This window comes from Leptodactylus fuscus, chromosome 2, assembly GCF_031893055.1.
Source record: "Leptodactylus fuscus isolate aLepFus1 chromosome 2, aLepFus1.hap2, whole genome shotgun sequence".
NCBI lineage: Eukaryota > Metazoa > Chordata > Amphibia > Anura > Leptodactylidae > Leptodactylus > Leptodactylus fuscus.
The window spans coordinates 271,373,923-271,503,191 of NC_134266.1; the positions used below are offsets into that span (position 1 = coordinate 271,373,923).

General features: G+C 42.7%; 1 protein-coding gene across 2 annotated transcripts; it reads left to right on the forward strand.

Moving 5' to 3' along the window:
- Nucleotides 1-23,442: 23,442 nt before the first annotated feature.
- LRRC32 (leucine rich repeat containing 32) lies at nucleotides 23,443-66,098 on the forward strand. 2 transcript variants are annotated; one of them, XM_075262998.1, is made up of 4 exons: nucleotides 23,443-23,557; nucleotides 29,811-30,017; nucleotides 42,173-42,266; nucleotides 63,982-66,098. In XM_075262998.1, exons 3-4 carry the CDS (start codon nucleotides 42,177-42,179, stop codon nucleotides 65,872-65,874), a joined length of 1,983 nt encoding a protein of 660 aa, XP_075119099.1. In that variant the 5' UTR covers nucleotides 23,443-23,557; nucleotides 29,811-30,017; nucleotides 42,173-42,176; the 3' UTR covers nucleotides 65,875-66,098. The 2 variants fall into 2 exon arrangements, with proteins under 2 accessions (XP_075119099.1, XP_075119098.1); XM_075262997.1 differs by lacking the exon at nucleotides 29,811-30,017.
- The last annotated feature ends 63,171 nt before the right edge of the window (nucleotides 66,099-129,269 follow it).

Below are 129,269 nucleotides of genomic sequence, written 5' to 3' on the forward strand. Positions count from 1 at the left end.
AGACTTGTAAAGTGGCAGCAATAAGTCCAGCCCTGAATCCCATAGAACACCTGTGGGGGAGGGGGAGAGATCTCTTGGGGGCAGTTTGGAGAAGGCCCCCTTCACATCTCAGGGGGGACCTGGAGCAGTTTGCCAAAGAAGAAGGGTCTAAGATTCCAGCAGAGCCTTGTAAGAAACTCATTGCTGGTTAGCGGAAGCGGTTGTGCGCAGTTATTGTGTCTAAAGGTTGTGCTACCAAGTATTAGGCTGAGGGCGCCAATACTTCTGTCCGCACCAGTTTTGGAGTTTTGTGTAAAATGATCAATGATGTGACTTTTTTTCATTCTCTTTTGTGTTTTTTCATTGCAAGCAACATAACTGAAGATATTACCAAAGAGTTTGTGCTTGTAATCATTATCTGGGGGACACCGAGGATTATCTGACAGGACTGCAGGGGGCGATACTTTTGGCCAACACCGTAGATAGATAGTAGATAGATAGATGTAAGTTTGAAACACATACATTATACTTATACACCAGGAGAGGGCAGAGTTGTTACATTATTTTATTTTAGGTCTAGTCCGCTGAGCACAGAGATCATTTCTCCAGCACTTCCAAGCATTGTCTGGATTCACTGATTCTTCACATGGCTCTGAACTAGCTCCAGTTTATGTAGATAACATAGATATAAGAGATATAGATAAATGAATTGATAGATAAAATACAGATATGAGACATAGATAGATAGATAGATAGATAGATAGATAGATAGATAGATAGGAGATAGATAGATAGATAGATAGATAGATAGATAGATAGATAGATAGATAGATAGGAGATAGATAGATAGATAGATAGATAGATAGATAGGAGATAGATAGATAGATAGATAGATAGATAGGAGATAGATAGATAGATAGATAGATAGATAGATAGATAGATAGATAGATAGGAGATAGATAGATAGATAGATAGATAGGAGATAGATAGATAGATAGATAGATAGATAGATAGATAGATAATAGATAGATAGATAGATAGATAGATAGATAGATGATAGATAGATAGATAGATAGATAGATAGATAGATGATAGATAGATAGATAGATAGATGATAGATAGATAGATAGGAGATAGATAGATAGATAGATAGATAATAGAATAGAATACAATAGAATACTATGTAGAACTAGTTCTTGATTCCATCCTGAGACATCAGATCCCCAGTTGGAGCGATAGATGGTGTGAAGTCTCTCCTGGAGCCTGAGGGGCCCCTTCAGGTTCCTCCACTATGTGAATAGATACTTGTATAATAAATGCTACATTGTATACGGGGCCCTGCCGCAGACTGTATCCTGGTGCCCGGACGCTTCATGTTACACCTCTGGGCGCTGCCACTGTATAGGACAAGGTTCTCTTCATAAAGAATTTGCAGCCTATGGTAAAAGTATTTACGGGGATATTTTACTGGCGCAGATTTGCTGACGCTCAGGAACTTTCTATTATGGATGGAGCAGCTCAGGAATTTAGGAAATGGGAAAGCAAAATTCTTGTTTTTTCTCCTTTCTCCATATTTGTAAGACATTCATTCAAAAGAAAATTGAAAATTCCAGACAGGTGACAAGATGGAGGACAGGCCGTACTGCGGGCCTCTAGTGCTGACCTCAGGGGCCCGGGCCGCAGGGTAGGTGGCTTACTTCTGGACCCAATAGTTCTCTAGTTATAATTCCACCCTTCCCACTAGAGCCAGATCTGACCCTTGGGAAAAGTCATAAGGACCCAAATTCCCAAATTCCAATGTCCATCAAACCTCAAACTTGTCTCAAGGAAGAACTAATTTTATGACAAATTTATGTAATTTTTGTTATTTTTTTAAAGACAGCCAAAAAATCTAAAGTTTGGAAAAGAAAAAAATTATTTGCGTTGCCGTATTCCGACACCCAGAACTTTTTCCTACCCAAAATGGTGGCACCCGTTCACTTTGAGCGAGGCCACTGATCACGGGCGTTAATGCCGGGTCTTTGCTATACAACACAGCAGAGACCGGCCGCCAGTGACGGATCCAGACTTTGCGGGGCCCTGGGCAATTGACTTTGGCGGGGTCCTACTTACCGGGGGGTCTGGGAGGTATGGAATACCCTCCAGGGGAACAGGGGGTCTGAGGGTCCCCCGCCAGGATTTTTTTAAAAAAATTAGCTCTAAAAATGCGTTTTTGAGGCGTTTTTTTAACTAGTGACGCTAGGTTCACACTAGCGCCCGGAGTCCGTTCTGAGTTTCCGTCTTCTGCATGCAAATTATATGTCCCCCCTCAATCTCTCCCCCAGTTTCATATGCACCGTTCATCTGCCCCCAGTTTCATGTCCCCCCTCCATCTCTGTCCCCAGTTTCACGTCCCCCCATTTCTGCCCAGTTATATGCCATTCTCCCCCCGTCTCTGCCCCAGTGTCATGCTGTCCTCCCCCCCACCTACATCTGCCCACAGTTTCATGGTCCCCCCCATCTCTGCCCCAGTGTCATGCCATTCTCCCCCCCTTCATCTGCCCCAGTGTCATGCTATTCTCCTCCCCTTCATCTGCCCCAGTGTCATGCCATTCTCCCCCCCTTCATCTGCCCACAGTTTCATGGCCCCCCATCTCTGCCCCAGTGTCATGCCGTTCTCCCCCCCTTCATCTGCCCCAGTGTCATGCTGTTCTCCCCCCTTCATCTGCCCCAGTGTCATGCCGTTCTCCCCCCCTTCATCTGCCCCAGTGTCATGCTGTTCTCCCCCCTTCATCTGCCCCAGTGTCATGCCATTCTCCCTCCCTTCATCTGCCCCAGTGTCATGCCGTTCTCCCCCCCTTCATCTGCCCCAGTGTCATGCTGTTCTCCCCCCTTCATCTGCCCCAGTGTCATGCCGTTCTCCCCCCCTTCATCTGCCCCAGTGTCATGCTATTCTCCTCCCCTTCATCTGCCCCAGTGTCATGCCGTTCTTCCCCCCTTCATCTGCCCCAGTGTCATGCTATTCTCCCCCCTTCATCTGTTCCAGTGTCATGCCGTTCTCCCCCCTTCATCTTCCCCAGTGTCATGCCGTTCTCCCCCCCTTCATCTGCCCCAGTGTCATGCCGTTCTCCCCCCCCAGCTGCCCCCAGTTTCATGGACCCCCTACATTATGTTCCACCTTAATGTTTAAATCAAAAACACACTCACCTTCCCTCGCTCCCCCGCCGCTCTCTCCGCTCTCTCACTCATACACATAGTTGTAGGCGCGATTTGACGTCATCACATCGCACCTACAAATGCCGGAGCGCAGCGTTAAAGCAGGAGCTGAGCTGTGACAGCTCCTGCTTTAAACGCATACCCGTAGGACACCGATGAGCTGAAATCGGGACATGCCGACTGGGACCGTTGCGTTAGGTCCGGGCCGTGCCGCACCTGCCGGCCGCTCATCTCCTGAATGGCCGCCATATTTAAATACCTGAATGGGTGTCGGGAAGGGGTTAAAATTTTTAATTTTATTTTTCTTCCATCTTTAGACTCCCTCGGTGGTCCGATCACCACAACAACGTATTGTCAGGCACCAAGAATGAATAACTAAAAAGTGAACTTTTTGGTTCCAAAAATCCAGAGTCAAATACTTTTCTTCTGATTTGGTTACAATTACATTCTGTCTTCGCCGTTGGGTTTCAGTAAAAGTTTTGTGGTCAGGTTATCTGATCGAATCCCCGAACCCACACGTAGATTAAATACTAGAAGAAAAAAATCTCCCGAACATCTGACCCCGGTGTGATGAGCCGAGCGTGTAAACCTGTCAACATGGCCCAAGGTTCTTCCTATCCCAGAGGATGCGCCAGAGATACATTGACCGGAAAACCAGCTCATTTCCTGTCTGAGACGCGCCGAAGCTAGAGATGAAGGACAAATGTGTCATCGGAGACTTCAAAAACATCCAAGCCCTCCGGTGATTCTCCTCGTAGTCAGCTTGGGTTGCAGAATGGATGACTTTTATTTTTGTTTAGAATTTTGGAATATTTTCCTTTCCAGAACTTCTGACCACATAAATCATCTCCCATCGACGTCTTCACCTCTCTTATGACTTGGCTGATTCTGTCGAAATATAACAAATTTGGAAGTTCAGGAAGTGGTGGTGGTCAATCCATCAGCTTAAGATCGAAATTTTTTGGATGCCTTTCTTACATCAAATTTTAAGTACAGAGATGACTAGACCAAGGGTTTAAGGATCCTCCCATGATCTGGACGTGCCGTTCAAGAGGGGCTTGGAAATTTTTAATTTGCATTTTTTTGGAGATGACTGGTTGATCCAAGGCTCTATGCAAATTGTCGGGCCCAAATTGTGGGGTTGATGGACAGTGGGTCTCCAGAATCATTACATCTGATGGGTCCGAGAAACCCCAGTATGACAATGGGGCTACCTTGTCTTGTACTCTTCATGGGTGGAGATAGTTTATCATGTTGCCCTCGTAGGTGGAGCTTCCTTACTCTATACTCTTCATTGGTAAATACTTTCAACCTTGTACTCCTCATGGGTGGAGTGTCCTTGTCTTGTTCTCCTCATAGGAGGAACCTCTAAATTCCATATTCTTCATGGCCTAAATTCCTTGTTCTCATTATATGTGGAACTTTTTTACATTTACTAATTATGAGTGAATTCTTCTTGCCCCCTTCTCTTCTTAGAAGGATACTTGCCACCCTGTACTCATGGGTGAAGTGTCCTTGCTTTACTATCCTCATAGGAGGAGCCTCCAAATTCTGCAATCTTCAAAAGTTCAACTGCCTTGTTCTCTTTATACTTTCTATAAGTGAAGTCTTCCTGCCCCGTTTCTTCATAGTGGAGACTTGCTATCTTGTACTCTTTATGGGTGGAGTCTCCTAACATTCTTGTCCTCATAGGTGGAGCTTCCTTACCCTATGCTCTTCAATGGTGAATCCTCCCAACTCTGTACTCCTCATGGGCGTGGTCTTCTAGTAATGTTTTCCTCATAGGCGGAGCCTCCAATTTTTTGTTCTTCATAGTTGGAGGCTAGCTGCTCTGTTCTCTTTATATGTTGAACCTCGCCATCGCTTCACTCTTTATGGATCTTGTCTCCCTGCCCCTTGCTCTTCAAAGGTGGAGACTTGCTGTCATGTATTATTCATGGGTGGGGAGTTGCTGCCTTGTGCTCTTCATGGGTGGGGCCTCCCCATCCTTTATTTTCTTGAGATATTATGTGAGTTACTGCTTGTGACCATGGCAGCTATGCCTCCAAGGAGACAAGATTCTTGGTGATGTCATTTAAGTTGCAGATGGAGACAAGAGGAAGAGGCTTATCAAATGGAAATTGACTGATCATGTGACATGACAGTGAAAATCCAAGTAGAAAAAAAAATTGTGATCACCATGAATGGGGTCAGGACATAAATGTCCATCTATTATTGGTCTGTCTATAAAAAAAAAAAAAAAAAACTTTACTAACTTCAATGAAACTGAGTGTAATACCAAGCACAACCTGAAGACAGGTGTGGTGCTGTTTCTTTAATAAACAGCAGTCACGATGTTCTTATCTCATATAACCTAAACACATACTGTACATTAATGGGATAACCGGTGTATACAAAATATTATAGTCAGCAAATGTCTGCAGGAGGACAAAGGACCTACAAACCTGTACAAGTGGAGCGTAACATACTGAAATGCTCATAACCTCATAGCCAGAGCCGGGGGGGTCAGAGGTCACGACCTGTGCAGTGGAAAGATTGACAGATCAATTATAGGGTCTGTAACCACCTAGTGGAAGTGAATGGAGGCAGACAGACTTCCTCCCATGAGCAACAGAGTGAATGACCACAACTTCCCCAGGATAGCAAAAGTACTAAAAGGTTTCCTAGATTAACAAAATGTGCGTAAGAAGAAAATCGCCAAAACGAAAAGGAAAGTGTTCAGTGCTCATGTGTAACTGACTAATGTAAATCTGAGCGTCAACATAGAGAGCACCGCAGGTACAGAAAAGGATAAGTAACGTAATGTATAGTGAGCGCAGCTCTGGAGTATAATACAGGATAAGTAATGTATGTACACAGTGACTGCACCAGCAGAATAGTGAGCGCAGCTCTGGAGTATAATACAGGATAAGTAATGTAATGTATGTACACAGTGACTGTACCAGCAGAATAGTGAGCGCAGCTCTGGAGTATAATACAGGATAAGTAATGTAATGTATGTACACAGTGACTGTACCAGCAGAATAGTGAGCGCAGCTCTGGAGTATAATACAGGATAAGTAATGTAATGTATGTACACAGTGACTGTACCAGCAGAATAGTGAGCGCTGCTCTGGAGTATAATACAGGATAAGTAATGTAATGTATGTACACAGTGACTGTACCAGCAGAATAGTGAGCGCAGCTCTGGAGTATAATACAGGATAAGTAATGTAATGTATGTACACAGTGACTGCACCAGCAGAATAGTGAGCGCAGCTCTGGAGTATAATACAGGATAAGTAATGTAATGTATGTACATAGTGACTGCACCAGCAGAATAGTGAGCGCAGCTCTGGAGTATAATACAGGATAAGTAATGTAATGTATGTACACAGTGACTGTACCAGCAGAATAGTGAGCGCAGCTCTGGAGTATAATACAGGATAAGTAATGTAATGTATGTACACAGTGACTGTACCAGCAGAATAGTGAGCGCAGCTCTGGAGTATAATACAGGATAAGTAATGTAATGTATGTACACAGTGACTGTACCAGCAGAATAGTGAGCGCAGCTCTGGAGTATAATACAGGATAAGTAATGTATGTACACAGTGACTGTACCAGCAGAATAGTGAGCGCAGCTCTGGAGCATAATACAGGATAAGTAATGTAATGTATGTACACAGTGACTGTACCAGCAGAATAGTGAGCACAGCTCTGGAGTATAATACAGGATAAGTAATGTAATGTATGTACACAGTGACTGTACCAGCAGAATAGTGAGCGCAGCTCTGGAGTATAATACAGGATAAGTAATGTAATGTATGTACACAGTGACTGTACCAGCAGAATAGTGAGCGCAGCTCTGGAGTATAATACAGGATAAGTAATGTAATGTATTACACAGTGACTGCACCAGCAGAATAGTGAGTGCAGCTCTGGAGTATAATACAGGATAAGTAATGTAATGTATGTACACAGAGACTGCACCAGCAGAATAGTGAGCGCAGCTCTGGAGTATAATATAGGATAAGTAATGTAATGTATGTACACAGTGCCTGTACCAGCAGAATAGTGAGAGCAGCTCTGGAGTATAATACAGGATAAGTAATGTAATGTATGTACACAGTGACTGTACCAGCAGAATAGTGAGCCCAGCTCTGGAGTATAATACAGGATAAGTAATGTAATGTATGTACACAGTGACTGTACTAGTAGAATAGTGAGCACAGCTCTGGAGTATAATACAGGATAAGTAATGTAATGTATGTACACAGTGACTGTACCAGCAGAATAGTGAGCGCAGCTCTGGAGTATAATATAGGATAAGTAATGTAATGTATTACACAGTGACTGCACCAGCAGAATAGTGAGTGCAGCTCTGGAGTATAATACAGGATAAGTAATGTAATGTATGTACACAGAGACTGCACCAGCAGAATAGTGAGCGCAGCTCTGGAGTATAATATAGGATAAGTAATGTAATGTATGTACACAGTGCCTGTACCAGCAGAATAGTGAGAGCAGCTCTGGAGTATAATACAGGATAAGTAATGTAATGTATGTACGCAGTGACTACCAGCAGAATAGTGAGTGCAGCTCTGGAGTATAATACAGGATAAGTAATGTAATGTATGTACACAGTGACTGTACCAGCAGAATAGTGAGCCCAGCTCTGGAGTATAATACAGGATAAGTAATGTAATGTATGTACACAGTGACTGTACCAGCAGAATAGTGAGCGCAGCTCTGGAGTATCATACACAGTGATGCTACTATACAGTATATATGTTTATAGTGGGCTCACTTTCAGGTGGATTATATCTATGGACTTTTTGATATTATAGAAACCTCACATTATTCATCACCATCTTTAAAGGTCATCTCTATAATTCCAGGCAATGATTTTAACCACAACAGCAAAATTTCCCGGCAAGTTGAAGTAATAATAACTTGTGTTCTGTGTTATTTGGTGACCTATTCTAACCTATTATTAAGGTGTAAATCTTTCGTTTAGTAGCGCTCTGGGTCATGTGACTGTACATAATACAAGTGAAAGTGAAGGGCCGGAGTCTCACACAATTACAATGTATCAGTTCCAGCCGCTTTATTATCAGTATAAATGTAAATAGTGCACAAGATGGAAAGAGGAAAAATTCCCGATTCCTTGTATAAACCTCAGATACGTAATAATGAGACAACCTGGGGGAGTTGGGATCTATTCACCCTAGTGATATAACTAGCGGGGAAGTCCATTCACTGGCACTGGGGGGGGGGGTCCTTTATGAGCTCACGGGTTATCTCTGTTGCTGGAACTTCCCGGAGGAAACTTTTAATTCCGAGCACTGGAAGGAACTTGGATCATTTGCTGGACAGGTTGGTGAAAATCTGAATTTTTAAAAATTTATTTGATCAAAATTATTATTATTATTATTATTATTATTATTATTATTATTATTTTAATTTCATTATTTATTTATTTTTATTTTTTTTAATTTTCAGCAAATTTCCAGATTCCCATTGTGAGTGGTTTCCAGTTTTACATAATTTAGTATTCTTTTTTTCTTTTAATTCAGCCAAAAGAAACAAAAATTTCCTAACTTGTTGCTTTGTCTCCACTTTTGCAAATTCTTAACTATATAAAGTATTGATCTTTGTCCAAGACCATATACATAAAATAATACCGCCATATACATTGTTTATTCCTTACAAATTCTGCTCTGTTTTTTTTGCATTTTCCATGCCATGGTCACATTCTGGGCAGGAACAATATTATAGTGTATAGGACCAAGTCTCACTGGATAGCCTGTGTAATACCGCCATACCGTGCCAGGATTATACTGCCATATAAAACCTAAATAATACCACCCTATAGTGCTCATATAACATGCAATAATACTCTTTAAGTAGTTCATTCGCACCAGCGCCACTAGTGTCTAATGGAAATATGAAGTTCACATTATACACAGATTTTTTTTATTCTTGCCCTATGGTGTTTTTTTTATTAATATTATTTGAATATTTTTTATTTTTTCAATTTTTTTAGATGATTTCGTCACCTCTCCTGATATGTCAGTAATAGTATCTATCTGTAATCCTCATGGGAAAATAATTCTGGATGATCTTTCGTTACACCTCGTGTCCCTCTGTTATTCCTCCTGGAAATTTATGGAAAAAAAAGACAAATGTCTATGTCATAGGGGCGTGTCCTTACCCTGTCTGACATTGGACAGTCTCAGGCAGGCAGGGACACCCCCGCAGTTGGTATATGCCAGATGCTGATTTATTCATGAATTTCCAGGAGGAATAACAGAAGAATGACTCAATATTCATAATTATGGAGGCGGCCATCTTGCCTGAGCTTCTCCTCTGCTCTGTTAACAGCATTTAGTCATCTGCTTTACAGCACAGTCATGGTCGTAGGGTGCAATAGTCTAGAGGCGACTTATTGGGGTCTGTGGGAGAGTTTTCTAGACATGCTCAGTGCAGGCAGGGGGAGGAGCTAAGCTATGACATCATCTATTGTCAGTAGTGATGTAATGCTGTGTCAGTGGTGTTATCTATAGAGGTGTTATTTTCTATTGCAATCCTGTCTGCGATGCAAATGAGGTGAACAGAATTGGGAAGTGTCAGTCTATTATTAGGCTTAGTAAACAGAGTGAAATGTCGTCACTATCCTAAAACCTAGAGATGTACCCCACATGACCACAAGGTCCAATCACAGGCCTCAGCGGTGACCCCATGCTATGTGAGGTCAGCCCGAGGCCATAATAGGCCCTTATATATCACATCTATCCAGCTAAGTAGAAGTTAAGGAAGGTATCTAACTGCCTCTAACTCTATACTGCCCCCTATGGTCAGGAATATGACTTTGCGCTTGGAGTTTTCTCCATTCTCCTGCAGCCTTGAGCTCATTGTTGAGGTTTAGCAGGTTCTGGACGTCCCAGCAGCGATTATTGAGTTAATGCCGAGCGCAGCAGCTCTCTGATGGTCGGCCATGTCTGGATTGTGTACAGTACGAGATAGTCAGACCGGAATCCCCTCGATGCATCGACATAACCCCTGAAATATGTTCTGTATGTAGCGGTTCAGGATCCTCAGGGCGACATTACTCATTGTATTACATGGAGCGGAGGTAGACGCTGCGGGAGCGGAGTCTATAGATGAAGCAGAGCTAGAATTGTCAGCAGAAATGTGGCTCTGCTACATCGGGATGTTCCGTCCTATTGTGAAGAGATGACCCCAGAATTGGGCGCCTTTGTCTATACTTGGGCGACTTCTAATTCATTGTTTTAGGATGTTTTATACTTTGCTCATATAGAAAGATCAATTGGAGATTCTGGTGGTTTCCAGTTACCAGGGAGCAGTGCATTGTGGGGGGATAGACTCAAGGAGCATTGCGTTTTGGGGTCTCAGATGATGGCTATACAGATAGAAGTCAGATGTTTCCATTTATATTGGGTCTGACCTTGACATAAGCAGAGCCGCTGTCTTAAATGTCATTAGGTCTGCCCTCTGCTGGTGGCTGGCAGTGATGCAGTTGATATCATTAGGGGCCGTTGTAGACCCCATGGCCTTTCCTTATGTACGCCAAGGCACCCGAGTCTTTATTTAGTACTCTATATAATTTCCACCACTAGATCCCATCATTTGTAGTCAGAGACTAAACAAGTCATTAATGATCAAAAGATTTCAGATCTGGGCCAGGAATATCCAGTTACACAAAGAGGCGTCCACATCTGCAGCACCGCCATGGACCCCTTGTTCTTGCCATGCTTGATCTCACTCAGGTGCTTCCAATAGATATACAAGGGGAATCCCAGGGACTCGGAAACTGGAAATCAATCTCTGCTCTGTACAGCTCCAGGATTCCAGGGCTTAGGAGCTTCAGATGTAGCAGAGCTGGGTTTGTCAATGAACCCTTTGCTTATGATACCCTTACGTTATGATAATCTGGTAGATTTACCTCTAATTTCATAGATCATGTGATTCTGGAGCAAAATGTAATGCACTTTAATTAAAAATGTTGCTGCTTTCTGCCTGAAAAAGCTCTCTAACGTTCCTACCACTAGGTGTCTCCCTTCTAACTGTGCTGCCGTTCACTCCCTGTTAGTAGGGAAGTTACATCCATAAATACATTAGAAAAGCAACATGTGTAAGGGGAGGACAAAGTGAACGGAGAGGGGAGGGGCTGATTTTCCTCACATCCCCTACGCACATCTGCAAACAGCTTTCTCTGTGCACTGGACAGAACATTCTGTATATATCACATCTTACAATGTAACACCAGTCTTCTATGTACTTGTAACTACTTCTGGCTGCTCGTGTGGTTATAGATGGGATATTATTCAAGCTGAGAGTGCCCATAAATTTCTCTGTTCCTGTGTCATACCTGCATGTATTTGCCCTGTATTTGCAGTTCAGTGTTCCAGTATCTCCTATATTATGGTCACTTGGGCTTTTCTCAGCTATTTGTTTGCTGTTGTACAGTTACTCCTGGCAGAATTAAATGTAAAGAAACCAGTAGGAGTAATAATGGATAGGGGAACAGGGCAGACTGCTCTTATTCTATATACGCCAGCCTGAGAGAGGAATGTAAAATGTGCTGCAGCCATAATGTGATTATTAGCAACAGTACAACTAATAGGACACCATATATGAAGACTTATACGGTCATAGAACAGGCTGCCCGTCTACTACGACTGACTACTCAAAAATATAGGGAACTGATTTTTAGAACCACGTTCAGGTTCTTCCTTTGGGCCTCAGGTGATTTGCTCCTTTTATTGCCCCTTACAACAGAGTCCATCCCCAACCTTTGAACTGTGTGGTCTACAGAACCTGCCGAGATGTTCTTGACTTTGCATGGACGATGTGCAGTATATCGACCATGTCTGACAGAGCAGAGATCTACAGAGTCGTGAAACTTTTTGGATTTTCGTAATGTAGGATCGTAGTTTAATGGAACATCGGGACAGATTTCTACCTGCGGTTTCCTGTTTGCTTTAGCAATAAGACTCCTGGTCAGAAGGTCTACAAGAATTCCATTCATTAAGTAATTAGACGGTGCGAAGAACAAGGGAAAGTATTCTTTGATGGAACTTAGCCCCCGCTCATAGCAAGGCTCCCACATCTGGCACCGAGCACGCCAATGAGTAAGACAAGTCATGCCAAACCCACAAGGGTTGTTAACATACAGAGGGAAGCCATTAACAAATGTCTGAGCCGCAGATTATCCGCACTGATTATAAGGCCTCACTTTCCTTTGCAAATCTCCGGCTCAGCTATACATTACTGTATATGTCAGCATTATGGGCACTGCTCGGCCTGTGGGTGAACCATATGGTACATTTATATAGACATTCCTTTGTGGTTGATTCTAGAGACCGTGTTATAAGTATTTTATTGCGTTATTATATGGATATTCCACCACGAGTGGAAGCTTAGAAGATCCACCTCCAGTAGAGCCTTAGAAGGACCACCACCAGTAGAGAGTTACAAGATCCACCTCCAGTAGAGCCTTAGAAGGACCACCTCCAGTAGAGGCTTAGAATGTCTTTCTCCAGTAGAAGCTTAGAAGGACCACCTCCAGTAGAGAGTTACAAGATCCACCTCCAGTAGAGCCTTAGAAGGACCATCTTCAGTAGAGGCTTAGAATGTCTTTCTCCAGTAGAAGCTTAGAAGGTCCTCTTCTAGTGGAGGCTTAGAAGATCCACCTTCAGTAGAGGCTTAGAAAATCCACTTCCAGTAGAGACGCAGAAGGTCCAACTCCAGTAGAGACTGAGAACATCCACTTTCAGTAAAGACTAAGTAGGTTCACCTCCAATGGATGCTTAAAAGGCCACCTCCAGTAGAGACTTAGAACATGCACCTCCAGTACAGACGTAGAAGGTCCCTCTCCAGTAGCGGCTTAGAAGATCCACCTCCAGTAGAGAGTTAGAAGATCCACTTTCAGTAGAGAGTTAGAAGATCCACTTTCAGTAGAGACTAAGAAGGTCCACCTTCAGTGGACGCTTAAAGGGCCACCTCCAGCAGAGACTTAGGGCCCCTTTACACGGAGTAAACGTGCATGTATTTTGGCAAAATACACATGTAAAAAATACACGTGTAAAAATCAGACTCCCATTGACTTCATTGGCATTTTTTTTACACGTGTAAAAAAACACGTCAAAATACACATCAAAATACACGTGTAAAATGTCATTGAAGTCAATGGGAGTCTTATTTTTACACGTGAATTTTGCCAAAATACTCCATGTGAAGGGACCCTTAGAAGATGCACCTCACTAACTGCCTTTTCTTTTCTTCGGGCTCCCATTTCTCACTGTGTGACTCTCTCTTACTTAGATGGTCCACCTCCAGTAGAGGCTTAGAAGGCCCACCTCCAGTAGAGACTTAGAAGATGCACCTCCAGTAGAGACTTAGAAAGTCCACCTCCAGTAGAGACTAAGAAGATGCACCTCCAGTAGAGAGTTAGAAGGTCCACCTCCAGTATCGACTTAGAAGGTCCACCTCCAGTAAAGGCTTAGAAGATGCACCTCCAGTAGAGACTAAGAAGATGCACCTCCAGTAGAGAGTTAGAAGGTCCACCTCTAGTATCGACTTAGAAGGTCCACCTCCAGTAAAGGCTTAGAAGATGCACCTCCAGTAGAGACTAAGAAGGCCCACCTCCAGTAGAGACTTAAAAGATGCACCTCCAGTAGAGAGTTAGAAGGTCCACCTCTAGTAGTGACTTAGAAAGTTCATCTCCAGTAGAGAATTAGAAGAAACACCTCCAGTAGAGACTTAGAAGATGCACCTCCAGTACAAAGTTACAAGATCCACCTCCAGTAGAGGCTTACAAGGTCCACCTCCACAATAGGCTTGGAGGTTCCACCTCCAGAATGGACCCGTAATAACATCATCGTGATATAGTGTGTAAGATCTTATTAACTCCACCACTCACCACATTCTTCGGGTTGATGGTCTTGTTCTAATGACTTTGGTCGACTTTGAGGTCCCTATTCCCTAGAAGTTGACCAAAGTCTCTTCACATCAGTCCTTAGCTGTAATGCCTCACTATATCGTAACTTCCTCCCACTAGTCAGACATAGTTTCTCAGATCTGTTTTCTGTTACCATGTATGTTGCAATTTTTGTGACTAACCTCAAGAATTCCTGACCTGACTGATGTTCTAACGTTCTCCATTTGGGATCTGTTTTACGAGAGTCTTCTCCGCGGGCTGCGCTGTACCCATCGCCTCTTAAACTCTACAAAACAGTCCCACTACAAAGATAGGGAAAGTCAAATAAACGGCTCCAGAAACAACAACGCGGAACGGAATACCTCACAGATGTCCAAGCTATGACTTTTAATGGATAGCAGCTCCGTTGGTAATGAAGATATGTTTTTCTTTCCGATCACCTCCCATAATTTAGAAACCTCCAAGTCAGGTCACTGGTATCCGAACAATGACCTGCTCATAGAAAAATGATCTGAGTAACTGGGAAGTTGTAGTGAGTAAATGTGCTAAGAATCCCTCAAGAAAAGCCAATGGGACCTTCTCCAGAACTTAGATCAGATTCTTGGACGCTCTTCCAATGACCGAACCCAATTATCATCATCGATGTTCTCAGCACCTTAAAGGGGTTCTTAGACGATTCCGACATCATACAGGATTCCACTGACAATGAACCAGTCACAGAGTGCTCGTCTGCTGAGACCGTTATTGGACTAATTGTTCTAGGTGGGGAAACACGTCAGTAATCATTTCATTACCCTGCAGCACCCCCACAGGAGAAATAAAGTATTGCATAATGATGATTCAGATCAATGGAAGATGGACCTCCAGACTAGGATGTACTCTCTATAACCGCGAATAACCAAAGACATTACTGATAAATAGAAATAGGCTTACAAAACTGGACATAGAAGATGAATTATATTCTTGTACATAGGAGTAGTATTATAGTAGTTATATTCTTGTACATAGGAGCAGTATTATAGTAATTATATTCTTGTACATAGGAGCAGTATTATAGTAGTTATATTCTTGTACATAGGAGTAGTATTATAGTAGTTATATTCTTGTACATAGGAGTAGTATTATAGTAGTTATATTCTTGTACATAGGAGTAGTATTATAGTAGTTATATTCTTGTACATAGGAGTAGTATTATAGTAGTTATATTCTTGTACATAGGAGTAGTATTATAGTAATTATATTCTTGTACATAGGAGCAGTATTATAGTAGTTATATTCTTGTACATAGGAGTAGTATTATAGTAGTTATATTCTTGTACATAGGAGCAGTATTATAGTAGTTATATTCTTGTACATAGGAGGCAGTATTATAGTAGTTATATTCTTGTACATAGGAGGCAGTATTATAGTAGTTATATTCTTGTACATAGGAGCAGTATTATAGTAGTTATATTCTTGTACATAGGAGTAGTATTATAGTAGTTATATTCTTGTACATAGGAGCAGTATTATAGTAGTTATATTCTTGTACATAGGAGGTAGTATTATAGTAGTTATATTCTTGTACATAGGAGCAGTATTATAGTAGTTATATTCTTGTACATAGGAGCAGTATTATAGTAGTTATATTCTTGTACATAGGAGCAGTATTATAGTAGTTATATTCTTGTACATAGGAACAGTATTATAGTAGTTATATTCTAGTACATAGGAGCAGTATTATAGTAGTTATATTCTTGTACATAGGAGCAGTATTATAGTAGTTATATTCTTGTACATAGGAGTAGTATTATAGTAGTTATATTCTTGTACATAGGAGTAGTATTATAGTAGTTATATTCTTGTACATAGGAGTAGTATTATAGTAGTTATATTCTTGTACATAGGAGTAGTATTATAGTAGTTATATTCTTGTACATAGGAGTAGTATTATAGTAGTTATATTCTTGTACATAGGAGCAGTATTATAGTAGTTATATTCTAGTACATAGGAGCAGTATTATAGTAGTTATATTCTAGTACATAGGAACAGTATTATAGTAGTTATATTCTTGTACATAGGAGCAGTATTATAGTAGTTATATTCTAGTACATAGGAACAGTATTATAGTAGTTATATTCTTGTACATAGGGGGCAGTATTATAGTAGTTATATTCTTGTACATAGGAGGTAGTATTATAGTAGTTATATTCTTGTACATAGGGGGCAGTATTATAGTAGTTATATTCTTGTACATAGGGGGCAGTATTATAGTAGTTATATTCTTGTACATAGGAGCAGTATTATAGTAGTTATATTCTTGTACATAGGAGTCGTATTATAGTAGTTATATTCTTGTACATAGGGGGCAGTATTATAGTAATTATATTCTTGTACATAGGGGGCAGTATTATAGTAGTTATACTCTTGTACATAGGAGTAGTATTATAGTAGTTATATTCTTGTACATAGGAGTAGTACTATAGTAGTTATATTCTTGTACATAGGAGCAGTATTATAGTAGTTATACTCTTGTACATAGGAGTAGTATTATAGTAGTTATATTCTTGTACATAGGAGCAGTATTATAGTAGTTATATTCTTGTACATAGGAGTAGTATTATAGTAGTTATATTCTTGTACATAGGAGGTAGTATTATAGTAGTTATATTCTTGTACATAGGAGCAGTATTATAGTAGTTATATTCTTGTACATAGGAGTAGTATTATAGTAGTTATATTCTTGTACATAGGAGGTAGTATTATAGTAGTTATATTCTTGTACATAGGGGGCAGTATTATAGTAGTTATATTCTTGTACATAGGGGGCAGTATTATAGTAGTTATATTCTTGTACATAGGAGCAGTATTATAGTAGTTATATTCTTGTACATAGGAGTCGTATTATAGTAGTTATATTCTTGTACATAGGGGGCAGTATTATAGTAGTTATATTCTTGTACATAGGGGGCAGTATTATAGTAGTTATATTCTTGTACATAGGAGCAGTATTATAGTAGTTATACTCTTGTACATAGGAGTAGTATTATAGTAGTTATATTCTTGTACATAGGAGCAGTATTATAGTAGTTATATTCTTGTACATAGGAGTAGTATTATAGTAGTTATATTCTTGTACATAGGAGGTAGTATTATAGTAGTTATATTCTTGTACATAGGAGCAGTATTATAGTAGTTATATTCTTGTACATAGGAGTAGTATTATAGTAGTTATATTCTTGTACATAGGAGGTAGTATTATAGTAGTTATATTCTTGTACATAGGGGGCAGTATTATAGTAGTTATATTCTTGTACATAGGGGGCAGTATTATAGTAGTTATATTCTTGTACATAGGAGCAGTATTATAGTAGTTATACTCTTGTACATAGGAGTAGTATTATAGTAGTTATATTCTTGTACATAGGAGCAGTATTATAGTAGTTATATTCTTTTACATAGTGGCAGTATTATAGTAGTTATATTCTTGTACATAGGGGCAGTATTATAGTAGTTATATTCTTGTACATAGGAGCAGTATTATAGTAGTTATATTCTTGTACATAGGAGCAGTATTATAGTAGTTATATTCTTTTCTTTTTCATTCATTTCGTGCTGTCTATACTTTCATCTCAATGAGACAATGGACTCCCCTTATTCCATCTTGGTGTTACTTGTAACTGTCCATATAATATATTTGTATATTGCATATTTTCATGCTTTTTGATGTATTATTATATCTCTATTATATCTCTTTCTCATACACAGCTGTCTCTATTAGAGATGAGCGAACGGCGTTCGATCGAATTGATATTCGATCAAATATCAGGCCGTTCAAGGTGTTAGATTACAATCGAATAACACGAAGCAAACGCACTAAAAATTCGTATCCCCTCCCACCTTCCCTGGCGCTTTTTTTGCACCAATAACTGTGCAGAGGAGGTGGGACAGGAACTACGACAATAGAGGCATCGAAAAAAAAAATCATAATAAGTAATTGCCTGGCTAAATCAGGTGACCTCCAATTTAGACGAGTAGTGGATTTAACATTTGATTAATTTGGGACTGTGAACTATGTGACTGTGAGACAGGGACAGATGTACAGGCAGGGTTAGCTAGGGATTACCTTTATTTAGGGGGGAATGTCACTCACCCAGCTCTTTGGGGCTCTATCTGGTCGGGATCCCTGTCAGCTTGTGATATGGGGGAGCTGACTTTTTCCCATAGGAATTCATTGACCAGCGTTGATTGACCGAATGCCATACAGAGTACAGCATTCGGCCAATCAACGCTGGTTCTGCCGGAGGAGGCGGAGTCTAAGATCGGTCCACAGCAGATCGGTCCAATCGCAGATGTAGCAGTGTTGAGCACACAGGTGTAGCAGAGCTGGCCGTGCACTGAGCTCTGCTACACCCGAGATGCATTGTAGCTATGCTACACCCGAGCATTGTGGTACGATCTCAGATGTAGCATTGTTGAGCGCACAGGTGTAGCAGAGCTGGCCGTGCACTGAGCTCTGCTACACCCGAGATGTAGCAGGGCTGAGTGTGCGCTGAGCTATGCTACACCCAAGCATTGTGGTCCGATCTCAGATGTAGCAGTGTTGAGCGCACAGGTGTAGCAGAGCTGAGTGTGCGCTGAGCTCTGCTACACCAGAGATGCATCTCTGGTGTAGCAGAGCTCAGCGCATGGCCAGCTCTGCTACACCTGTGCGTTCAACACTGCTACATCTGAGATCGGACCACAATGGAGACTGCTGTGGACCGATCTTAGACTCCACCTCCTCTGGCAGAACCAGCATTGATTGGCCGAATGCTGTACTCTGTATGGCATTCGGCCAATCAAAGCTGGTCAATGCATTCCTATGGGAAAAAGTAAGCTCCGGCATATCGCAAGCTGACAGGGATCCTGACGAGATCCTGGCTTGCTAGATGCCCCCAGACATGCTTCCCCTGCTGTCCCAGTTGCTTTCCAGAGGTGTCAGCAGCATTTCCTGGGGTGTGATAGTGGACTTGGTGACTCTCCTGAGTCGAAGTGTGGCTTCCCCTGAAATGAGCATTTTTCCCATAGACTATAATGGGGTTCAATATTCGTTCGAATAGTCGAATATTGAGGGGCTATTCGAAACGAATAACGAACATTGAATATTTCACTGTTTGCTCATCCCTAGTCTCTATAGCTCTGCTCCTCTTCCCATACTCATAGACTTGTAGTATACCTAATCCTTTGGATGACTGTTCAGGATACGCTGCCACGTGTGAGTACATGAGGTTTATTACTATTTCTGGCCATTATGTAACTTGTATTCTGCAGTTTTCTCCTCTGCAGGTTTTATCTCTAGTTTTCAGTTCTCCCTGAACTTGTGGTGGAGTTTAGTTGCCATGATGTCTCCCATAGACTGTACATGGACCGGCTCCTGCTCTCTCTTTCTCACTTTCTAATAAGTTATATTGCAAAACACATTACCAGCTGCCTTTCTCTTTCTGTAGTGTTATAGCCCCAGTCTGTACCTCCCCTGTTATCCCCACCATTGTACTCCTCTAGATGCCATACATTCTGAGATATAGTCATTTCACTCGACCTCAGCCTCAGCCAGCATGGAGGATGGACTTCAAATTGCTGTATCCCAGGATCTATGTGAGGAGTCTTGGATTGCGGTTCAAGCTGCTATACAACTAGAGATACAGCCAGTTATAGACACAGTCAGAATGAAAGCTACATCTGCCGTTCTATGTGACTTCAATTATCGGTATCTCCAGTTCTATAGCAGCAAGAACCACAACCCATTTACAGCTTTAAGGCTACAGCTCAACTCAAAGTGTCATAGATCCCAAGATACAACCATTTGAATTCTCCCTTTCAGTATCAATTCCTCACCTCAGTCAGTATAGGGGAGGAGATGGACTTCAAATGGTTATATCTAGGGATCTATGGCACTTAAAGCTGTGAGATTATGCACTTTTAATCTGTAACTGGTCCATGTCTCTAGCTGCTATACAACTAGAGATACAGTCAATTAAGGACAAAGTCAGAGTTGGCATAGGGGCAACATGGTGACTCAGTGGTTAGCACTACAGCCTTGTAGTGCTAGTGTCCTGGGTCCAAATCCCACCAGGAACAACATCTCCAAGGTTTTTGCATGTTCTCCAGATGTTTGTGTGAATTGCCTCCCATTCTACAAAGACCTACTGATAGGGAAAAAAAAGTACATTGTGATCCCTATATGGGGCTCACAATCTACATTAAAAAAAGTCAGAGTTGGCGCTAAATCTGCCATTCTGTGCAATTCCCACTGCTGTCAGTGTCTTAAACTGGCTGTATCCCTGGTTGTATATCAGCTAGAACTACAAAATAGCTACAGTTTTAAGTCTCAGAGATTTAAGTGTCATAGAACCCAGAATTCAACCATTTGAAGTCCATTCCCTGCTCCTCTTTCATATTGGCTGAGGTGACAAACTGATGCTTGAGGGAGGTACTTTAATGACTGTATCTCTGGATCTATGGCACTTAGATTTTTGAGTTTCCTAGCTTTAAAACTGTAACTGGTCCATGGTACTTGCTGCTATACATCCAGAGATACAGTCAGTTGAATACACATTCAACAAGGGGAGCTGCATAGAATATCGGATGTAGGTCCCAGTCTGACTGTTTCTTCATCTGGTTGTATCTCTGGTAATATAGCAGCTAGAATTATGAACTAGTTACAGTTTTAAGTCTCACAGCTTTAAGAGTCATAGAACGCAGATTTCAGCCATTTGAAATACATTCCCTGCTCCTCTTTCATATTGGCTGATGCTGGAGGAAGGTATTTTAATGACTGTATCTCCGGATCTATCTATGTCACTTAAATTTTTGAGTTTCCAAGCGTTAAAACCATAACTGGTCCATGGTTCTTGCTGCTATACATCCAGAGATACAGTCAGTTGAATACACATTCAACAATGGGAACTGCATAGAATATCAGATGTAGATCCCAGTCTGACTGTGTCTTCAACTGGCTGTATCTCTAGTTATATAGCAGCAGAATTGCAACCATGCTACCATTTTAAAGCTGAGAATTCCCTTCTCCCAACCCCAGTGTCTGCCCCCTAGTTGCATTCAATCTATGCAGGGGCTTCTCATGGCTCCAAAACATGAGAACAAAGTTCCATGTAGGGCCATTGATCTTGAAGATATCATCAGCTCAGGAAAAAATGAGAATTAGAGATAAAGTCGGCAGAGGGGAAAACTGCTAAAACTGCAGATACAAGTCATATAATGGCCAGAAATCATGTTATGTATATAGCAGACTATCCTGAAAAATAATAGGAAAGATTAGGTGAACTTTAAATTTGGGAGGTATGAGACTTCGGCCCTGGCTGTACACAGCTCAGTACAATATAAGTAATGCAATGTATATTCATCAGATACATCAAATCACCCGATTTTCCCTGGAGTCTCCATGTTTTCAGGCTCCGCTCCCGATCACCTTGATGATGTCATCTCAGCGCAATGAAAGTTCATGAGGAGGTTGTAAAGGGAACCCCCATGGTATGATCCAGGTTTTGAGCAACTACGTCTATTATTCTCAATAGGGGAATTGTCAGTTACCAAATTCCAATAGTATATTTTATTTCTCTGCATAATATCATCGGATAAAGCATCAATATGTAAAGATATAGCTCTATATACCAGCACATTATATTGTATACTATGTACGGGGGTTTAGAGGTACAAATATCTATACAGCAATACATTATATAGGGGAAAATAAAAAAAACTATTGAAGTCTGGTAAAAGAAAAAACCTTCACTGATAACAATCGAGGCTCAGCTCATACAGAGACTGCCTAATGTAATGTATGTACCCAGTGACTGCACCAGCAGAATAGTGAGCGCAGCTCTGGAGTATAATACAGGATAAGTAATGTAATGTATGTACACAGTGACTGCACCAGCAGAATAGTGAGCGCAGCTCTGGAGTATAATACAGGATAAGTAATGTAATGTATGTACCCAGTGACTGCACCAGCAGAATAGTGAGCGCAGCTCTGGAGTATAATACAGGATAAGTAATGTAATGTATGTACCCAGTGACTGCACCAGCAGAATAGTGAGCGCAGCTCTGGAGTATAATACAGGATAAGTAATGTAATGTATGTACACAGTGACTGTACCAGCAGAATAGTGAGTGCAGCTCTGGAGTATAATACAGGATAAGTAATGTAATGTATGTACACAGTGACTGTACCAGCAGAATAGTGAGCGCAGCTCTGGAGTATAATACAGGATAAGTAATGTAATGTATGTACCCAGTGACTGTACCAGCAGAATAGTGAGCGCAGCTCTGGAGTATAATACAGGATAAGTAATGTAATGTATGTACCCAGTGACTGTACCAGCAGAATAGTGAGTGCAGCTCTGGAGTATAATACAGGATAAGTAATGTAATGTATGTACACAGTGACTGCACCAGCAGAATAGTGAGTGCAGCTCTGGAGTATAATACAGGATAAGTAATGTAATGTATGTACACAGTGACTGTACCAGCAGAATAGTGAGCGCAGCTCTGGAGTATAATACAGGATAAGTAATGTATGTACACAGTGACTGCACCAGCAGAATAGTGAGCGCAGCTCTGGAGTATAATATAGGATAAGTAATGTAATGTATGTACCCAGTGACTGTACCAGCAGAATAGTGAGTGCAGCTCTGGAGTATAATACAGGATAAGTAATGTAATGTATGTACACAGTGACTGTACCAGCAGAATAGTGAGCGCAGCTCTGGAGTATAATACAGGATAAGTAATGTAATGTATGTACACAGTGACTGTACCCGCAGAATAGTGAGCGCAGCTCTGGAGTATAATACAGGATAAGTAATGTAATGTATGTACACAGTGACTGTACCAGCAGAATAGTGAGCGCAGCTCTGGAGTATAATACAGGATAAGTAATGTAATGTATGTACACAGTGACTGTACCAGCAGAATAGTGAGCGCAGCTCTGGAGTATAATACAGGATGTAACTTAGGATCAGTAATGAATAATGCAATGAATTTATATAGTGACTCATCCGGTTATGTAGATGACATCGCTGTATAGTGCTGGGTATTTGCTCCTCTGGGCAGTCCCCTGACAGTACCAGGTAATATATAAGACTGATATACTAGATAAGACAGTGGCTCTCCTTTTGCACTTTCCTTGAGCTGAGTCCTGTCCTGTTTCCTCCCATTAACACTACTAGCACTAAGACCTGGCTCCCGCCCTGCGGTTCACAGAAATTAAAGCAGTCCCATATAAGGATAGCAGGATATTTCCCTGAAAATGTCTTAGTTCCTGTTCAGTTTTGCAAAGTTTCCAGAGACGCTTCCCACATAGGAACAGCAAGGCACAGTGATGAATGACTTCAAGGAACTGGCAAAAGCCTTATTTCATAGAAAGCCAAGGATCTCAGGCAACCTCCTCCTTAGATAAGGTAATGGAAGAACATTTTAAATGAAAAAGAAAAAAAAAAAAGACTGATGTAGCAGAGCTGAGTTTGTCACAACATCCTGACAGTGCTGTTATATGGGATGGCAAATAACCTCAGCGCAAAACATGAAGTAAGTTGACAAGTTCAGCTCTGCTACATCTGCCATGTAGTGCATTGTCTTTGTATAGCTGACATGCAGGATACATGTAAAGTAATATGTTAGGACGGCTCGTCCTCCTTGTGTACATTGACTATGACATGGCTGTCAGTGCACACCCTGTGATTGTTGACTCTCGCCTGGGGACGCTTGTGCTACTAGCGGGCGATGTCGCTGCAACAGATGTTTATGGTGTCTACAGTTACATATGTAGATGTAGCAGAGCTGAGTGTGACAACTAAGTCTATGGGGCTGAATCATTTCTACATTCAGATAAAACACTTTAAGATAATGCAGGAGATTTGCTTCAGGTTCTGTCTTATCATAAGGAACTGGCAAAAGCCTGACAAACTCCGCTCTGCTGTGTCTGTGTGTTTTGGATGCAACATTAATGCACAGTAATAACTCAATGAGGTAACAGAGGAGAAGGTGAGATAAGTCCTGTGGTATCTATCTATCTATCTATCTATCTATCTATCTATCTATCTATCTGTCTCCTATCTATCTATCTATCTATCTATCTATCTATCTCCTATCTATCTATCTATCTATCTATCTATCTATCTGTCTCCTATCTATCTATCTATCTATCTATCTGTCTCCTATCTATCTATCTATCTATCTATCTATCTATCTATCTATCTATCTCCTATCTGTCTATCTATCTATCTATCTATCTATCTATCTATCTATCTATCTGTCTCCTATCTATCTATCTATCATCTATCTATCTATCTATCTATCTATCTATCTATCTATCTCCTATCTATCTGTCTCCTATCTATCTATCTATCTATCTATCTATCTATCTCCTATCTATCTATCTCCTATCTATCTATCTATCTATCTATCTATCTCCTATCTATCTATCTCCTATCTATCTATCTATCTATCTATCTATCTATCTATCTGTCTCCTATCTATCTATCTATCTATCTCCTATCTATCTATCTATCTATCTATCTATCTATCTATCTCCCTATCTATCTATCTGTCTCCTATCTATCTATCTCCTATCTATCTATCTATCTATCTATCTATCTGTCTCCTATCTATCTATCTCCCTATCTATCTATCTGTCTTCTATCTATCTATCTATCTATCTATCTATCTCCTATCTATCTATCTATCTATCTATCTATCTGTCTCCTATCTATCTATCTATCTATCTATCTATCTACTATCTATCTATCTGTCTCCTATCTATCTATCTATCTATCTATCTATCTCCTATCTATCTATCTATCTATCTATCTGTCTCCTATCTATCTATCTATCTATCTATCTCCTATCTATCTATCTATCTATCTATCTATCTATCTATCTATCTATCTCCTATCTATCTATCTATCTATCTATCTATCTATCTATCTATCTATCGCCTATCTATCTATCTCCTATCTATCTATCTATCTATCTGTCTCCTATCTATCTATCTATCTATCTATCTATCTATCTATCATCTATCTATCTATCTCCCTATCTATCTATCTGTCTCCTATCTATCTATCTCCCTATCTATCTATCTGTCTTCTATCTATCTATCTATCTATCTATCTATCTATCATCTATCTATCTATCTATCTATCTATCTCCTATCTATCTATCTATCTATCTATCTATCTCCTATCTATCTATCTATCTATCTATCTATCTATCTCCTATCTATCTATCTATCTATCTATCTATCTATCTCCTATCTATCTATCTATCTATCTATCTATCTATCTATCTATCTATCTATCTATCCCTCCTATATCTATATGTATAAGGGCAGTATTATTACTATTATAGCACAGTCTCCTTTACTTCTTCTACTGTATATCTCTTTAATTCTTCTTAGTGGATCTATCAGTCCATTCCCATCCTGCTGAGACTTGTAGTTCTGCTGCAGACTCTTTGGTCACCAGTAGAAGTTACAATGTGACAGTCTGGGATGAGCTAACAAACCCCATGTGGATACAATGTAGCAGAGCTGTAGTAGGGATAAAGATCTCATAGATAACATGTCACATACAGCAGGGCTCTCTTCTCTCTTTAGCTATTGCTGGTATATATTATATATACTCTGCCCGGGTCCTCTGACATGTGGACCAGCTGCCGGCACCTTCTCTGCAGCTGCTGTAACACTGATGTGAGGCCGCAGAGGTTCCCACTGGAGTCTTGGCCGCGCACACTGGGTAGTTGTTGGTTTGTTTGGCAAATTTGTTTGGCTGCGTGACAATGTCATCATAAATATTAGACTTGGCACACACGGGAATATGGATGATTGTGCAGCTACATGATGTCATGAGACTGTCTAAGGAATCTATCTCCTATCTAATAGATAGGAGATAGATAGATAGATAGATAGATAGATAGATAGATAGATAGATAGGAGATAGATAGATAGATAGATAGATAGATAGGAGATAAATAGATAGGTAGATAGGAGATAGATAGATAGATAGATAGATAGATAGATAGATAGATAGATAGTATCTATCTATCTATCTATCTATCTCCTATCTATCTATCTATCTATCTATCTATCTATCTATCTCCTATCTATCTCCTATCTATCTATCTATCTATCTATCTATCTATCTATCTATCTATCTCCTATCTATCTATCTATCTATCTATCTATCTATCTATCTATCTCCTATCTATCTATCTATCTCCTATCTATCTATCTATCTATCTATCTATCTATCTATATCTCCTATCTATATCTATCTATCTATCTATCTATCTCCTATCTATCTATCTATCTATCTATCTATCTATCAATCTATCTATCTATCTATCTATCTATCTATCTATCTATATCTCCTATCTATATCTATATATCTATCTATATAACTATCTATCTATCCATCTATCTATCTATCTATCTATCTATCGATCGATCGATCTATCTATCATCTATCTATATATCTCCTATCTATCTATATAACTATCTATCTATCTATCTATCTATCTATCTATCTATCTATCTCCTATCTCTATCTATCTATCTATCTATCTCCTATCTATCATCTCCTATCTCTATCTATCTATCTATCTATCTATCTATCTATCTATCTATTATAGAGGGTGCAGTGACAGTCCTTTAATCTTGCCTCATATCATAGACACTTGGACTCCTATAAGATTATGAGCAGAAGGATCACACAGTAATAGCAGGTTTTACAGTAACATCTTATTCTGTTCCTCCTCCCCTTATTAGTATACACTTGTATATGAAGGTCTAATAATCCAGAATATTTGGTAATCCGACATCTAACATCAATGTTGCATTAAAGGAATGGTCATTTTGTATGATACCCCAGAGATATCCAGTCTTCTATACTTAGAGAAGTTCTGCAGCTTTCTAATACTTACAGTTTTTTCACCAATATCCAGCTTTCCCAGATCTCTGCTTGCTGTCAGTGACTGAGACCTTCTTGGTCAGAGACAGTAACCCTGTACATAGCGAGTCCTGCTCTCCACTAGGAAGTGTGGGCAATTCTATCTAGTCTAGACAATGCTCTGTGAGCTCATCTGCCTGGACTAGAAAGGATACAGGCTATAAAAGCTGTCCTGCTCTCTGCTGAGAAGTGTGGACAATTACATTCAGTCTAGACAATGCTCTGTGAGCTGAACAGCCTGGACACCAGACTAGAATATGGCGAGTCCTGCTCTCAACTGAGAAGTGGAAACAATTGTATCCAGTCTAAACAATTCTCTGTGAGCTCAACAAGCAGGACTCTAGACAATGCTCTGTAAGCTAAAGAGCCTGGACCCTTGGCTGATGTATTGTATCATCTAGCAGCGTGATTTGTGCTGGCGCTGCTGATGTGTTTAGCTCACAAAGCATTGTCTGGATAAGATGCAGGTTATAAAAGTTGTCCTGCTTTCTGCTGACAAGTGGGGACAATTGTATCAGTCTAGACAATGCTCTGTGAGCTAAAGAGCCGGGATTTCTATATGTTAGCAAATAGCAGAAAGATTTGGGCAGCTGCAGCCATGTTTAGCTTAAAGAGTATTGTCTAGCCTGGGTACCATGTTATCCAAAGGCTGCAAAATTTGTACAAAGCTAGTCCTGCTCAAAGGTTGGGTTAAAGGGGTTGTCTGGTTCAAAAAACCCAATTTGATTCCTCCTATTAGAAGGGGGTCCTTTGTTAAGGATGGTTCCTCTCTGGAGGACCTGACCTGTCCTACAATACACAGACAATTTATTGATGTGAATGGACACTGTGTAATTCTTCATTTCCCCTGCGGGGGCGCTGCAGGTAAATTGAGCCCTTCCTGCCAGGTTACTGCATAGATTACAGCTCATTGCCCAGATAAGGACACTAAGTGAATAGCTTTGTCTGAGCAAAGAGGATGGAAACCACCTTGAAAAAAAGTGTTAGTGAAAGTAACGGGTGGAAACTTCTCCACATGCGGCCGCTTCAGCTATTTCCAGTAAATGTGGCACCCCGGGCACCAGTCATCGCATGTTCCCCGGCCGGTAATACCATAATTATATCAGAGCGACAGCAGATAACATAATGGCCACAGCGTGATAGCACTTGGTACTAGATCCATGTGACATGGAAAACACCGAATTCATGGAGGCTGCTGAACTGTCTGACCCGTGCAAATTAAAGGGATCATCAAGATACAGAGGTGGGAAATAGGACCCGTAATGTGGTGTGATACAGGTCAGGGGTATATAGATCAGAGATACAGAGATCAGAGGTATAAACCAGTGCTTGTATATATACAGAGACCATAGATATAGGGATCAGAGAATACAGATATACAGGCGACAAAGCATATATACAGAGACCAGAGCTCAGAGATATAGGGATCAGAGACTACAGATACAGAGACAAGAGCAAAGAGATATAGGGATCAGAGAAACAAGAACGGAGATCAGAGACATAGACCAGAGCTCATATACACAGAGACCAGAGCAAAGAGATATAGGGATCAGAGACTACAGATACAGAACAGAGCTCAGAGCTACAGAGATCAGAGAAACAAGAACAGAGATCAGAGGAAAAAGAACAGAGATCAGAGGCATAGACCAGTGCTCATATATACAGAGACCAGAGCTCATATATACAGAGACCAGAGACAGAGATATAGGGATCAGAGAATACAGATATACAGGCGATAAATCATATATACAGAAAGCAGAGCTCAGAGATATAGGGATCAGAGACTACAGATACAGAACAGAGCTCAAAGCTACAGAGATCAGAGAAACAAGAACAGAGATCAGAGACATAGACCAGAGCAAAGAGATACAGGGATCAGAGACTACAAATACAGAGACCAGAGCTCAGAGATATAGGGATCAGAGACTACAGATACAGAGATCAGCAATCATATATACAGAAACTAAAACTCATATCTGCAGAGTCCAGTGCTCCAATACACAGAGACCATGTATACAAAGACCAGAGCTCTACAGATATATATAGCACTCATATATACAAAGCTCAGAGATATAGGGATCAGAGACTGCAGATACAGAGTCCAGAGCTCATATACCCAGAGACTAGGGACGACTGAACTGGTTGGTAACAACTTGGATTCATGCCTAAATTCTCCAAAAATTTGGGGTTTGACTGAATGAAATTTTTGAGGATCCCCCCAGACCCCAGACAGAGGCCCAGAGAGAGGTTAGTAAACAGTCTTACTCACCTCTCCTAGGCTTCCTAGGCTCAGTGGTCCATGGCATCCTCTTTGGGTCTCGTTCTGCTGAGGTCTGTGATGGGACTGAGCGGTCATGTGGGGTGCACTGACATCATGACCCAATCTCCGGTCTCAGCTGTGACCCCAGCGTGCATGAGGTGGTGAGAAGAGGACACCCAGGAGAGGTGAGGAGTGTATACAGCCTATTCTATCTTATGGGAAACCCTCCAGTGCCAGGAGCGGCCTCCACCTGGGGCTATAACAGGGGCTCCTCCATTTAATAACAATACAAACCCCATTGTAACCTGGGAACCGACTGAGTACAAGCCGTAAACCATAAACCCGGCCATAAAAGCTACAAAGTACCCAATAAACTTCTCGCTGATTCGACACAATCACCGAAGCCGTCTATAGATATTTCTTCTGTTATTGTTCCCGTCTCCGCAGGTAGAGGCGAGGACATGAGAAAAACATGGCTGCAATAACAAAAAAAACGCTGCGAAACACTGATGTCATTGTCATAAATCATCATCAATAAAGGAACGGCGCGATGCAGACGATGCCCTCACGTAGATTCCCACCTTCACATTTCCGGAAAAACAAGTTTTAATCCCTGACTGTTGGAAATTTCTTAAAGACGTTTATTTTTCTTAAGTGAGTCTTACCCCGCCTTCCTTATGGATGCCAACTGTTATTAAACAGTTACAGGTGTCTGGTCCTGCCTGAAGGTCTTGCTACGTAGGTTATAGGGGCATCTACCATGGGAATGTCATGAGGCCGTGGTGGCAGGAACTCACCTGTTGGGGCATAACCTTGGAGACTAAAGTCAAGAAGCTTATTAGCTATGGTGACCATGTGTGGTATAAGTCTGCCCAAGTTAGTGATTAGGATGACAATTGGGGCAACATCAAGATGACAACTGAGCCATGTGGAGATGACATTAGGGTTACAATAGACTTGCATCCGGATGACAATTGGGCCTTGTTGGGAGACTGGATGAGAATAGATCAGGATGGAGCCTTGTAGGGGTTACCATCAGGATGACAATTGAGTCATATGAGGTTAGGTTTGGGATGACAATTGGGACGTGGAATTAGCATCAGGATGACTATTGATCCATGTGGTGTTACCATCAGGATGACAATGGATCCATGTGGTGTTATCATCAGCATGACATTTGATCCATGTGGTGTTACCATCAGGATGACATTTGATCCATGTGGTGTTACCATCAGGATGACAATTGATCCATGTGGTGTTACCATCAGGATGACATTTGATCCATGTGGTGTTACCATCAGGATGACTATTGATCCATGTGGTGTTACCATCAGGATGACATTTGATCCATGTGGTGTTACCATCAGGATGACTATTGATCCATGTGGTGTTACCATCAGGATGACATTTGATCCATGTGGTGTTACCATCAGGATGACTATTGATCCATGTGGTGTTCCATCAGGATGACAATTGATCCATGTGGTGTTACCATCAGGATGACAATGGATCCATGTGGTGTTACCATCAGGATGACATTTGATCTATGTGGCGTTACCATCAGGATGACATTTGATCCATGTGGTGTTATCATCAGGATGACAATTGATCCATGTGGTGTTACCATCAGGATGACAATTGATCCATGTGGTGTTACCATCAGGAAGACAATTGATCCATGTGGTGTTACCATCAGGATGACATTTGATCCATGTGGTGTTACCATCAGGATGACTATTGATCCATGTGGTGTTCCATCAGGATCACAATTGATCCATGTGGTGTTACCATCAGGATGACAATGGATCCATGTGGTGTTACCATCAGGATGACATTTGATCTATGTGGCGTTACCATCAGGATGACATTTGATCCATGTGGTGTTACCATCAGGATGACTATTGATCCATGTGGTGTTACCATCAGGATGACTATTGATCCATGTGGTGTAACCATCAGGATGACTATTGATCCATGTGGTGTTACCATCAGGATGACATTTGATCTATGTGGCGTTACCATCAGGATGACAATTGATCCATGTGGTGTTACCATCAGGATGACATTTGATCCATGTGGTGTTACCATCAGGATGACAATTGATCCATGTGGTGTTACCATCAGGATGACAATTGATCCATGTGGTGTTACCATCAGGATGACTATTGATCCATGTGGTGTTCCATCAGGATGACAATTGATCCATGTGGTGTTACCATCAGGATGACAATTGATCCATGTGGTGTTACCATCAGGATGACATTTGATCCATGTGGTGTTACCATCAGGATGACAATTGATCCATGTGGTGTTACCATCAGGATGACATTTGATCCATGTGGTGTTACCATCAGGATGACTATTGATCCATGTGGTGTTACCATCAGGATGACAATGGATCCATGTGGTGTTACCATCAGGATGAAATTTGATCCATGTGGTGTTACCATCAGGATGACAATGGATCCATGTGGTGTTATCATCAGGATGACAATTGATCCATGTGGTGTTATCATCAGGATGACAATTGATCCATGTGGTGTTACCATCAGGATGACAATTGATCCATGTGGTGTTACCATCAGAATGACATTTGATCCATGTGGTGTTACCATCAGGATGACTATTGATCCATGTGGTGTTACCATCAGGATGACTATTGATCCATGTGGTGTTACCATCAGGATGACTATTGATCCATGTGGTGTTACCATCAGGATGACTATTGATCCATGTGGTGTTACCATCAGGATGACATTTGATCCATGTGGTGTTACCATCAGGATGACTATTGATCCATGTGGTGTTACCATCAGGATGACATTTGATCCATGTGGTGTTACCATCAGGATGACTATTGATCCATGTGGTGTTCCATCAGGATGACATTTGATCCATGTGGTGTTACCATCAGGATGACAATTGATCCATGTGGTGTTACCATCAGGATGACAATGGATCCATGTGGTGTTACCATCAGGATGACTATTGATCCATGTGGTGTTACCATCAGGATGACAATGGATCCATGTGGTGTTATCATCAGCATGACATTTGATCTATGTGGCGTTACCATCAGGATGACATTTGATCCATGTGGTGTTACCATCAGGATGACATTTGATCCATGTGGTGTTACCATCAGGATGACAATTGATCCATGTGGTGTTACCATCAGGATGACAATTGATCCATGTGGTGTTACCATCAGGATGACATTTGATCCATGTGGTGTTACCATCAGGATGACAATTGATCCATGTGGTGTTACCATCAGGATGACAATGGATCCATGTGGTGTTACCATCAGGATGAAATTTGATCCATGTGGTGTTACCATCAGGATGACAATGGATCCATGTGGTGTTATCATCAGGATGACAATTGATCCACGTGGTGTTATCATCAGGATGACAATTGATCCATGTGGTGTTACCATCAGGATGACAATTGATCCATGTGGTGTTACCATCAGGATGACATTTGATCCATGTGGTGTTACCATCAGGATGACTAGTGATCCATGTGGTGTTACCATCAGGATGACTATTGATCCATGTGGTGTTACCATCAGGATGACTATTGATCCATGTGGTGTTACCATCAGGATGACTATTGATCCATGTGGTGTTACCATCAGGATGACTATTGATCCATGTGGTGTTACCATCAGGATGACTATTGATCCATGTGGTGTTACCATCAGGATGACATTTGATCCATGTGGTGTTACCATCAGGATGACTATTGATCCATGTGGTGTTACCATCAGGATGACAATGGATCCATGTGGTGTTATCATCAGCATGACATTTGATCCATGTGGTGTTACCATCAGGATGACATTTGATCCATGTGGTGTTACCATCAGGATGACAATTGATCCATGTGGTGTTACCATCAGGATGACATTTGATCCATGTGGTGTTACCATCAGGATGACTATTGATCCATGTGGTGTTACCATCAGGATGACATTTGATCCATGTGGTGTTACCATCAGGATGACTATTGATCCATGTGGTGTTACCATCAGGATGACATTTGATCCATGTGGTGTTACCATCAGGATGACTATTGATCCATGTGGTGTTCCATCAGGATAACAATTGATCCATGTGGTGTTACCATCAGGATGACAATGGATCCATGTGGTGTTACCATCAGGATGACATTTGATCTATGTGGCGTTACCATCAGGATGACATTTGATCCATGTGGTGTTATCATCAGGATGACAATTGATCCATGTGGTGTTACCATCAGGATGACAATTGATCCATGTGGTGTTACCATCAGGAAGACAATTGATCCATGTGGTGTTACCATCAGGATGACATTTGATCCATGTGGTGTTACCATCAGGATGACTATTGATCCATGTGGTGTTCCATCAGGATCACAATTGATCCATGTGGTGTTACCATCAGGATGACAATGGATCCATGTGGTGTTACCATCAGGATGACATTTGATCTATGTGGCGTTACCATCAGGATGACATTTGATCCATGTGGTGTTACCATCAGGATGACTATTGATCCATGTGGTGTTACCATCAGGATGACTATTGATCCATGTGGTGTAACCATCAGGATGACTATTGATCCATGTGGTGTTACCATCAGGATGACATTTGATCTATGTGGCGTTACCATCAGGATGACAATTGATCCATGTGGTGTTACCATCAGGATGACATTTGATCCATGTGGTGTTACCATCAGGATGACAATTGATCCATGTGGTGTTACCATCAGGATGACAATTGATCCATGTGGTGTTACCATCAGGATGACATTTGATCCATGTGGTGTTACCATCAGGATGACAATTGATCCATGTGGTGTTACCATCAGGATGACATTTGATCCATGTGGTGTTACCATCAGGATGACTATTGATCCATGTGGTGTTACCATCAGGATGACAATGGATCCATGTGGTGTTACCATCAGGATGAAATTTGATCCATGTGGTGTTACCATCAGGATGACAATGGATCCATGTGGTGTTATCATCAGGATGACAATTGATCCATGTGGTGTTATCATCAGGATGACTATTGATCCATGTGGTGTTACCATCAGGATGACTATTGATCCATGTGGTGTTACCATCAGGATGACTATTGATCCATGTGGTGTTACCATCAGGATGACTATTGATCCATGTGGTGTTACCATCAGGATGACTATTGATCCATGTGGTGTTACCATCAGGATGACATTTGATCCATGTGGTGTTACCATCAGGATGACTATTGATCCATGTGGTGTTACCATCAGGATGACATTTGATCCATGTGGTGTTACCATCAGGATGACTATTGATCCATGTGGTGTTCCATCAGGATCACAATTGATCCATGTGGTGTTACCATCAGGATGACAATGGATCCATGTGGTGTTACCATCAGGATGACATTTGATCTATGTGGCGTTACCATCAGGATGACATTTGATCCATGTGGTGTTACCATCAGGATGACAATTGATCCATGTGGTGTTACCATCAGGATGACAATTGATCCATGTGGTGTTACCATCAGGAAGACAATTGATCCATGTGGTGTTACCATCAGGATGACATTTGATCCATGTGGTGTTACCATCAGGATGACTATTGATCCATGTGGTGTTACCATCAGGATCACAATTGATCCATGTGGTGTTACCATCAGGATGACAATGGATCCATGTGGTGTTACCATCAGGATGACTATTGATCCATGTGGTGTTCCATCAGGATGACATTTGATCTATGTGGCGTTACCATCAGGATGACATTTGATCCATGTGGTGTTCCATCAGGATGACATTTGATCCATGTGGTGTTACCATCAGGATGACATTTGATCTATGTGGCGTTACCATCAGGATGACATTTGATCCATGTGGTGTTACCATCAGGATGACATTTGATCCATGTGGTGTTACCATCAGGATGACTATTGATCCATGTGGTGTTCCATCAGGATGACATTTGATCTATGTGGCGTTACCATCAGGATGACATTTGATCCATGTGGTGTTACCATCAGGATGACATTTGATCCATGTGGTGTTACCATCAGGATGACTATTGATCCATGTGGTGTTCCATCAGGATGACATTTGATCTATGTGGCGTTACCATCAGGATGACTATTGATCCATGTGGTGTTACCATCAGGATGACAATTGATCCATGTGGTGTTACCATCAGGATGACAATGGATCCATGTGGTGTTACCATCAGGATGACTATTGATCCATGTGGTGTTCCATCAGGATGACATTTGATCTATGTGGCGTTACCATCAGGATGACATTTGATCCATGTGGTGTTCCATCAGGATGACATTTGATCCATGTGGTGTTCCATCAGGATGACATTTGATCTATGTGGCGTTACCATCAGGATGACATTTGATCTATGTGGCGTTACCATCAGGATGACATTTGATCCATGTGGTGTTACCATCAGGATGACATTTGATCCATGTGGTGTTACCATCAGGATGACTATTGATCCATGTGGTGTTACCATCAGGATGACATTTGATCCATGTGGTGTTACCATCAGGATGACTATTGATCCATGTGGTGTTCCATCAGGATGACATTTGATCTATGTGGCGTTACCATCAGGATGACATTTGATCCATGTGGTGTTACCATCAGGATGACATTTGATCCATGTGGTGTTACCATCAGGATGACATTTGATCCATGTGGTGTTACCATCAGGATGACATTTGATCCATGTGGTGTTACCATCAGGATGACTATTGATCCATGTGGTGTTACCATCAGGATGACATTTGATCCATGTGGTGTTACCATCAGGATGACTATTGATCCATGTGGTGTTCCATCAGGATGACATTTGATCTATGTGGCGTTACCATCAGGATGACTATTGATCCATGTGGTGTTACCATCAGGATGACATTTGATCCATGTAGAGTTAACATTAAGTTTACAATAGACTCATGTAGGTTTAACATCAGGATGACAATTGGGCTTTGGGCTAAGTTGTGTCTCGTTCAGGCCCTCTATTAATTATCCAGAGCAGAAAGCAGCTATACAGAGTGTCCCTCTCTCTCCGGAAGACTCTTCGTGTCCGTTCTTTACTCAGACAACCCATTGATTTTAGCGGACATCATGTAATGCTTCACTTCCCCTGAGGAGGCGCTGTAGGGGCATCTGGGTTTTCCTGAAGATTACATACGAATACTGAGAGTCCCATCAGGAACACGGTATAGTCAGCAGGAGTCTAAAAAAGTCAAAAATGGACATTACCTTTAAGGAGACAACCTTCAATTATAGAAATAATACAACAATATAATACGTAATCTTGTTACCCACAACAACCCAGCGCAACGTTTTGATAACTGACCGTCCTCTCGCTTGAATCTTTTGTGCAGTTGCTTTTAGGTGATGGTCTCAGATTCTGGCTGACAACTAGGGAAGGCAGCCATCGTACCCCTCCTGGGGGTTGTCAGGCAGCCTGCCATGGCGTAGGAACGAGATTGCTCTGCTGAATTACTTCTGTTCTACGTGGCTAAGTATCTTAGGAGTCCTGACAATGCAAATATGAATCAGAAAGATCAGTATGAACAGGGCTGCATTTGCAGTATCATTCTACCTATTTCCATAACTTATACTGTAGACTTTGGTAGTGAGGGCCTTACTGTAGGGAGGCAGTAGATTCCAAGCTCCAGAGCTGGTATGAGGACCTGCACCATTTTTATTTGTACCCAGGAGCCTCCACGTGTGTCCCTGAATCCTAATATAAGTCCCAGTCCTATAGGTGCTGCAGACAGGCGATCCCACTATTGATAGGGACTGACATGAAGACGTTCCCTCCGGATCCCTGCACAATATACTATGATCACACAAAAAACAAGAAATGTAACAATACTATAAAGAATGTATTGCCTGCAAAATTCTGACCTATAAATACCCGACTGTCGTCACGGCCGAGCTTCCTGGTGACATGTTGACTAATACCTTGCAACCCAGTATTTATCTTAATGTCACCTGGAAATCGCCTGAAATCTGCAGGAAGTCAGCTGTGAAACCCGATCATGTCACCGGGGAACAGGTGACCGCGCACATGGGTAAGATAAAGGGAAACAACCAGAACAATGGTGAGCGGAGGAGGGGGGAATAGGGGTGCAGCAGCTGCACCAAGAGTAGGTACCTTGTAATCTCACCTGTTTCCTACAAGTCAGCAAGAGTGCAGGGTATACAAGATATATGTCACCAAAACTGCAGGGTAGAGTATACAAAATATATAGATCAGTATGGGATATTCTGACCATTAACGTTCAGACGGGAACAATCTATCTCCACTTTTATTTAAAATTAATACACTGGAAAATTTAATTTTGGGGTAGACTGCGAGCCCATAGCAGTGCCCGATTCTAGGAGCTGTACTGACGAACTAGGTACTACTTGTTCTCATATAGTAAAGCTTGAGTTTGGCAGAAGTCACCAGAAATTACCTACTTTTTAACCCACACTTTTATTAACATATTTTTAAAGAATTTTTGCTATTGAAAAAAATATTCCATGTCATTATCTATATTTAAAAAAAAAAAAAACTACTATAGCCTGCAATTTTCACTATGATAACTAAACCTAAAAATAGACTGCCACTTGCAACCCGCTCTATAAGACATTCAGAAGGTTAGGGGAGGGGGGGGGGGTAGGCTACTTACCTTCCCCATCTTCATAGCAGCGCTGATGCTGCTGTTGATCGCAGCGGCGGAAGTGGTGGGCGGGGCTTAGCGAGGCTGCCGCAGTTGCTGGAGAGCCTCACTCTGTGGGCATTGCAGCCGGCTGAATGCTGTGCACTGTGTTCCATGTGCACAGGAAAGCCGGCTGCTGTGATACCACTGTTCTGGCTGCTGTGGGATGAGCTGGGAGAGCCGACACCCCCGCACCATATGCACAGCGGCATCTACCAACTCATCCTACAGCAGCAGGGACAGTGGATACAACCTACGGTATCACAGCAGAGGCAGCAGCCGGCTTTCCTGTGCACACAGAACATCGCGCACAGTGTTGTGCTGCAATGGTTTTTGGGTGATGCCTTATTTTCAGGGGGTGCCTTATATTAGGCAATTAAACAGAAACCTCCCCCATGCCTTATTTTCAGGGGATGACCTATTTTCGGGAAAACACGCTATCACTACTGACAATCGCTGATGTCACGGCTTATCTCCTACCCCTTTCCGAATAGAACATGTCTAAAAAATTCTACTTAAAGTCATGTCTAGGAAATTCTTCAATATGACCCTGTACATGCTGTGCAGCACGGCACTAAATTAACAGGGTAGAGGGTGAAGATCAGGCAAGATGGCTAGAAAATAATATTAAAAAATTCTACAATTACAAAATAAGGTTTAAGGTTGCGAATGGGGATTGTAGTTTAGTATCAGATTGTAAAGGGACTTTCATTTCAGGGGTGCACTGAGACCCCATTGTCGTACCCTGTATTCAGTGACTAGAAAGAGGTTTGGCGCTGTCTAGATAAACTAGGGACTATGTTTTCACATAGAATACAGATTAACAAAACACAAGGGCTCTCAAGGTGAAACTTTAAGACTGCAATTAGGAAATATACAAGATTAACAATTTTAGGAGCATTGATTTAATCTCAGGGGTGCACTGAGACCCCATAGCGGTACCTTGTATTCAGCGAAAAGATTGGTGCTGTCCTGATGATCTAAGGTTACTTTTTCCCATAGAATACAGCTTAGTAAAAGCAAAGGTTCTGCAGGCAGTTTAAGGCTGCAAATTGCAAATGTACAGTATTATAAGCTTATAAAGAAACCAATTTTATTTGAAGAGTGCACTGAGACCCCATAGCGGTACCTTGTATTCAGTGAATAGAGATGATTGAAACTGTCCTCATGAAATAGGGATTACTTTTCTCCATAGAATACAGTTTGCAAAAAACAAGGGTTCTGCAGGGGGCTGTCTAAGGCTGCAATTGGGAAATGTACAGAATGAACAGTTTGTAATGGCACGGATTTAATCTAAGGGGTGCACTGAGACCCCATAGCGGTACCCTGTATGCAGTAAAGAGAGGATTAGCACTATCCTAATGGACTAGGGGTTACTTAATCCCTTAGAATACAGCGCACCAAAAACAAGGGTTCTGCAGACAATTCTGTAAAGCTGCAAATGAGAAATATAAAGTATTATCAGCTTGTAATGGGAACAATTTAATCTCAGGGGTGCACTAAGACCCCATAGCGGTACCTTGTATTCAGTAAATAGAGAGAGGAGCTGTCCCAGACAACGTTTTCTTGCTAAGAAGGATCGTGTTGACATTTTCTATGGAACCATCATCAGCTACTGTACTATTGAAAGTGAAGGGATCGCTTTTAATCCCATAGTTGCCCCTGTATTCAGTCACTGTATAGAGGATAGGAGTTATCCTGATAAGTAAGAGACAACAGACTTAGCATTAAGAATTCTGCAATATTAAGATCTTGTAAAAGGACTCGCTGATATACAAATACACAATATAATCTGCAAAGTGACTTCAAGTTGAAGCCTAAAGATTTAGGGGTTAAACAGCTTGACTCACAAGAGGTAGCTCCCATCTCCTGATACATTTCCTTGGGATTTTTTTTCTTTTGACTAAGCTGCAGAAACTAAAAGCTATTTGAAAACAGGAAACTTCCTTGTACAGAAGAAGAAGAAAGCAAACATCCACAATGTCTTTTGTTGGAATGCTTGAGGAAATGGCCGTCTTTCTTGGCTTGGTTGGTGTGAATCGCTGATAAACACATTTCACTTGGAAGATTTCTCCCCACTAGGCAAAGGGTCCTGACTGCTCAGAGGGGGGCAGGATCACAGGGCACATAGCAGGGGCCACAAATCGCCCATAAATCAGTGGACAGTCCCACAGAGAAGCAAAGTGACAGCAGTCATGTGAGACAAAGTGGAAGGGGTAAGAGAGGATCGGGAAACCAATGGGAGAGATACAGAGACCTGAGTCTGAATACAAGATGAGATATGGTAGGACATGGAGGGATAGATAGGAGATAGATAGATAGATAGATAGATAGATAGATAGATAGATGATAGATAGATAGATAGATAGATAGATAGGAGATAGATAGATAGATAGATAGATAGATAGATAGATAGATAGGAGATAGATAGATAGATAGATAGATAGATAGATAGGAGATAGATAGATAGATAGATAGATAGATAGATAGATAGATAGGAGATAGATAGATAGATAGATAGATAGATAGGAGATAGATAGATAGATAGATAGATAGGAGATAGATAGATAGATAGATAGATAGATAGATAGATAGATAGATAGATAGATAGATAGGAGATAGATAGATAGTAGATAGATAGATAGTAGATAGATAGATAGGAGATAGATAGATAGATAGATAGATAGATAGGAGATAGATAGATAGATAGATAGATAGATAGGAGATAGATAGATAGATAGATAGATAGATAGATAGGAGATAGATAGATAGATAGATAGATAGATAGATAGGAGATAGATAGATAGGAGATAGATAGATAGATAGATAGATAGATAGATAGACAGACAGACAGACAGACAGACAGATAGATAGACAGACAGACAGACAGACAGACAGACAGACAGATAGATAGATAGATAGATAGATAGATAGATAGATAGGAGATAGATAGATAGGAGATAGATAGATAGATAGATAGATAGATAGACAGATAGGAGATAGATAGATAGATAGATAGATAGATAGATAGATAGATAGACAGATAGGAGATAGATAGATAGATAGATAGATAGATAGGAGATAGATAGATAGATAGATAGATAGATAGATAGACAGACAGACAGACAGACAGACAGATAGATAGATAGATAGATAGATAGATAGATAGATAGATAGGAGATAGATAGATACATAGATAGATAGATAGATAGATAGATAGATAGATAGATAGGAGATAGATAGATAGATAGATAGATAGGAGATAGATAGATAGATAGATAGATAGGAGATAGATAGATAGATAGATAGATAGGAGATAGATAGATAGATAGATAGATAGATAGATAGATAGATAGATAGATGCATTGTGTGTCTGTGTCCCTTCCCAGTAGTGGATACAGATAGACCCAGTAATCCCAGTGTTCCCAGTAATCTCAGTGTTCCCAGTAATCTCAATGTTCCCAGTAATCCCAGTGTTCCCAGTAATCCCAGTGTTCCCAGTAATCTCAGTGTTCCCAGTAATCCCAGTGTTCCCAGTAATCCCAGTGTTCCCAGTAATCCCAGTGTTTCCAGTAATCCCAGTGTTCCCAGTAATCCCAGTGTTTCCAGTAATCCCAGTGTTCCCAGTAATCCCAGTGATCCCAGTAATCCCAGTGTTCCCAGTAATCCAAGTGTTCCCAGTAATCCTAGTGTTCCCAGTATTCCCAGTGTTCGCAGTAATCCCAGTGTTCCCAGTAATCCCAGTGTTCCCAGTGTAATCCCAGTGTTCCCAGTAATCCCAGTGTTCCCAGTAATCCCAGTGTTCGCAGTAATCCCAGTGTTCCCAGTCACTTCTGTCTCATTGTGGATTTCACTGCCGCTTTCTAAGCAAAAACAAACACTGTGACTTCCTTCTCTCCGGACGTCTGTGTAGAAGATTCTGAGTATAGACAGATCTCGGTCCCTCCTCGGGGTGTCTTACACTGTCCTGATATCTTCTGTATCTGCTCTCCTACTTGTGACCCTTGTACCCAGGACACTACAACTCCCATCATCCCCCATATAACCCCTCTTTCTTCTTGTATTACAGAGCCATGCTCCTTTATCTGCCACTACTACTGATTATGGTGAATGAAGGATCCTCAACGTACCGCGCCGATGAGAAACCGCCTTGTGTGATATCGGTATGAGCTGACATTACATCTTTCCTAAGCAATCCTTTGTCTATCAAGTCATCTCAGCTTGTAGTCACTGAATGGTTATGGTTTACCGGGGTAGCAGTGGTAGCGGTACATTAGGGTGCACAGTGACAGCCGCTACCGCTGCGTTTTTCAATTTTGTTTAATAGGCCATTACCAGCTACAGTAACTCCAGCCGGTAACGGGCCTATTAATTTACCGAACCTGACTCCTGCTCGTAGCTGCCGTTTCTTCTTCTTTTGCGGAGGCCGCAGTGAGCAGGAGCCGGGACCAATAAGTGAGGCCGCGGAAACCACAAACACTATTATTATATTCAGAGTTCTTTTCAGACATAGTATATTGATCAGAGGCCCAGGGGAGGTGAGTGAGCATAAAAAACAGTGTTACTTACCTCTCCTGGCTCCAGGCCTTACTTGTGTGACCTCCCTGATGTCGCATGGCTGGGGTCTGTGTCGTTATGCGTCGTGACACAACCCCCTGCTCACATGATGTTATGTTCATCATTGAAGATGGCCGACATCGGCAGGGAGTGCACCAGAGCCAGGGAGAGGTTAGTAACAGTGTTTTTTATGTTCACTTACCTCCCCTAGGTCTTCGATCATTATACTCTGGGGTTGGAAAGATCCCAGAGTATATTAATTGTTCATGGGTGTTCACTATGGGGCATAATACTGTGTGCAGGGGTCACTATGGGGTATAATACTGTGTGCAGGAGCCACTATGGGGGATAATACTGTGTGCAGGGGCCACTATGGGGCATAATACTGTGTGCAGGGGTCACTATGGGGTATAATACTGTGTGCAGGAGCCACTATGGGGGATAATACTGTGTGCAGGGGCCACTATGGGGGATAATACTGTGTGCAGGGGCCACTATGGGGCATAATACTGTGTGCAGGGGTCACTATGGGGGATAATACTGTGCGCAGGGACCACTATGGGACATAATAATTGTGTGCAGGGGCCACTATGGGACATAATACTGTGTGCAGGGGCCACTATGGGGGATAATACTGTGTGCAGGGGCCACTATGGGACATAATACTGTGTGCAGGGGACACTATGGGACATAATACTGTGTGCAGGGGACACTATGGGGCGTAATACTGTGTGCAGGGGCCACTATGGGGGATAATACTGTGTGCAGGGGTCACTATGGGACATAATACTGTGTGCAGGGGACACTATGGGACATAATACTGTGTGCAGGGGACACTATGGGACATAATACTGTGTGCAGGGGCCACTATGAGACATAATACTGTGTGCAGGGGTCACTATGGGGCATAATACTGTGTGCAGGGGCCACTATGGGGACATAATACTGTGTGCAGGGGACACTATGGGACATAATACTGTGTGCAGGGGACACTATGGGGCGTAATACTGTGTGCAGGGGCCACTATGGGGGATAATACTGTGTGCAGGGGTCACTATGGGACATAATACTGTGTGCAGGGGACACTATGGGACATAATACTGTGTGCAGGGGACACTATGGGACATAATACTGTGTGCAGGGGCCACTATGAGACATAATACTGTGTGCAGGGGTCACTATGGGGCATAATACTGTGTGCAGGGGCCACTATGGGGACATAATACTGTGTGCAGGGGCCACTATGGGACATAATACTGTGTGCAGGGGTCACTATGGGGCATAATACTGTGTGCAGGGGCCACTATCGGGACATAATACTGTGTGCAGGGGCCACTATGGGGGATAATACTGTGTGCAGGGGCCACTATCGGGGATAATACTGTGTGCAGGGGCCACTATGGGGCATAATACTGTGTGCAGGGGCCACTATGGGGTATAATACTGTGTGCAGGGGTCACTATGGGACATAATACTGTGTACAGGGGCCACTATCGGGGATAATACTGTGTGCAGGGGCCACTATGGGACATAATACTGTGTGCAGGGGCCACTATGGGGTATAATACTGTGTGCAGGGGCCACTATGGGGTATAATACTGTGTGCAGGGGCCACTATGGGGTATAATACTGTGTGCAGGGGCCACTATGGGGGATAATACTGTGTGCAGGGGCCATTATGGAACATAATACTGTGTGCAGGGGCCACTATGGGACATAATACTGTGTGCAGGGGCCACTATGGGACATAATACTGTGTGCAGGGGCCATTATGGGGCATAATACTGTGTGCAGGGGCCACTATGGGGGATAATACTGTGTGCAGGGACCACTATGGGGCATAATACTGTGTGCAGGAGCCACTATGGGGACATAATACTGTGTGCAGGGGCCACTATGGGGCTTAATACTGTGTGCAGGGGCCACTATCGGGACATAATACTGTGTGCAGGGGCCACTATGGGGGATAATACTGTGTGCAGGGGCCACTATGGGGGATAACACTGTGTGCAGGGGCCACTATGGGGCATAATACTGTGTGCAGGGGCCACTATGGGACATAATACTGTGTGCAGGGGCCACTATCGGGACATAATACTGTGTGCAGGGGCCACTATGGGGGATAACACTGTGTGCAGGGGCCACTATGGGGTATAATACTGTGTGCAGGGGCCACTATGGGGCATAATAATGTGTGCAGGGGCCACTATGGGGCATAATACTGTGTGCAGGGGCCACTATGGGGCATAATACTGTGTGCAGGGGCCACTATGGGGGATAACACTGTGTGCAGGGGCCACTATGGGGTATAATACTGTGTGCAGGGGCCACTATGGGGCATAATAATGTGTGCAGGGGCCACTATGGGGCATAATACTGTGTGCAGGGGCCACTATGGGGCATAATACTGTGTGCAGGGGTCACTATGGCGCATAATACTGTGTGCAGGGGCCACTATGGGGACATAATACTGTGTGCAGGGGCCACTATCGGGGATAATACTGTGTGCAGGGGCCACTATCGGGACATAATACTGTGTGCAGGGGCCACTATCGGGGATAATACTGTGCGCAGGGGCCACTATGGGGCATAATACTGTGTGCAGGGGCCACTATGGGGGAAAATACTGTGTGCAGAGGCCACTATGGGGGATAATACTGTGTGCAGGGGCCACTATGGGGAAAAATACTGTGTGCAGGGGCCACTATGGGGGATAATACTGTGTGCAGGGGCCACTATGGGGCATAATACTGTGTGCAGGGCCACTATGGGGACATAATACTGTGTGCAGGGGCCACTATCGGGACATAATACTGTGTGCAGGGGCCACTATCGGGGATAATACTGTGTGCAGGGGCCACTATGGGGCATAATACTGTGTGCAGGGGCCACTATGGGGACATAATACTGTGTGCAGGGGCCACTATGGGGCATAATACTGTGTGCAGGGGCCACTATGGGGACATAATACTGTGTGCAGGGGCCACTATGGGGGATAATACTGTGTGCAGGGGCCACTATGGGGACATAATACTGTGTGCAGGGGTCACTATGGGACATAATACTGTGTGCAGGGGCCACTATGGGGACATAATACTGTGTGCAGGGGCCACTATGGGACATAATACTGTGTGCAGGGGTCACTATGGGGCATAATACTGTGTGCAGGGGTCACTATGGGACATAATACTGTGTGCAGGGGCCACTATGGGACATAATACTGTGTGCAGGGGCCACTATGGGGCATAATACTGTGTGCAGGGGTCACTATGGCGCATAATACTGTGTGCAGGGGCCACTATGGGGACATAATACTGTGTGCAGGGGCCACTATCGGGGATAATACTGTGTGCAGGGGCCACTATCGGGACATAATACTGTGTGCAGGGGCCACTATCGGGGATAATACTGTGTGCAGGGGCCACTATGGGGCATAATACTGTGTGCAGGGGCCACTATGGGGGATAATACTGTGTGCAGGGGCCACTATGGGGGATAATACTGTGTGCAGGGGCCACTATGGGGCATAATACTGTGTGCAGGGCCACTATGGGGACATAATACTGTGTGCAGGGGCCACTATCGGGACATAATACTGTGTGCAGGGGCCACTATCGGGGATAATACTGTGTGCAGGGGCCACTATGGGGCATAATACTGTGTGCAGGGGCCACTATGGGGACATAATACTGTGTGCAGGGGCCACTATGGGGCATAATACTGTGTGCAGGGGCCACTATGGGGACATAATACTGTGTGCAGGGGCCACTATGGGGGATAATACTGTGTGCAGGGGCCACTATGGGGACATAATACTGTGTGCAGGGGTCACTATAGGACATAATACTGTGTGCAGGGGCCACTATGGGGACATAATACTGTGTGCAGGGGCCACTATGGGACATAATACTGTGTGCAGGGGTCACTATGGGGCATAATACTGTGTGCAGGGGTCACTATGGGACATAATACTGTGTGCAGGGGCCACTATGGGACATAATACTGTGTGCAGGGGTCACTATGGGGCATAATACTGTGTGCAGGGGCCACTATGGGACATAATACTGTGTGCAGGGGCCACTATGGGACATAATACTGTGTGCAGGGGCCACTATCGGGACATAATACTGTGTGCAGGGGCCACTATCGGGGATAATACTGTGTGCAGGGGCCACTATCGGGACATAATACTGTGTGCAGGGGCCACTATCGGGGATAATACTGTGTGCAGGGGCCACTATGGGGGATAATACTGTGTGCAGGGGCCACTATGGGGGATAATACTGTGTGCAGGGCCACTATGGGGCATAATACTGTGTGCAGGGGCCACTATGGGGGATAATACTGTGTGCAGGGGCCACTATCGGGGATAATACTGTGTGCAGGGGCCACTATGGGGCATAATACTGTGTGCAGGGGCCACTATGGGGGATAATACTGTGTGCAGGGGCCACTATGGGGGATAATACTGTGTGCAGGGGCCACTATGGGGCATAATAGTGTGTGTAGGGGCCACTATGGGGATAATACTGTGTGCAGGGGCCACTATGGGGGATAATACTGTGTGCAGGGGCCACTATGGGGCATAATACTGTGTGCAGGGGCCACTATGGGGGATAATACTGTGTGCAGGGGCCACTATCGGGACATAATACTGTGTGCAGGGGCCACTATGGGGGATAATACTGTGTGCAGGGGCCACTATGGGGGATAACACTGTGTGCAGGGGCCACTATGGGGCATAATACTGTGTGCAGGGGCCACTATGGGACATAATACTGTGTGCAGGGGCCACTATCGGGACATAATACTGTGTGCAGGGGCCACTATGGGGGATAACACTGTGTGCAGGGGCCACTATGGGGGATAATACTGTGTGCAGGGGCCACTATGGGGCATAATACTGTGTGCAGGGGCTACTATGGGACATAATACTGTGTGCAGGGGCCACTATGGGGCATAATAATGTGTGCAGGGGCCACTATGGGGCATAATACTGTGTGCAGGGGCCACTATGGGGCATAATACTGTGTGCAGGGGCCACTATGGGGGATAACACTGTGTGCAGGGGCCACTATGGGGTATAATACTGTGTGCAGGGGCCACTATGGGGCATAATAATGTGTGCAGGGGCCACTATGGGGCATAATACTGTGTGCAGGGGCCACTATGGGGCATAATACTGTGTGCAGGGGTCACTATGGCGCATAATACTGTGTGCAGGGGCCACTATGGGGACATAATACTGTGTGCAGGGGCCACTATCGGGGAAAATACTGTGTGCAGGGGCCACTATCGGGACATAATACTGTGTGCAGGGGCCACTATCGGGGATAATACTGTGTGCAGGGGCCACTATGGGGCATAATACTGTGTGCAGGGGCCACTATGGGGGATAATACTGTGTGCAGGGGCCACTATGGGGGATAATACTGTGTGCAGGGGCCACTATGGGGAAAAATACTGTGTGCAGGGGCCACTATGGGGGATAATACTGTGTGCAGGGGCCACTATGGGGCATAATACTGTGTGCAGGGCCACTATGGGGACATAATACTGTGTGCAGGGGCCACTATCGGGACATAATACTGTGTGCAGGGGCCACTATCGGGGATAATACTGTGTGCAGGGGCCACTATGGGGCATAATACTGTGTGCAGGGGCCACTATGGGGACATAATACTGTGTGCAGGGGCCACTATGGGGCATAATACTGTGTGCAGGGGCCACTATGGGGACATAATACTGTGTGCAGGGGCCACTATGGGGGATAATACTGTGTGCAGGGGCCACTATGGGGACATAATACTGTGTGCAGGGGTCACTATGGGACATAATACTGTGTGCAGGGGCCACTATGGGGACATAATACTGTGTGCAGGGGCCACTATGGGACATAATACTGTGTGCAGGGGTCACTATGGGGCATAATACTGTGTGCAGGGGTCACTATGGGACATAATACTGTGTGCAGGGGCCACTATGGGACATAATACTGTGTGCAGGGGTCACTATGGGGCATAATACTGTGTGCAGGGGCCACTATGGGGCATAATACTGTGTGCAGGGGTCACTATGGCGCATAATACTGTGTGCAGGGGCCACTATGGGGACATAATACTGTGTGCAGGGGCCACTATCGGGGATAATACTGTGTGCAGGGGCCACTATCGGGACATAATACTGTGTGCAGGGGCCACTATCGGGGATAATACTGTGTGCAGGGGCCACTATGGGGCATAATACTGTGTGCAGGGGCCACTATGGGGGATAATACTGTGTGCAGGGGCCACTATGGGGGATAATACTGTGTGCAGGGGCCACTATGGGGAAAAATACTGTGTGCAGGGGCCACTATGGGGGATAATACTGTGTGCAGGGGCCACTATGGGGCATAATACTGTGTGCAGGGCCACTATGGGGACATAATACTGTGTGCAGGGGCCACTATCGGGACATAATACTGTGTGCAGGGGCCACTATCGGGGATAATACTGTGTGCAGGGGCCACTATGGGGCATAATACTGTGTGCAGGGGCCACTATGGGGACATAATACTGTGTGCAGGGGCCACTATGGGGCATAATACTGTGTGCAGGGGCCACTATGGGGACATAATACTGTGTGCAGGGGTCACTATGGGACATAATACTGTGTGCAGGGGCCACTATGGGGACATAATACTGTGTGCAGGGGCCACTATGGGACATAATACTGTGTGCAGGGGTCACTATGGGGCATAATACTGTGTGCAGGGGTCACTATGGGACATAATACTGTGTGCAGGGGCCACTATGGGACATAATACTGTGTGCAGGGGTCACTATGGGGCATAATACTGTGTGCAGGGGTCACTATGGGACATAATACTGTGTGCAGGGGCCACTATGGGACATAATACTGTGTGCAGGGGCCACTATCGGGACATAATACTGTGTGCAGGGGCCACTATCGGGGATAATACTGTGTGCAGGGGCCACTATCGGGACATAATACTGTGTGCAGGGGCCACTATCGGGGATAATACTGTGTGCAGGGGCCACTATCGGGACATAATACTGTGTGCAGGGGCCACTATCGGGGATAATACTGTGTGCAGGGGCCACTATGGGGGATAATACTGTGTGCAGGGGCCACTATGGGGGATAATACTGTGTGCAGGGCCACTATGGGGCATAATACTGTGTGCAGGGGCCACTATGGGGGATAATACTGTGTGCAGGGGCCACTATCGGGGATAATACTGTGTGCAGGGGCCACTATGGGGCATAATACTGTGTGCAGGGGCCACTATGGGGGATAATACTGTGTGCAGGGGCCACTATGGGGGATAATACTGTGTGCAGGGGCCACTATGGGGCATAATAGTGTGTGTAGGGGCCACTATGGGGATAATACTGTGTGCAGGGGCCACTATGGGGGATAATACTGTGTGCAGGGGCCACTATGGGGCATAATACTGTGTGCAGGGGCCACTATGGGGGATAATACTGTGTGCAGGGGCCACTATGGGGCATAATAGTGTGTGTAGGGGCCACTATGGGGCATAATACTGTGTGCAGGGGCCACTATGGGACATAATACTGTGTGCAGGGTCCACTATGGGGGATATTACTGTGTGCAGGGGCCACTATGGGGCATAATACTGTGTGCAGGGGCCACTATGGGGGATAATACTGTGTGCAGGGGCCACTATGGGGCATAATAGTGTGTGTAGGGGCCACTATGGGGATAATACTGTGTGCAGGGGCCACTATGGGGGATAATACTGTGTGCAGGGGCCACTATGGGGCATAATACTGTGTGCAGGGGCCACTATGGGGGATAATACTGTATGCAGGGGCCACTATGGGGCATAATAGTGTGTGTAGGGGCCACTATGGGGATAATACTGTGTGCAGGGGCCACTATGGGGGATAATACTGTGTGTAGGAATGTGGAGAGTGGAGGGGTCGGTCAGACGGGGATCTTCAGTGTTTGGTCGGGGGGGAAGGGGCCATGTCAAAAGTTTACCACGGGGCCCCGCTATTCCTACTTAAGCCACTATTTATCCACCTATGTTCATGTTCTGTATGTTGGATTTTTATTACAGGCAGAATAACAAGGATAGATAAGACTAGTATTACAGTATAAGGCGGGGTGAGATAACACTATAGGTAATGGGCACTGCACAGCTCCTCCCCCTCCTCCCTCTCTCTGCACACTGAGCATGCTCTCTACACTCTTCCATAGAGATCGCCCACTAGTCTTCTGACCCCCTCTACCTCTGTCCGCTGTTTGTGTGTCCTGTTCCTTCCCCTCCAAACATCTTACCAATAAAATTCTGGATTTAATGATGTTAGTGTTTTCCTAAACAGCTGTAAATTTTTATGTTTCTGAAAGCCTAAACTATTATCTTATAAAAACTCATAAAATGTGATGAATCCTGGCATCACATCGTCCCCAAAAAGAGAGAGCGGGGTTGCTCCCCTAGAGGGTACAGAACAGGTGGCACCCTCTAGTGGGGAGGCTGAGGTCTTCTGGAAAGGATTCATTGTAGCTCATATAAAGAATACCCAGCAGGCAACAGAACACTGCCACCTAGTGGGCAAGAAAATGTGAGTTTACAGATTTGTAGATTATATCCGAATAGGAGGATGTGTCACATCACAGCACATTGAACGCATTATATGTAAGTATGGGGGATATTTACAGCTACACATTTCTAAAACCACGAGGGAACACTTAAGGAATTCCCCAGACATTTCATGCATTGTGAGTCTCGGCCTCTCTCTACAGACTCGCATTGTACTTGTTTATCACTGGAGGAATATATTCACTGGAAACTGATTAGTAAGTGATCCATGACACCAGGATTATGCAACCAGTAAAAGTGAATTAATACCAAACACCAAACGTCCTGTAAGCAAAAGCGGCCAGAATCATAAATTACTATGAAAAATCCTGCATAAAACAACATCTGGTGCTGATTTTATTCTCAGCTCTGCAATACAAGGACGGTCTACGAAACATTGCTCAATATTACACTGAGGAAATCAATGTCTAAAGTAATCTTGTACTGACCTCCAGATACATCCTCACGTGTCATATCCCCGTCATATCTGACAACTGCACGGACACTAAATCTGCCCTAGGAACTTCATTGTCAACTTTTCGAATTTATCAGCTATTCTCTAGACGAATTAGGCCGAATATCTGTACTGAAACCGCATTAGATGCCAATAAATAGATAATAACTATAATACTGCTCCTATGTACAAGAATATAACTACTATAATACTGCTCCTATATACAAGAATATAACTACTATAATACTACCTCCTATGTACAAGAATATAACTACTATAATACTACTCCTATGTACAAGAATATAACTACTATAATACTACTCCTATGTACAAGAATATAACTACTATAATACTGCTCCTATGTACAAGAATATAACTACTATAATACTGCTCCTATGTACAAGAATATAACTACTATAATACTGCTCCTATGTACAAGAATATAACTACTATAATACTACTCCTATGTACAAGAATATAACTACTATAATACTGCTCCTATGTACAAGAATATAACTACTATAATACTACTCCTATGTACAAGAATATAACTACTATAATACTGCCCCTATGTACAAGAATATAACTACTATAATACTGCTCCTATGTACAAGAATATAACTACTATAATACTGCTCCTATGTACAAGAATATAACTACTATAATACTGCTCCTATGTACAAGAATATAACTACTATAATACTGCTCCTATGTACAAGAAAATAACTACTATAATACTACTCCTATGTACAAGAATATAATTACTGTAATACTGCTCCAATATACAAGAATATAACTACTATAATACTGCTCCTATGTACAAGAATATAACTACTATAATACTACTCCTATGTACAAGAATATAACTACTATAATACTGCTCCTATGTACAAGAATATAACTACTATAATACTGCTCCTATGTACAAGAATATAACTACTATAATACTGCTCCTATGTACAAGAATATAACTACTATAATACTGCTCCTATGTACAAGAATATAACTACTATAATACTACCTCCTATGTACAAGAATATAACTACTATAATACTACTCCTATATACAAGAATATAACTACTATAATACTGCTCCTATGTACAAGAATATAACTACTATAATACTACCTCCTATGTACAAGAATAAAACTACTATAATACTGCTCCTATGTACATGAATATAACTACTATAATACTACTCCTATGTACAAGAATATAACTACTATAATACTGCTCCTATATACAAGAATATAACTACTATAATACTGCTCCTATGTACAAGAATATAACAACTATAATACTACTCCTATATACAAGAATATAACTACTATAATACTGCTCCTATGTACAAGAATATAACTACTATAATACTGCTCCTATGTACAAGAATATAACTACTATAATACTACTCCTATGTACAAGAATATAACTACTACAATACTGCTCCTATGTACAAGAATATAACTACTATAATACTACCTCCTATGTACAAGAATATAACTACTATAATACTGCTCCTATGTACAAGAATATAACTATTATAATACTGCTCCTATGTACAAGAATATAACTACTATAATACTACTCCTATGTACAAGAATATAACTATTATAATACTGCTCCTATATACAAGAATATAACTACTATAATACTACTCCTATGTACAAGAATATAACTATTATAATACTGCTCCTATGTACAAGAATATAACTACTATAATACTGCTCCTATGTACAAGAATATAACTACTATAATAGTACTATGTACAAGAATATAACAACTATAATACTACTCCTATGTACAAGAATATAACTACTATAATACTGCTCCTATGTACAAGAATATAACTACTATAATACTGCTCCTATGTACAAGAATATAACTACTATAATACTGCTCCTATGTACAAGAATATAACTACTATAATACTGCTCCTATGTACAAGAATATAACTACTATAATACTACTCCTATGTACAAGAATATAACTGCTATAATACTGCTCCTATGTACAAGAATATAATTACTGTAATACTGCTCCAATATACAAGAATATAACTACTATAATACTGCTCCTATGTACAAGAATATAACTACTATAATACTACTCCTATGTACAAGAATATAACTACTATAATACTGCTCCTATGTACAAGAATATAACTACTATAATACTACTCCTATATACAAGAATATAACTACTATAATACTGCTCCTATGTACAAGAATATAACTACTATAATACTACCTCCTATGTACAAGAATATAACTACTATAATACTACCTCCTATGTACAAGAATATAACTACTATAATACTGCTCCTATGTACAAGAATATAACTACTATAATACTACTCCTATGTAAAAGAATATAACTACTATAATACTACTCCTATGTACAAGAATATAACTACTATAATACTACTCATATATACAAGAATATAACTACTATAATACTGCTCCTATGTACAAGAATATAACTACTATAATACTGCTCCTATGTACAAGAATATAACTACTATAATACTACTCCTATGTACAAGAATATAACTACTATAATACTACTATGTACAAGAATATAACTACTATAATACTACCTCCTATGTACAAGAATATAACTACTACAATACTGCTCCTATGTACAAGAATATAACTACTATAATACTACTCCTATGTACAAGAATATAACTACTATAATACTACTCCTATGTACAAGAATATAACTATTATAATACTGCTCCTATGTACAAGAATATAACTACTATAATACTGCTCCTATGTACAAGAATATAACTACTATAATAGTACTATGTACAAGAATATAACTACTATAATACTACTCCTATGTACAAGAATATAACTACTATAATACTGCTCCTATGTACAAGAATATAACTACTATAATACTGCTCCTATGTACAAGAATATAACTACTATAATACTACCTCCTATGTACAAGAATATAACTACTATAATACTACCCCTATGTACAAGAATATAACTACTATAATACTGCTCCTATGTACAAGAATATAACTACTATAATACTGCTCCTATGTACAAGAATATAACTACTATAATACTACCTCCTATGTACAAGAATATAACTACTATAATACTACCCCTATGTACAAGAATATAACTACTATAATAGTACTATGTACAAGAATATAACTACTATAATACTGCTCCTATGTAAAAGAATATAACTACTATAATACTACTCCTATGTACAAGAATATAACTACTATAATACTACTCCTATATACAAGAATATAACTACTATAATACTGCTCCTATGTACAAGAATATAACTACTATAATACTACTCCTATGTACAAGAATATAACTACTATAATACTACTCCTATATACAAGAATATAACTACTATAATACTGCTCCTATGTACAAGAATATAACTACTATAATACTACCTCCTATGTACAAGAATATAACTACTATAATACTACCTCCTATGTACAAGAATATAACTACTATAATACTGCTCCTATGTACAAGAATATAACTACTATAATACTACTCCTATGTAAAACAATATAACTACTATAATACTACTCCTATGTACAAGAATATAACTACTATAATACTACTCATATATACAAGAATATAACTACTATAATACTGCTCCTATGTACAAGAATATAACTACTATAATACTGCTCCTATGTACAAGAATATAACTACTATAATACTACTCCTATGTACAAGAATATAACTACTACAATACTGCTCCTATGTACAAGAATATAACTACTATAATACTACTATGTACAAGAATATAACTACTATAATACTACCTCCTATGTACAAGAATATAACTACTACAATACTGCTCCTATGTACAAGAATATAACTACTATAATACTACTCCTATGTACAAGAATATAACTACTATAATACTACTCCTATGTACAAGAATATAACTATTATAATACTGCTCCTATGTACAAGAATATAACTACTATAATACTGCCCCTATGTACAAGAATATAACTACTATAATACTGCCCCCTATATACAAGAATATAACTACTATAATACTACCTCCTATGTACAAGAATATAACTACTATAATACTACCCCTATGTACAAGAATATAACTACTATAATACTACTCCTATGTACAAGAATATAACTACTATAATACTGCTCCTATGTACAAGAATATAACTACTATAATACTACTCCTATGTAAAAGAATATAACTACTATAATACTACTCCTATGTACAAGAATATAACTACTATAATACTACTCCTATATACAAGAATATAACTACTATAATACTGCTCCTATGTACAAGAATATAACTACTATAATACTACTATGTACAAGAATATAACTACTATAATACTACCTCCTATGTACAAGAATATAACTACTATAATACTGCTCCTATGTACAAGAATATAACTACTATAATACTACCTCCTATGTACAAGAATATAACTACTATAATACTACCCCTATGTACAAGAATATAACTACTATAATACTGCTCCTATGTACAAGAATATAACTACTATAATACTACTCCTATGTAAAAGAATATAACTACTATAATACTACTCCTATGTACAAGAATATAACTACTATAATACTACTCCTATATACAAGAATATAACTACTATAATACTGCTCCTATGTACAAGAATATAACTACTATAATACTACTCCTATGTACAAGAATATAACTACTATAATACTACTCCTATATACAAGAATATAACTACTATAATACTGCTCCTATGTACAAGAATATAACTACTATAATACTACCTCCTATGTACAAGAATATAACTACTATAATACTACTCCTATGTACAAGAATATAACTACTATAATACTGCTCCTATGTACAAGAATATAACTACTATAATACTGCTCCTATGTACAAGAATATAACTACTATAATACTACTCCTATGTACAAGAATATAACTACTATAATACTACCTCCTATGTACAAGAATATAACTACTATAATACTGCTCCTATGTACAAGAATATAACTACTATAATACTACTCCTATGTAAAACAATATAACTACTATAATACTACTCCTATGTACAAGAATATAACTACTATAATACTACTCATATATACAAGAATATAACTACTATAATACTGCTCCTATGTACAAGAATATAACTACTATAATACTGCTCCTATGTACAAGAATATAACTACTATAATACTACTCCTATGTACAAGAATATAACTACTATAATACTACTATGTACAAGAATATAACTACTATAATACTACCTCCTATGTACAAGAATATAACTACTACAATACTGCTCCTATGTACAAGAATATAACTACTATAATACTACTCCTATGTACAAGAATATAACTACTATAATACTACTCCTATGTACAAGAATATAACTATTATAATACTGCTCCTATGTACAAGAATATAACTACTATAATACTGCTCCTATGTACAAGAATATAACTACTATAATAGTACTATGTACAAGAATATAACTACTATAATACTACTCCTATGTACAAGAATATAACTACTATAATACTGCTCCTATGTACAAGAATATAACTACTATAATACTGCTCCTATGTACAAGAATATAACTACTATAATACTGCTCCTATGTACAAGAATATAACTACTATAATACTACCTCCTATGTACAAGAATATAACTACTATAATACTACCCCTATGTACAAGAATATAACTACTATAATACTGCTCCTATGTACAAGAATATAACTACTATAATACTACTCCTATGTAAAAGAATATAACTACTATAATACTACTCCTATGTACAAGAATATAACTACTATAATACTACTCCTATATACAAGAATATAACTACTATAATACTGCTCCTATGTACAAGAATATAACTACTATAATACTACTCCTATGTACAAGAATATAACTACTATAATACTGCTCCTATGTACAAGAATATAACTACTACAATACTGCTCCTATGTACAAGAATATAACTACTATAATACTACTCCTATGTACAAGAATATAACTACTATAATACTGCTCCTATGTACAAGAATATAACTACTATAATAGTACTATGTACAAGAATATAACTACTATAATACTACTCCTATGTAAAAGAATATAACTACTATAATACTACTCCTATGTACAAGAATATAACTACTATAATACTACTCATATATACAAGAATATAACTACTATAATACTGCTCCTATGTACAAGAATATAACTACTATAATACTGCTCCTATGTACAAGAATATAACTACTATAATACTACTCCTATGTACAAGAATATAACTACTATAATACTACTATGTACAAGAATATAACTACTATAATACTACCTCCTATGTACAAGAATATAACTACTACAATACTGCTCCTATGTACAAGAATATAACTACTATAATACTACTCCTATGTACAAGAATATAACTACTATAATACTACTCCTATGTACAAGAATATAACTATTATAATACTGCTCCTATGTACAAGAATATAACTACTATAATACTGCTCCTATGTACAAGAATATAACTACTATAATAGTACTATGTACAAGAATATAACTACTATAATACTACTCCTATGTACAAGAATATAACTACTATAATACTGCTCCTATGTACAAGAATATAACTACTATAATACTGCTCCTATGTACAAGAATATAACTACTATAATACTGCTCCTATGTACAAGAATATAACTACTATAATACTACCTCCTATGTACAAGAATATAACTACTATAATACTACCCCTATGTACAAGAATATAACTACTATAATACTACTCCTATGTACAAGAATATAACTACTATAATACTGCTCCTATGTACAAGAATATAACTACTATAATACTACTCCTATGTAAAAGAATATAACTACTATAATACTACTCCTATGTACAAGAATATAACTACTATAATACTACTCCTATATACAAGAATATAACTACTATAATACTGCTCCTATGTACAAGAATATAACTACTATAATACTACTATGTACAAGAATATAACTACTATAATACTACCTCCTATGTACAAGAATATAACTACTATAATACTGCTCCTATGTACAAGAATATAACTACTACAATACTGCTCCTATGTACAAGAATATAACTACTATAATACTACTCCTATGTACAAGAATATAACTACTATAATACTACTCCTATGTACAAGAATATAACTACTATAATACTGCTCCTATGTACAAGAATATAACTACTATAATACTGCTCCTATGTACAAGAATATAACTACTATAATACTACTCCTATGTACAAGAATATAACTACTATAATACTACTCCTATGTACAAGAATATAACTACTATAATACTGCTCCTATGTACAAGAATATAACTACTATAATACTACTCCTATGTACAAGAATATAACTGCTATAATAGTACTATGTACAAGAATATAACTACTATAATACTGCCCCTATGTAGAAGAATATAACCAATGTAATAGGGCTCCTTCTGTAATTCACACATGCAGAGATATACATTGTATACACACATTTGGTGGTAGCATAGATGTATATACTGTATATATTTTGCACTTAGGACATTTTCCTTGCACTGAACCTCTGGAGATAACAATACACAGATTTGAGCCAAATTCCTGTAGTAGACAGAGTGTGTATTGCTGGGAGTAGTTCCTGCGTTGCGCTCGGGTCCTCTCTGCTGCAGATTTCTGGGCTGTTGAGGAAATGTCCGGCAGGGTCTGATATAAATGAAGCGAGTTTTACAGAAAAGAAATAATCTCCAAGAATCTGTCACTTGTAAAACCTCCTGAAAGTGCACGGAGAGGAGCCGACATCCTGAGTTCTAGGAAATCTCTGCGGGGGATCAGATACAATGTCACATCATCAGTGCGGAGAATCTCCTTGTTACATTGTTACCGGCAGAGTCTAATGTTTAGATCACATGTACAATAATACCGTATATATCAGCCCATGGCAAGTTCCTATACAACATAAGAGGACTGGCGTAGGTAATATTGGCCCCTGCATAGGGAATGTATGCAAAACTCTGTCTAGTCCACTTGACTACAAAATAGACTGCCCATCAGTACACCCACTGGACTGCCCAAATGGTCCCTCACTGGACTGCCCACCCAACTAGTCACTCAGCTCTACTTCTGACCACCCAACGAGCTTCCCCCCACTGGGCTGACCACCCACTGAACTGTCCCCCCACTGGACTGACTACCCACTGGACTGACCAACAGGACTGTCCCCCTGGCCACCTAGTGTACTTACCACCCACTGAACTGTCCACCCACTGGACTGTCCATCTGACCACTTACTGAATTGCCCCCCTGACCACCCATTAAACTGCCCACCTGACCACCAACAGGACTGCCCCCCTACCACTTAGTGAACAGTCCACCTGACCACCTACTCTACTGACCACCAGGACTGCCCCCCTGACCACCCACTGAACTGTCCACCTGACCACCTACTCTACTGACCACCAGGACTGCCCCCCTACCACTTAGTGAACAGTCCACCTGACCACCTTCTGTACTGACCACCCATTGTACTCCCCACCTGACCACCAACAGGACTGCCCCCTACCACCTACCATGTGTCTACTCACTAACCTGTCCCCTTGACCACCCTTTGTACTGCCCATTTGATCACCCATGTGACCACCCATGAACGGTCCACCTAACCACCCATTGTACTGCCCATGCGGCCACCAACTGGACCATCCACCTGACCACCCCTGTACCGCACTATCATGCCAGACTATTTTTACTGCATGCTCAATTGTTTCCCTACAATCGGGATTGTCAAGGACTAGAAAAACATGGCTGCTTGCTTCCAAAAACAGCACCCCACTCACCACCAGGTTGTATTTGGTATTACAACTTAGTCCTTTTCACTTCAGTGGAGCTGCTCTGCAATACCAGACACAACCTGTCCACAGGGGTGTCGCTGTTTCCTGTTGAAACAAGCTCTGTCCTCATTTCTTTCATTGGAATACCCCTTTAATAGTGGGCCTGTAGAGCTGGAGGCCGGTCCCTGACTTTATCTGCCGGGGTCCGCTCAGTTTTAACTATCGCATTCCCAGAGATAAGCGCGGCTCTCCGGAGACGTCTTAGGAAGTTCGACTCTTGGAATGTAAAGTCCGTCCTCAATGGAAATATTTACCATTCCTCAACTGCGGAGAGATAACTCCCAACATCTGCTGAGTACAACCCCCACCCGGGGACATCAAAGGGTCCGAAGATAAACACGGCCCACAGGAATGCGCTTTATGTCTTGCTGTGATCTTGTAGGGTCGAGGCTTCTCCCTGTGAACCCCATAAAATACCAATGACGCAGAACTCCACAGCAAGATGAACACCATTGCGGCAGATCCTTCTGGAGGACCCGGCACATGCATGATTTCAATGGGGACCCCTGTAATACTTCAATTGCCCTCTGGTGGTGCTGCAGGAAAATTAAACACCTATTACCAGATCATAGAAGATCGCTGGAGGTCCCTGTTGAGGGACACATGGCGGTCAACTTATCATCTGGGGGACATTGTAACCTAAAAGCATTGTCCCTTTAACTAACCCATGCCCCTTTTTCTATAATTTCAGAAAAATTAAGAACTTAAAGGGATTGTCCAGATTTAGAAAATGGGGATTTCGTTTGGTAGAGGCCAGAATGGAGTGGTTAAAAATAGGTTTCCCCTGGCCTGGTGTGGCTCCAGTAGGTGGCGCTGTCTGGGTTTCAGATAGTAAATTGTTTTTGATAAAGAAGACCACAACACAACCTAACCCTTGATCTCCAGGGGGCCCCAGGTCATTGTGAGGGTTGTGTTAAAGCCAAATCTGCCCCTGTATGGGCACCCCGCCATATGTGAGCAGCCACATCCATACGTGGCCAATGTACTGCATCACTGACGGCAGTGGTGACTATATCCTGGGGGTATACTGCAAATTATAGCAATGCCAACATCGGGGTAGTAAGAGGCTGGGGCACCACTAGCACCCCCAGAATTTTCACTCACTTTGTGACTACCCCTTTAAATCCCATCCACACACATGCAATAGTCAGCCTGTATACCGAGCATCCTGATGGGAACATATGTAACCCCAGCGCGAGACACATGATTGTATTATGCAACTCCATCTGCCTCTGCAATGTTCGCGGGGCCTCATGTGAAGCAGATGTCTCTCCAGCCATTAGCACGGACTCCCACCGCTTTGGTCACGGGGATTTTTCTTCCATCCTTTGGAGGATTTGCCAAACATACAATGTATTGAAGATCGGGGCTGTGATAGATTAGCCGGGCCGCGCTCTCTATCTGGAACCTGAGCCGCGCTGGTTGCAATTTGTTAATAACCACATTTAAGGAAAACACAAAGCAGAGAACGAAGTTGCAAAGAACTTCTGTAGGAAACGACGGCGGGGAAGGGCCAAGGGTTTGGACGCCGCGTCTACTGATTTGTTCGGGTTGCTTAAGAAACCAAAGAGAAGGTGCGAAAAATGTGGGGAAAGCCACTGATGACGTTGGATGGACTAGATTAGTGATAGGAGGTTAAAGGTAAAGGTTTATGAACCTTAAAGGGGTATTTCCATCTAAACAATGGACCGCCATTGCAATTGATGAGGGTCCAACTTCTCAGACCTCCACTAATAAGGAGAACAGGGATGTTGATGGGGTGGGTCTGACCAATTGGACCACCACCGATCTGCAAGTTATCCCATATAGAGAGTAGGTTGGCCTATAGTAGTGGTATAAACAAGGAAGATTTCCAGATTTGCCACCATATTAAAAGGGTTATCCTGCATGCACAGGGGTCTGGATCCCATTGTGTCACCTAACTGGTTCGACTTTGGGCTACTCATGATGATGTTTTCCAGGTGATCCCTGGTTTTCATCCTTGGGGTTCAGACTTCGCTGTAGGCCATCACCAGGTCACTACCTTCAGGAATAGTCCTAGAGTTGGTGACCTCTGGGATAACCCAAGAAGTGTTGAGAGACACCAATACATTACACCGAGGGATCGGGCAGAAGAGTGTTTGGGTATGGGGCGAGGTCAGGGCTATCAGGAAACATTCAGAGTCAGCAATCCAGGCAACAGGTTGGGAGGTCAGGAACAAGCCGGGGTCAGACACAGGTAAAACAAGGATCAGGAAGCAGGAACGGAGTGACGGACAAGACAGGGTCAACTACAGCTAGTCAGACAAAACACAAGTCAAGCACACATTTTCAGCACACCAGAAGGCTAAGAACTTATATTGCTCAGGTGGGAGGAAGTTCCTTTTATAACGGGGGGAAAAAGGAGATTCAACGGGGACACAAGTCTGGGGTGCCCTTTGGGTACTCACAGCATAGGAGGAAGAAGAAGGATGCAGCTTGTCAGGGTTTGATGGTAACTGCCTGGTCAGGGCCAGTAGAAAAGGTAGGCATTGATAACCACGAGCTGCCAGAGTACACACAGTAGATGGTGACAAATGTATCATAGTGGACGCCCCACTGGTCACTAGGATGGGGGTCTCAAGCCACCAGCTCTATAGACTTTGAATGGAATGGCAGCATATAACCACCATTTAGAAACCCAATCCATGGGACGTTCCACCTACCAATAATGGGAAATGAAGTGGGCAGCACTAAAAGGGGTTACTCCTTTTGGCCACTAACTCAGTGAGTTAGTGGATGTGATAGTAGGGACCAAAGAGGAGAGCTTCCAAGCTTCCTCCAACAGTCTGCACCATCCATGACCTATTGGAATAGTTGACATATCACATTTCTGGGAAACATATGGCCTTATGGATACTCCGTTCCATACATGACATTCTCATGGACATTCTCACTTCTTACTCTTTTACTGTCATTGAGAATTTTTTTCAGAAAATTTGATTTTGGTGTGAATGGGCCTAAGCTTTTATGTTCCCCACATGGCATTAGAGATAGACCAAGACTTACCGAACTATACTGTACCGTACGTGTGGTGCCTTAGTATCAAACATCATCAGATGTCCCACAAGCTCCACTAGAACTTCATTGTGACATCTGATTCGTGCCATATTGTAATGGGGTGAAAGGTTTTTAGATAGGATTGGCGCACAAAATTTCCATTGAACATCGAAGTCATGGACCTTGGCCAAAAATTTCCATGTCCTATCCTAACTTCTATACTATGATTCTGTATCTCATGCCATGTTTCACCTACTAATATTTTTCTACGTCTTCTCTCCTCCTCAGGTAAATATGGTGGCGCACTGTCATAACAAATCTTTGCAAGACATTCCACTGGGACTTCCCCCAAACATCAATGTACTCTACATGTCCAAGAATGACCTTCGAAACCTCACCAGGACCCCATTGACTTTTTACTCCTTCATAGAGATCCTTGATCTAAGCAGCAACAAAATACGATATATCCAACCGGACACGTTTGAGGAGATGGTTCATCTGAAAGAAATCAATCTTTCTGACAACTACTTGGACAAATTTGTGAGCTACAGGTTACCAGGTATAGGACTCTTACCCAATGTCCGAACGTTGGATCTGTCAAGGAATAGCTTGTACACAGATATGATCGGATACTTCCTAGACAAAGCTCCTCATCTCCGTGACCTTTCTCTGGCAGAAAACAGCATCACAATGATTTCTCCAGAAATGTTTTCGGGTAGCCCATCTCTAGAAGAACTTGACCTTCACAACAATATCATCATGGACATTGAGGAAGGCTCTTTTGAAGACCTTCTGCATCTCAAAAAAATTAACCTTGCCATGAATTCCATCACCTGCATCTCACAATTTAACCTCCGACAACTCGAAAGTCTTAATCTCAGCAAGAACAGCCTACAATCGTTCTACACCTCAGAATCCAATGAAGAATATCAACTAAGAAACGTTGACCTCAGTGACAACAAACTAGTACGATTTCCGGTTTTCCCAAATGTCAACAATATTATATACCTGAACCTCTCCATGAACCTCATCCGGTTCGGAGACGAGACATCTCAGAAGGAATATAGTTGGTTGGAAGAGGACGGTGGGAGAAATGCCAGTATGGTCAACTTACTGAAACTCACCCATCTAGACTTGAGTTACAATAACATCCAGTCCATCACGGAAGACATCTTCACCACCATGCCGATGCTGAAATTCGTCAACCTGAGCAGAAATTGCCTTCAGTCTTTTCAGTTTGGAGACATGGTTAAACTGAAATGGTTGGAGGTATTTGACTTGAGTGAAAATTTAATACAGAACATGTCCCTGGGACCAGGCTCACTACCGTCTTTAGAAGTTCTTCACTTACAAAATAACCAACTCCAGGTGGTTGAGTCTAGGACCTTCCAACATCTTCCAAGCATCGCCTTCATCAACCTCCAGAACAACAATGTTGACTTGTGTGGCATGAACTTGGAAGCAGCAAGACAAAAACTGGGGAACCACGCCTGTTTATTCTTTTATAAGATTCCGACTCTACTATATTTAAACCTCCGACAAAATATGTTGGAAACCCTACCACCATATGCGTTCTATGGCACGCCCTTGACGTTTCTTGATGTCTCGATGAACCTTGGCCTTACCATTAAACCAAATGCCATGAAGGGATTGGAAAGTTCTCTTGAGGTTCTACACATTGAAGATAATTCTCTCCTTCAGTTGAATGTTGACTTGCCTTGTTTAGTCCAACTCAGGTATCTAAACCTTTCTGGAAACCAATTGTCGTGGCTTCCTCCTTGGAACAAAAATTGTCGTTTGGAGATACTTGACTTAAGTAACAACAGCTTCAGCAAACTGAAGGATAGTAATATCCCCATCTTGGAAAACACTTTAAAAACTCTTTCTGTATACGGAAACCCTCTAAGCTGTTGCGGAAATTCTTGGATCACCCATATGGTCAGAAGGAACATGGCGAACATCGTAGATCTAGATGCCACCATGTGTCAGAACTCTAATGGTGAACGGGTAGAGATACTTCAAGGTCAGAACGATTCTGACAACTGTGAAGAGAAGGACATGGAGGAAATCAATATAGTCATCATTATAACCATAGTCCTGGTCTTACTGGTCTTTGCCATCGGTGTTGGATTTTTGGGTTTTTATTGCAAACAAAAAGTTAACCAGCAATTTAAAGCTTAACAGGATGGTTCTGTTGTACCGAGCCACAGTCAAAAACTTCTAAAAAGGGCCTTACGGCAGCCACTTGGCCTTGGATTACATCTTCAGGATTGTAAATCAAATGACTTGAGACCGCTCAAAAACAATTCTGATCAAGGAATTTTTGAATGTCTTATCGGCACCATTGTTGGTGATCATCTCTGGACAGTAACAATGAACTTTTTGCATTGCTGCAGAAGCAAAGATTTTTTGGTAGATAATTCTTTATTTTGTACTTCCTATGGCAGGTTACAATATAAAGGAAATCCTTTATAATATAGAGTTGGTCTTTTTGTGTGTGTGTTTTTTTTTTTTTCATTACATTGTAAAAGATAAAACTGAAAATTGTATAATTTCTTGGGATTGTGTTTGGATATCCTATGTAACTGAGCTCTCCTCCAGTAGGACAAATGAGAACCATGAGAACCAGGTTTGGATATCCTATGTAACTGAGCTCTCCTCTAGTAGGACAAATGAGAACCATGAAAACAAGGTTTGGATATCCTATGTAACTGAGCTCTCCTCTAGTAGGACAAATGAGAACCATGAGAACCAGGTTTGGATATCCTATGTAACTGAGCTCTCCTCTAGTAGGACAAATGAGAACCATGAGAACCAGGGTTGGATATCCTATGTAACTGAGATCTCCTCCAGTAGGGCCAATGAGAACCATGAGAACCAGGTTTGGATATCCTATGTAACTGAGCTCTCCTCCAGTAGGGCCAATGAGAACCATGAGAACAAGGTTTGGATATCCTATGTAAGTGATCTTTCCTCCACTAGGACGAATGAGAACCATGAGAACCAGGTTTGGATATCCTATGTAACTGAGCTCTCCTCCAGTAGGGCGAATGAGAACCATGAGAACCAGGTTTGGATATCCTATGTAACTGAGCTCTCCTCCAGTAGGGTGAATGAGAACCAGGTTTGGATATCCTATGTAACTGAGCTCTCCTCCAGTAGGGTGAATGAAAACCATGAGAACCAGGTTTGGATATCCTATGTAACTGAGCTCTCCTCCAGAAGGACGAATGAGAACCAGGTTTGGATATCCTATGTAACTGAGCTCTCCTCCAGTAGGGTGAATGAAAACCATGAGAACCAGGTTTGGATATCTTATGTAACTGAGCTCTCCTCCAGAAGGAGGAAAACTAATAAGACTAACCAGACTTCTTTCTAGAGGGCAGCTATTTTGCATACTTTTTCCCATGGGGCATTGCCTGTAGGTAAGTCTCCATACCTCAGTTTCATCTCTTCAATGAGAACCAAGTTTTGGATACCCTAAATTAGAAATAGTTTTCCCAGTGCCCCCAAATACTGATTTATACCATGAAGATCATGCGGCAACAACACAAAAATGAACTACTCTTGTAATGCCCAATTGTCTATGTTGTAAGGTCACGTCGATCCTGTGGGGGGATTACGGTCTCCAGCAATGACTGGATTGACCACGTTTCCCTGTCCATATCAACATGCATCCCTGGAGACCAAGATACAGGGAGAAGGGATCAAGAAGTATGGCGGACCTCCCGTTTAACTTGCAATACTGATGGGAGACCTACCAAAACCAGGAAGGTAGTGATATAGGTGTAACCATTCTTCTTCAGATAATAGACTACAACAGTAAGCCAAATCTTTGCCCTGGAGGAAACTAGATATGACGTACAAGGCTTGAAGAGGAGGTAGATATTAGATTTTTTATGGTATTCTCAATTCCTGAAAATATCCTTCAGGGCTTGTCTTCTCAAAACAGCGCCACCACTCTTCATAGGCTGGATGTGGTATTGCAGTTCAGCTTCATAGAAGAAAATGGAGTTCAGTTGCAAAACCAGTGGGCACTGTCCTAAGAAGAAAGCAGCCATATTGTTCTAATCCTGGACAACCCCTTCACTTAGTAAGAGGGAGCCGTCTCCTAATTTATGGTGGTGATATTTCCATTCCTCCATGGTCTTGTGGCCTCCATCGGACCATCACAGACCTCCTAAATGATATTTATAGCACAGATCCCTCGTGTATTCGCAAACCAGAAGATAAGAGGTAATGCAAGCAAACTCCAAGATAATGTATGAGGCTTCAGAGAAGTTCTAAGATGGAGCCGGACCTTCTCTGGAAGAAACCAGAGCGTTGGCCTCCTCCTAATGTATACAAGCTTGACAGTATAATGTGAAGATGTCGGCTTGCTGGATTCGGGCCAGGTAGTGGAGCACATCTATACATCCCGGCTCTCTGGTTACATCACATTAATCTTGCAGCCTATAAATCTATGGAAGTCGGTCTTTGTGTGCAATTTTTTTTGCTGTAGACCCTTCGCTGGTGTAGACCCCTCAACTTTATATAAACCCATCTGGTTGTCTTCAGAAGACCGAGATTTATGTGGATGTGAATTATACCTCATAATGAAAGCCATAAGTCAATGCCATACACACCATAGAGGGGATGTTCCTATCTGCTATGGGCACGTGAAGAACAAGGTGGAAGACCTCAAAGGCAGTGAGAACCTAAAAATGGTTCCTCCTTGACAGACATGGAAGCACTAAATGGTTGGTAGTCATTCTGTTCATTCTCATGGGAAGACAGAAGGGGCAAGGTCGTCATGAGTGATTATGGGGCCCCCGTAGGCTAATTGTGACTGGGCCTCCCACTGTGAGGGGGGAGAAGGGGGAAAGGACTAGAAGGAATGGAAAGTGATAGCATTGGAATAATGGCCAAGAGAAGCTACAGTTCAATAGGGAGGTAGGGAAGGTAAGTGGTCCAGCCCCAAAATGAATGCCAAAACCAGATTCCAACATTAATTGTCATATGAGACCAGACCCCAAATTTGATTCCGATGCCAGAGCAGACCCTAAAATAAATTCCAACGCCAAACCAGACCCCAAAATTAATTTTGATGCCAGACTTAATAAATTCTGATGACAGGCCAGACCCAACATAAATTTCAATGTACGGCCAGGCCCCAAAATTTATTCCAGTGTTAGGATAGACCCTAAATGAATTCCAATGCCAGACCAGACCCCCAACATTAATTTCAATGCCAGACCAGTCCTCAAAATGAATTCCCATGTCACATCAGGCCCCGAAACCAATTCCTATGCTAGACTCCAAAATTAATTCACCAGTCAGACCAGACTCCAACGATAGTTCCGACACCCCATTAAATTCCAGAATTGATTCACACACCAGACCCGGGACTAGAGCAGACCCCAGACAACTATCTCCAGATCCCAGAGGTGGCGGAAGCCTGGCCCTTTCTTTTCGGTGGGCTGCCCTATGACGGACGTAACCGTCATACCGATAGTGGGTCAAGGTGGCCATGGCTGTTATGGCGATCCAGAGAGAAGTTTTTCTTAAAATTTTTTGGAAACCGCGGGCTTCAGCATCCCAAAAATTTCCGAAAAAGTATCTGTTTTTGGATGAAGACGGCATTAGACAAGATTTAATTTTAGCCTTAGAGAACAGAGCCGCGACCTTTGATTACAGAGCCGGTTTATTTTGGTTGCGTGCCCCAGACAAACATGAGCCACATTGTGTGAATGTGAAATCTCCGGTGACCGTGACATCACAACGCGGAGAGAAAAAGTCACTCCAATGGCTCCGTGATTCATGGGAAACAGTCGCGGCTAAATATAGTCAAGTGGAAATAAAAATGGAGTACGTGATTCTTCAGACTCGTCATAAAACAGGACATTCTGATTATGCAAATAACGTTGCAGCAGATGTCCCGAATCATCCGCAAGGAGCCCTGACAACAAGGGAAAGAAATGTTTTTATACAACATTCCTCCCCAAGGAGTCTTGGTTTGGGAGCGTGCGGGTTGGGAAGAGTCCCTGCCAATGGTTACTAATTCCAAATGACCCTTAGTTAACTATGAGGGAATGATTTCCACAAGATTGTGCCGCCTTGTGCACGCCGTTGCATATATTTGGACGCCCTTGTGACCTTTGATTAGTCTTTCAGATTCTCCAGTCCATTGTCTAATATTTGGCTTGTTTTGACAATGTTCCCCACTGTTGCATGATACCCTATACCTGGTTCAAATCCTCTGCACCCATGGCACCTTTCTCTATTGAAAGTGCCTGAGCAATAAGGTTCCTGGTCTCCTATTGTGTTTTCTGCTGTTACTGTGATTGTCTCTGGACTCTGCATCTTTTCTACCTATTCAGATCTTAGTTCGTTGACCCTGCCTTGACTTTTGCACTGTTTACCGTGATGAAGAGGTTCTGCCTGCCCTGACCTCAGCATGTCCTCTGGCTCTGCCTGCCCTGACCTCAGCATGGCTTCTGGCTCTGCCTGCGTTGACCTCAGAATGTCCTCTGGCTCTGCCTGCCCTGACCTCGGCATGTCCTCTGGCTCTGCCTGCCCTGACCTCGGCATGGCCTCTGGCTCTGCCTGCCCTGACCTCGGCATGGCTTCTGGCTCTGCCTGCCCTGACCTCAGCATGTCCTCTGGCTCTGCCTGCCCTGACCTCGGCATGTCCTCTAATTCTGCTTGCCCTGACCTCGGCATGTCCTCTGGCTCTGCCTGCCCTGACCTCAGCATGGCCTCTGGCTCTGCCTGCCCTCCTAGGTCGTGGGCACTTAGCTCCAATCCCTGCACGCAGGCAACATATTCTGGACCCTCTGTCTACCTATTGAGCTTTGACCTGTCTACAATGATAAACAAACTCCACCTGCCTGGACCTCGGCTTGTCCATTGACCATGTCTCTGCCTGCTCTCTTAGATTGTGTGTTGTGCTTCAGTATCTGCCCCAAGTGATTGTGCGCCGACCCTTTATTAAGATGTGAAATTCTGTTATCTGTTCCAAGCTAACCCCCCACAACTGGAAGGTGCCTGACCAATAAGGTTTCTAGCTTCGATGTTACTATCTGTATATAGATAATGACTAGGAAAAATGAAAAACAAAATTAACATAAAAATCTGGTTTATAAAGTAGGTAATTTTGGTGATACAGTCCCTTTGAAGAGGCTTCTCATCCCAGACACCCTGATCACCAAAAGTCCAGCTCTTAGAGAGGTAAGTGGTCCGCTGTCATCGCCCGGGTATTGCATCTGGTCCAGCATAAAAGGGGAAACTATAGGATACAAGCCGGACCGGGTCTATACATTCATCCCCAATGGTTCCTATTCAATGGAGTGGTACTGTACATCTAGTTGTAACATGTAGGTAATATGATCCACATTGAAACACGTTGATTTACTGGTTTTAGCCAACAGATGTTGATGCTTTACGGCAATGCGGGGTCATCTGGCGCAGGCCAATAATACTTTACAAGCAGATGTCACAAGAGTCAGATTATGGGATCGCACTAGCTTTATCTGTAGATACAAAGACCAAAAATAACAAAAAATGCAAAAAAAAAGAACATAAAAGATCCCTCGTGACCATGGTGAGAACCTATAAACACACATGAAGTAGTGTCGAGAGTCAAGGTTCCTCCATGTTCTCTATCAGTCATTAGATTGTGAGCCCACTGGAGACAGGGAGTGGTCTCTGTACAGCGCTGTGGAATATGTAGGCATCGTATAAGTATAAAATAATACCACACTCCAGAACATTGACATGGAATGTTCCGGCACAGAACGCACTTGGGTTTGGAAATCATCAGGATTGGCCACTTTACAATTGGCGACCAATGTGCTCAAAGGGAGACAAGTCCGGACAAGTCGCAGGATGTGGTCGATGGTTTAGGACACACAGGTTGGTCACAGTAGCACAAGCAACATATGGTGGGTGTTGTCTTTATGAAGAATGGCTCCTAGGACACTTTGGAGATATGGCTGTACCAATGGTCAATGACCAAATCAATGTAAGACTGAGCTGTTAGTGTACCTGTAATAAAGACTTAAAGTCTCTGGCTACAGTACACAACATAATTCCAAGAATAGGAGGAATGTTGTAGCCCACGTGGTCTACAGACCAATCTCTAGCTGTCATTGTGTCCAAGTCAAAAGCAGGACCCATCACTGAAGAGGATAGACCTCCATTCCAGGACCTATTCCCATAGAGGATAGACCTCCATTCCCAGACCCCTTACTGAAGAGAATAGACCTCCATTGCAGGTCCCATCACTGAAGAGGATAGACCTCCATTCTTGGACCCATCACTGAAGAGGATAGACCTCCATTCCAGGTCCCATCACTGAACAGGATAGTCCTCCATTCTTGGACCCATCACTGAAGAGGTTAGACCTCCATTCTTGGACCCATCACTGAAGAGGATAGACCTCCATTCCAGGTCCCATCACTGAAGAGGATAGACCTCCATTCCAGGACCCATCACTAAAGAGGATAGACCTCCATTCCAGGTCCCATCACTGAAGAGGATAGACCTCCATTCCAGGTCCCATCACTGAAGAGGATAGACCTCCATTCCAGGACCCATCACTAAAGAGGATAGACCTCCATTCCAGGTCCCATCACTGAAGAGGATAGACCTCCATTCTTGGACCCATCACTGAAGAGGATAGACCTCCATTCCAGGTCCTATCACTGAACAGGATAGTCCTCCATTCTTGGACCCATCACTGAAGAGGATAGACCTCCATTCTTGGACCCATCACTGAAGAGGATAGACCTCCATTCCAGGTCCCATCACTGAAGAGGATAGTCCTCCATTCCAGGTCCCATCACTGAAGAGGATAGACCTCCATTCTTGGACCCATCACTGAAGAGGATAGACCTCCATTCTTGGACCCATCACTGAAGAGGACAAATATCCATTTCAGCCTCCATTGCCATACACCAAAATAGTCTTTCAGATCAGTGGTGGGAGGTTAATGGACCACCTGTAGCTAGCCATTTGGCTCGAAACGTCCAATTTCACTTGCAATCCAAAGAAACATTTCTCTTCACGCCCCGCCTACCAGGAGACACAATGCTGAACACATTTCAGACTAGATGTTCTTCTCTCAGTTTTTCTAACAAGTGGTGACAACTATCATGTTGGTGAACAGGAGACATCGCACAAACATTTCACACCATAGGATCTTATTTTTGAGGTTTCATGTGATTATTAAGCTTTTATGCCCCTCCCACTTGCCACAGATTGGAGCAAGGTGCTGGAAAATGTGATAATTTGCAGATCTTAGTGACACCTCCATTTACGTAACCTTACAACGTGACCTTCTTGGTGCAGCCTATCGGTTCCCATAATGCAAGGTGTTGCACTTGATTCTGAGCCGGTAGCCTGTCCTATATCACATGACTTGGCGTTAGAACGCCATTCGCCACCTCTCTGCAGACATATATATAAGTACATGATCTGCGGAGTCCTCACTGTCCTGGATCACCTTCTGCTCAGGTTCAGAGTCTCCAATAATGGTTGTGCCTGGAAAGTAGGAAATGCTGGAACGAAGACGTTGTTTTTTCCTGTTACGTGGTGTGAGATTTTTCCCTGCGCGACCCCGGGCGCCCTCTGCTCGGTGCCCATGAAAACAATGCTAAGGAATAACTGGGCGAAAATAACAGGATAAGGAGGGAGGAGAGGAGAACGTATAGGCGACTTGCTGAGGTTCAGGCTGACCTGCCGATGAACTGAGCCGAAATACTAAAAAACCAAGGGATTAAGACGTGACATACAGATGGGAAACAGCCTTCTTCTCAAGGCCGGCCATGATGTGGTGGACATGAGAATAGACAGAGATGGACGGGCCCTAGACTAGCAGAGGATCCTCTGGGGGGCCAAGCTCTGACACAGTGATGGGGCACATAAGTCCAAGGCCATTGGAGTTGACTTTGGAGCGATCTCTTACCGCCATAGTTATGGGATGATCACATGTATTACATCTATTATGTCTGACAGTGTTGGAATGAGGTTTCTTGGGCCCTTCAGATAAAATGTTTCTAGGGCCCCCCCCCTCTACCAAGCACTCGAAAAAGGGACCAGGGTGTCCCGTAACGCGTAGTGATGAAGATCCCTCTTTGTGATTTTTAAATAAAGGCGATTATTCAACTATCCTGAGGGTAAGCGCGGATCTTTTACTTCTTAAGTCATACTGTGGCAAATAGAGTTTATATGAAGTTGGTCCTACTTTTCTGGTCATGTACAGTATAGATGGGGGAGGTCCTCAGTATAATGCCCCATAGTGGCCCCAGCACACAGTATTATTCACCAATAGTGGCCCCTGCACACAGTATTATGCCCCATAGTGGCCCCAGCACACAGTATTATTCACCAATAGTGGCCCCTGCACACAGTATTATGCCCCATAGTGGCCCCTGCACACAGTATTATTCACCAATAGTGGCCCCTGCACACAGTATTATGTCCCATAGTGGCCCCTGCACACAGTATTATGCCCCATAGTGGCCCCTGCACACAGTATTATGTCCCATAGTGATCCCTGCACACAGTATTATGCCCCATAGTGACCCCTGCACACAGTATTATGTCTATTAGTGGCCCCTGCACACAGTATTATGCCCCATAGTGGCCCCTGCACACAGTATTATGCCCCATAGTGACCCCTGCATACAGTATTATGTCCCATAGTGGCCCCTGCATACAGTATTATGTCCCATAGTGGCCCCTGCATACAGTATTATGTCCCATAGTGGCCCCTGCACACAGTATTATGTCCCATAGTGGCCCCTGCATACAGTATCATGCCCCATAGTGGCCCCTGCACACAGTATTATGTCCCATAGTGGCCCCTGCATACAGTATTATGTCCCATAGTGGCCCCTGCATACAGTATTATGTCCCATAGTGGCCCCTGCACACAGTATTATGTCTCACAGTGGCCCCTGCACACAGTATTATGTCTCATAGTGGCCCCTGCACACAGTATTATGCCCCATAGTGGCCCCTGCACACAGTATAATACCCCATAGTGGCCCCTGCACACATTATTATGTCCCATAGTGGCCCCTGCACACAGTATTATGTCCCATAGTGGCCCCTGCACACAGTATTATACCCCATAGTGGCCCCTGCACACAGTATTATGTCCCATAGTGGCCCCTGCACACAGTATTATACCCCATAGTGGCCCCTGCACACAGTATTATGTCCCATAGTGGCCCCTGCACACAGTATTATACCCCATAGTGGCCCCTGCACACAGTATTATACCCCATAGTGGCCCCTGCACACAGTATTATACCCCATAGTGGCCCCTGCACACAGTATTATGTCCCATAGTGGCCCCTGCACACAGTATTATACCCCATAGTGGCCCCTGCACACAGTATTATACCCCATAGTGGCCCCTGCATACAGTATTATACCCCATAGTGGCCCCTGCACACAGTATTATGCCCCATAGTGACCCCTGCATACAGTATTATGTCCCATAGTGACCCCTGCACACAGTATTATGTCTATTAGTGGCCCCTGCACACAGTATTATGCCCCATAGTGACCCCTGCATACAGTATTATGTCCCATAGTGGCCCCTGCATACAGTATTATGTCCCATAGTGACCCCTGCACACAGTATTATGTCTATTAGTGGCCCCTGCACACAGTATTATGCCCCATAGTGACCCCTGCATACAGTATTATGTCCCATAGTGGCCCCTGCATACAGTATTATGTCCCATAGTGGCCCCTGCATACAGTATTATGTCCCATAGTGGCCCCTGCACACAGTATTATGTCCCATAGTGGCCCCTGCATACAGTATAATGTCCCATAGTGGCCCCTGCACACAGTATTATGTCCCATAGTGGCCCCTGCACACAGTATCATGCCCCATAGTGGCCCCTGCACACAGTATTATGTCCCATAGTGGCCCCTGCATACAGTATTATGTCCCATAGTGGCCCCTGCATACAGTATTATGTCCCATAGTGGCCCCTGCACACAGTATTATGTCTCACAGTGGCCCCTGCACACAGTATTATGTCTCATAGTGGCCCCTGCACACAGTATTATGCCCCATAGTGGCCCCTGCACACAGTATAATACCCCATAGTGGCCCCTGCACACATTATTATGTCCCATAGTGGCCCCTGCACACAGTATTATACCCCATAGTGGCCCCTGCACACAGTATTATGTCCCATAGTGACCCCTGCACACAGTATTATACCCCATAGTGGCCCCTGCACACAGTATTATACCCCATAGTGGCCCCTGCACACAGTATTATGTCCCATAGTGACCCCTGCACACAGTATTATACCCCATAGTGGCCCCTGCACACAGTATTATACCCCATAGTGGCCCCTGCACACAGTATTATACCCCATAGTGGCCCCTGCACACAGTATTATGTCCCATAGTGGCCCCTGCACACAGTATTATGTCCCATAGTGGCCCCTGCACACAGTATTATACCCCATAGTGGCCCCTGCACACAGTATTATACCCCATAGTGGCCCCTGCACACAGTATTATACCCCATAGTGGCCCCTGCATACAGTATTATACCCCATAGTGGCCCCTGCACACAGTATTATACCCCATAGTGGCCCCTGCACACAGTATTATGTCCCATAGTGGCCCCTGCACACAGTATTATGTCCCATAGTGGCCCCTGCACACAGTATTATGTCCCATAGTGGCCCCTATACACAGTATTATCCCCCATAGTGGCCCCTGCACACAGTATTATCCCCCATAGTGGCCCCTTCACACAGTATTATGTCCCATAGTGGCCCCTGCACACAGTATTATACCCCATAGTGGCCCCTGCACACAGTATTATACCCCATAGTGGCCCCTGCTCACAGTATTATGTCCCATAGTGGCCCCTGCTCACAGTATTATGCTCCATAGTGGCCCCTGCACACATTATTATGTCCCATAGTGGCCCCTGCACACAGTATTATACCCCATAGTGGCCCCTGCACACAGTATTATACCCCATAGTGGCCCCTGCACACAGTATTATGTCCCATAGTGGCCCCTGCATACAGTATTATGTCCCATAGTGGCCCCTGCACACAGTATTATGTCCCATAGTGGCCCCTGCACACAGTATCATGCCCCATAGTGGCCCCTGCACACAGTATTATGTCCCATAGTGGCCCCTGCATACAGTATTATGTCCCATAGTGGCCCCTGCATACAGTATTATGTCCCATAGTGGCCCCTGCACACAGTATTATGTCTCACAGTGGCCCCTGCACACAGTATTATGTCTCATAGTGGCCCCTGCACACAGTATTATGCCCCATAGTGGCCCCTGCACACAGTATAATACCCCATAGTGGCCCCTGCACACATTATTATGTCCCATAGTGGCCCCTGCACACAGTATTATACCCCATAGTGGCCCCTGCACACAGTATTATGTCCCATAGTGACCCCTGCACACAGTATTATACCCCATAGTGGCCCCAGCACACAGTATTATACCCCATAGTGGCCCCTGCACACAGTATTATACCCCATAGTGGCCCCTGCATACAGTATTATGTCCCATAGTGGCCCCTGCACACAGTATTATACCCCATAGTGGCCCCTGCACACAGTATTATACCCCATAGTGGCCCCTGCATACAGTATTATACCCCATAGTGGCCCCTGCACACAGTATTATACCCCATAGTGGCCCCTGCACACAGTATTATGTCCCATAGTGGCCCCTGCACACAGTATTATGTCCCATAGTGGCCCCTGCACACAGTATTATGTCCCATAGTGGCCCCTACACACAGTATTATCCCCCATAGTGGCCCCTGCACGCAGTATTATCCCCCATAGTGGCCCCTGCACACAGTATTATGTCCCATAGTGGCCCCTGCACACAGTATTATACCCCATAGTGGCCCCTGCACACAGTATTATGTCCCATAGTGGCCCCTGCACAAAGTATTATACCCCATAGTGGCCCCTGCTCACAGTATTATGTCCCATAGTGGCCCCTGCTCACAGTATTATGCTCCATAGTGGCCCCTGCACACAGTATTATCCCCCATAGTGACCCCTGCACACAGTATTATGTCCCATAGTGGCCCCTGCACACAGTATTATGCCCCATAGTGGCCCCTGCACATAGTATTATGCCCCATAGTGGCCCCTGCACACAGTATAATACCCCATAGTGGCCCCTGCACACATTATTATGTCCCATAGTGGCCCCTGCACACAGTATTATACCCCATAGTGGCCCCTGCACACAGTATTATGTCCCATAGTGACCCCTGCACACAGTATTATACCCCATAGTGGCCCCTGCACACAGTATTATACCCCATAGTGGCCCCTGCACACAGTATTATACCCCATAGTGGCCCCTGCACACAGTATTATGTCCCATAGTGGCCCCTGCACACAGTATTATACCCCATAGTGGCCCCTGCACACAGTATTATACCCCATAGTGGCCCCCGCATACAGTATTATACCCCATAGTGGCCCCTGCACAAAGTATTATACCCCATAGTGGCCCCTGCACACAGTATTATGTCCCATAGTGGCCCCTGCACACAGTATTATGTCCCATAGTGGCCCCTGCACACAGTATTATGTCCCATAGTGGCCCCTACACACAGTATTATCCCCCATAGTGGCCCCTGCACACAGTATTATCCCCCATAGTGGCCCCTGCACACAGTATTATCCCCCATAGTGGTCCCTGCACACAGTATTATACCCCATAGTGGCCCCTGCACACAGTATTATGTCCCATAGTGGCCCCTGCACAAAGTATTATACCCCATAGTGGCCCCTGCTCACAGTATTATGTCCCATAGTGGCCCCTGCTCACAGTATTATGCTCCATAGTGGCCCCTGCACACAGTATTATCCCCCATAGTGGCCCCTGCACACAGTATTATACCCCATAGTGGCCCCTGCACACAGTATTATACCCCATAGTGGCCCCTGCACACAGTATTATGTCCCATAGTGGCCCCTGCACACAGTATTATACCCCATAGTGGCCCCTGCACACAGTATTATACCCCATAGTGGCCCCCGCATACAGTATTATACCCCATAGTGGCCCCTGCACAAAGTATTATACCCCATAGTGGCCCCTGCACACAGTATTATGTCCCATAGTGGCCCCTGCACACAGTATTATGTCCCATAGTGGCCCCTGCACACAGTATTATGTCCCATAGTGGCCCCTACACACAGTATTATCCCCCATAGTGGCCCCTGCACACAGTATTATCCCCCATAGTGGCCCCTGCACACAGTATTATCCCCCATAGTGGTCCCTGCACACAGTATTATACCCCATAGTGGCCCCTGCACACAGTATTATGTCCCATAGTGGCCCCTGCACAAAGTATTATACCCCATAGTGGCCCCTGCTCACAGTATTATGTCCCATAGTGGCCCCTGCTCACAGTATTATGCTCCATAGTGGCCCCTGCACACAGTATTATCCCCCATAGTGACCCCTGCACACAGTATTATGTCCCATAGTGGCCCCTTCATACAGTATTATGTCCCATAGTGGCCCCTGCACACAGTATTATGTCCGATAGTGGCCCCTGCACACAGTATTATGTCCCATACTGGCCCCTGCACACAGTATTATGCCCCATAGTGGCCCCTGCACACAGTATTATGTCCCATAGTGGCCCCTGCACACAGTATTATGTCTATTAGTTGCCCCTGCACACAGTATTATACCCCATAGTGTCCCCTGCACACAGTATTATGTCCCATAGTGGCCCCTGCACACAGTATTATACCCCATAGTGGCCCCTGCACACAGTATTATGTCCGATAGTGGCCCCTGCACACAGTATTATGTCCCATAGTGGCCCCTGCACACAGTATTATGCCCCATAGTGGCCCCTGCACACAGTATTATGTCCGATAGTGGCCCCTGCACACAGTATTATGTCCCATAGTGGCCCCTGCACACAGTATTATGCCCCATAGTGGCCCCTGCACATAGTATTATGCCCCATAGTGGCCCCTGCACACAGTATAATACCCCATAGTGGCCCCTGCACACATTATTATGTCCCATAGTGGCCCCTGCACACAGTATTATACCCCATAGTGGCCCCTGCACACAGTATTATGTCCCATAGTGACCCCTGCACACAGTATTATACCCCATAGTGGCCCCTGCACACAGTATTATACCCCATAGTGGCCCCTGCACACAGTATTATACCCCATAGTGGCCCCTGCACACAGTATTATGTCCCATAGTGGCCCCTGCACACAGTATTATACCCCATAGTGGCCCCTGCACACAGTATTATACCCCATAGTGGCCCCTGCATACAGTATTATACCCCATAGTGGCCCCTGCACACAGTATTATACCCCATAGTGGCCCCTGCACACAGTATTATGTCCCATAGTGGCCCCTGCACACAGTATTATGTCCCATAGTGGCCCCTGCACACAGTATTATGTCCCATAGTGGCCCCTACACACAGTATTATCCCCCATAGTGGCCCCTGCACACAGTATTATCCCCCATAGTGGCCCCTGCACACAGTATTATCCCCCATAGTGGTCCCTGCACACAGTATTATACCCCATAGTGGCCCCTGCACACAGTATTATGTCCCATAGTGGCCCCTGCACAAAGTATTATACCCCATAGTGGCCCCTGCTCACAGTATTATGTCCCATAGTGGCCCCTGCACACAGTATTATGTCCCATAGTGGCCCCTGCACACAGTATTATGCCCCATAGTGGCCCCTGCACACAGTATTATGTCCCATAGTGGCCCCTGCACACAGTATTATGTCTATTAGTTGCCCCTGCACACAGTATTATACCCCATAGTGTCCCCTGCACACAGTATTATCCCCCATAGTGGCCCCTGCACACAGTATTATGTCCCGTAGTGGCCCCTGTACACAGTATTATAGCCCATAGTGGACCCTGCACACAGTATTATGTCCCATAGTGGCCCCTGCACACAGTATTATGTCCCATAGTGGCCCCTGCACACAGTATTATGCCCCATAGAGTCCCCTGCACACAGTATTATGTCCCATAGAGGCCCCTGCACACAGTATTATGTCCCATAGTGGCCCCTGCACACAGTATTATGCACCATAGTGGCCCCTGCACACAGTATTATCCCCATAGTGGCCCCTGCACACAGTATTATCCCCCATAGTGGCCCCTGCACACAGTATTATGTCCCATAGTGGCCCCTGCACACAGTATTATGTCCCACAGTGGCCCCTGCACACAGTATTATGTCCCATAGTGGCCCCTGCATACAGTATTATGTCCCATAGTGGCCCCTGCACACAGTATTATGTCCCATAGTGGCCCCTGCATACAGTATTATATCCCATAGTGGCCCCTGCACACAGTATTATGTCCCATAGTGGCCCCTGCACACAGTATTATGTCTCATAGTGGCCCCTGCACACAGTATTATACCCCATAGTGGCCCCTGCACACAGTATTATGTCCCATAGTGGCCCCTGCACACAGTATTATACCCCATAGTGGCCCCTGCACACAGTATTATGTCCCATAGTGACCCCTGCATACAGTATTATACCCCATAGTGGCCCCTGCACACAGTATTATCCCCCATAGTGGCCCCTGCACACAGTATTATGTCCCATAGTGGCCCCTGCACACAGTATTATGTCCCACAGTGGCCCCTGCACACAGTATTATGTCCCATAGTGGCCCCTGCATACAGTATTATGTCCCATAGTGGCCCCTGCACACAGTATTATGTCCCATAGTGGCCCCTGCATACAGTATTATGTCCCATAGTGGCCCCTGCACACAGTATTATGTCCCATAGTGGCCCCTGCACACAGTATTATGTCTCATAGTGGCCCCTGCACACAGTATTATACCCCATAGTGGCCCCTGCACACAGTATTATGTCCCATAGTGGCCCCTGCACACAGTATTATACCCCATAGTGGCCCCTGCACACAGTATTATGTCCCATAGTGACCCCTGCATACAGTATTATACCCCATAGTGGCCCCTGCACGCAGTATTATACCCCATAGTGACCCCTGCATACAGTATTATACCCCATAGTGGCCCCTGCACACAGTATTATGTCCCATAGTGGCCCCTGCACACAGTATTATGTCCCATAGTGACCCCTGCACACAGTATTATACCCCATAGTGGCCCCTGCACACAGTATTATGTCCCATAGTGGCCCCTGCACACAGTATTATGTCCCATAGTGGCCCCTGCACACAGTATTATACCCCATAGTGGCCCCTGCACACAGTATTATGTCCCATAGTGACCCCTGCATACAGTATTATACCCCATAGTGGCCCCTGCACACAGTATTATGTCCCATAGTGGCCCCTGCACACAGTATTATGTCCCATAGTGGCCCCTGCACACAGTATTATACCCCATAGTGGCCCCTGCACACAGTATTATGTCCCATAGTGGTCCCTGCACACAGTATTATCCCCCATAGTGGCCCCTGCACACAGTATTATGTCCCATAGTGGCCCCTGCACACAGTATTATGTCTATTAGTGGCCCCTGCACACAGTATTATGCCCCATAGTGGCCCCTGCACACAGTATTATGTCCCATAGTGGCCCCTGCACACAGTATTATGTCCCATAGTGGCCTCTGCACACAGTATTATTCCCCATAGTGTCCCCTGCACACAGTATTATGTCCCATAGTGGCCCCTGCACACAGTATTATGTCCCATAGTGGCCCCTGCACACAGTATTATGCCCCATAGTGGCCCCTGCATACAGTATTATCCCCATAGTGGCCCCTGCACACAGTATTATGTCCCATAGTGGCCCCTGCACACAGTATTATGTCCCATAGTGGCCCCTGCACACAGTATTATGCCCCATAGTGTCCCCTGCACACAGTATTATCCCCCATAGTGGCCCCTGCACACAGTATTATCCCCCATAGTGGTCCCTGCACACAGTATTATACCCCATAGTGGCCCCTGCACACAGTATTATAGCCCATAGTGGCCCCTGCACACAGTATTATCCCCCATAGTGGCCCCTGCACACAGTATTATGTCCCATAGTGGCCCCTGCACACAGTATTATGTCCCATAGTGGCCCCTGCACACAGTATTATACCCCATAGTGGCCCCTGCACACAGTATTATGCCCCATAGTGGCCCCTGCACACAGTATTATACCCCATAGTGGCCCCTGCACACAGTATTATACCCCATAGTGGCCCCTGCACACAGTATTATGTCCCATAGTGGCCCCTGCACACAGTATTATGTCCCATAGTGGCCCCTGCGCACAGTATTATGTCCCATAGTGGCCCCTGCACACAGTATTATACCCCATAGTGTCTTCTGCACACAGTATTATCCCCCATAGTGGCCCCTGCACACAGTATTATCCCCCATAGTGGTCCCTGCACACAGTATTATGTCCCATAGTGGCCCCTGTACACAGTATTATAGCCCATAGTGGCCCCTGCACACAGTATTATGTCCCATAGTGGCCCCTGCACACAGTATTATGTCCCATAGTGGCCCCTGCACACAGTATTATGCCCCATCGTGGCCCCTGCACACAGTATTATCCCCATAGTGGCCCCTGCACACAGTATTATGTCCCATAGTGGCCCCTGCACACAGTATTATGTCCCATAGTGGCCCCTGCACACAGTATTATGCCCCATAGTGTCCCCTGCACACAGTATTATCCCCCATAGTGGCCCCTGCACACAGTATTATGTCCCTTAGTGGCCCCTGCACACAGTATTATAGCCCATAGTGGCCCCTGCACACAGTATTATCCCCCATAGTGGCCCCTGCACACAGTATTATGTCCCATAGTGGCCCCTGCACACAGTATTATGCCCCATAGTGGCCCCTGCACACAGTATTATGTCCCATAGTGGCCCCTGCGCACAGTATTATGTCCCATAGTGGCCCCTGCGCACAGTATTATGTCCCATAGTGGCCCCTGCACACAGTATTATCCCCCATAGTGGCCCCTGCACACAGTATTATGTCCCATAGTGGCCCCTGCACACAGTATTATGCCCCATAGTGGCCCCTGCACACAGTATTATGCCCCATAGTGGCCCCTGCACACAGTATTATGTCCCATAGTGGCCCCTGCACACAGTATTATGTCTATTAGTGGCCCCTGCACACAGTATTATGTCCCATAGTGGCCCCTGCACACAGTATTATGTCCCATAGTGGCCCCTGCACACAGTATTATGCCCCATAGTGGCCCCTGCACACAGTATTATGCCCCATAGTGGCCCCTGCACACAGTATTATGTCCCATAGTGGCCCCTCCACACAGTATTATGTCTATTAGTGGCCCCTGCACACAGTATTATGTCCCATAGTGGCCCCTGCACACAGTATTATCCCCCATAGTGGCCCCTGCACACAGTATTATCCCCCATAGTGGTCCCTGCACACAGTATTATGTCCCATAGTGGCCCCTGTACACAGTATTATAGCCCATAGTGGCCCCTGCACACAGTATTATGTCCCATAGTGGCCCCTGCACACAGTATTATGTCCCATAGTGGCCCCTGCACACAGTATTATGCCCCATAGTGGCCCCTGCACACAGTATTATCCCCCATAGTGGCCCCTGCACACAGTATTATCCCCCATAGTGGTCCCTGCACACAGTATTATGTCCCATAGTGGCCCCTGTACACAGTATTATAGCCCATAGTGGCCCCTGCACACAGTATTATGTCCCATAGTGGCCCCTGCACACAGTATTATGTCCCATAGTGGCCCCTGCACACAGTATTATGCCCCATAGTGGCCCCTGCACACAGTATTATGTCCCATAGTGGCCCCTGCACACAGTATTATGTTCCATAGTGGCCCCTGCACACAGTATTATGCCCCATAGTGTCCCCTGCACACAGTATTATCCCCCATAGTGGCCCCTGCACACAGTATTATCCCCCATAGTGGCCCCTGCACACAGTATTATGTCCCATAGTGGCCCCTGCACACAGTATTATGTCCCATAGTGGCCCCTGCACACAGTATTATGCCCCATAGTGTCCCCTGCACACAGTATTATCCCCCATAGTGGCCCCTGCACACTGTATTATCCCCCATAGTGGTCCCTGCACACAGTATTATGTCCCATAGTGGCCCCTGTACACAGTATTATGTCCCATAGTGGCCCCTGTACACAGTATTATGTCCCATAGTGGCCCCTGTACACAGTATTATAGCCCATAGTGGCCCCTGCACACAGTATTATCTCCACTTCCTAGCTGAGAGAAGGACTAGCTCTGTACAAGGCTTGCAGTGTATGAATACAATTGTATCCTATCTAGCCAATGCTCTGTGAGCTAAACAGCCTGGACTGCAGACTGCTACATTGTATCAAACTAGGAGAGAGATGTTTGGCTCACAGAGCATTGTCTAGACTGGAAAGTAGACTTTATTCTTTTAACATCTTTGCAGATATTACAAAAAGTAACAAAAATGTATTATATTAAACATATTACAGCCTTGAAAACCGCCTGCCCTAAAAGAAACCTAAAACTGTGTCCTGAATCAGGGGACATGGCCCAGTCGTGAACTGGTTAACAACCATGTGACCAGGAAGACCTTGTATATACAATCCCTATTTCTGCAGGATGATGACATGGCGGCGCTATCTCAGATACTTCCCTGCGGCTCCTTCTTTCTTTCCTTCTATAAACACCTTCTCGTTCCTGGACGGTTGCACATTTGTGGGGTCTCTATAGCGGGGCAGGGGGTGTAGTGGAGATGTGTATGTCATGTGCATTAAAAAGTTTAGCTCTCGAAGGAACTTGTGGAATGAGCCAGTGACAGGAGAAGTCTCGGAGCCGCACATGTATGGCCAGCGGGGAGCAGGGACCAGCTGACAGCTGTTACTGAGCGCTGCACAGCCGAGCCAAGATGGGGTGTGCATGGGAACTCGCAAATTGGGCGTCTTTCAAGGATGATTACTCATGCGATAGTCCTTGAAATTATTTAAAGGGGCATACCGCCACTATGTGTTACTTGGCACCATTTGGGTATGTCCACATGATGCGGTTTTGCCCACCGGATTTTGCTCCAGGTCTAGGTGGACATTAGAATCTCCTTCATTGCCCAGATTTGGCCATTTACACAAGAGCTGTCAATCACTCTGTAGTCCCGCCCACAAGGAGCTGCTCAGCAGTGTAAACACTGGAGACAACATGGCAGAATAAGGATTGGTCTTACCAATTGTATATCACGGTATCGGTACCGGGTGAGGTTTGGTGAATGGAAGTAGAGCTGAAAAAGAGGCCAAGCAAGAAGTAGAATTATATTATTAGTTATAAGGAGGGTTGAGATTTCAGGATCGTTTTTAAAATCTGATTTTCGATCATTTTCCAGCCGATCCCGATCGTGAAATTTGCTCGATCGCTGATCGGGATCCGATCTTCCCCGATCGCTCAACCCTACTCAACCGTAGTCCTAATCCGACCTTGTTCTTCCTGTCCCAAGTTGCAGTACAGAACCCTTCAAACCCTACTTAGTTGTTGATACCTCCATGTTACTCTCTTGTTTAGGGTCCTACGCATGCGTCCGAGTATCTTCCCACCCAACCAGTGGGTGCCTGGCCAGAGGACCTTATTCATTTGCAGAGGTTTGGGCAGAGGCGCCGCTAACTGCGCCTGCGCGGGATTTCAGGAGAGTTAGGCAGTGCGCTGGCGGGAACTAGTTCTAGTAAATTTACATGGGAATTTTAACTTTATAACTTTGTTTTTTGAGATCAGAGACTGCCGAGGTCTGTTTGTGGTCAGAATAAGACCTGGCAGGTCCCCTTTAAGTTCACCAGGTCACGAAGATTCTCCTCTACACATCAATATTTCTTCTTCTTTTGCTGATGATCCAAAAAACCACTCTACAAGATAAATGTCTGCGCCCCAGCCCCCGCTCTTCTGGTGGAGAAGATAGAGATCTGTCCTTAATTTGGGATTACAAATTCTATAGACAGAATCTGGTCCCCGGCATAATCTAATCAGTGTGTTAACATTGCTGGCAGGACATGAAACGCGTCAAACACTTCTCCACTTCTCTGCCGGGTCCAGTGAGTCATGTGTGTCCTCTACACACGTGTTACGAATCACATCTGTAATGCAATGAAAAGAGTCTTGGGGCCTCCTCGGCGTCACAAGGAAATGCCAAGAAGTCTATGTCAGAAGCGGGTTTAAGAGATTACACTGCTGTAACAAGGGCTTCACAGCTTCTGTTCCAAAGTGAAAGTTTCCAAGACCTTCAGATAATCCCGTAACCTTCAAGACATCTCTCAATTTATTCTTGGTCATACTCATTAGATTTATGGATATTTTGGTGGCCAAAGATCTAGTTAAAGGAAGGCGGAAGTTATGAGAAAGAAGGGTCCGCCATGTTGGATTGTGACGACTCCCTGTTCTCGTAAGAGAGAAGCCACCCATATGGCCAATGTGTTTGAAATATGTATGGCCAATTCTATCATTATTGTCCTGTATATGGTCAAATTATAGTAAATGGGATTGTGCCTTGGAGAGTCCACCATCTTGAAGACCTACTGTAGGGGTTTCCATCACCATCTCTATTGGTTTCCACCATCTTGAAGACGTACTGTAGGGGTTTCCATCATCATCTCTATTGGTTTCCACCATCTTGAACACCTACTATAGAGGTTTCCATCACCATCTCTATAGGTTTCCACCATCCTGAAGACCTACTGTAGGGGTTTCCATCACCATCTCTATTGGTTTCCACCATCTTGAAGACCTACTGTAGGGGTTTCCATCACCATCTCTATTGGTTTCCACCATCTTGAGGACCTACTGTAGGGGTTTCCATCACCATCTCTATTGGTTCCCACCATCTTGAAGACCTACTGTAGGGGTTTCCATCACGATCTCTATTGGTTCCCACCATCTTGAAGACCTACTATAGGGGTTGCCATCACCATCTCTATTGGTTCCCACCATCTTGAAGACCTACTGTAGGGGTTTCCATCACCATCTCTATTGGTTTCCACCATCTTGAGGACCTACTGTAGGGGTTTCCATCACCATCTCTATTGGTTCCCACCATCTTGAAGACCTACTATATGGGTTGCCATCACCATCTCTATTGGTTTCCACCATCTTGAAGACCTACTGTAGGGGTTTCCATCACGATCTCTATTGGTTTCCACCATCTTGAAGACCTAGGGGTTTCCACCACCCACTGTGATGACTACTCAGAAACCCATCAACCCAAATGAGATGTGAGAAGTGACCACTATTGGGTGAGGTCTGAGCAACCACATAAACAGTGACCCCGTTAACAATACCGGACATAGATAACCACAAAAAAATGGTAATCCATTGCTAGTTTTAGGGTGTTACATATGGAGCGTCATCACTGTGAAGACCTAGGGGCCATCAACACTCATCATGATGACTATTTGAGGACCTATGAAAACAGGGGATGGGGAAGTCCATGGGTGTCATTGATTTGGTTGGCTTTCTCAATAACTTCCATAGACTTGATGTTGAAGGTCACCACATGCAGGTTCACTTCAACTCTTTGTGGTGGTGATGGGGCAGGTGGTTCCAGGTTCCAGAGGCAATATAGGCCCATGTTAATAAATCTTAGGTTACCCATTATATGAAGTTCCTTAAATGTTTAGGTGGTTGGAGCAAGAAACGCAAGACCAGAAGACTAGGTGCTACCATGTATAATGTGGTGGTGGGCCATTGACTTCAGCTGGCACTAGCTACACTAGTATGGATCCTCGTGCAGAGTTACCTGGTGATCACTGCTCATCACTGGCGGTCCCGGCGCGGCAACATGAAGCTCATGGTCCCCAATGCAAAATCTGTAATACCTACCTTGTGACACTTAGAAGATATATGACAGAGGAACCTTTGGTGATCCCTCAAAGTCCACTACACCCCCTACCCACAATCATCTCACTATTTCAAGAGCTGCCACAGAGAAGAGGCTTGTCCATTAGGAAATTCCCCGTGGTCAGAACTCTCTTTAGATGCAATGCTCTGTACAGACATGGGGGCAGCAGTGAGGTGGGATTTCCCTGTTCTCGCAGCCCCCCACCCGCCCTAACCAAGGAGTAGCATGACTTCTATTAGTAGCAGAGACAGAACCCCAGCCTCACGCTCACTGCTCCGACCTTATTCCCGTCACTGCGTCATGTGACTCTGACTTATTGTGCCTCGCTAATTAGGAACATTTCCCACATGTTGTATAGAAAGGGTTAGGGGTGTTATAATTCATTACAGCCCTGTGCCCCCCGCCCCCTACCCAGCATTGAGTAATAATTCCATTAAACACAAACCAAATGTCTTCCATCATTTCTCCAGAAACTTTGTTTCTTTTAAAGGGATTTCCAGTTTTGGATAAATAAATCTTAGTCTTTGTGTAAATGGAAAGTTCTGCGGCTTCCTTATGTCTTTATGTCCCATTGGCCAGACCTCTGTTTGCTGTCAGTGACTGGAATCCCTCTTAGGGGCAGTAACCCTGTATATAGCAAGTCCTGTTCTTAGCTCAGGAGTTGTTACAATTGTATCCAGCCTAGACAATGCTCTGTGAGCTAAACAGCTTGATACATTGTAACAAACTAGCAGAGATTTGTGCAGTTGCTGATGATGATGTGTTGAGCTCACAGAGCATTGTCTAGGCTTATACAGTTGATTTCACAGGCTGAACACCTTGTACATAGTGAGTCCTGCTCTCATCTGAAAAGTGATAACAATTGTATCCAGTCTAGACAATGCTCTGCGAGCTCAACAGTCTGCACTACACACTGATACAATGTAGCAAACCAGCACAGATTTGTGCAACTGTTGCTGCTCACAGAGCATTGTCTACAGCTCTATCCAATATAGACAAATCTCTGTGAGCTCAATAGCCTGATACATTGTAGCAAACTAGCAGAGAGATTTCTGCAGCTTTTTAGCTCACAGAGCACGGAACTTAATGTTCAAGAAAACTTGTATACAGACAGGGATTTATGCACAAAATACACTGTGAAGACTCCACAAGTAAGTGAGCACTGTTCATATATATCACATAGTGACATCTATACTGGCTCGTGTTTATAAAAATGCTGAAATGTCATCGAAATTGATACTGCGCCCCCCCCAAAAAAAATAGTAGTTACCGTACTAACAAATTGTACATACTGTATCTTCATTAAAAAAAAAAGCAACATAATTTGCTACAAAAATACAATAATGTAATTTACACTAAACGTCGCCTTCATGCAACTTAGACAAAAGTATTTATTTTAAATAGAATTTATAAAAATCTAATATATATATATATATATATATATATAGTGCACCCCAAAAATTCTACATAGTGTATATTAAGAAAGCACATCAAATTATGTCTACAAAAATACAACTGAATACAACCACCTTCATGCAACTTTGACACAAACAGTTATTTAAGCAGGAATTGTAAAAATATACAGTACGTGTCCCAAAATAACATTTATTGTATTAACAAATACTACATACGGTATCTTTTGGAAATATGCTATATTTTGCCTATAAAAATACCACTCAATAATGTAATTTACTCCAAACACCGCCATCATACAACTTTGACAAAGGTAAATATTTCAAGCAGAAATGTTAAAAAAATATATATAGTGCACCCTTCCAACATATCAATTACTGTATTAACAAATTGTACATACTCTGCCTACAAAAAACAAGTAAAGGCGGGTTCACACCTGCGCCCGGGCTCTGCTTTTGCAGGTTTCCGTCTTATGCCCGAAAAACTGGACAGGAGATGGAAACCGGCAGTCATTTTTCAAACCCATTCACTTGAATGGGTGTTCAAAGTGTCCGCCTGTGAACGTTTTGTGCCTCTCCACGGTGAAACCATTTTTTTTAACCGGACACGAAGTCGGACATGCAGGACTTTGTGTCCAGTTAAAAAAAACAAAAAACATTTCGCTACGAAGACTAGAAGACGCTGAAGGATGGATACTGCCTGCTGGTTTTCCGTCTCCTGTCCAGTTTCTCGGGCAGAAGACGGAAACCCACAAAGCGGAAACCGGGCGCAGGTGTGAACCCGCCCTCAATTATGTAATTTACACTAAAAGTCACCTTCATGCAACTTTTACAAAAGAATTTATAAAAATATTTAAAAATATATATTTAGTGCACCTTAAACATAGCAGTTACCGTACTGATATATTCTGCATACTGGATCTTCATAAAGCATACATAATAATGTCATTTATACTAAACGTCGCCTTCATGCAACTTTGTAGGTAACCTAATCGGTGTCTGTAAGGGCATGCTGAGAGTTGTGTAACAAGTTATGGATCACTCCTTTAGACACAATGAAACTGCATGGAGTAGGAATTGAAATGGAGGTTAACAAGAACCCAGCAGAATGTAGATGCAGCTTTGGATGTGACTACAGATGAATGAGGCAAAGTATTTTCTCTCTCTTTAATTTAATCAAGACGTCCTGCTCCATTAACATAAAGAAACAAAGTTGTTTGAAATCCTAAAACATTCCATATCCTTCCATCTGTAGAGCAGTGTCTTGAAGGAGGTTGAAGGATGGAGCGCGGCAGATCACACCGATCACTTCTAGGAAATGAGGCCTACACCGCCGACTGTATCCTATAATAAACCTTATAAGAAACCAAATGACGGAAATTTCAAAGAGGAGAAGTTATATCCGAATTCTACTTAAAGGATATTCAGTCTATTAGAGGAGACGTACAGCTCCGGGCCTGGAGAAACTCAAGGCTGGAGGAAGGAGAAGAGACGTCTAATGTAGTCATAAAGGAGGATCCCCCCCCCACCCCTGGTATATAACTATATATATATATATCTTCTTGTATGTAGTATATGGACCGTGCTGGTATAACCTGGGCATCTCCTTACTTTGAAGGCCATGTTGTATGTGAAGACCCCGACCCTTTCTTGTCTCCATGGTATGGTGCACCCCTCCTTCTACTACAGCTCTTAATAACATTGTCTCCTCCATTATAAACACATTCCTTATATAATCCCTTGGAGATCTCTCCGGCGGTCTGACCACTAATAAATAAAGCACCTACAGATACAGAATCAGTGTATACGGATATATGAATAAATGCCGACCTCGAGTGGCTAAACAGACTCCTCTATACCTTGGTACAGCATCTCACTTTACAGCCTGCTGTGAAATGAATGCAACCAGCTCTCTACACTTATAGGCAGAACATTCAAGGGCCAGAGGGTGTCTGGTGGGGTGTGTATCCTGGGAGGCTACAACAAACCAATGTTATCTGGCCAGGATAGACAGATCAGGGCTGCAGGGTAAAGCATAGCCAAATATAACTAAACTGAGAAGGGTTAAATAAGGTACAAAAGATAGATAGTAAGCTATGGGGAAAGACTTGTAAGGGGAGGAGTTATCTGAGAAGAGTTGGTGACATCATAATGTGTAGTTGAGTTATCTGGGAAGGACTAGTGATGTCACTGGGAGGGGGTGGAGCCATCTGGAAATGGCTGGTGACATCACAGTGAGTAGCTGGATTGTTTGGGAAGAGCTGGTGATAGCAACGTGAGGGGGCGGCGTTATCTGAGAAGGGCTGGGGATATCACTTTTGGGGAGCAGATATCAATGTGAGGAGGTGAGGCCGACTGGGAGTGGCTTGTGATATCACTGCGAGGGGTTTTGGTTACATAGGAAGGGCTTGTGATATCACTGCGAAGGGTGGGGTTGTCTGGGAAGATCTGGTGATGTCACTGTGAAGGGGTGGAGTTATCAGGGAAAGGTTGGTGATGTCACTGTGAAGGCGTGGGGCTATCTGGAAAGATCTGGTGATATCACTGAAAAGGGGTGGGGTTATCTGGGAACATCTGGTGATGTCACTGTGAAGGAGTGGGGTCATCTGGGAAGATTCGGTGATATCATTGTGAAGGGGTGGGGTTATCTGGGAAGATCTAGTGATATCACTGAGAAGGGGTTGGGTTATCTGGGAAGATTTGCTGATGTCACTGTGAAGAGGTGGGGTCATCTGGAAACATCTGGTGATGTCACTGTGAAGGGGTGGGGCTGTCTGGTGATATCACTGCCCTTCTCATGTTCTAGACTCCAGAGACTATGAAGAGGGGGAAGATCTAAAGATGAATGTCTTAAGAAATTATGTAAAATTGATGAATACATGCACCCCTAACACTTCCATCATCTATAATAATGTGATACTGGTGGGGTTACAGGACACGTAACTTGCCAGGACTGGTAATTAGGGTTGAGCTGATCTTGACATGTCAGGATCTTTCCCGATCCCGATCGCTCTACCCTACTGGTTTTCACTCTTGACCTTAAAATGTAAGTTTCAAAGCTTCTCGGAGTCTTTAAGACAAAATGTCTGCATGTTACTGGGATGTCCAGGAAACTACAACGATGTCCCCTCCTCTGACTTCCTGCTCTGCAGCTATTGGCTAAGGCCGTGCCTCAAGAACCGGGGTCCCCAAATAAACGGAACAGTAACCGAGGGGAGTCTCATGACCCCAGTTTGTCCATTTTTTGATGTTGTTTCCAGTCTAATGAGTTGGGTTACTAGAGATGATAAGATGCAGAGATGACTATAGCGACATCTCTGGAGGGCGGTCGTGTCGATGATGAGGTCGCCGGTCTATATGGAAAGTTTTTAGCAGATGACAAAGCCGAGGACGTTCCGTGACTCATTACATTTCATTACACTTTCCTATCATCAACGTGAGAGACAAGACAGATCGCTTCACCCCAGAGAGTCACAGAGTTACATTACTTCAGTCTTACCAGCTTTATGAGGGGTCGAGCGCTGACTAAGTTCTAGATTTGTGTAGTCATCGCCCTCCTCTCTTCCTGCCGCCGGGACATTAACCAGAATTCGAGCACTTAAGATAAGATTTCTCTATTCTGTGGAACATTGTACGTTAAAGGAAACAGAAAATTCCCCCAAATGTTACATTTACCTAAAGTGGTTCCCCCCCTCCCCCCCCCCTTCTGGTCCAAGGGTCAAAACTCTCCTCACTTATGGCTTCTCTGGGGTGACCAATGGGATCCTCTGTTCTCCTAATATATTAGGATCCCATTCTCCATAGATACGTCATAAGTGCCGGACATGGGAAGACCCTTATAAAGGAGCACAGTGGATATATAGTGAGTGGCCAAAAGTCATGGGAAGGTACCGGATGCTCCGATAATAGAGGGTCGCCCCTCCGTGAGCCCTGATAACTACAGCAAGACGACGAGGCCTGGGCTCCATGAGGTGTTGGAGAAGTTCTGGAGGGATATTGATCCATGCAGTCTGCACTGCAGTCCACAGTTGGTTGGCGCTGAGTCCATAGAGCGGACACTGGTGTCCAGAGTATCCCCAAAATGCTCTATGGGGTTGAGGTCAGGTGAGTGGGCAGTCCAATCGAGGGTCATGAGGTCACTGGTGTGTTCATTAAACCAGTCCTGTGCCACCAATGAGCGATGACATGTTGCATTGTCCTGTTGGTACACAGCGTCCCCATCAGGAAACTCCAACACCAGAACAGGGTGCAGATGGTCTGCCATAAGTTGCACTTATTGAGCACTGGTCATTGATCCCTGCACCCAGACAATGGGGCCCAATTGCGACCATGTGAACATGGCCCAGACCATCACGGAGCCATCTCCCGCCTGGACACGTCCCTGTTGGCATGCAGGATCCATGGCTTCATGGGGCATACGTCACACTCTCACACGCCCATCGGCTCTGTACAACTGGAACCGTGATTCATCAGACCATGCCACATGCCGCCACTGTTCCATGGTCCAATGATGACGGTTGCGGACCCATGCCAGTCTTCGAGCTCTGTGTTGCAGCGTCAGCAAAGGGACACGGGTCAGGCGTCAACTGTTGAAGCCTATGCGGTGCAGTTCTCGGCGTTCACTCCTGATGGAAATGGGGTCTTGGTGCCCCACATTCAAATTGGTGGCGATTTGACCCACACTAGACCGTCAAGAGCCCCGTATGACTCCGCGGAGGTGATGTGACATCTGTTCTTCGAACACTTGTGGTCAACCGATGTGCCGGTTTACGCGTCTGTCAACGTTGTCTCCGCGATATTGCAGGTTCACCCGAGACACTGTTGACCTCGGAAACCCAAATTCCCGGGTAGTCTCCAAAATGCTATGCCCCATGCGTCTTGCACCGATTATCATCCCATGTTCAAAGTCACTTAACTCGCGATGTGCTGCCATGTTCACGAGACACCTGTCTGCATCAGACTGCTCAGATATCCTGGCGACACTGGCACCATAGGCCACAATGCGTCACACTGTTTGGGCAACACAACCAGCACTGGGACACGCCTAAGTGACAACAGTGCCAACCAGTAGTGCCCACCACCGCATCTACCTGTGCCAGCCACAGAGTAATCTTAGACCCAGGGGTGTAACTACTGTGGTAGCACTGGGGCCCGGACCACTTCTATAAAATCCTGTATACAACATTTTGCACGGAGATGTGACGTGACTACATTCTGGAGGAGACCACAGATGTGACAAGCAGCAGGTCTAGAACACAAGACTTCTTCTCCCTTTCACTTGTTGGTAGCGGAAAATGTGCTAATCGCCACTTTTTGTTTCCTATTACTTGTTCTCCTGTAACACGACGAGTCTTCCCAGAAGACATACTTTTATATTGTGTCTTATGAAAGACTTTGGGTCGGAGAGATGACATCTGGCCTGCAGGATAATAAACCTTGTATCAAGACGCGTGAGATCGAAGACACTTGACTCCTCTGACTCAGACGTTACTCCTTATACATATCTAGCCAGAATTGGCAGGAAACCTGCAAGAAAATGACATGACTATGAGGGACACTGAACAGACGCAGACAGAGCCGTCCTTTCTCAAGAAGTAGATGTCACTTGTAGCAGCTCCTTGGGCCGAGACGGTACAGAGAACATTAGTAGATGCTTGTATGGTGAGACATCTGTGTTTAGTTAGGAGGAAAACTCCCATTGTCCAGACAGGGTCCATGGTAGCAAAACAAATGGACTCTTAGATGTCTTTAATCAATTAATTCTTCGTGTTTAGAAGAGACTGGGGAGTCTAATCTTAAGACATGTGGACGTCTTAAGATGAAACTGGGAGTGGGGGCGGATTCAGACATTGGTTTGGCTCTTCTGAGGTCCAGACTGGAAAAAGTTTTCTTTGGACAAAGAGTTTAGTAAACAGCCACCATGCGGGTCCATGTGGAGTCTACTTAAGATGCAGTCATATGACTGTAGAAGACTTAACAAGTGAAGGAAGGAGTCAGCTCTGAAGGAAAGTGGAGGGAATGAAATTCAGACATACTGTTTATCTAGGGCACCTCCTTTTCCCGAGACTGCAAGTTGGATGTGAATGGGTGGAATTATGGTTGCGAGGGCCAACACTGGAAGAATTCTTGTAAGGTGAATGAGCTGGGGATATAGGAGTGTGGTCAAAGGAGATCAAGTGATGGAGATTAGGCAAAACTGGGCATGAAGTCCCATGGTACAGACTGGAGTGTGGTCAGATGTATTGGGGTGAGGCAGGTATCTGGTACCAAGGGACAGACAGGAGCATAGTCCAACAAGTCAGGGGCCAAAAGGAAGTGAAGTCAGGTATGTGGTACCATGTAGTGGACAGGAGCATAGTCCAAAAGTCAGGGGCCAAGATGAAGTGAAGTCAGGTATGTGGTACCATAGTGCGGACAGGAGCATAGTCCAAAAAGACAGGGGCCAAGATGAAGTGAAGTCAGGTATGTGGTATCATGGGGCGGACAGGAGCATAGTCCAACAAGTCAGGGGCCAAGAGGAAGTGAAGTCAGGTATGTGGTATCATGGGGTGGACAGGAGCATAGTCCAACAAGTCACGGGCTAAGTAACTGAGGTCAGGCAGGACCAGGTATGTGGTACCATAGGGTGGACAGGAGCATAGTCCAACAAGTCACGGGCTAAGTAACTGAGGTTAGGCAGGACCAGGTATGTGGTACCATAGGGTGGACAGGAGCATAGTCCAACAAGTCACGGGCTAAGTAACTGAGGTCAAGCAGGACCAGGTATGTGGTACCATAGGGTGGACAGGAGCATAGTCCAACAAGTCAGGGGCTAAGTAACTGAGGTCAGGCAGGACCAGGTATAATATATAATGTTCTCTACAAATGGAATGTCTTCTGGGATCATCTCCTCTGGTGGACCTAAAGAACTCCAGCCTGAAGATGGCCACACAACTCCTCCTGTAGATATCCCCTAAAGCTCCTTACCATGTGGTTCCCTCCAATCTATATGATGTTTTCTCTAGTTATACATAGGTAACCAAGTAAGTTCTCCATACCTACAAAGGACACATTTGTAAATAGTCATAAATGGACAACACCTATAGATCTGTGTTTACAGCACCTATGCAAAGCTATGTGTCTCCATGGTTACAGACTACAAACAAACCCCATGTAGTCTGATCCCATTGTCCTCTCCTGATAAACTACACAAAGCAGAAGCCGAGAGTAAGATAAGGAGTGAAGCCCTGCAGGACCAGACTACACAAAGTCCGATTGTAGTCTGTAAACATGGCGACACCTAGGCCTGCACAGGAGCTGGAAACACGCAATAGTAGGAGATTTTTTTAAAAAATTTGTATTTATGCATTAAATTACTTAAATTGGTTGCAAAAGTATACACGCCTTTCACTAAGATATTTTGTACTCATATACTAACATATAGACCATAAGACACGTATACCATAAGGTGCTCTAAGTCACTATGATATAATGCTATGATATAATATACCTGCCCTCTGTACAGGAATGTGGTGGGAGTCCCATCACTTAATGCGGCATTACCTGCAGATATGGCGGCATGGACGGCATGTAAGGAATTCGTAACATTTATGGAGATGAGAAATAGGGATCAGAGAAGGAGCAATGTCTGGGAGGACAGGCCGAGCCGTACATGATCGCTACAGCGAACCTTTGAAGATGAGACAATATATAAATCTCCAGTGCCAGAGATTCTCTGGCCAAAAAAAAGTCTTGTTTAGATACTGGTAAAATTAAGTAATGGGACACAAGACTCCTACTCCGTGCCTGTCTCTGCTGACTGATCCTAAATGTTCAAAACTGAATCCCCCATTAGGACTTCCAGCTGTAAAGTGTTGGGGAAACCATCAGTAAGAGTCCATGTCCGAAGAAGAATTAGGGGTCGCATAGCACCCATCCAATGGTCTGGCCCCTTCTGGACCCCAGATAGTATAAGGTCCTTCTTGTGGCCCCTACACAATATAACATCTCACTGGGAAACAAGACAGTAGAGTAACCCTTCCTTGTGGCCCCCATATCTTACAATGCCCCCTTGTCACCCCCAAGTGTGTATAACACCGCTTTAGTGGCTGCCACATTGTTTAGTGCCTCCATTGTGTGCCATATGGTATCATGCCCACGTATGACCCTCATACACTATAATGCACCCTTGTGACCCTTACACACCAAAATGTATCTATTGTGACCCTTACACACTATAAAGTATCTATTGTGACCCTTACACACTATAATGTATCTATTGTGACCCTTACACACTATAATGTATCTATTGTGACCCTTACACACTACAATGTAAAGATTGTGACCCTTACACACTATAATGCATCCATTGTGACCCTTACACACTATAATGTATCCATTGTGACCCTTACACACTATAATGTATCCAACGTGATCCTTACACACTATAATGTATCCAACGAGATCCTTACACACTATAATGTATCCAATGTGACCCTTACACACTATAATGTATCCACTGTGACCCTTACACACTATAATATATCTATTGTGACCCTTACACACTATAATGTATCCAATGTGACCCTTACACACTATAATGTATCCACTGTGACCCTTACACAGTATAATGTATCCAATGTGACCCTTACACACTATAATGTATCCAACGTGATCCTTACACACTATAATATATCTATTGTGACCCTTACACACTATAATGTATCCACTGTGACCCTTACACACTATAATATATCTATTGTGACCCTTACACACTATAATGTATCCAATGTGACCCTTACACACTATAATGTATCCAATGTGACCCTTACACACTATAATGCATCCATTGTGACCCTTACACACTATAATGTATCCAATGTGACCCTTACACACTATAATGTATCCAATGTGACCCTTACACAGTATAATGTATCCAATGTGACCCTTACACACTATAATGTATCCAATGTGACCCTTACACACTATAATGTATCCAATGTGACCCTTACACACTATAATGTATCCAATGTGACCCTTACACACTATAATGCATCCATTGTGACCCTTACACACTATAATGTTTCCATTGTGACCCTTACACACTATAATGTATCCAACAATGTGACCCTTACACACTATAATGTATCCATTGTGACCCTTACACACTATAATGTATCCAACAATGTGACCCTTACACACTATAATGTATCCATTGTGACCCTTACACACTATAATGTATCCACTGTGACCCTTACACACTATAATGTATCCACTGAGGCTCTCAAACAGTAAAATGTCCAATTTGTGGCCGCTACACAGTATCATGACCCTTGTGGACACCACACAATATAATAACCCCTTGTGGCCCCCAGAAAGTATATGTAATGCCCCCTATACATTATAATATAAACAAATAAAACTAATATTCATCTCCTCCATTTTATAGGGCACCCAAAATCCTGGATTGTCCCACTGAGCACGCGACCTCTGTAATGTAAACCCCCCGCCCCCCCTTTGCTCATTACAGATTTCGTTGTCCTTGCTGTCATGGGAATCTCCTCTCTATGTACTGACGTCCTCCTGAGTGGGGGGCTACACAAAAGTCAAAAACAGCAAGCAGACACGCAGTGTAAAGCATGGTGGACGGAGAGAGCAGCAGCAAGGAGTCAGTGTTCATAATGAGCTATAGTACAAAGAGCTAAGAAAAGATAGACAGTGAGTAATAGTCAGAGTGTGTGATTTGTTGGGACCACAGAAGGAGACAATATAACCCAGAAGAAGAAAAGAAAGTAAGACAAATGAAATCCCCCATCGTGGTGCTGTCATACCTGATAACCCATAACAGCCAAAAACTACAAAGGACTATAGTCACTGCCAGATGTCCCCAAACCCACCTAGTACTGGTAACATCAGAAGAGCCCAAGTACAAGACATCAGGGTAAAGGAGGATCCATCAATTCCTTCATCAAACACTTTCCCATACCACAAACCCTGAGACCTGAGGTCAGATGAGGAATGTAGATTGTCTCCATATCAGAGCCCAGAAATATCTGAAAGGCTGATATATAATAATGACTACCAGAAGACTCCAAGAACATCAATAGCCTAGAGATTTATGAGCATAAGACTGGTCCATGACCCTAAAGTAGAGAAATATTGTCAGTCAGTAGAGTCTATTAGCTTTATAGATAGAGGACCAACTGTGTATACAACTACTATAATACTACTCCTATGTACAAGAATATAACTACTATAATACTGCTCCTATGTACAAGAATATAACTACTATAATACTGCTCCTATGTACAAGAATATAACTACTATAATACTGCTCCTATGTACAAGAATATAACTACTATAATACTACTCCTATTTACAAGAATAGAACTACTATAATACTACCTCCTATGTACAAGAATATAACTATTATAATACTGCCCCTATGTACAAGAATATAACTACTATAATACTGCTCCTATGTACAAGAATATAACTACTATAATACTACTCCTATGTACAAGAATAGAACTACTGTAATACTACCTCCTATGTACAAGAATATAACTACTATAATACTACTCCTATGTACAAGAATATAACTACTATAATACTACTCCAATGTACAAGAATATAACTACTATAATACTACCTCCTATGTACAAGAATATAACTACTATAATACTACTCCTATGTACAAGAATATAACTACTATAATACTACCTCCTATGTACAAGAATATAACTACTATAATACTACTCCTATGTACAAGAATATAACTACTATAATACTACTCCTATGTACAAGAATATAACTACTGTAATACTGCTCCTATGTACAAGAATATAACTACTATAATACTACTCCAATGTACAAGAATATAACTACTATAATACTACCTCCTATGTACAAGAATATAACTACTGTAATACTGCTCCTATGTACAAGAATATAACTACTATAATACTACTCCAATGTACAAGAATATAACTACTATAATACTACTCCTATGTACAAGAATATAACTACTATAATACTGCTCCTATGTACAAGAATATAACTACTATAATACTACTCCTATGTACAAGAATATAACTACAATAATACTGCTCCTATGTACAAGAATATAACTACTATAATACTGCCCCTATGTACAAGAATATAACAACTATAATACTGCCCCTATGTACAAGAATATAACTAGTATAATACTGCTCCTATGTACAAGAATATAACTACTATAATACTACTCCTATGTACAAGAATATAACTACTATAATACTACTCCTATGTACAAGAATATAACTACTATAATACTGCCCCTATGTACAAGAATATAACTACTATAATACTGCCACTATGTAAAAGAATATAACTACTATAATACTGCTCCTATGTACAAGAATATAACTACTATAATACTGCCCCTATGTACAAGAATATAACTACTATAATACTACTCCTATGTACAAGAATATAACTACTATAATACTGCCCCCTATGTACAAGAATATAACTACTATAATACTACCGCCTATGTACAAGAATATAACTACTATAATACTGCTCCTATGTACAAGAATATAACTATTATAATACTGCCTCCTATGTACAAGAATATAACTACTATAATACTACTCCTATTTACAAGAATATAACTACTATAATACTACTCCTATGTACAAGAATATAACTACTATAATACTGCTCCTATGTACAAGAATATAACTACTATAATACTGCCCCTATGTACAAGAATATAACTACTATAATACTACTCCTATGTACAAGAATATAACTACTATAATACTGCCCCCTATGTACAAGAATATAACTACTATAATACTACCGCCTATGTACAAGAATATAACTACTATAATACTGCTCCTATGTACAAGAATATAACTATTATAATACTGCCTCCTATGTACAAGAATATAACTACTATAATACTACTCCTATTTACAAGAATATAACTACTATAATACTACTCCTATGTACAAGAATATAACTACTATAATACTGCCGCTATGTACAAGAATATAACTACTATAATACTACTCCTATGTACAAGAATATAACTACTATAATACTACTCCTATGTACAAGAATATAACTACTATAATACTGCTCCTATGTACAAGAATATAACTACTATAATACTACTCCTATGTACAAGAATATAACTACTATAATACTGCTCCTATGTACAAGAATATAACTACAATAATACTACTCCTATGTACAAGAATATAACTACTATAATACTGACCCTATGTACAAGAATATAACTACTATAATACTACTCCAATGTACAAGAATATAACTACTATAATACTGCTCCTATGTACAAGAATATAACTACTATAATACTACTCCTATATACAAGAATATAACTACTATAATACTGCTCCTATGTACAAGAATATAACTACTATAATACTACTCCTATGTACAAGAATATAACTACTATAATACTACTCCTATGTACAAGAATATAACTACTATAATACTGCCCCCTATGTACAAGAATATAACTACTATAATACTACTTCTATGTACAAGAATATAACTACTATAATACTGCCCCTATGTACAAGAATATAACTACTATAATACTACTCCAATGTACAAGAATATAACTACTATAATACTACTCTTATGTACAAAGATATAACTACTATAATACTACTCCAATGTACAAGAATATAACTACTATAATACTGCTCCTATGTACAAGAATATAACTACTATAATACTACTCCAATGTACAAGAATATAACTACTATAATACTACTCCTATGTACAAGAATATAACTACTATAATACTACTCCTATGTACAAGAATATAACTACTATAATACTACTCCTATGTACAAGAATATAACTACTATAATACTGCCCCTATGTACAAGAATATAACTACTATAATACTGCCCCTATGTACAAGAATATAACTACTATAATACTGCTCCTATGTACAAGAATATAACTACTATAATACTGCCCCTATGTACAAGAATATAACTACTATAATACTACTCCTATGTACAAGAATATAACTACTATAATACTGCCCCCTATGTACAAGAATATAACTACTATAATACTACCGCCTATGTACAAGAATATAACTACTATAATACTGCTCCTATGTACAAGAATATAACTATTATAATACTGCCTCCTATGTACAAGAATATAACTACTATAATACTACTCCTATTTACAAGAATATAACTACTATAATACTACTCCTATGTACAAGAATATAACTACTATAATACTGCCCCCTATGTACAAGAATATAACTACTATAATACTACCGCCTATATACAAGAATATAACTACTATAATACTACCTCCTATGTACAAGAATATAACTACTATAATACTGCCCCTATGTACAAGAATATAACTACTATAATACTACTCCTATGTACAAGAATATAACTACTATAATACTACTCCTATGTACAAGAATATAACTACTATAATACTGCTCCTATGTACAAGAATATAACTACTATAATACTACTCCTATGTACAAGAATATAACTACTATAATACTGCTCCTATGTACAAGAATATAACTACAATAATACTACTCCTATGTACAAGAATATAACTACTATAATACTGCCCCCTATGTACAAGAATATAACTACTATAATACTACTTCTATGTACAAGAATATAACTACTATAATACTGCCCCTATGTACAAGAATATAACTACTATAATACTACTCCAATGTACAAGAATATAACTACTATAATACTACTCTTATGTACAAAGATATAACTACTATAATACTACTCCAATGTACAAGAATATAACTACTATAATACTGCTCCTATGTACAAGAATATAACTACTATAATACTACTCCAATGTACAAGAATATAACTACTATAATACTACTCCTATGTACAAGAATATAACTACTATAATACTACTCCTATGTACAAGAATATAACTACTATAATACTGCTCCTATGTACAAGAATATAACTACTATAATACTGCCCCTATGTACAAGAATATAACTACTATAATACTACTCCTATGTACAAGAATATAACTACTATAATACTGCCCCCTATGTACAAGAATATAACTACTATAATACTACCGCCTATGTACAAGAATATAACTACTATAATACTGCTCCTATGTACAAGAATATAACTATTATAATACTGCCTCCTATGTACAAGAATATAACTACTATAATACTACTCCTATTTACAAGAATATAACTACTATAATACTACTCCTATGTACAAGAATATAACTACTATAATACTGCCCCCTATGTACAAGAATATAACTACTATAATACTACCGCCTATGTACAAGAATATAACTACTATAATACTACCTCCTATGTACAAGAATATAACTACTATAATACTGCCCCTATGTACAAGAATATAACTACTATAATACTACTCCTATGTACAAGAATATAACTACTATAATACTACTCCTATGTACAAGAATATAACTACTATAATACTGCTCCTATGTACAAGAATATAACTACTATAATACTACTCCTATGTACAAGAATATAACTACTATAATACTGCTCCTATGTACAAGAATATAACTACAATAATACTACTCCTATGTACAAGAATATAACTACTATAATACTGCCCCTATGTACAAGAATATAACTACTATAATACTACTCCAATGTACAAGAATATAACTACTATAATACTGCTCCTATGTACAAGAATATAACTACTATAATACTACTCCTATATACAAGAATATAACTACTATAATACTGCTCCTATGTACAAGAATATAACTACTATAATACTACTCCTATGTACAAGAATATAACTACTATAATACTGCCCCCTATGTACAAGAATATAACTACTATAATACTACTCCTATGTACAAGAATATAACTACTATAATACTGCCCCTATGTACAAGAATATAACTACTATAATACTACTCCAATGTACAAGAATATAACTACTATAATACTACTCTTATGTACAAAGATATAACTACTATAATACTACTCCAATGTACAAGAATATAACTACTATAATACTGCTCCTATGTACAAGAATATAACTACTATAATACTACTCCTATATACAAGAATATAACTACTATAATACTACTCCTATGTACAAGAATATAACTACTATAATACTACTCCTATGTACAAGAATATAACTACTATAATACTGCCCCCTATGTACAAGAATATAACTACTATAATACTGCTCCTATGTACAAGAATATAACTACTATAATACTGCCCCCTATGTACAAGAATATAACTACTATAATACTACTCCTATGTACAAGAATATAACTACTATAATACTACCTCCTATGTACAAGAATATAACCACTATAATACTACTCCTATGTACAAGAATATAACTACTATAATACTACTCCTATGTACAAGAATATAACTACTATAATACTGCTCCTATGTACAAGAATATAACTACTATAATACTACTCCTATATACAAGAATATAACTACTATAATACTGCTCCTATGTACAAGAATATAACTACTATAATACTACTCCTATGTACAAGAATATAACTACTATAATACTACTCCAATGTACAAGAATATAACTACTATAATACTACTCCTATGTACAAGAATATAACTACTATAATACTACCTCCAATGTACAAGAATATAACTACTATAATACTACTCCTATGTACAAGAATATAACTACTATAATACTACTCCTATGTACAAGAATATAACTACTATAATACTGCTCCTATGTACAAGAATATAACTACTATAATACTACTCCTATGTACAAGAATATAACTACTATAATACTACTCCTATGTACAAGAATATAACTACTATAATACTGCTCCTATGTACAAGAATATAACTACTATAATACTGCTCCTACGTACAAGAATATAACTACTATAATACTGCTCCTATGTACAAGAATATAACTACTATAATACTACCTCCTATGTACAAGAATACAACTACTATAATACTGCTCCTATGTACAAGAATATAACTACTATAATACTGCTCCTATGTACAAGAATATAACTACTATAATACTACTCTTATGTACAAGAATATAACTACTATAATACTACTCCTATGTACAAGAATATAACTACTATAATACTGCTCTTATGTACAAGAATATAACTACTATAATACTACTCCTATGTACAAGAATATAACTACTATAATACTACTCCTATGTACAAGAATATAACTACTATAATACTACTCCTATGTACAAGAATATAACTACTATAATACTGCTCCTATGTACAAGAATATAACTACAATAATACTACTCCTATGTACAAGAATATAACTACTATAATACTGCCCCTATGTACAAGAATATAACTACTATAATACTACTCCTATGTACAAGAATATAACTACTATAATACTACTCCTATGTACAAGAATATAACTACTATAATACTGCTCCTATGTACAAGAATATAACTACTATAATACTGCCCCTATGTACAAGAATATAACTACTATAATACTGCCCCTATGTACAAGAATATAACTACTATAATACTGCCCCTATGTACAAGAATATAACCACTATAATACTACTCCAATGTACAAGAATATAACTACTATAATACTACTCTTATGTACAAAGATATAACTACTATAATACTACTCCAATGTACAAAAATATAACTACTATAATACTGCTCCTATGTACAAGAATATAACTACTATAATACTACTCCTATATACAAGAATATAACTACTATAATACTACTCCTATGTACAAGAATATAACTACTATAATACTACTCCTATGTACAAGAATATAACTACTATAATACTGCCCCCTATGTACAAGAATATAACTACTATAATACTGCTCCTATGTACAAGAATATAACTACTATAATACTGCCCCCTATGTACAAGAATATAACTACTATAATACTACTCCTATGTACAAGAATATAACTACTATAATACTGCTCCTATGTACAAGAATATAACTACTATAATACTGCTCCTATGTACAAGAATATAACTACTATAATACTACTCCTATATACAAGAATATAACTACTATAATACTGCTCCTATGTACAAGAATATAACTACTATAATACTACTCCTATGTACAAGAATATAACTACTATAATACTACTCCAATGTACAAGAATATAACTACTATAATACTACTCCTATGTACAAGAATATAACTACTATAATACTACTCCTATGTACAAGAATATAACTACTATAATACTACCTCCAATGTACAAGAATATAACTACTATAATACTACTCCTATGTACAAGAATATAACTACTATAATACTGCTCCTATGTACAAGAATATAACTACTATAATACTACTCCTATGTACAAGAATATAACTACTATAATACTACTCCTATGACCAAGAATATAACTACTATAATACTGCTCCTATGTACAAGAATATAACTACTATAATACTGCTCCTACGTACAAGAATATAACTACTATAATACTGCTCCTATGTACAAGAATATAACTACTATAATACTGCTCCTATGTACAAGAATATAACTACTATAATACTACCTCCTATGTACAAGAATATAACTACTATAATACTACTCCAATGTACAAGAATATAACTACTATAATACTGCTCCTATGTACAAGAATATAACTACTATAATACTGCTCCTATGTACAAGAATATAACTACTATAATACTACTCCAATGTACAAGAATATAACTACTATAATACTACTCTTATGTACAAAGATATAACTACTATAATACTACTCCAATGTACAAGAATATAACTACTATAATACTGCTCCTATGTACAAGAATATAACTACTATAATACTACTCCTATATACAAGAATATAACTACTATAATACTACTCCTATGTACAAGAATATAACTACTATAATACTACTCCTATGTACAAGAATATAACTACTATAATACTGCCCCCTATGTACAAGAATATAACTACTATAATACTGCTCCTATGTACAAGAATATAACTACTATAATACTGCCCCCTATGTACAAGAATATAACTACTATAATACTACTCCTATGTACAAGAATATAACTACTATAATACTGCTCCTATGTACAAGAATATAACTACTATAATACTGCTCCTATGTACAAGAATATAACTACTATAATACTACTCCTATATACAAGAATATAACTACTATAATACTGCTCCTATGTACAAGAATATAACTACTATAATACTACTCCTATGTACAAGAATATAACTACTATAATACTACTCCAATGTACAAGAATATAACTACTATAATACTACTCCTATGTACAAGAATATAACTTCTATAATACTGCTCCTATGTACAAGAATATAACTACTATAATACTGCCCCCTATGTACAAGAATATAACTACTATAATACTACTCCTATGTACAAGAATATAACTACTATAATACTGCTCCTATGTACAAGAATATAACTACTATAATACTGCTCCTATGTACAAGAATATAACTACTATAATACTACTCCTATATACAAGAATATAACTACTATAATACTGCTCCTATGTACAAGAATATAACTACTATAATACTACTCGTATGTACAAGAATATAACTACTATAATACTACTCCAATGTACAAGAATATAACTACTATAATACTACTCCTATGTACAAGAATATAACTACTATAATACTACCTCCAATGTACAAGAATATAACTACTATAATACTACTCCTATGTACAAGAATATAACTACTATAATACTACTCCTATGTACAAGAATATAACTACTATAATACTGCTCCTATGTACAAGAATATAACTACTATAATACTGCTCCTATGTACAAGAATATAACTACTATAATACTACCTCCTATGTACAAGAATATAACTACTATAATACTGCTCCTATGTACAAGAATATAACTACTATAATACTACCTCCTATGTACAAGAATATAACTACTATAATACTACCTCCTATGTACAAGAATATAACTACTATAATACTACTCCTATGTACAAGAATATAACTACTATAATACTACTCCTATGTACAAGAATATAACTACTATAATACTGCTCCTATGTACAAGAATATAACTACTATAATACTACTCCTATGTACAAGAATATAACTACTATAATACAACCTCCTATGTACAAGAATATAACTACTATAATACTACTACTATGTACAAGAATATAACTACTATAATACTACTCCCATGTACAAGAATATAACTACTATAATACTGCTCCTATGTACAAGAATATAACTACTATAATACTACCTCCTATGTACAAGAATATAACTACTATAATACTGCCCCTATGTACAAGAGTATAACTACTATAATACTACCTCCTATGTACAAGAATATAACTACTATAATACTACCTCCTATGTACAAGAATATAACTACTATAATACTACCTCCAATGTACAAGAATATAACTACTATAATACTACTCCTATGTACAAGAATATAACTACTATAATACTGCCCCCTAGGTAACAATATGTAGATTTCTTTTGGCCACACATGGGGGGTTACTATAAAGGTCCCTGGTTCCTGTGACTACTGGCAGCTATTATTTGGCTACTCGAGGGAATTTAGAGTTTTGTGTCAAATATTTGAAGAAAATCTCTTTAAAATTCTTTACCTCCTGTTACAGACAGGACAGTGGGGGTGGGGGAGGGGCTTCTGCTTTGACCAGTCGCCTTACAATCAGTAATTAGAGACAAGCCAAATGGAGCAGTTCTTATATAGCACCATTCATCACCTACTAGGAGGCGCCTATAGGGCATCATCTATAGCAAATCGTTGGCACAAACCTTCATATGATACCTAGGCAGAGCAAGCTATGGCGGGGATTTGTCTTCCATAGGCTCGTCATGGCACCATAGAACTGGCAGTCACCAGACCCAACCCAGCTTTAATCGATGCCTTGGAGTATATCACAGCCCCGGGTCAAGGACCGCTTATTCTACACTGTATCATCCCACTGCCCCCTCCCCACCTTAAGGGCCAGATTACATAAGAGCCCCCACCCCGGCTCTTCTACCATAGGCTCAGCCCACACGGCCCATGACGTCATGGCTCTGCCACTTGTTTCCATTACACCCGATGAATCAGACTCGTAAAGACCTTTCTCAGTGTAAACAACTTTCTTCTTTCTTCTCTTTCTCAATCATTTCCCACGGTGAAAAAAATTACTAAAAATAAGTCAAAACCTAAACAGATCGCGGGGATTTTCGCAGGTGTCGAGAGACTTCATTGAAGAGAATTTTTGAATGTTTGTCAAACCCTCGAAGTCATATGTGACGTCTTCCTGTCTGGGGTGCGAGAGATCTTAAGATGTTTCTCAGTATATTTTTTCTTATTAGGGGTGTCAGCACTTTTTCCAATGTATTTTTATTGCAGAGTCACCGTCATTATGGCCCAGGGTATACAAGGGGGTCGGCTTTAAGGGGAGGCAAAATGGGCAAAGGCTCAGGGTCTTTAAACTGAAGGCAGGGTCAGGAACATCACAGGGGCCCCACTCTGAACTGTATCCTTTAACCTTCTTAGGGCTGTATACTACCGGGGGCTCTGCAAAATAATAGCCAGGATGGTACTATAGGGGGCAGTGCAGCACTGTGTGCTACCAAGGAGAACTGTATACTACTGGGGTACTTTGTACTACAAAGAAGTACTGTATACTACTGGTGGTACTGTGTACTACAAACGAGAACTGTATACTACTGGGGGTGCTGTGTACTATAAAGGAGAACTGTATATTACTGGGGGTGCTGTGTACTACAAAGGAGAACTGTATACTACTGGGGTACTGTGTACTACAAAGGAGAACTGTATACTACTGGGGTGCTGTGTACTACAAAGGAGAACTGTATACTACTGGGGTACTGTGTACTACAAAGGAGAACTGTATACTACTGGGGGTGCTGTGTACTACAAAGGAGAACTGTATACTACTGGGGTACTGTGTACTACAAAGGAGAACTGTATACTACTGGGGTGCTGTGTACTACAAAGGAGAACTGTATACTACTGGGGGTGCTGTGTACTACAAAGGAGAACTGTATACTACTGAGGTACTGTGTACTACAAAGGAGAACTGTATACTACTGGGGTGCTGTGTACTACAAAGGAGAACAGTATACTACTGGGGTGCTGTGTACTACAAAGGAGAACTGTATACTACTGAGGTACTGTGTACTACAAAGGAGAACTGTATACTACTGGGGTGCTGTGTACTACAAAGGAGAACTGTATACTACTGGGGGTGCTGTGTACTGTAAAGGAGAACTGTATACTACTGGGGTACTGTGTACTACAAAGGAGAACTGTATACTACTGGGGGTGCTGTGTACTACAAAGGAGAACTGTATACTAAAGGGGGTGCTGTGTCCTACAAAGGAGAACTGTATATTACTGGGGGTGCTGTGTACTACAAAGGAGAACTGTATACTACTGGAGTACTGTGTACTACAAAGGAGAACTGTATACTACTGGGGTGCTGTGTACTACAAAGGAGAACTGTATACTACTGGGGGTGCTGTGTACTGTAAAGGAGAACTGTATACTACTGGGGTACTGTGTACTACAAAGGAGAACTGTATACTACTGGGGGTGCTGTGTACTACAAAGGAGAACTGTATACTACTGGGGTGCTGTGTACTACAAAGGAGAACTGTATACTACTGGGGGTGCTGTGTACTACAAAGGAGAAGGCCAGGCTCATCTATCAGGCTAGACGCTACAGCGATGCCTCCGGTCTGTGCCAGTCACTACACTGGCTGCCTATTCATTATAGAATAAAATATAAAGTTATCACTCTCATCCACAAGGCTCTCCATAATGCTGCACCTCCCTAAATTTCCTCCCTCATCTCTGTCTACCGCCCAACCCGTGCTCTCCGCTCACTCAATGACCTAACACTTACATCCTCTATTATCAGAACCTCCCACGCTCGTATACAAGACTTCTCCCGAGCTGCACCACTTCTCTGGAATGCTCTACCCCGGAAAATCAGATTAACTCCCAATTTCTACAGTTTCAAACGCAAACTAAAGACGCATCTTATCAGACAGGCCAATCACAATGTCTAACGTAAACCCTTAACCCTCCTCTGTCCCCGCTCCCACATTACCCCACATGATATGATGTCATCTCAGGATAATTTTATCTGTTCAAGCTCCATCCACATGTTACAGGACACGACTGTCGACTGCTCATAAAGTCTTATGTTTATGCAATGACAGTCACTTCTATTACAAAAGTGTCTGACCTCTGCATAAGCAATGCCGCCCCTGCTACCTCTTGTGTCACTCCCTCTACCTCATAGATTGTAAGCTCTTGCGAGCAGGGCCCTCAGTCCCATTGTGTGAAATGATTTTCTTTGTAATGTATTTTTCTGTCTGGATTTGAACCCTACAAATTGTACAGCCCTGCGGAATATGTTGGCGCTATATAAATAAAATTTATTATTATTATTATTAAAGGAGAACTGTATACTACTGGGGGTGCTGTGTACTACAAAGGAGAACTGTATATTACTGGGGGTGCTGTGTACTACAAAGGAGAACTGTATACTACTGGGGTACTGTGTACTACAAAGGAGAACTGTATACTAATGGGGGTGCTGTGTACTACAAAGGAGAACTGCATACTACTGGGGGTGCTGTGTACTACAAAGGAGAACTGTATACTACTGGGGTGCTGTGTACTACAAAGGAGAACTGTATATTACTAGGTGTGCTGTGTACTACAAAGGAGAACTGTATACTACTGGGGTGCTGTGTACTACAAAGGAGAACTGTATATTACTGGGGGTGCTGTGTACTACAAAGGAGAACTGTATACTACTGAGGTGCTGTGTACTACAAAGGAGAACTGTATACTACTGGGGTACTGTGTACTACAAAGGAAAACTGTATACTACTGGGATACTGTGTACTACAAAGGAGAACTGTATACTACTGGGGTGCTGTGTACTACAAAGGAGAACTGTATACTACTGGGGTGCTGTGTACTACAAAGGAGAACTATATACTACTGGGGTACTGTGTACTACAAAGGAGAGCTGTATACTAATGGGGGTGCTGTGTACTACAAAGGAGAACTCTATACTACTGGGGGTGCTGTGTACTACAAAGGAGAACTGTATACTACTGGGGGTGCTTTGTACTACAAAGGATAACTGTATACTAATGGGCGTGCTGTGTACTACAAAGGAGAACTGTATACTACTGGGGGTGCTGTGTACTACAAAGGAGAACTGTATACTAATGGGGGTGCTTTGTACTACAAAGGTGAACTGTGTACTACTGGGGGTGCTGTGTACTACAAAGGATAACTGTATACTAATGGGGGTGCTGTGTACTACAAAGGAGAACTGTATACTACTGGGGGTGCTGTGTACTACAAAGGAGAACTGTATACTGCTGGGGGTGCTGTGTACTACAAAGGAGAACTGTATACTGCTGGGGGTGCTGTGTACTACAAAGGAGAACTGTATACTGCTGGGGGTGCTGTGTACTACAAAGGAGAACTGTATACTACTGGTGGTGCTGTGTACTACAACAAAGAACTGTATACTACTGGGGGTGCTGTGTACTACAAAGGAGAACTGTATACTACTGGGGGTGCTGTGTACTACAAATGAGAACTGTATACTGCTGGGGGTGCTGTGTACTACAACGGAGAACTGTATACTACTGGAGGTGCTGTGTACTACAAAGGAGAACTGTATACTACTAGGGTGCTGTGTACTACAAAGGAGAACTGTACACTACTGGGGTACTGTGTACTACAAAGGAGAACTGTATACCACTAGGGTGCTGTGTACTACAAAGGAGAACTGTATACTCCTGGGGTGCTGTGTACTACAAAGGAGAACTGTATACTGCTGGGGGTGCTGTGTACTACAAAGGAGAACTGTATACTGCTGGGGGTGCTGTGTACTACAACGGAGAACTGTATACTACTGGGGGTACTGTGTACTACAAAGGAGACCTTTATACTAGTAAGGGCGCTGCACACTACTAGAGGACATTGTATACTACCTGGTGCACTGTATGGCTAGATGTATGGGCAGGACGATAGCTGGAAAGTCTAGTGTGATAGAAGGAGAATTGGAAGAATTGGGCGTGGGGGTATTGGGGGGGGGTATTCCATTCTTAAAGGGGAATTTTATTTTCACAAAACAAATGCAGCTGCACAAGGCTTCATGAACTGTCCTATAGGTATTGGGCACTGTATGGAGGTATAGGATGGGGCAGTATAGGATGGGGCGGTATAGGATGGGGTGGTATAGGATGGGGCGGTATAGGATGGGTCCGGTTCTGCACAGGTAACCGACCAGTTTAGGTCCTGATACTGCAACTCTCCCTTACAATACAGAGATCTAGTCTCAGAGTCTTCTTGGACCTCGCCTGGTCCGCACGTTGCGGGAATTACTTCACCATAACACAATGTTTTGTAATGGATTCCAGATGTGCAGATCTGTATATCGCGCTGAGGTCTCACAAGACATGGCTGTGCACAGCTTCATGGACTACAAGGTCACAGGTCAGCCGGTCACCTCTCTCCAGGCTGTGGTCAGCTGCACGTTGTGTCTGGAAATACTTTCAGGAGATTCTGAATGACGGACATCACAAGGGAGAGTTGTCAGTGGTGTCAGGAGGAAGATTCATCAGAATTCTGTATGATGGTGCTGAGTCAGTAGAGTCATCTCACTACCGCTAAAGGAGAGGCTCTGAAGAGTCAACTCATGATCATTATAGGGTGGGGTCAGCAGAGTCATCTCATTACTATTAGAGGGCAGGGTCAGTAGAGTCATTTCATTACTATTAGAGGGCAGGGTCAGTAGAGTCATCTCATTACTATTAGAGGGCAGGGTCAGTAGAGTCATTTCATTACTATTAGAGGGCAGGGTCAGTAGAGTCATCTCATTACTATTAGAGGGCAGGGTCAGTAGAGTTATTTCATTACTATTAGAGAGTGGGGTCAGTAGAGCCATCTCATTACTATTAGAGGGCAGGGTCAGTAGAGTCATCTCATTACTATTAGAGGGCAGGGTCAGTAGAGTCATTTCATTACTATTAGAGGGCAGGGTCAGTAGAGTCATCTCATTACTATTAGAGGGCAGGGTCAGTAGAGTTATTTCATTACTATTAGAGAGTGTGGTCAGTAGAGTCATCTCATTACTATTAGAGGGCAGGGTCAGTAGAGTTATTTCATTACTATTAGAGAGTGGGGTCAGTAGAGCCATCTCATTACTATTAGAGGCAGGGTCAGTAGAGTCATCTCATTACTATTAGAGAGTGGGATCAGTAGAGTCATCTCATTACTATTAGAAGGTGGGGTCAGAAGAGTCATCCCATTACTATTAGAGGGCAGGGTCAGTAGAGTCATCTCATTACTATTAGAGGGTAGGGTCAGTAGAGTTATTTCATTACTATTAGAGAGTGGGGTCAGTAGAGCCATCTCATTACTATTAGAGGGCAGGGTCAGTAGAGTCATCTCATTACTATTAGAGAGTGGGATCAGTAGAGTCATCTCATTACTATTAGAAGGTGGGGTCAGAAGAGTCATCTCATTACTATTAGAGGGCAGGGTCAGTAGAGTTATCTCATTACTATTAGAGAGCGGGGTCAGTAGAGTCATCTCATTACTATTAGAGGGCAGGGTCAGTAGAGTCATCTCATTACTATTAGAGGGCAGGGTCAGTAGAGTCATCTCATTACTATTAGAGGGCAGGGTCAGTAGAGTCATCTCATTACTATTAGAGGGCAGGGTCAGTAGAGTCATCTCATTACTATTAGAGGGCAGGGTCAGTAGAGTTATCTCATTACTATTAGAGGGCAGGATCAGTAGAGTCATCTCACCATTAAAATGCAGGATTGATACATTGATCTTATGATTATTAGTGGAGGCAGGATCAGCAGAATGATGTAATTTATTATACAGATTTCACGCTCTGTGTGTCTCCAATATGGCCGCCCCCAGAGAAGTTTTTGATCATTGGCTGTAGTCGTAGTCAGGCCTGTGTTAGATTAGGCCGTGTCCTCTCCTTCCTCCTTGTACCTGGAGCTGGCGGTGACAGCCGTGGCCTGCACTGAGTTATGGCCGCTCATAGAAACATCTCCAGTCTGCTTATAAAACACCGCAATCTGGCAAGAAAACCGCATCCCGAGTCCTGGAGGAAGAATCTCATCCAAGCACAAGCACTGGATTCGTAACGTTAGCGTCTCCTGGTCCAAAAGTGACTGCAGCGTTCTCTGAGACTGCCCAGGACTGTGACGGACTGATGCACCCGATTATTGGGGATCCATAAGACAGACCTCTGCTGAAATACTCTGTGCTGCTGGCAATCATCCCTCTATGTATCAGTTTTGTTCAATTTCCTTCCTTGTATCATGACCAATAACATCAGTTCACTCCTCTCCTGAAATACTCTGTGCTGCTCTGACTTCCCACCTGTCTATATCCCCCTCCTCACATTGTGACTCTGCCCCTGTTATGTTACAGTACTGTTTTCACTAACATCAGCAGTGCACATCACCCTCCTGAAATACTCTGTGCTGCTGTGGGGCCTGCTCTTCTTATTACTCTGTCTGTCTGAATGACCTTACTGACATCTTTACAGGAGTGAAGCTAGTTCTGTATATAGTATAGGTAGGTCAGTATATATTATATACTATGTAGTATCAGTGCAGGAGTCATAATGGAACCTAGAACACTGATGACATCATGTGACATCACAGACAGCGAGGACTCTATAGTCAGGGCTGTGGCTCCATTGCTCAGTTGTCACCGCTTCTTTCGTCCTACTCGGTAACATCGGTATCATGGCTCGCAGACTCAGACGCCGTGCACACAGGAGAAGAGTCGCCCCCACCAGGTTGGGCACCCACAGGAGGTCGGGCGCCCCCAGCAGGCTGAGGAGAGTATACAGAGCACCCCAACGTGGTAAGTCACTGTTAGCCGCTTATCTCCAGAGGGAATGGCCATAGGTTCTGGAGCATCAAACTAAACTGCGGACACCCTAAACAGTATGAGGGGGGCAGTGAGTCCTACTACTATCCCCAACATCCATAGGAGACAGAATCCTTAGGAAATTTGTCACCTCCTTCCACAGTCCAAGGGGAGAAAGTCCTTCACTTATTACATCTTATCTGTAATTTTTACATGGGACTGCATGTACACTGACAACGACAAATCCAGCTCTGCTACATCTGTCATGTGACCTTTCCTTGTTATTCACAGTGAGAGGACGCCGCCGTGTCTACTATTACTATAGAGTTGTGGGATAGACGCGCCGCCGATGATCAGTGGTCCCTCATGGACGCCGGACAAGACCCCAGACCGGCCAATGACATCTGAAGAAAAACCGACCATGATGATTCCTGATCTTCACTCTGAGATAACAGCAGCAATAAACTGCAGAAAAGCATCAGAGTGTAGTGTCTGTCATTTCTGGGATCATATATATATATTTTTATATATATATATATATATATATATATATATATATATATATATATATATATATACACACACACCATACCTAACAACTATCAGAGGGCAGAAAGAAGGACACACTATGTAACGCACCTCAAGGCAAATTTAGCTCCGCCTACTTGTATATTGACTCTGCCAATTCCCACATGAAACTGAGAGCAGATGGAGGGGGGACATTAAACTGGAGGCAGATGAAGGGGGACATACAATCGATGGCAGATTGAGGGAGGCATGAAACTGGGGGCAGATGGAGAGGGCACATGAAACTGGGGGCAGATGAAGGGGAAATATTAAACTGGGGCAGATAAAGTGGGACATGAAACTGGGGGCAGCTGGAGGCAGTGGTGAACCTAGCCTCTCTGCTGCCTGAGGCGGACGATCAAAAGACGCTTTGAGTTCGGGGGGTGGGGGGGGTTGTTCATCTTTCGATCGTCCGCCTCAGACAGCGGGGGGATTGGGGTTGCTAGCAGTACCATTACAATGAATTACAACATTACAATAAATACAATGCAATGTGATATTTTGTGCAGTAATACTCACAGGAGACGTCTCCCCACATTTCCAGTCTCTTCCCTTTGGACCACCATGACCACTTCTACCAGCTGTGACTTGACTCTGTAAAGTTTGAAACACAGACACCTTTGACTCCTCACTTCTCCACACATCCAACCCCTATAGATATATATATATATATATATATATATATATATATATAAATATATAAATACAACAGCAGCCTCTGCGGCCCATATTATGCCCCACAGTGGTATTATAGACTGTGGGGCATAATAGAGGTTGCAGGGGGGCCGCTGTGGGGCATAATAGAGGTTACAGGGGCCACAGTGGACCCTTCAAGCTCTATTATGCCCCACAGTTGTACAGCCATGAACTATTATTATACTCAGGGACCCTGAGTATAATAATCGGAGCCCCAGGGGAGGTGAGGGAACATAATAAACACTGTTACTCACCTCTCCGGGATCTGATGTTACTCCTAGCAGGCTTTGGGCCTATATGGTAATGTGTCAGACGTCACGTGGTCTGGGATATTACCATATAGGCCCAAAGCCTGTGCTAGCAGTAACATATAGGCCCAAAGCCTGTGCTAGCAGTAACATATAGGCCCAAAGCCTGTGCTAGCAGTAACAGCCTGTTACCATACAGGCCCAAAGCCTGTGCTAGCAGTAACAGGCTATTACTACTAGCACAGGCTTCGGGCCTATATGGTAATATTCCAGACCACGTGATGTCTGACACATTACCATATAGCCCCGAAGCCTGCTAGGAGTAACACCGGATCCCGGAGAGGTGAGTAACAGTGTTTATTATGTTCCCTCACCTCCCCTGGGGCTCCGATTATTATACTCGGGGGCTGAAAAGACCCCCGAATATAATAATAGCGGCAGTGGGATCGCGGCCTGGCCCAGGCCTATTCACTACCGCCCGCCGCGGCCTAAAGTACAAGGGGAAGCGGGGGCGGCAGTGAGCAGGTCCGGGTTGGTAAATAGGCCGCTGCCTGCTGGTAGATACTCCAGCAGGCAGCGGCCTATTATAAACCAAAAAAAGAGTAATTAATTATACTTACCGACCGACCGACCGCGCGCTGCTGCTTCCGCTGCCGCATCCTCTTCTCTCACAGGACGCCTGTGTATCGGCGCAGGTGGCGTGATGACGCCGCCTACGCTGATACGTAGATGTCTGAACCAGCGCAAGGAGAGGGCGCTTCACAACGCCTCATTAGAGGTGCGGCCCTGGCTGGAGGGGAGCATTAAATAATGGGGGTAGCTGGACAGCAATACTAAATTGGGGGAGTAGCTGGAGGGGAACATGTCTGTCTCTAGTTGCCCCCAGTTTAAACTGGGGCACCAGGAGAGGGACTTAATACTGAGGGGCAATTTCAAGGGAACATTATATTGTGGGGTCCTATAATGTTCGGGTGCCTGTAGGAGCATTATACTGTGTGGGGGCGCAAAGAAAAAAAATGGGTGAGAGTGGGCGGAGTCAACATAGAAGTGGGTGGAACTAAATTTGCGGTGGCGAGTATTGTGTCCCTCTTTCTGTCCTCTGATAGTTGGGAACTATGCACAACACTCAGCATGTGAATTACCAGAATATCTGGACACCCCTTTGTTAAAATACTCTGTGCTGCAGGGGACACTTCTCCTATGTAACTCTCCTTCTCTGACCTCCCACACTGCATAGCTGAAATACTCTGTGCTGCTGGGAGACCCGCTCTATGTAGTTCTCAGTTACCGCCCACCGCTTCCCATTACCTATCCTTACCAAAACCATTACATGGATGGGGGACACGACGGCCTCAGAGTCTGCACACCCCTCTCCTGAAATACTCTGTGCTGCAGGGAGACCCTACTCATTCTCCAGTCATCATCTTTTCTCCAGTCCCCTGTCATAACACAAGTGTCAGGTCACTGTCCCCCTTATCCTCAGTGCAGTCATTTCCTAAAATACTCTGTGCTGCTGTGATCACGCTAAAATAATGAGAAAGCAGATTTATGACGGTCTAATCCTGCAGGGAGCGTGACCTCTGTCCTGACATGAGCAGGTTTCGGTAGGGGGTCCACATGGTGGGGGCGCTGAACAATTACAGGATGGAGGGGGGTCCTGTGAATCATGCGGTCCGGAGTCTAGTACAGGGGTATCTGATAAACATCTCCTAATAGACTCAGCATTGATCTCAGGACAGTGTTCTGCCCTCTAGTGGTGAACTCTGGAAACTACAAGCTGCTCAACAATTTCAGGTTAAATTTTAAAAGCGAAAAATTGCAGTAAGAATAAAATAGATCAGATTTTATATCGAAAAATTATCTGATAAATCCAAATTATACTGAATTATATTAATAAAAACTATCAAAGTAAAGGATAACAGCGATGACAAGTGACTCCGGTTCAACTGCTGCGTCTTTCGGAGTCGGGAGTAGACTGAAATCCATATAGACTTCTCAGAGGACGGTAGTGATAATACGCACGGTATAATAATACCGCACCGCAGTGCACAGAATATCAACCCACATATACAGGATAAAGGAATCAACCATTTATGTCACAGGAAAACTGCGCCATCTAGTGGCTAATACAGGAAATGAATATTACTAGCACAACATGACATTCTTACTAGTACTGATAACATAAGATAAGATAAGAAGGACTCCAGATCATTTAGTTCTCTGTGCGGAGTGTCTCCACTTGGACTGATGTAGATTATACAGCCTGGTCGCGGTTGGGAGGAAGGACCTGCGATAGCTCCTTCTCACACTTGGGGTGAAGCAGATGGTCACTTACAGTGCTGCCAAGTCCCATCAAGGTCCCATACATGGGGTGGGATTTGTTCTCCCGCATGGAGGTCACCACGGACAGTATCCTTCTGTCACCCACCACCTGTACTGGGTCCAGGGGGCTCCCCAGGACAAAGCTGGCCCTCCAGCCTGTCAAGTCTATTTCTGTCCCTGGTTGATATACTGCTCCCCCAGCAGGCCACACCGAAAAAGATGGCTGAAGCAACCACAGAGTGGAACAAGGCCCTAAGAAGTGTCCCCTGGACTCCGAAGGCCCTCAGCCTCCTGAGCAGGTAGAGTCTGCTGTGGCCCTTTCTGTGCAGCGCCTCCAGGTGGTCAGCCCAGTCTAGTTTATTATTGAGGAGCAATATTTAGGTGGGAATGTCTGCTACATCTGATGTAGCAGTGCTGAGTGTGCGCTGAACCATGCTGCACACTCAGCTCTGCCGCTTCTCCGTGTAGCAATACTGTGTCAGCACTGCTATATCTGTGATCACAATGGAAAGTGCTGTGGAGGGATCTTAGACTCAACCTCCTCCGGCAGAACCAGCGTTGATTGGCCGAATGCTGTACACTGGCCAATCAACGCTGGTCAATGCATTCCTATGGGAAAAAGTCAGCTCCTGCATATTGCAAGCTGACAGGGATCCTGACATAATAAAGGTACTTGATGCCCCCAGACATGCTTCCTTCTGTCCCAGTTGCTTTCCAGGGTGTTGGCATCATTTCCTGGGGTGTGATAGTGAACTTGGTGACTCTCCTGAGTCGAATGGTGGGATTCCCTGAAACAAAGCAGTTTCGATATTCATTCGAATAGTCGAATATTGAGATGCTATTCGAAACGAATATCAAACATTTTACTGTTCGCTCATTTCTATCAGCGATGTCTCTAGACCTCATGAATACCCAATGATTATAAATGTAGCAGAGCTGAGTTTGCGGCCATTGCTGTTCTGCAGTGTAATACGGGAACGCCTCCTCCACATCGCGTACACTGACGTTACCAGACACTACATCGGCTCGGTCACATCTGTTTTCCCAGACTAAGACTAAATCCTGAACATTTTTCCCACCACACAATTTCTGATGGTCATTATATTCTGCCAGTTATAGTCTCACATTCTGCTCTGACAGATTCCAGATTATCACAAAGTTCTGTATTGTGTAGAAATCATCAGATCCAGAAATGTTCTTCAGAAGTTTCATGGTACAACATGTTCAACCGTACACCAGCCTGAGATCGGCATACACAATGCCATGTGGGAGCTGACGCCGGGTAAAGCCACACGGAGTTGTCTCTGGAGTTGTGGAGACTTGTTCTCTGAAGGGATGACCACAACATCGTGTGGGTGTTGGATGAATTTGGGTTTGGCTGATCCCAACTCCTACAAAATGTCATGTCTTGGGGCCCACCACCTACTATGGACTGGTCTTTGGACTTCCTTAGGCACCATGGCTGGGGTGTCCTCTAACCCTCTGTAGATGCCATCCTTTACTTCCAGCATGTAGCCTACAGTGCCCCTTACTGGTCAAGGATATGCACCGAATTTCATGATCTGTAAAGTTTATGGGAATATATAGAGGTCTTCAAGAAAATCCTGGCCATGGCTTGTTGCCAGCAGAAATTGTGAGAACATCCATGACCTGTGTCCTGGGACACCCATCTTAACATAAACATGGTCATCTCCGAGGACGAGCAGCGATTTCCCACGGAAAGATTCAGAGATCTCTGACCTTATTAACCATTTCATCTATCATCACTGTGATATAGGATCAGACAAGAGAAACACAACTGGATACGTCATACGGACCCTCTAAAGATTCGGCCCAATGCTTACCGTATATCCGGGGCGAATAAATTTGTCAAAAAAGCAATAGCAATATAATCACTTATATACACCTACCTTCACCTTTTCTGGGCATCCTCATGGTGTCCTCTTCTGGCCTCCAGGGTGATGTCATGCCATGCCTGGGTCACCGCTGAAGCCTGAGATTGGTCCTCATTATGCAAACATGATGATGTCAGCCATGTGAACTCTGAGACCCAATCACCAATCCTGGGGAACATGACGTCATCCAGAAGACCATCAGAGGACCCATAGGAGATCTCTCCTGGTCTTCCGTGATTTACTACTGGTTAATGGGATGATGACACTCCAAAGTTTCAGGTTTGGGTCAACTTTTGGCTTGACCCAAACAGGTTCGCTCATCTCGATAACCAACTGGTAGTACAGAACACTACAACCCCCAACGTGACAAACTCGCAGTGACCACCGCACAGGAACTGGTGGATTTGGAGTAAAGGTCTAACCTGTCAGTCCTAATTTGCGGCTGTAGGGACTTGAGGAGATGATTTGCCAAGTTTAACAAGGAGCGAAGAAATCTCCTGGACGGATTTGTTAGAACAGACTAAACATGGCAGCAGGAAATAGGATCAGATGTAAGACTCGTTATGGGTGACTCGTTATGGATGACGTCTAATTAGGGTATCTGTAATCAATTAGAAGAGTCTGGAGAAGTGGAGGGACGGGAGCTACAAGTGAGTTACAGCTCGTCTAATAGAGGCAGATATCCACCGTCTTCCAGGATGTCCTCACCTTCTGGGATGTCCATAATCTTCCAGCATGTCCCTTATCTTCTTGGATGTCCTTCATCATCCAGGATGTCCCCATCTGCTAGGACGTCCCTCACTTTTTAGGTTGCCCCTTGTCTTCCACCAAGTCACTTATCTTTCAGCATGTCCTTCCTCATTCAGGATATCCCTTGTCTTCCACCATGTCACTCATCTTTCAAGTTTCTTCTTTTGGGATGTTCCTTGTCCTCTGCAAGGACCTCCCTTGTGTTTCTGGAAGCCTCTTGACCCCCAGGAGGTCCCTCATATTCCGCAATGTCCCTTATTTTTTGTGAGGCGCTCTATCTTCCAGGATATCTCTCATCTTGCAGCATGTCCCTCATCTTTCGGAGATGTTCCTTGTCTTCCAGCAGCATGTCCCATGTCTCTCAGGATGTCCTTCATCTTCTGAGATGTCCCTTGTCCTTCGAAATTTCCTCCATTGTGTTTCTGGATGTTCCTTGTCTTCTAAGATGTCTTCTACATGTTCCTGATCTTCTAGCATGTCTCTCATCTTTCAGAATGTCTTTCATTTTCCAGGATGCCCCTTATCTTCTGCTTTGAGACCCTCATGTTTCTGGGTGTCCCTTTTCTACCAGAATGTCACTCATATTCCTTGATGTTCATCTATTTTTGTCACTGTCCCTCATCTTTGAGGTTGCCCTTTGTTTTATGGGATGTGTCATCTTTTTGGGATGTTCCTCTTCTTCAAGCATGTCCCTCATCTTTTGGAATGACTTTCATCTTCTGGGAAGTCCCCTGGCTTCTGCATTGTCCCTCATGTTTCTGGATGTCCCTTGGCTTCATTGTCCCTCATGATTCTGGATGTCCCTTGTTTTTTCTGGTGTCCTTGGTTTTCATCATGTCATTCATCTTCTGGGACATCCCCTCTTCCATGATTTCCATCATCTTTCAAGATGCCCTACATCTTCCAGAGTGTCTATAGTCCTTTGAGATGTCCCTCATCTTCAAGGATGTCCCTCAACTTTTGGGATCCCCATTATCTTTCGGGATCTCAAGTCATTTTAGGATCGTCCTGGATTTTGGTTCTCTTCCTAGAGAGTCTGGGTTTTTGACCACTGGCCAATAGAGTCAGCCCCTGAGGTGAGCGCCCTGTATACATATAAACATATAAGCCGCTGGCGCCCCCTAGTGACTTGGCTGTTCCGCTTTCTATGATTTGTTTTATTGTATCTGTATCACCTTCAGTTTTTAGCATTGGTTTATGTACCTCCCCAAACTTTGGGGACATGCTCCTTTTGTACCATGTCACCGGGACCTCTCCTCTGTACTTTACACTGCAGGCTGCACATAAGTGTTTATATTATTTGGGTTAGGCCCCTTTAAGACTCAACACAATCAGGTAAGTATACAGTAGATGAACAGAGGAGACATATCGCATTGGTTTATGTACCTCCCCAAACTTTGGGGACATGCTCCTTTTGTACCATGTCACCGGGACCTCTCCTCTGTACTTTACACTGCAGGCTGCACATAAGTGTTTATATTATTTGGGTTAGGCCCCTTTAAGACTCAACACAATCAGGTAAGTATACAGTAGATGAACAGAGGAGACATATCCTTGGCAGCAAAAGATAGAAATCTTAATAATGCTGAGACATTGCTGACCGGTGGTGGAGTCACCGGGGACGTGAGGTCAGACTTCCCGTAAAGGAGCATTGAATATCTTACATACTGGGGGAAATATCTACAAGATGAGCCACAAGGGACCCCACGGGGGTGAAGTCCTGAATTCTGTGACCTCCAGTCTCGCATACCAAAAGCCATAGTGCAAGGGTTCATTGTAAAGTCTTGGCTACAGTACGGTGCCTACATTGTAGCAGCGCAACGTCACAAGGGGGGCATTAGACCGGGGGCAGATGAAGAGGAAAAGTAAACCGGGGCAGCTGGAGAGGGACATGTCTGCCTTTAGTTTACCCCAGTGCAGCCCCCAGTTTAATGTCCCCCCACACACTCTAGGTGCCCCCAGTTTAAACCGGGGCACCAGGACAGGGGTCTTCATGGCAATTGGGGTGTGTGTGCGCGATCCCAGACATGACAGACACGACACTCTGATGCTTTTCTGCAGTTTATTGCTGCTGTGTTATCTCAGAGTGAAGATCAGGAATCATCATGGTGGGTTTTTCTTCAGATGTCATTGGCCGGTGCGGGATCTTGTCCAGCGTCCATGAGGGACCACTGATCATCGGCGGCGCGTCTATCCCACAACTCTATAGTAATAGTAGACACGGCGGCGTCCTCTCACTGTGAATAACAAGGAAAGGTCACATGACAGATGTAGCAGAGCTGGATTTGTCGTTGTCAGTGTACATGCAGTCCCATGTAAAAATTACAGATAAGATGTAATAAGTGAAGGACTTTCTCCCCTTGGACTGTGGAAGGAGGTGACAAATTTCCTAAGGATTCTGTCTCCCATGGATGTTGGGGGTAGTAGTAGGACTCACTGTCCCCCTCATACTGTTTAGGGTGTCCGCTGTTTAGTTTGATGCTCCAGAACCTATGGCCATTCCCTCTGGAGATAAGCGGCTAACAGTGACTTACCACTTCGGGGTACTCTGTGTCCTCTCCTCACCCTGCTGTGGGTGCCCGACCTCCTGTGGGTGCCCAACCTGGTGGGGGCGACTCTTCTCCTGTGTGCACGGCGTCTGAGTCTGCGAGCCATGATACCGATGTTACCGAGTAGGACGAAAGAAGCGGTGACAACTGAGCGATGGAGCCACAGCCCTGACTATAGAGTCCTCGCTGTCTGTGATGTCACATGATGTCATCAGTGTTCTAGGTTCCATTATGACTCCTGCACTGATACTACATAGTATATAATATATACCGACCTATAATAAATAAATAAATACATACATACATATATATATATATATATATATATATATATATATATATTTACTGCTCAAAAAATAAAGGCACCCTCCAATAAGACCTCCTAGACCTGGATGAATGAAATCTTCTCATTGAATTCTTTGTTCTGTGCAAAGTTGAATGTGATGACAAAAAAAAAATCGCACAAAAATCATCAATGGAAATCACATTTATTAACCAATGGAGGTCTGGATTTGAAGTCACCCCCAAAATTAAAGTGGAAAAACACTACAGGCTGACCCAACTTTGATGTAATGTCCGTAAAACCTGTCAGTATGAGGCTGAGTAGTGTGCACGACCTCCACGTGCCTGTATGACCTCCCTACAACGCCTGGGCAGCTCCTGATGAGGGTGCGGATGCTCTCCCGACCTCCCAGACCTGGACTAAAGCATCTGCCAACTCCTGGACAGTCTGTGGTGCAATGTGACATGCTGCCGATGGGTTAGCGGTGAGGTAGTGCTGTCTCCAGGACCGCCCCAAGATGTTTCCAGAGTGTCTTCTCTGCGTTGCAAACATCTTAAGGCGGCCCTGGAGACAGCGCTGTCTCACCACTCACCTATCGGCAGCAGCGCTGCTCCAGTGGCCGCCCACAGTTATCTGGCGTGTGTCGATGACGTCTTCCTGCGTCTCAGCGCAGGCGGCGTCATCACGCCCCCTACGCTGAGACACAGCGTACTGCCGGGAGAAGAGGAGCAGCAGCGCGAGGTGGGTAAGTATGAGAACTTAATGTTTGTTTGTTTTATAATCGGCCTATTTACCAACCTCCCCGGGCCTGATCACTGCCGCCCCCATTTCACCTTCTACTATAGGCCCCAGAGGCCGGCAGTGAGTAGGCCCGAGCCCAGGCCGCAATCCCACTGCCGCTGATATTATACTCGGGGGTCTTTTCAGAGCTGCGAGTATAATAGTCGGAGCCCCAGGGGAGGTGAGGGAACATAATAAACACTGTTACTTACCTCTCCGGTATCCAATGTTACTCCTAGCAGGCTTCGGGCCTATATGGTAATGCCCAGACGTCACGTGGTCTGAGACATTAACATTTAGGCCCAAAGCCTGTGCTAGTAGTAATAGCCCATTACTGCTAGCACAGGCTTTGGGCCTGTATGATAATATCCCAGACATCTGGGGCATTATCATACAGGCTCAAAGCCTGTTCTAGCAGAAACATGCTATTACTACTACCACAGGCTTCGGGCCTATATAGTAATGCCCAGACGTCACGTGGTCTGAGACATTAACATATAGGCCCAAAGCCTGTGCTAGCAGTATTATATAGGCTCGAAGCCTGTGCTAGTAGTAATAGCCTGTTACTGCTAGCACAGGTTTTGGGCCTATATGTTAATGCCTCAGACCACGTGACGTCCGACATTACCATACAGGCCCAAAGCCTACTAGGATTAACATGAGTACACCCAGAATGTCATGCATCCCCCCCCCCCCTCGTCTTATACTCGAGTCAATAAGTTTTCCCCGTTTTTTTGTGGTAAAATTGGGTGGGTCGACTTATACTCGGGTATATACAGTAAATTTGATTTCCATTGATGATTTTTGTGTGATTTTGTTGTCATGTAATTCAACTTTGTGCAGAACAAGGTATTCAGTGAGATTTCATTCACTCAGATCTAGGAGGTGTTATTGGAGGGTCCCTTTATTTTTTGAACTATATATATATATATATATATATATATATATATATATATATATATATATATATATATACACACACGTACACACGTTAGATGTTTATGCATTTGCACTACCACATAATATAGTATATATTATATACTATGTAGTATGAGTGCAGGAGTCATGGAACCTAGAACACTGATGACATCATGTGACATCACAGACTGCGAGGACTCTGTAGTCAGGGCTGTGGCTCCACCGCTCAGTTGTCACCGCTGCTTTCGTCCTGCTCAGTCACATCGGTATCATGGCTCGCAGACTCAGACGCCGTGCACACAGGAGAAGAGTCGCCCCCACCAGGTCGGGCACCCACAGCAGGGTGAGGAGAGGACACAGAGCACCCCGAAGAGGTAACCAAATTTTAGCCCCCTCATCCTCTTGTGTTGGAATCTTAAAGTGACCTTCATGTATGGTCATTTCTATAGGCCCCGGCCTTATGACCCTGCCTAGACGTGACCATAGATGGTTTCAGGTTGTACCTGTCCATGACAAATCCAGCTCTGCTACATCACTCACACCTTTTTTTTTTTGTTGTCATTTATAGTGAGACGACATCGTGTCTACTACTACTATACAACCGTGTGATAGACGCACCGAAACCGCTGCCGAAACCACCGGCCAACGACATCGCAAGAACAGCCGGACACGATGGACTCCGGATCTTTACCTGAGACCTTTGTGTGCAGATGGGCAGCGGGATAAGACAGCAGAAATAAACAGCGTCAAAGCATTTCTGGTGTGCAGTGGTTATAATGGGATTTATGGAGGGGGTGGACTGGGCCGGAGCGAACCCCAACACCCCCCTTCCTGGATAATCTGGTTACATGGTAGATTTTTGACCCCAATTGGGCTGCAGGGTACAAGAAGGTTCAGGTTGTGAGGGGCCTTCTACCTGTCCCCAACATAGCAATAAACGGGGTACAAAGAGGAGCCTGACTACGGGGTCAGACTACACAGGGTTTAGTTGTAGTCTGTTACCATGAAGACCACGAATTCTAAATAATAGTTACCCATAGAATCGTAGAGGTTTCGTTGCGGGGATTCTTGTTCTTCTATAAGAGCCTCAGGGTGAGGTTTGGGACTCATTTTTAGAACCAGAAGAATACTAACTAAACTAGACTGGTCACCCTGTATAGTATATAATCCTGCCCGTCACCCCAAACCGCCCCCACCTGAACCCGACAACATGGTGGAGGGGCTTGTGAGACCCACCCAAGCT

Coding starts and splice junctions, on each gene's coding strand:
- LRRC32 (XM_075262998.1), top strand. CDS start 42,177: ATGCTCCTTTATCTGCCACTACTACTGATTATGGTGAATGAAGGATCC. Junction 42,267..63,981: donor AACCGCCTTGTGTGATATCG/GTATGAGCTGAC, acceptor TCTCCTCCTCAG/GTAAATATGGTGGCGCACTG.